Genomic DNA, 142,308 nt, shown 5'->3' on the forward strand with positions numbered 1-142,308 from the left:
CGCCGCCTGCCATCACAACATACGTGAACAAATCTAGGTCACATTGGGGTTACAAATCACATTGGTGGTTATGTCCTGCTTTCCCTATTTTGCACATCAAATTCAATCATTACACATGTATAGTGATCCAGACAGTCAGCCCCCCTGCCCTACTTGCATCTGAGAGAGTGAAAGAGACCGAGGCACAGACATAAACACAGACGTCAACAAAGAGAGAGAGGAGGGGTGGGCACAGAAGACCCAGACAGAGCATGACACCCACTCCTCCGCTGCCCTGCTTGAGGGGAGACGGATAGAAGTGGGTGAGAGAGAGGGAGAGAGAGGGTTGCTAGGAGACCTGGCCCAATGCAAACACAGCACCATCTGCTGCAGTGAGATTTGGAGTGGGTTAGCCAAGTCAGACGGAGACGCAGAGACAGACACAAGCCCAGGGGGATCATTCAAAACAACACCACAGGGAGAGACGGGGGACAGAGGGAGGAGAGGAAGAGATGAAGGATTCAAACAAAAGAGGAAAAGGAGAAATAATAAAAACTAAGATAAGAGTGTGTGCGAGTGAGGAGGAAAGAAAGCATGAAGAGCTTGATTCATGTATGACTAACAGGTGCAACTCTTACACCACCCACTCATAACCCTCCTCTGTGCACACACGCTAACACACAATGACACACACATCTCCCAATCCACTCACACAAAACAACACTCACCCTTGTGATATTTCCTGTTTAAGTGAAATATGAAAACTGGTGCTGCTGTTGTTGGTTTTGTTTTTTTACAGCCCAGTACCATTTTACCCTACAGTAACGGTTGAGGCTCTTGTTACCATGGGGATAGTAAAATGTCCCCATCGGATGTCACCACTCAGTCGCAGAAGGTTTTGTGCCCACGTCCTCTGATGACACCCACCTCATAATAACATCAAATTACTAATTTCTGTCATTATTTATTATTATTATTATTAAGGGGCATTTAATGACACAAGAATTTGAAGAAATATGTGTGTAGAAGCTGTACTTTTACATTTCCTCTACAAAACCAAAGTATTACATAAAGATCAGCGGGTGTTCTGTTGAAACTGTACTTTGTGCAAATCATTTATATCTTTTGGCTTCATAAAGAAGCTCACCAACTACATGATGTAGATGTTTCAAAATTTTAAATCAAGATGATACATAATTTGTCTCACAGATATAAAGTCGTAAGCAACTTAAGACCTAGCTAAATATCAAAACAAAAAAGCTTCCATTTGTCTGGTATGAGCAGAAGCTTACGGCTGATGTTAGCAAACTTGCTAAAAAGTTTTGTTTGTCAAAACTGAGTTGAAACCACAATCAAACTTTTTTGACATCCCATTTTACTGCTTATATCAGCATCGCAAGGTAGCTTAGCCCCACCCACTTTTTATATATTTATTTTGATGCCCCAATATTTTAGTTGTAATTAAATATAAATAAGACTGTAGCGACATTTTTTATCTTAATGTGGCGGGGAATCAGGAACATAACATGTTTACAATTTTTAGGTTTTATGTAAGGTGTGTGATGATCAAAAGAGCATAAACTGATGTCAGTTACACATTTCAAATCCTTCAGACTTAAAATTACTTGAATATAAAACAATTTGGTCTTGCTTTAAATAAACATGATGTCATCATTAAGCTTCAATCTTAAATTCATCTTGAAAACATAAAAAGCCAGCCCTATGAACTTTGAATTATGTCGTCATTAACTGGACAGGAAGTACTCAATAAAAGAAAACCAAAATGCATGATGGGAAATGTAGGTTCCAGTTTTAAGCCTATAGAGACTTAAACTCTCGGCCACTATGACTTAATTTTGCGAGAAATCTTTTCAAAATCTGATGCCCAGTATGAAAGGCTGGCACATGAAGACACAAAATATATTCCATACAGATATCCAGGTGCTTTTTATTAGATGAAGATCCAATGATATATAGTCAACATCAGCATCCTCCTTTACAAAAGACATTAAAATTGAAACATTTTCAGTATAAAAGTAGTATCGTACAGCCAATGTGGGGTACCAGAGAGAAAGCATGACATGTCCTAAATCATATTCATTCATTATCATATGGATCATAGATAAAACACAATACATTAACACTATTTACAGTCTGTAACACAGAGGTCGACATTAATGGTAATCCTCATGGTGAATACAGTAAATAGAATATATTCATATATTAAGATCTTTTTGTTTACAAAATCATAATGCATTACATATATCACAGAGAAAGGCTATCCACAACCTTGGCTTTCAGCTATACACACACCCCCTTGTTCTGCAACACTTTGCCCAGACAGGATGAATCTTGTTTGGTCAACTTATTGTTGATGGGTGGCTTCTTTGGTTGTGCTGGGTTTCATGTCGTAGCCTCCGACTGAGCGGGCAGCTGCTGAGTATTACTGAGGAGGGTTAACCGCTTACTTTGAGTTAACAGGGTAACACCATAAACAGGGCAACTTCTAGAGCAATTTACACAATAACAGGAAACTACGTGACAGGGCAACTCAGTTTGTTTTTACAATCTCTTATGCTTTTGGGCTCTTACAGCTCAACTGAACGGTGATCTATCTCATTAGATGTTGTATTATAGCACAAGGTTTCTCAGAGCAACTCTCATACACAAATCTGATCAGAAAACTGTAGTTTTAAATCTAATCTGAAAATAATACATTTCCATGAATGTTGCCACCAATATTACCCAGGTGTCATAACTCCAAGGTCCATGATGCATGAGGACTATTAACTGAGTCGACTGAGGTTGAAAAATGTGAGAAAAGATCTAAAGCTGAGGCAAAACCGAAAAAGATAACGTATTGGTACAAACAAATTATAAAATATATCTATCTAGTGCATTGCTTCACAATGTTGCCCAGGTGGTTTGTTATGTTAGTGAAGGTCTGTGTTACAGCAGTTAAACTGCCGCCAGCCCAGACTGAAATAGAGCCTAAGAGTGATGGGTATTACCTGTTTATACATATGCATCCTTAATGCACACCTCTGTGGTCATGTCTATACCTCGTTACTTCAGTAAAAATCATTACTTACTATTTGAGTTCATGTTTTTTTAGTATTTTCATTTTCCCTAAGCCCATGAAACCAGTCATGCTTTGGCCAAATAGGTTTCAAATCAAACTGAGTAAGTCTGTTCTGTGATCACCACCCCCCCACTAGCTGATGGAGTCTCGTCATCGATGGTCATTGACCCACAACAGAAACCTTTGGGAATCCCAGCGAAAGTCGCTCACCTGAGACAAGTTGTATAATTCTATGTGACAAAGAAACAAAGGTGGACGCAGCGATTCCGCCGGCTCCAGACATACAGAGGAGGGATGACGAGATCACTTTACATGACGCTACGAATCGAACGAAGAATAAACCCCAGGGGGAGCTGCTCTGCTGCTGCTGCTGCTGCGAGAGCAAATTCCTGCGAGGTTTTTAGGACGAGCCGTGGGCTCACTCTGCTCGTCATCAACTGCATCACTAGCAAGACGCGGAGTGGATCCCGGCCAGAATGCCATAAAGACTCTGAATAACTGGATCAGGATCTTCTCCTCACCACCATACTGAGCTGAGTGAGCCCCCCCCCCTCCCCACGCCCATGTGCTCAGGCCTCGGTGCCAGGCCTCAGCACCAGGCCTCATCACTGGCCCAGCTGGCACGGCCCCGATCAGCTGGATTTGAGCTGGTCTCATTCATGCTGCGGACAGAGTGAATGTCCGTCAGCGCTTCAGGCCAATCAACCCACGCTGTGCCGTGACGTGCCGACTGCCCTCCTTCCGGGAAAATTTCCACTGAATCACCTGTCAACAGCTGGCTTTAACGTCATTGTTAGACAAGATGGAGCGCTTCAGACAATGTCAATGTTTCCTAGAAGCTATGAAAGGAGTGTTATCACCTTTTTAAGTGTTATCGAATCATGTTTCAGAAACAAACAAAAAAAAGTGAAAAAGGACATCACTATTGCTGGCCTGTCACCTAGTCCTGCTAGCTGCATACAAGCCTGCCTAGTGTGTCGAGCTGGGATGTTTGGGATCTTGATCGTGTGTGTGTGTGCGCGTGTGTGCGTGCGTGCATGCATGTGTGTGTGTGTGCGTGTGTGTGTGTATCAAGAGCCATGGTAGGGAGGGATTGGCAGAGAGTTACAAAGGTTAATGGTAAATCAGCCAAACCAAAGTCACACACTCACCCACCACACACGTTCCCCCCCGGTTCCCCCGCCTCTATCCATTTGTACCCCCCCTCCACTGTCGCGGTCAGTCATGTCCCGGGTGCTTGTCCCTCAGTCCCAGCCGTTGTCCTTGATCATGTGGGCCAGCTCAATGATGAACTTGCCCTCTTTGTACTTCTGACTGCTCTCAAAAGCATGTTCCTGGAGGGCGAGGCAGAAGGCAGGAGAGAAAGAGGGGCAGCGTTTAATTCAAATGACAGATGGACTGAGGATATGAACATGTTTATATCTCTGACAGAGGGCAGGATAATTTATGGAAAGACACTAGCAAGCTAAAAAAACACAGTCCAGAACACTCTTTGTAACCCTTGACTCATTTTTGTCCCGTCTCTGCTCGTGGCTCTTTGTTATGGTTATACAGGCATCAGTCACTAGACACTGAGGAGTCTGCAGAATGAAAAGTGATTGTATCATCGTACCTTATATTGGCAGGAATGAGTCTCTAACCACAAACAATCTGCCAGAGAAAAACAATTGGACAAAAAGGCCACAGGCAGTTCGAACACTGATATAGTCTACTCTACTTTAGCAGGCTGTAACATGTATTGTTAGGCGTGTAAGCCAAAACTCCTCTGGAGAATATAAACCACATGAAGCCAGAGTTCTGGCAACACACACACACTTATTATCTTCACTATGGCATATATCAATTTAACCCATAATTGTACATTTTCACCCTTTATTCATGCTAACTGCATATACATATTATGAAAAGCATGACTTTACCATCATTAACATAGCTTTAATGATGTAAACCTAAAAAGAGTAACTAGCTTGTAATAAGGTTAAAAGGTTAAAAACCAAACGTGATGCCAATAGAAAACTTCAAAGGCTTAATGTTTATATAAAAACTTGTAAACATCAAGATACTTCCATTGGACTTGGTTGTGTTTCTTTAGCGCTAATTAGCAATCATTAGCATCACTTTTTAAAATCTTAATATTTCATTGTGAAAAATTTAACATTTACGCATATGGGTATTATTTTTGACACCGCTTAATTTGTCTAAAACCTTTCCCCCCCCATTTCAGATCACACACTAAACAGCAGAGCTGCAGATCAATGCTGTTAAAGTGGCGGAAAATGACCTCTGCTTACTGTCCAAGTCCGTTACTGACATTGTGTTCCCTCTTAAAGCCGATCGTTCTCTGAAAGCCTTGAAAACGGCGTCGCACAACAGGCTGAAACATACGTGCTTTCACCGTGGAGCATCTGCATCTTGTTTTGTGTTGGTCTATTTTGGTTGCGAGCATCAGACGCACATTATCAGATTTCCTGTGGTAGAAGTGCAGTGGGTCAAACCTCTCAATAGAACTGTGACGAGTGAAGAACATCAACACTGCTGCAAGTGATAATAAACAGCAAGCCTCCGTTAGTCCTACCCAATGTTGAGAGCGTGTGCGTGCATGTGATCTGTTTTCTTCGCCTTGTGGGGTCCTGACAGGAATAGACACTACACAGAAGAGCAGCTACATTCGAAGCTGGTTTACCAGGTGTTTTCCAGGCACCGGGAGGAAAAATAGGCTATTTTTAGGCAGAGAGGTTAAAGAATCAGGTTTGGGGTTTAGACACGTAGCAGTGAACATGATCGTCAGAGGTCAGGCAAGGAGAGCTGGTCACCGGAGCCTTCTCAGAAGTCAAAAAAACAAGGCGTGTGCATATGTTTGTGTATGTTTGTTAAATCTATGAGGGTGCCCTATAATGTAAACTCTCACCTTCATTCTGACAGGGCTCAGTGATGACAGTTGCACATGCTCGAATCTGTTGAGATATGATGACCGCTAACATGTGTGGATTCTGTTTTGCTCCCCCTGCCACGGCTCTTTAAATACCATCTGTACTAAATTAACATAGCACGTGTATTTTGATATGCTATACCATGCTATAAACAGACACTCACTGTATTCATGGCTCTGATATTAGCCCAGCTGTCAACCTTAATTTAACAAGTGACTTTAATCAACAATTACTGACACTGTGCAGTGATGGCTGTGATGAAAAGGAGCTCAACAGCATGGTTGCAGAAGTAAAATAGCTATTCATGTTTCGAGCTACGAGATGTGAAACGATGTTGTATAATCCTGTAGAGGCCACAAGTTTGTATAACATGGACTGCGTTATAAGAAAACATGTTTTGGGAAGGTTGTTTCAACACTCTTGAAATAATTATACACAGTCTTGTACCTTTTCGATTTCCCCTATGTTTTCGCTCCAAAACAAATGTTGTCTGGCCACGATTCATCTTCTAGCTGGTCGACCTGGTTGCAGGCTTAAAACTATTTTTAAAGGAAAAGGAATGGGAAATTAATTTTCTCAGATTTACTTCAAGAACCAGAGCCTGTTACGCTCTAAAAACACAGCTCCCGTGTCTAGTATAAAATCCACTAATTATAGGTATTTCTGACCTATGAGACATATGAAGTGATGAATCAAGACCTGATCAAGATGTTTTAACTTCCACAAGACTCATCACAAGTCCCTTAAGATAAATTAAGACTATGCCTTCTTGTCTCCATCTGCTCTGAGCAATCTGATAAATAATTCAGCCCACAGCCGCACTGACCCTGACAGAAGAGGAGGTCCAAACATAATAAGGGCGAAAATAAAATTAGGTTGTACCATAACAGCAGCCTCCCAGTTTATCGTCCTCTAACCTTGGATGCAGTTTGCGGTGCCGTGCATCATTTCAGCCAAGGGACACTTACGTATTTCCAGCCCAGGGTCGTCTTGCAGTTCTCACAGTAGATATCTGCTACAGCGTGCAGGCCTGTGAGCAACACTCTCTCCTCTGCAGGGCCGCACCCGACGTTCACCCTGAGAGAGGGAGAAGCAGTGGAAAGGAGGGAGACAGGCAGAGACAGTGAAAAACTGTTTAAAAATAACTTGTGAAAGTGTCTCAAACTGCTCAATTGCATCTACTGTATGATGAGCTCTGAGTGAGTCACCACCTCACGCCCACTCGCCTAGCGCATACTGATAGGGCACCAGGCCGCAGAGCATAGATTCAAACGGTCTAATTTTCACTCTCAATTCAGCTTGATAATGACAGCGCTGCGAGGCCCAGGATGGCCCCATCTGCTTCAGAGCCACAGAAACAACACCACGTCTGTGTGTGGAACAACCTGCTTTATAAACCCACTTTCTAACACCTGGATTTGTTAGATCACTCTGGATCCTGCATGTTTTTCCGGCCTCTTCCAGACTATACGAACCCCAACTGTAAACCCGTCACACCGAATGAAAAATATTGGCTCTTGGTTTTCCATATTCTATATTTGCAACATGAACAAAGAATCACTTTTTTAACCCCAATTTTACTGAAATTTTGCATACAGGTTGGTTGGTATTCTCTGGCAAGTATAACGTATTAACTCATTAATCCTGGTATATAGAGCAGTTATTCTAATAATAATTTTGGAATTGTCAAGAGTATTTTACCTGAACCGCCCCAAAGTTACACCCTTGGTTTGGACAGATACTCACACTGAGTTAAACAGGTAGGCTCTGCCCTGGCTGCCCTGGAATGACTGCAGAGACAAGATGAGACAAAGATAGGGGTTGACAATAAGAAACTTCTTTCTCATACAGTGTGTTCTCTATAAATAGGTTTGTTTCCTTTAGTGAATAAACTGCAGATTTGAGACTTTCGTGTGGATAACTGACCCAAGCCCTTCGGGACCAATGGAACAAAAATTTTAAATGATGTTTGGGTTCCATTTAGGTTCTGTCATGTAGACTGGGCTATCAACTTAAAGGCACCCTGTGTAGAATTTAGTGACATCTAGTGGTGAAGTTGCATGTTGCAGTGGATTACCCCTCACCTTAACCTCCCCTTCCAAACATGAAAGAGAACTCATAAGGTGTTTAGTTTGTCCAGTTTGAACTTTTGTAAAAAACATAGAGAGGACCTGCTCTCGATATAAGGGCCCATTCTAGGGTCAAGAAAAAAACATAATTTAGATGATCACACACTAGTGAAAACATCATTAGTTTATATTCAATTTCTGCCAATAGATCTCTTTTACCTAAATCTTACACCAACAACACCAACTCAGCGCAGCTTATTGTTATATCATTATGTTATATCATGAACTTAATCTGGGCTTGGGTCGGGTTGGGGTCACAAAAAACTGAATGTTTGTCGAGTTCAGAGAGTAAAATTCAGCCTGAGCCACATTCTTATTTGAGACAAGCCTTTTACTTTGTGGAGGAAGCTGGGGATCTGGGAAAAGAAATATAATATTCATAATTATCTTTTCATTAGAATGGAATCACCTGAAACTAAGAAATTACGTTTTTGTTCCTTAGAATCAGCCCTTTATATAGATCAGGTTATCTTCCACAGAGTCCACAATGTTTCTACAGTAGCCCAGAGAGGACAAAACCAACACTGGCTCTAGAGAGGGCCTTTCACGTTTATACTTCTCCTACACACTTGTAATGAGATCGGCAAGAGGCTATTCATCTGGCTGAGATTTGAAACTTCACTGCTCAATGCCACTAAATCCTACACACTGAGCATTCAACACAAAGTTCTTTTAAACCAGTGGGAAAAAAAACATATTAATATTTACTTTAAGTTATTGACTAGTCTCATAGTAACAACTAATATTCTACTGATTTATCTTTACTCAGTCTCTAAACTAAAAGAGACAACACAGTAAAGTTAATTACCTTTTTCTTTTTCTCATTTCTTAAGTAAAACAAAACCTGAAGCTGAGCTGCTTGAATGCAAGTCCTGTCTCAATGGTTTCTAATGGCTACCACTGTTGGTAAGGTGAGTCAAGTCACTGGAGCATCGGGCTACCTTGGATATGAGCTCGTCGTGGTTGGCCAGGTGAGCTCGGCAGTGGATGCAGCTGTAGGTCCGATGGCAGCTGGGCAGGTACGCCTGGAAGGTCTTGGAGCGCGTCATTCTGACCATGGGCGGGGTTGGCGGGCGGTGCAAGAACGGACTGCCAGCCCAGGTCGGCTCACAAGGGAAGCACCGCAACACACAGGTGAGGGCCGTGGTGGGCGGTGGGTCGGGAGGCGAACACCTGGGGGGGTAAAACAGCACCTAGTGGTTACATGGTTGTGTAACAGCTCCTTACTTAAGCGGATGTTGCGCACTGAGCCACAGGTGTATAATTGCTGATGGGATTACAGTCTGCCCTGAGAACTCTGCAGCCTGCTTGCATCTGTCAAACTCCTAAAACCACAAAAAGCTATGACGTGATGAGACAGGGTGCAATATTAATAAGCTGAATATCTACTACAGGAGATTCATTCAAACTCAGTACAGGTTTTATCACACAGTAAACCAACACACCAATACACAGCATAGTCATAGCTGGTCAAGATACAAAAGCATGGTCAGACACAAACAGGTTTAGTTTATGACTTCATTCCTGCAAAACTGTCATGTTTCAGTGCTAAATAGCTAAACTACCACACTTAACATGGAAAGCAAATATTACCATGTTAGCATTTGTGGTTGTGAGTGTGTTAGCATGCTGATATTATCAAAGTCCTGCTGTGCCTAAGTACAACCTCACAGAGCTACAAGCTGGTTGACTTTACCTTGTTTAAGCTAAAATACCAAATTTGAGAGTTTCCTGGTTCTCTCCAGTGTTTAATTCCATTGCTACTTCACAAGTTCTTGTTTTGGCACCATTGTGTGGACAGGTCACCTTGCAATCTGGGAAAATATGATGATTCTCACAATGTGGTATTTTATAAATCAAGCAATTCATCAGTAGGTCAAGTAAGTATTGGCTGCAGACACAATTTCTTGTCCACTGGTCTCCACTCTGCACTGTCTCCTGTTGAACGCAGATCTTTTCAGTGCACACCGCCGGCCACGCTAGCTCACAGTCTGTGTTTAAGTCTATGAGGCTGCAGAGATAATCTTCTTACCGTAGCACAACTGCGAGGATCAGGCAATGCTCTCTCCATGATATCCAAATAGACCGAGCCCTTAAAATACTTGTGCTGGTATGCCCTGGTGACTGAGAAGATTAGCAAGCTGGCCTGGGAACCCATCCCAAAGGCTTGGGGGCCATAGGACAGGGGTACGCTATGACTATACAGTAAAAACTACTAAAGAGTTAAAAGGCCTTCGTTCTCTTTGTTGTGGTGCAGTGTCTCTGTAGTTTTATTCTATAATTCAATTTTAATCTTGAGATTGTAGTATATGCTTTTATTTTCTACCGATTATTATGAATACAGGAGCCGGACTCCTCCCCGCAGCAAAAAAAAGAGACAGCACATCACCCCAAGCCTAGTGTCACTGGCACAGAGGGAACTTATTTTAACATTTAAGGCTCGCTTTGGACTCAGACCCAAGCACATCACTGATCGTCTGACACTATTCGTGCCCAGTGGCAACCTGAGGTCCTCATCCAAGGATCGGCTCGCCATTCCACAAGTTAGGCTTAGGAACAAGGGTGACAGGGTATTTTCTGTTAGAGCGTAAAAAACTCCCAGAGGAGCTGATTCCACAGCATCAAGTGCAGACCACACGGTGAAAAATGTCTGTAAATCTAATTTAAGTTGTAAAGTTAGGCTTACTTCCTACTGGCGTATGTGCCATCACTATCACTACATACAGACTAATAGATCTGTTCAGGTCCAAAAAAACTCTTGTTTCTCTTCAGATCGTATAAACTTTTTACCTTTGCAACATATAAGACTTCAAAGGAATCTATGACCACTGAAACTGACATTATACAGATACAACAACCTGTATAATAAAACCTTGATATTATAAAATAATCAAGGTAGTTTTAATCTCAATGGTGAGACGACCCTCAACAAATTTTAAGTTGATATGATGAAAGCTCCATGAGTAAAAGGGCAAAAATATACACTAAATCCAAAATGTTGGCTTTTGAGCCATTTTGCCACGCCCAATTCAAATTACTCCAGAATACATACATTTTTGAATTGTCTACTATTTCAAATACTCTTCTTTCTCATTTGAATTCATATAGAAAACTTGACCTTTCAATCTTGACAACAGTTTTTCTTGTCACCCACAAGACTTTGACTTCATATGAAAGTTCTGTTGTAAATTTGATGAGTTGTTTCATCACCTTCACAATATTTGGTCCCCTTATGTCCCCTCTCCTTCCTGTCTGTCTTCACTGGGCCATCTGGAAAAACTAATAAAATACTGAATGGGAGCGGGAGGCCTCTGTGAGTTTGGGGCAAACAACACGGAGGTAGAGCGAGAGAGCACGGCCTCATTACTTTACTGCTCTTCAGTGCGATTGTTTTTAGCGTCGGACGGAGGCTGATAAAGGCTCCAGTGCTAATGGGAAGGAGCGGGGGGGGGATATAAATAAATAAGGCAGAGAGACGTGCCCTTGTTTTCTCTCCTCTGACTCGGTGCCAGCGGTGTGGGATTGAGGCACAAAGACACGCTCAGTGCAGTTGTCAGAGCTGACCCCCCCAACACACACACAAACACACACACACAGACTGATGTTTAGGTCAAAGTATATTTTATCCTCTTGGTTTGAGTGAGTCCAGGGTGAGGACAAGGAAAAACTTTATGAAGCTTCCTCATAGATTTGATCCAAAGTATTGATTTCCTGATCAGTACGCTGGTGCAGTGGTTAGCACTATCACCTGGACTCAAGGCCCAACGTCAGAATGACCCCAGCTCCCCCCACGACCCTCGAAAGATCAGCAATGACGTAATGGATGGAAAATTATTGAATATAGTGATAACGTATCAGGTTCTTATCTATTAAGCAAACATTTTCCTACTTAATGTTTATATTTGGATGCTGTATTGTTACAAAAATCTGTTGCTTCTTTGTCTACAAAATCTTTAGTTAACTTCTCAATTGTGAAGACTCATTGTTTTTCAGCATATTTGGCTGTAGCCATGTTGGTCAGACAATATAGAACATTTGAAGACATCACCTTGAGCTTAATAAAGATATTTTATTAAATTGTTTTGTTATTTGTTATTATAATTTGCAATCTGATTATAATTAAACTTTAAGATGTAGGTGCTGTCTGTAATGTGGGAAGATAAGCTTGAGCTTAAGATTCGATCACATTAAATTTAGGCTTCTTCTTTTAAAGTTCTTCTACTGTTGCACAGGAGCGTTTCCAGGGTCTTTGGGGGCTGAGGGCATAAAGGGACCCAAAGTGCCCCAGCAAGAAACAAATGATGCCAAACTATTCCAATCTTCAAACGATTCTTTTAGTATGAATATTATAAACAAAGGGCGGACTTCGCATACACATAAATAAAAGTATATTTTGAGTGCAAACCCCAACCACCTCTAAACGCAGCCGCTAAACTCATTAAAAAAGATGACTGACTCCTTTCCCATTGCCAGTGGAGGTGTTTACCTCCCTGTTCCCCCCCCCCCCCCCCCCCCCCGCGCTGCGTCATGTTCGACATCACAAACTAAGAAGCTCTCACCTCGCTCTCTTGCCAAATTAGCGCCTTCACTTAAGTGTCTAATTTCCATCACCAATCATAGCCAGAGCCGATTAAAACCCCTGTCTACTGCACAATCCTTTGACCTGGGAGTGAATGCTGTTTAAATCCATTCCCACTGCAGACAAAGGCTAGATGATACCGGGTTTTTGGACCAGTGGAAAGGGGCTATAGGATTTAATGGAGTTCTCAAACTATTGTTGTTGCTCTGGACGTGATCAGCTGTTCTCAGGGGGCCCTTTTCAGCTCGGGGGGGGGGGGGGGCAGGTAATTGCTTGCTTTGTCTGCCCTGTTGCAATGCCCCTGATGCTGCATTAGTCGCTCAGAATAAAACGTCTTGACTGTCAACAGGGTATCCAACACAGCTGAAGACATGGTGGGACCGACGTGCTGTTTACTCCAACTAGCTGCAGTAGGGATGCAGTTACAGTTAGCTGCCAGCGTGTTGACATACTCCCTCTCACAACGTGCTAATGTGCCTTCAACGGAGTGCTATTCCCCAGCAGGGCAGCGTTACACGTGTCACACATCATCTCGAGGGTCTGCCGTCGCTCTCTGAGGTATCACTCCATTAAAGCCCAAAACAACAGTAGCGGCAGTGTTGGTAAGTGGCTTCGGATGAGGACAGATGCTTCTTACTAATGTGATTACAAATATATGCTAATGCCGTCACTGTGTGGGACGTGGAGGCCTGAGCAGAAGAGTTTAGTTTACTGTACCACTCAAATGTTTGATTATTTAATGGATTAAGTCATTTTCAAGCACAAGTGACAAACAATTTATTTAGTTATAAGCGTTTGATGTTTCTTTTATTCAAAATATATTAATATGAATCTTGTCTGGCATTTTATTGTCATACAGACGCAGATAAATATGTAGATTTACAGATGCACTGGTTAGTACTGTCACATCACAGCAAGAAGAGCTCTGTGTGGAGTTTACATGTTCTCCCTGTCTCTATGGGGAGACTCTTAATTGACCATAGGTGTTACTGGGAATGGTTGTTGTAGATTGGCCCTGTGAGACACTGGTGACCTGTGCAGGGTTTAACCCCCCTCTAGCCCAATGTCAACTAGGATTGGGAACAACCCTTAGAGGCTAATCGGTATAGATAATAGATGGATTGATAATAACCGTATATTTAGCAGATGAATAGCGATGAGAATAATAAGTGGCTGCAACCATGGAGATGTCATGGTTTTGATTTAGGAGGTATAAACTCTGACACTGTATAACAGTAACATAAACATCTGTAATTAAAAAATATATTTCTTAAATATTAGTTTCTCTCACCGTAATGACATAACAACAACCAAAAGGAGACGGGCAGCTCTTAAGATGAGAAGTGAATGAAAATGTCCTGGACCTGTTCAAGGCCGAGCTGTGACGCTGATTGACATTTCATCAAGAACAGTGTGACAGCGCACATCTCGCTGGGTGGACCGATTGAAATTAATTTTTCAGGGAAACATATTTTGTCGGGGTAAAGGTTGTTGTTGATGGCACGCTGTAAAAAACGCTGACGCAAACAGGCTGCCCCGCACAAAAAAAAACACTTGACAGAATAACAAATGACATAAAGAATCAGATGACAAGAAGAAGTTATCGCAGAGATCCCGACAGGCTCCAGCAGCAGGGAAATGTTTATCGAATCAGACACGTCAGGACAGAGGCAGTCTGCGTAACCTCACAGCGTGTCTGTGTGTTTTGGTATTTGTCCATCTTCTAGCAGTTTATCTTTCAGTCTGCCCGGCCTGTTTCTTCTCCTCGTCCGTCTCTACGCCTCTCGGCATGTTTGTGTATACATTTTTTTCTGCTGTCACTCTGGCTGTTCGTCAGTGCGGCCGCGGGTCCTTTCAGGTCGCCGTGCCGTCCATTCTGGTCATTTATGGGTGTCATCACAAAAGGTTAGAGTCTCACCAGCCGAAAGGGCCCTTGTATCCCAACAAAAAATCCTTTGTTATGTAACGCACTGATGCTGCCGCTGCTGCTGCCGCTGTCTCCAACAATGATTGAGAGCAGGAACGATGGAGGGGAGGACGAGATACGAGGGTAGAGAGATGAGAGGAGGGGAGTCAGCCGGGGACAAGGAGGAGGCAAAATGAATGAAGGATCAGTGTGTGTGTGTGTGTGTGTGTGTGTGTGTCGCTTCAAATGAGCTGTGTGTCGTATGCTGCCCACGAGCTGCACCGACACAGTGGTTGTGTACTTTCACCCTGCTCTCCATTCAGTGTTGCACCAGGACCAACAGTGTGCAGCAGCATGACATCACCGACTACAGGAGGAATAAAACTCCCCTGTGCCCCCTCTCACTCATATCAAATCTCACTGAGGAGGCGATGCCCCTGCATCCTAGGTGTGTGTGGGTGGGTGTGTGTCTGGGTGTGTGTTACGTTGCCACGTTTTATATTCTTATCTTCTTCTATTGGTCGTGCACACAGACGACAGCAGCTTTATGGAGGGTGATGCCTGTTTTTTCCGGCGGCTGATATGTTTCACACCAACGCTTTAACAGAAAACACGATACAAAAAGGACACAACTGCAAAAGCAACAACACCAGCGCAAGTGACAAGACAACCACCAATGCCATAACACAAACGCAAAGGCCATAGAACTGTCAAGACCACAACGGCTTACTTGATTGCATAATTTTCATTGTCAACATCATTTGTTGCGCACTAGCTTTGTGGTTGTGTTTCCGTTGTGCAGCCGTTGCAGTTGTGTTGTCACTTTTGCAGTTTTAAGTGGTACCTTTTGTATTTGTGTTGTGGCTTTTGATGTTGTGTTGTCACTTTTGTATCAGTGTTTTGGCTTTTGACGTTGTGTTGTCACTTTTGTATTAGTGTTGGGGTTTTAATGTTCCGTTGTCACTTTTGTATTAGTGTTGGGGTTTTGATGTTGTGTTGTCACTTTTGTATTAGTGTTGTGGCTTTGGATGTTGTGTTGTCACTTTTGTATCAGTGTTGGGGTTTTGATGTTTTACCGTGACTTCAGCAGTTGTGTTGTCACTTCTACAGAAGTGTTCCGACTCTTATGTTCAGGTTTTCCGTTACTGCGCTTGTGCGAGGCTTATCGGCCACCGTAGCTCTCAGCTGGTTTTTGACACACAATCTGCTGTTACGTGTACAACTCCTCAAAGAAACACGCACTCATTGTACTTCTTGATCATTGTGGTTATAACTCATACTTTCCTCATTTCCAAATTGTTGCTAACACATGACAACACTGTCATGATACAAAAACACTACAAAAAAATAAGCGGGTGATGTAATAAAGTAGAGATGGTCGGCACAACACACCTTACGCAACTTTGTTCATGCAAACCAGTTCTATGGTGTAGATCACCTTTCAATGCCTGCAGCTCTCTGACCCTATCATCTTCGATCAGTGTGTGTTGACCCCTAACGTGATCAATAACTATCTATAAGCTCCCTCTGCAATGAAAACAGAGGGAGGCTGTGCACTCCTGAACTGTTTCACTCAGTGACTTTATTTTGTAGATTTCCTTGGATGTGGTTGGTTGCAGAATCTTTACCGGCAAGTCTACATGTCACTGACTTGTAGAGGGTGACAGAATGAGTGCCCCATCGTCTACTGAGTGTAACACAACAGTAAACACAGAAAAACGTGTGTGTGTCTGCATGTGATTATTGGGGATGATTATAGTCTCAGGCAGTGCTGCACTTTATCTGGGGCAGAACTTCAGCCACCACACGGAGCACAGATGGTGGGGATGCCTCAGCTCAACAATGCTACACACACACACACACACACACACACACACACACACACACACACACACACACACACACACACACACACACACACACACACACACACACACACACACACACACACACACACACACACACACACACATCGATGGGAATCAGGTGGTCAGTGTTCACGACCACATCGTGACGTGATAACCCCGCATTGATCACAGATGACGCGCGCAATCACTGCCAGGCGCGTGCACGGCGGATGATGGCGCATACGTGCACGACTGCCACCACGAACAGCGTGCGTGCTAACAACAAAAACAAGCAGCGGATACTGTAGGTCCATCAGAGAGAAGACGCATCGCGCACACAGAGACAGCATCAGTCCACGCACGAGGAAGAGTTTGGACATACGTGTGATGACAACATATAAAACACTAAATGTGTCCTTCTGTTGTCTGTTTACAAAACGTGTACATGCTCATCTATGCTCAGAAAAAGTCCTGCACAGCCTGCAGCTCCACAGAGGTCTTCGTGGAGCGACGTGAGGAACGTGCGTAACAACAAATCCAGCAAAGCGCGGAGGGAAATCACTTTACCTTTGGAGGGGAGAAAAAAACCTGCGGATCTCCACGTAGCCAGGAAATGTGGCAGCTCCTTCCTTGTGTCAGTGGCGACCCCACAGCCCGCGATGCCTCCAGCCGCGAGTCCCCTGCGCTTCTCCTCGGCCCAGCGACTTCTGCAGGAGACGCAATGTTTTGACGCGCAGCTCAGCTCCAGTTTAGAAGAGACGGAGACAGAGAGTGATGAGCCAGTCAGCCGGAGAGAGAGGGGGCGCTGCTGCCTACTTCCGGGTTCGTAGGAAAACAGTTGTACAGTCAGAGGCAGCTTTATTTAACCCTACTGTAATACCAGGAATTTGACTGGAGTTGCGCTCAGTGTACACAATAAGCCTGACCACTATGTGCAACAGAGGTGAACTGTTGACAAGACAGTAGTGCAAGGGGTAAACTAAATGTGCAAGGGTGGACAAGAAGCATGTATCTACTAACTGGGACCGGAGCACAGCAGTGCAGTGGTGCAGAGCGCAAAGATGCTCCAACACATATGGATCAGCAACATACAGGTTACTTACATGGGGCAGGAGAATCATATGGTGCAGAGTGCAAAAAGTGTAAAAGATAGAAAACAGAAGATGTCTTTCCTGTGTCTGTTTTGAAGTTTCATGTAGACGTTAAAGTTCACCCAAAAATGCAAATTCACTCATTATTTATTATTATTCTTGCCGATGATGGTTGGTGACATGTTTGAGTCCACAAACAAATTTTGGAGTTCAAGGGGTAAACAGCCTTGAAGCCAAATCCATCCAATTGAAGTAAATGGTGACCAATTGTGTGTGAGCGCCCATCTTCAAATTCGACAAGAATCGTTCTTATTTACATCGTGTTTTTAGCATAAATATCCTTTGTGTTGCTCCTCCTAATTAGTACTGCAGTTATCATATATAAATATATAATCTTTTAGAAACCAAACTCCATGTCATTTATGTATGTTTGACATGACTCTTTGTTTCCTTTAGTTATTGCGAACAGATAAACTCTGTATAAAGTTGACTGAAATTGTTGTTTTTATCTGTTTGTATCCCTTTCTCTTGCTTCTCTTTTCAGGGGCGGATCCAGAGGAGGGACCAGGGGGGGGGCACTGACCCCAGCTGAAATCTCGTTAGCCTCCGAAGTGTCTGTGTCTTGTAAGTTGTCTTTAAAAAACTTCCAAAACTTGTAAGTAACTAACACAACTTGTTTAGAATTATACATTTTTCTACTTGTGTTGTGGCTTTTGCATTTATATTTTACGTTAATGCACTTGCATGAGACAATATATATACATACTCTATAATGTAGTGTAAAGGGAATCTCGTGATTTTGTCCTGATTTAGCTAAATCCTATATCTGTCACTTCACCTTTCCACCCACATCTCCTCTCTCACCCCACAGGTCGAGGCAGTTTTGTTCTCTCCACCAACTTCTTGTTTGTTGTGGGAACTGTTGTGGTTTTCTCAGTGTATGTGTAACAGTGTAAGTTCTCCACCTCATCTGACACTAAATTCAAATTGAATTGAAGACTAGTTTCATATCGTTGAGTCTTTTCCCTTGTGACAAACATTGAAAAGAGATTTACCATTACAATGTGTCCCATTGGAAGAAAATCACTGTGTTAGGAACTTTAGCAATTCCTTTGTGAATAGGAGCCATTATCTAAATACGAACCATAAAGTGATGAAGTGCACTCAGCCACACAGTGAATTATCTTGACCAGAGATTAAGCCGAGTTGGCTCGATGAATAACTGACAGCCGCTTCAGCCAATCAACAAACCGGTCAGCCATAGCAACACTGTGCTGATTGGTCAAAACGTAGACACGAGTAACCAATGAGATCACTGGAAACCCACATTTTCCTAACTTATCTCTATAAAGAACAGACTCCAGCAGAAACTTTTAAAAAACACTTTATGGCAGAGGCTCGTTTGGTCGCGTGAGATGTTTTAAATGCATCTTGTTAATTGATGAGTAAGAAAGTCTCGACTGTGGATTTATCTGGAGTAAAACGTGACCAGCTTCATTCACGTTTTCTCTGCTGGAAAAAACTTTAAATCCCTCCAGTCTACACTGCCACCTGCTGTCAGTCTGCAGGTAGTTACCAGATATTTTACCATACAAAGAAAACCTTCGTTTTATCAATATTACATATTTCTAGGTGGTTATACATACACACAACTTATATAACCTTTTCTTTTTTATTGATAAAAAAAGCACATTTTCAACCACTTGTGACATTGGACAGGCCACACGTCCACACACTGGTCCTGTCAAACTCAACAAATTCAAACACCACAATTTGTCAGATATTGATTTCATGCAAAAACAAATCCACACACAATGCTGCACAGGTATTGTATTACAATACTAGAGTGTAATAATTTGTGTAAGATCTGAAATTTGATTGGTTTATCACAAGTCTTTCTCCATTGGAAAAATTATAGTGATGTAAAGTCGTTCTTGATATACAAAGTGTAAATATCAGAAATCAGATTTACACCTGTGCAGATCTCATTTCAATATCAAATGAACAGCAGGGTGAAGTAATTAAAACTCCAACACAGTTTTGACAGTACAATACCAAACAATACACAATACATTCAAACAATACTACATTCATTATGGAGCCTCACTGCAGGGTCACAGGTTTGAAAACCAGAGCATCAGTAGTGTGGTTATAAAAATCTTTACTCATTCAAACTGTGTCACAGCGAGGTGTTGTTGTCTTTGTCTTTCGATCAATTTGAATTTCACACAGCCGTCATTAAACATGTAAAAACCCATAAATTAAACATGTTTCTTAAATATGATTGACTGCTGTTGATGATCATATTAACAAAGGTGAAAGAGGTATAACTCAATAACATAAGTAAGATCAAGTCCTTTTTTTGTGCTAAATTTCTCTCTCAGATCCATTAATGGAGAATGAAACCTCACTTCAATTTGATTTTGAAACGCGAAACTACACACAAATATACAACCATGTATCCATTCAACCTTTCATCTTAACAAATATCATATAAAACAGACGTTTTTAGAGACAAATCCACGGTTCTATTGCATTTGTTCAAATGTACTGTAAATGTTGAGCAGTAGCCCGTATTAATGATGTTTTGTCTGAATCTGGCACATATGCACACATCTGGACGAGTAGCGTGTCACACTGGCTTAGATCAGCATGTGACAGATTGTAAAAAAATAAAAAATAAATTGACATTACATTTCAAAATCAAGGTGCATCTGCTGGTGATTCTACTAGAGCAATATGCCATGCAGTAATACTGCAAACTCTAATTTACTGGATGGCTCTAAACAAAGCTTTAATTAAATCTTTACAACAGTAAAACAAATTCAATATTTTCAAGTTAAAAGCCATATTCAAGACTGATAAGACTTGGAAACGGCATATTTCAATGGCCATTATAACCTCTTTTATAGATACACATACAATACAGATTAGAGTCTAGTGGATTAGTCAGGTAGAGTCTGGCAGGTCACTGGAGCTTTGAGAAGCCATTCCTGTCCATGAAGTCTTTAAGCCTGGTGGGAAAATCTGTCATAACTCCTGTGGCTCCCAAGTCAAACGCCCTCTGGAAGTCCTCCTCATCGTTCAGCACCCACACGTACACCTGAACCAGACGCACAACTCTTACAGTGAAAAACACACAACACACAGCGGAGGGAGTCTCACTAGGCTCAAGAATGTTACTGTCCTCTTAACAGCACCACTCGCGGCCAACATGAGACTTAATCAGCTGTTGTGTAGAAGATTTGTTGGGTCCAAAGAGGGGCCTGTGCCTGAATCATTACCTCCCTCATTTAAATATTTACTAAGTTTGGATATGCATGCTTTCGTATACTTTCAGAATGTGAAGTATTTTTCTCATTTGTGAGGAGAACTTTAGAGCTTATACAAAAGCATCTTACCTGTATGCCTCTGGCAGTGAGATGCTCAAACAGAGCTTTCCTCATCAGCAATCTAAAAGAGAAAAATATTCATTGACAGAAACCACAAGTATAAAGCCGTTTTCTATCATGAACTCCAGAGAATGTCAACACAATAGGGTCCAAACATTATTTGGAGTTTCACTAGGGGGTTGGCATAGAATCCGGAGATTTTCCGCAGAACTGATTTTGACATACAATGTCTCTGGACAATTTCAAGGGGATAATCTGGAGTTAAGTGCATGTCTGTAAACAGATTAACAAATGTAGCGTGAAGTTTAATAGTAACTCTAAAGGTTCTGCATTAGTCATGGTAATGTATGAAACTATCATTTTATAAATCATTATAGATTCAAACCAAGTGAGTGCCTCACCTGTCTGCAAGCCAGGCGGCGATTCTCAGGCCCCTTGTTAATCCCTCAGGATCCTTCAGTCTGCAGAATCACACAGAAGATAGTGTTCAATTGTGGAAAAAAAGCCACTAATGTCGCTGCCGCTTTCAGACTTGATCAAAAGTTTGCGTAACCTTTCAGGCTATGTGACACGCAAAAAGGTAACCTATTGACAATTTAACTTGTCAAACAACAACAGCTGAATTCAGACAAAATCAAATTAATTCTAGGAAATAAAGGAAATCATTAACTGAAGTCGACGTAAATAAGTCAGAATGAAGGAAAATGTTCACAACAAATCCGATTCACATTATATCTGTCGTGCTCATTTATCACAACAGATTGATACTCCGTCAACATACAATGACAGTCACTGGGTTTCAGGGGTGAATTGTGTACTCAATAGCTTTGTCTTGAACCATGCATACTGAGGGACAACAGAATTGTAATAGAGGAGATAATTTAATCCTAATGAATGTTCAGCATGTTTAATCTGCTCTGTGACATTTATCCTTATGATCCACTAACACACCCCCACAGGGCAAAGGGTGTGAAAGTCTCTTTTAATCACTCGTCAGTGAGCGACTTTGTTTACAGCTGCTCTGTGGCCAAGACAACACAAACACAGAGGACTTGCTGCAAACAGTTAGAAGGTGAGTACATTTAATGCATGTAGCTCATCAACATCAAAGCAAATTTCTGACTTCAGTAAGGAATTATCTTTGTAAATAAAAAAAAACTAAAAAAAACTAGCACAGGGTCTGTTTAATGGTGATTTAAATAATCATGTTAATCCCATTTGTGGCGTATGGGTCGTATCTGCTGATGAAGGCCACAAGATGTGACTGAAAGGTCTGGAAGTTTTACAGTAAATGGAACTTGTAAAAATACTTTTTCATATCCAAGGTCGATCATGAACTTTTAAGCTTAATTCGACACAAGATAAAAGTTATTAATATTTGAACCATAAATGGAAATCAAATTGTTGTTTAGCCGTGTTGAGATCCATCTTCTCCTGATAATTAATGAGCAGCAACTACAAATGTTGCCAATGCTAATTTAATCTTTTAGGAAAGGATTTAATTCAGTAATTTTTGATAGAATCGTAAGAATAAATATGTGAAACCAGTAATATACAGATGACCATTCTGAAAACTGAATATTTATTGCCGTTTTTTTTCCAGTCGCTTCTTTTTTGCAGTCCTTTGATCGTCTTCCCAACAAGAAATGTTGAGTCACAACTAAATGTAAAGCGCAGTGCTACCTTCTCCAGCAGCTCTTTCCACAGATCTCATTTCCATTAGTCTGAACTCACTTGGTGATAATGGAGGGCATGGGGATCTCTAGGAACTGCTCCTTGAGGGGAACAAACGGCAGAAGGCCAGTGTAGAAGAGGCCCAACAGCTGCAGCACTCTGGGAAAGCTGAACAACACTGGAATCCGAGGATTCTGAAAAACACGAAACCAGGATTCAGGGTCAGTTTACAGGGGATTCAGTGAGGCTATACTTTTAAAAAGAAACGCGATGATTGGTTTGTTTTTATACCTGAAACAAAAAGATAGATACTGACTTCCCTCACACAGCAGATACAAAATCATTGTTAATATTTTAATATCCTGCAGTACAGCAAATAAGTACTGCAGCAACTTACTCATCCCATTATAAGGATATTAAATAAAAACTATATTATTACTGATGGCACATTGTTATTTGTTTTCAATCCCTTCCTGAACTTATTGGCGCAAATGGTAACTTAGATTATAATATTGACATTCGGAAAGTAAATGATTTCAGAAAACTGAATAAACTCTGCATCTTATTGTCATTCAATTAAGGCCAAACAGCTCATATCAAATTACCTCTTTATAACACTTCTTGACAATCTTGTTTCTGGCGTTTCCCCAGACGGTCAGATGTTCTCTGTCGTACTTCACAACCAGCTCAGAGACCTGGAAAATTTAACTAGAACTCAAAACTCCAACAATAAAACATGGTGACAAATGTAACACAGCAGTACAACACAAATAAGGATTTGTTTTTACAGCCTCAAATGTTATCATTCAATATCATTTTATTTACAAATAAGTAAAACTAATTGACTATACATATTTATAAACACATAGTAAAGTCTGTTTTCTTGAAATTGAAAAATAAAGAGAAAAAACACGAGAAAATGGTTTGATCGGAGGGTTTAAGACAAAAAAAAACATGCATGCACACGCACGGACACACACACACACACCTTCTTGATGAGCGTGTTGTTGTTGGCCTTGATGTCGATGTTGACAGGGGTGTTCGGAAACGCATCAAAAACGTCCCTGAGGAGAGGGATGCATTTGTCATCCCCTCCCTCACAGAAACACTCTGCACAAACAAGGACAGGTCAAACACACAGTCGGCATCACATAGTTAACTGAACATATTCCAGATAGCTGACAGGTTGTAAACTTAATTGTATTAGTCATACTAGCCACAATATCTGTGTATTTATCTCAATAAAAACATAGAGCACTTGGAATGTTCATGTAGCTGTTCACTCTGTAGACCACACTGAGTGATGTTTCAGATAAAACATCTGTATATTAGTGAGTGTTGAAGTAACTCCACCAGCCATGTGCACGTAATGCTCACCCCTCTGAAAAGTAACTCCCAGCTTGCAGAGGTATGGAGGTAGCTCCTGTGAAGAGCACACAGCAGTCAGTGGTTAACAGACAAGAACGACAGCCTCCAGTCAGAGCCTGTGCAGTCAGGGCAGGTTCAGACGCTGTGAGAGCCAGAGGGCGCTCACGGTACTGACAGTCTTTACAAACAAGACAGGAACCCAGAGAGGACATGACACAGTAAGATCAATGTGAAGAACATTGTGCTTCTCTACGATGAGGCCGAAGGTCACATAAACGTAATCTTCCGTGAATATCATCAGGGTTTCAAATTAGTTTGTGGCATTTATCAGTTTATTTATCTCCGCCAAGGAGGTTTGTGTTTGTAGGGTTTTTTGTGGAGGGGTGGGACATAACGCAAGAAAGAACTAAATACACTTTGGAACAGATCTAGATAAACAGGCAGATCCGGGAATGTTTTTATTTCTCTTTCTTTAACATGGTGGGATAGAGTTTGAGCTTAGGTGGAGGTTATTATGCCACGAGTGCTTCATCACTGGGCTTTACTTCCTGTAGGACAATAATCATTTAGAAAATGGGGATATTCAACATCTCGTCCTATATTCCAAATATTTACTTCCCTAAAGTAGGTTCAAGAGAAATAATGGAAAAGGGTCTGTACTAAGCAGCTGCTATTAGTAACAGACTAGACTAGATCATCAAAGATATGTATAACTAAAAAATAACAGCATTGTTTTATTAATCAGGTGATAGTTCCACATGACATAATCAGATGACTTGGGATCAAACTCAATTCAACTTCCCTCACACAAGTCTGGTCACAAGGTTTCTCTTTGTTTGTTTTCTAACTCAAATAGAGGTGAACCTGTCTACCTCTTGTCTTTTACATGCTAATGCCGGCAGGAAAGTTAAACAAAATTATTTAACTGTTCAAATATTAAATAGAAAAAAAAGGCCTTCCCCAAAACTGTTCCCACTAAGTTGGAAGCAAAGAACGTCTCGGTATCCTGAAGCATTTAGATTTCCCTTCCCTGTAACTAAGGGGTTTGGGCCACCCCCGGAAAAACCACCCCAGCTGCTCGGCCATGAAACTCCACGTGCACAGTTTTTGGCTGATGTTGAAGCTGGAGGACGTTTGGAACCCTGCAGTAATTGGGTCAGCAGAGCGTTGGCCAATTTTACACACTATGCACCTCAGCAGTCAGCGACCCCGCTCTGTAACTCTGCACATTTCACAAACTGATTTGCAGCGGTGGCGTCCTATTTTAGTGCCACACTCCAATTCAATGTGCTCTTTGGAACGAGCCATTCTGTCACAATTGTTTTAAGGGCCGACTGCAAGGTGCTGGATTTTATCCACTGAATGATTCACCTGAATTCAATGATTAAGAGGTGTCCCAATAATTTTGTTCATATAGTGCATCTCTCTGTCAGATATGGAAATGTGATGACTCAAGAGACATTTCAGAGCAGTAACTCACAGCGTAGGCGACGTCAGAGATATCAGCATTGATACCAGTCGCCCTCCTCAAGTTGGCGTCGTGAGAAACCACAACCTGTTCGTCTTTGGTCAGGTGGCAATCCAGCTCCAGCATGTCTGTGCCCAGATCCACCGCGCTGCATGATTCAACAAGCAGGACACACACTGTATTTATCACAATACCTGGGAGACTCCAGAGAGTTTCAATCGTGTATCTCAGCACCGAGGTCACTGAGGTCAACACACATTATAAAATCATAAACCACTTTACACTCATAAAATAGACATAACAGCACTTTATCATCTAACCCTTTATGACCAGTGACCGAAGGCTACAGCCATACCGATAGGTTTTAGTTCTGTTACAAAATTAATAACTGTTTCTATGTCTCTTAATCTACTCACACACTTTTTAGATTGTCTATTTGCACTCGGGTGGTTAGTCGCAGACAACTTTCTAAACAAGGGAAAGAAATTGTGAAAGAGAAAGGATTTCTTTCCTTGGACTGACGACAAGGTGGAACTGCTATCGACAATATGTGTAAGCGACACTTTACAGTCATGGCTGGTCATCAAATCATGATCAGAACTGCTTCATCTCTACCAAATATGTATTATACTCACTGCTTGAAAGCTGCCATGGTGTTCTCCAGGTTTTCTCCGGCACCTGCCATTCAAAAAAGGAAACACTACATGTGATACTCTGGGGTTTTCATATCTGCATTACTGTTTCACCAACTGCTGGAACACTGATCTCACTGCTGATACAGATCAAACAGGGACACCCAGGATCTTCTCGAGAACCTATGATGGCATTTTATTTGTGCTTTCTTTAGCTAATCATCTTTCAAGTATCCAACCTTTTATTAAGTGCATGTGTCATTTTATCAATCTTTTCCTTTTTTAAGTTTACGTCATGGCGGCAGCATCATACACAACGCAAAACAAGCAAACACACTGACTTTTGTAATACAATCAAAACCATGCAAATGCATCTATAAACAAAATATTAAATTCTTAACAGAGGTGGAATAGGTAGACAGATCTATTATTGCTAAATATACAAGTAATTAGCTCCCATTAAGAAGCATAATGGGTCCAATAACCATCATCAGAAAAAAAGTAATCATAATAAAGTTTAGTTGCACTTATATATGGCACTTACATGTAGCACTTTGTAGTTTGGCGTTTTTGAAACTAATGTCCATGATTCTTGGTGTTCTGGGTCTGTTCATTTATTTTAAGTCGCTTTGGATAAATGATATGTAATGTAATGTAAAGTACAAGCCAAATGGTCCAAATAACTGGAGTAAAGTAAAAAAAGAGTTACAAACCATGTACTACCTAGTAAACACACCCAACGTTGATATTCAGATAAATTACATTTTGAAATCTTAGCATCTTAATATACAAAATCACATACTGACGACAACTTGCCGTGCACCCTTTTCTTTGAGTGGGACTTTGTGAGAAAACGGAAATTTGAATGAGTGCCACTGACTCACCTCCACGGTGGGAAATGTGTCTGCTGAGGAAATTCTCCCGCTTCCTTCGGTGCAGAAGAGTGGGACATTTCATGAGCAGGGCGGAGGTGAGCACGTAGCCCGTTACCGTGGACAGGACATACACAGCAGCGCACATCTCCCGCCAGTCGCCTGCAAAACAAACACAAACCAGACAACATACTCAGTGACGCATATTTGATTCTAACAGCCTGAAAATAAAGAAAATAAAGAAATTGAGGAAGAGTGACAGCAAGTATTTTCCAATTGATTCAAATAAAAAAAATGTTGCTGAAGCCTTAGGGCAAACCCCCGAAATAGGGCTAATACTACTGACTATCTATTTTTGAATTTATAACTTCCTTTTAAGTTCAAAAACTGATTTTTGCTCCTCAGTGAGAGTTGTGGCTTCAAACTCTTCTTTTGGACAGAGAATGACAAACGCTTAAATAAACAGCTAAACAAAGTTGAGGTCAATAAGTTGTGTGTTATACCTCCTCATTGTGCTTCACAATGTTTAACCCTTAGATGGATGTGTATTGGACTTTTCTTCTATTGAAACCGATGAGTCAAAGACTGAAGTTGTGTTGTTCGTCTCCCACCAACATTCATGTGTACAGTTACCACAGTGAGGATCCATCAGAAATGAAAGAAGAAATACTTTCCTGTTAAAAGTATTTGATATATTCCACTCACATTACTCACTGTCTACTCGGGTTCTCACTGAGCTGCCTTGGTGCCAGCACTGGACCAAAGCTTTGTATTTACATAAAATCTAATGAATCATTAAAAACGTGGACTCTCCCAAACAAACGCATAGTCACGTCAACAATCAACGTCATTAGCGCACGAGCTAGGTGAGGCTAACGTTAGCTGAGCTGCTTGTCGAGCTCTCCAGGTGAAATGTTTACCTTTGTCATCAAACTGTTGTGGGTTCCTTCGTCCTCTGGTGTTGACTGACTTGTCGAGTCGCTGCTGAGGTTAGTCGGAGCTCATGGAGCTGAGCAAGAAGCTTGTTTGTGTGGAGATGAAGTGATGAAGTGACCTGTCCTCTGCTCCACAACTGACTCTGACTTCCGGTGCCGCTGGAGACTCATTGCGCATGCGCAGCCCTGAGCGTCCAACAACAACACTGACAACTTCTTATAGGATCCAAAAAAAAGAAAGCAGTTCAAAGTGAAGTACTATAAATATAATATACCCATCATGGTCACATATTGGAAAAATAATTTGCACGTCATGGTTTAACACATCAAACTAACACATGTTAGTAACTAGAATTCAAATCAATTTAACTTTTGAATAAATAATTCAAGATCAGTAATGCATCCTATATTGGACAGTTCACGATGAGGTGCAAACATTTTTATCAGTCCGACGATGAAATATTCAATTGAAATGAGAATTCAGAGCAACAATGCACGGCCTGATCGATCTCCTACAGGGCCCCGGGGCACACATCTGTTGCTGGGCCCCATGGACTGAAAATAAAGATGGACGACATATCTCCATGGCTCCACGTCTCCAAGTCTCCGTCGGATATATATATATATATTGAGATACCATTGCTGCCATCCGGTGCATTTTGAGCCAGAGTCAGAGCAGTAGCAACAATGGGATGACGTTTGTTACTATAATTCTCATCTGTTAATCATGAAGGTTGCATTTTTATGGCATTCAAATAAGCAAACATAATAAAAACAGGAAAATTAAACCTTGAATATGCATCAGTGTGATAACCTAAAATTACAAAAACTAAATTTAAGTAAATTTGGTTTGATATGTACAAATATTACAAAATAATAAACAAACTTATTTGGTAGCTTGGGATTCAAGTCCAATACTGCAGCCAGCCACCAGGGGGCAATCAAGAAGCTTTGGCATCACTTTTGGGGAACTATCATGTCATCCATTTTTACAACAGTCTTTCTATGTGAGTCTGCTATTATCTGTTATTTTCCTTTATTGTAGAAATGTAATTACTGTCAGCTCGGAAGCTGTAGAGTTCCAAATCCTTTCATAAAATTGGTAATTACTTTGATGCATATACTATTTAAATTAATACAATTTCAAATATTATTTATCCCAGTTTGTGATGTGTGCAATCAAATTGCAACAAGAAAAATCGACCCACTATACTCTTTCGTCTCATTTAGTGAGTTGGTTACTGATGTCGTCCGCCAGACAATCTGCTGGGAGGTATAAGCACAAAATTAATATCTAGCAGACAACCTACAAGTCATGTGCAAATATTGACCTTTACTCTTTACATTGAATATAATACAATAACCAGTTTCTTTTAGCTCTGATAACTGATCAATGAGATAACACAGAGTATCCCCACAGAGCAATGTCCAAGTGAATTCTTGTTCCTGTCAAAGTTCACTTCATGTAATAAACCGCCCATAGAGATGTGATAAGCACCTTGAATTCCTACAGCACTGTGTGCAGGTAATTTCTCGTTGTTTAAAGAACTAGAGCTGCTCCCGAGGGTTTTTATTTTCAGTTGCTGTTGAGTTTTAGTAAAATTCAGTTAAAGGAAAAATCTAAAAATGCCTCAAGAATTAACGAACATCCTGGATGAGTGGAAGTGCCTGGAGGAAGAGTATCAACAACTTCAGGTAACTGAACTCCTTACTAGAACTAGTACTTGTACTTACATTATTCTTGCCGTTCTGGGTCTGTACCCTCATGGTTGAATGCACATATTGTAAGTCGCTTTGGATAAAAGCGTCAGTAAAATGTTATGTAATGTAATGTAACATGTTATAATAGCCTGTAATCAAGCTTCCTCTAAAACTGTCATGCATTATTAATACCTTGTTTATGTCAACTACCTTGGTTGTGCTTCAGGTTATAATTAAACACATTTTCTTTGGTTATGACGCGACCTCATCTTCTTGTGTTTTTCAGGAGAAACACAGAAGCTACCTACAGAAACTGGATGAAATTTCCAAACTACAAAAGAGCTGCTCTTCTTCCATTTCCCATCAGAGAAAAAGATTGAAGGATATCTCGCATCTGGTGAAGAAGTAGGTGTAAACACACACACAGTCACACATTTGCATGGTCATATCAGCATTTATATGTTGGTATTAATACAGTTAAGAGGGAGGAAGAAATGCTCTCCGGTATTTAAACGTGGATTCTATAGGTTATGTTGTACCAATGATACAAACTGATCTTGTGCTCTTGTTTCATCCACCAGATGCAGCCCAGGAACCTCAGAAGAAGCAGCGAAAAACATGGATGTGATGAAAGATAAAATGAGGACGAGACCCAATGCTTACTTTGAAATGGAATCTTTTCTTCCCCAAAAAAATGGGTGACGACAACATTTTTAATCACAGAATTAGTGTGGATGTCATTATTGTGATAACAAATACATAGAAACTCATTGGTTATAACAGATAAAGTGAAATTAATATGATTTCGTCATATTGCAGGCTGTATCTGAGTCTGGTCCTTGGAAACGTGAATGTAACTCTTCTCAGCAAACAGTCCAAGTAAGAAACCAACACACAACCTAAAAATACATAGTTTAATTATACATTAACATTCGTTTAGTTAAATTAATGAAATCAAATATAGACAGAGTATTTCCTCGAGTGATCAATTGCCACCTATTTCAGTAGAAAATCCTGAACACATCACATGTTTGTCAGATTCGTCTACAAAGATGAATACGAGACGTTCAAGCTGTGCTCCACCGTCGTCCTGCTGCTGTGTTCCTGCATTTGTTATTTCTTTGTCAGCTACAGGTATGCATCATACAACACAGCCGCTCCAGCCTTGAGCATTGCAATGGGTTCATCAGTCTTCATGGACACTTTATAAAAACAAGCACTTGTCTTATGTCCCTGACTTTTAGATTTGTTGATGCGGTCCTCAACTTCCTGCTGGTGTGGTACTACTGCACATTAACTATCAGGGAAAGTGTTCTCATCACAAACGGCTCCAGGTCCGTCCTGCTACTCTCTCTACTCTTTCATTATGTCACCGTTTTATAATTTTACATATATCATGCATAGCCCCCTCATAGCCCTTCAACTTCATCGTTATAGAAAAATACTTTTTTTTGTGGCAATTGACCCTCTTATTATCTATTTGCCCAAGTAAACCTTGATCAAGTCAGTTTAATTACCGCTATTTTGTCACTGCCATTTTCCAATAAAGTACAAGATGGTGAATATCCCTTCTACGTTAGAAGATCTTTTGCACAATTTAAGTTACCAACTACCAGTAGATGTTAGCAGGTGATAGTGGCAGCAAGCAGTTGTAAGGGGCATAAACTCAGTTGTGTGCCTTAGCGTCATCAAGTGTTTTGGTCTTGTAATCGATACCGGCCGAACCTGAGGGTCAGCTGAGGCTAAAGGTAAATCTGACTGGCTTGTATGGCAGCACTATGAAAGCCATGCTCAGTAGATCAGACATCCTTCCCTCTAAGCCTTCTTAAACTAAATGCTGTCTCCTTTAAAAACACAGTACAAAATGGAGAATATCCCTTGTTAACATCTGGCACAGGGCTTGCCCATGGCTCCCCAGATCTCTAAGCAACCTGAAGGCAGATGTTGCAATGAAACCCCTGCTGCCAACCTCCACAGGGCAAACTATTGCTTTCCAGCCACGTTGTTCTGCCTCCAATGCCATGTTTAGAGCAATATCTGGGACGATAATTTCCATTTGGATTAATAGTAATCAATCTTAATAATAAATCTGATCTTATCTATTGTGTAAAATATCAAATGAAGTGTGTCTTTCATCATAGAATAAAAGGCTGGTGGGTTGCTCATCACTACGTCGCAGCTTTTTTGTCCGGTGTGATGCTGACATGGTGAGTAGAGGAAGATAAAAACCTGAATTACAGACTATGAAACAATAAAGCTCTGTTATAGCATATTTAAATACTTATAATTCTAGCTTAAGTCCACTTTTTGTACAATAATAAGTCTCCGCTCTTTCACACACAAGGCCGGAAGGGAACCTTTACAAGATGTTCAGGAACCAGTTCCTTGCCTACTCCCTGTATCAGAGTAAGGTCAAAGTACTTGTAAAACAGTCATGGTTCAAACTTACAAACAAATAAAATGATCTAACCTGAAATGTCTTTCATGTGGAATGTGCAGGTTTTGTTCAGTGTCTTCAGTGCTACTATCAGAGTGGATGCCTGTACAGATTACGAGCCCTGGGAGAAAGACACAACATGGATCTGACCGTGGGTGAGCGACGCAGTGACACGTCAAGGACACAGAGGACAGATTTACATAGTCAAGTTTATCATTACTGAATATCTTGTAAAAATGTTAATAATGTTAATAATGTCTGTGGCACACAGTCATAACTAAAAGATGTCAGTTTTCTTTCTTCAAGACCCATTAATTATTCTCTTTGACCTCAATGAAAATATGGTGAAAACCTATCTCACAATGTTTAACTCTCCTAAAATCCTTGGGGTCAATTTCTATGTTTAACATCTCTAAAAGTTTCATGGTCCTGCTCTCCACTTCAACAGGGTAGACTTATTGCTGCTAATGTAAACCAAACGGTTCCAGGCCCCATCAGATATGCTGCTGTCAGCCATGTCCATGACATAAAATAGGCATTTGTGCTCTTCATAAACTTCGAGAGGTGTATAAATGAGATAACAAAATAAAGAAGGGAGGCAAATGTATGTACAGTTGGAAAAACAAGTAGTTGGAATACTGGAGGGGCCATATTTCCATCCAACACATATCCAAAGACATTCCATGTTTTCTGACATTTCTGTCATATACGCTTTGATAAAAGAGAAACAAGGCAGAATAAGTGGGATAAGTGGGTTCAGCAAATACCAATGCTCAAATTGACCTTTTACAGGTGTTTTTTGTTAGTCAATGACTGTTGTGTGTTCCTGACAGTTGTTCTGAGGATGATGATATTCTATTAAAAAAAATAACATATTTCTAAATGCTTAAAATTATGTTTGGTTCTCCTGGGTTCAAATTGACTCCAAACATAATAGTTTTTCTTTCCAAATGTTATAAATGACAAAAATAAACATTATTCCTCTAATGTCCGAGCAAATATAATTTCTTCCAATTTTAGCGGGTCACAATGAGCCCAAGGATAAACAAGGTTAGTAAATTTGAGGATAACATGAAAGGTTTGCCAATGGATCGGTATCAAACTTTAATGGGTTATTTTTCCTTGGGTCATGCCACACCCATCCGCAAAACTGAAGAATAGAAATCGGTTCAGTGTTTTTTGTGTCATCCTGGTGCCAATCATACAAATATACCTCCATCAATGTCTAACTGTCCCTTATATCCACACAGGCTGCACCACAGTCATATATATCAATCCACAAAATCTACCTAATCAGTACAAATATAGAAATACATCCTCATGCAAAGTTAAAGAAGATGAAAAAAGATAAAACTGAATGAGCATTCACAATATAATGGGGTCTTCCCTGAGTCATAATGAATCCTCACACCAAGTTTTGTGGTAATCCGTCCAGTAGTTTTTGTACAATCATGCTTAGAAATGAACAAACCAACATGTTAGCGAAAGTAAAGACAGACACATTTTTTTTAACTTTGTCTGCTTTCTATTTTCAGAGGGATTTCAGTCGTGGATGTGGAAAGGGCTGACGTTTCTTTTGCCTTTCCTCTTTTTTGGTCATGTGAGTACAGTGTGTGATGCTGACATGAAAATGAACTTGAGTAATCCCCTCTTATGTACTGCTTAGTTTGCATTAAAGCCATGCATAGTCATGGTTTAGAATGGATGACACGGACAAGCTGATTTGAAAAAAATATACTGATGTCATTCTACGGCCAACGATTACCGTGAATATTAAGGAATGAGGTGAGAATTGAAGGGTTTTATGCAATGTGGAAAACAGCTTCGCCTTCACCTCATCATCCATTCCCCATTCCAACTCCTGAGTCCTTGTGTTGTTGTCCTGCAGTTCTGGCAGCTCTTCAATGGCCTCTCTCTCTTCAAAATGTCTCAGCTCCCAGACTGTAAAGAATGGCAGGTCAGTGATTTCACTCACTCACTATTTCACCTTGTTCCTGCAGATCTTTCAACAACACTTCAGGTTTCACTGTTTCTATTTATCTTTGCAAAATCACAACTTGGGGAGGTTTAATGTTTTATATCAAGAACTGTGTCTTCGAAAATGTACTTTGCGAAATATATTATTGATAACTTAGTGTTACATCTCAGTGAGCTTTTTTACAAATCTTTTTATTGCATATAATTCCCTTATTAAATCGCCCTCATGCATTTGCATTTACATACTTCACTTCATCCTCTCCTGATCTTCTCTGTTAAAACAATGACAATGAATCAGCTATATTTTGCTCACTCAATTGTTTTGATATCTAAATTCCTGTTTTCTGTTTTTCTGGTGTGACGACAGGTCTTGATGTGCGGTCTCTGCTTCCTCGTTCTGTTCATGGGGAATTTCTTCACCACTGTCGCAGTGGTCCGACAGAAGCTCAAGAGCAGGAACCAGAAACAGAAGAGTCTGTGATACAACGTGATACAATAAAGCATGTCCACAAAACGCTGTCTCACATGTTCACAAGCTCATATCTTCATTAATATTATCCTGGCCAGCAATAATAAGTCTACTGGCAATACTGCAAAACATGAACAGTACTAGCAAACGTAACATATAAAGGTGTGCTAGGATTAATCAATCATCATTAAAAGTTAAATTAAGTGTTCTTATTTGTACCAGAAAACATCTCCAATATAAGTAATGTGTTTAGTTGTTATTTAATATCTTTACATTTAATTTCCAGTGAAGGTCTTTTAGATTCTGATATTCATACTGTCATATGATTATCACTCTCTGTATGTTTCTGTTATACAAATATTTGTCCAATTTTCTCTTTAATACTAATATATAATATATATATATATATCAATGGTTTATGTTTGCATTTATTACAAGACATTGCTGGTTTCTACCACACCCCTGACAAATGTTTACATTTCATTTATGCAAACTGAACTGACTAAATTAATTCAAATTTGTGAGGGGCTAAAGGCTAAATCTGCCCGTTTCATTGCCTGAGCTGAAGGCGGAACAGGTTTGTACATGAGTATATTTGCTCCAGTATTATTAAATAAAATTTTCCAGAACCTTACATGACTGTCTATATTTTTCTTATTACATAACAATTATCTTTAGTTGTTTTCCGTTGAAATCTTACACACAAAACCCATAGTCAGTAACTAAAAGCCGCATTTCCGCCAGTGACTACAACATTTAGATCAAAATTTAATATTTCTTATACTGGTTGTAAATGGTGGAAGAAATTGTAAAATCCTCCATTAAGAAAAAGTGTTTGCTTAAACTATGGATTTATGGATTATTGGAGCATCAATGGAGCGAATTTGAATTGCTTTATATACTACGATGTAGACTAAAGCCACAGACAACATAAAGAAACAGAAAATATTATATAAATTGAAACAAAAGCTTGAACGAAATCTACGAAAAGTATAGCTAGTCTGTAGAACCCTTCAACAATAGCATCTTCTACAGTTTTTGCAGTATATTTTTTTGTAATTACTTCTTAACTTTAACTTTTACAACAAAGACCGACTGAGCATGCAGGGAGATCAATTCTCAGTTATAAGAGTTTCAACTGCAGAAATAGTTCTTTGACTTCACTACAAGTTGCTGCTAACAACCTGTCTATGTCTATGTGAGTAAGAATGTGAATACAGACGTGCAGGGAGAACCCCTCTCCTCATATTGGGCTATCTGACCGTGTGTCCTTGGTGCTGTGAACATCAACAGACCTCCACAGACTTTACGCTGTTGAGGACATGTCCGATGAGTTTGTCTGTCTGCTCTCAGCCTGTCAGGGACACGCAGACCACCTGCTGGCTGGATTACATAAACCTGCTGGCTGGATTACATAAACCACGACCGTTGGCCTGCAGTGCTTTATTGTTATAACAGGTTACGCGTGCACGCTGACACAGAGCTACATGCCTATGGAGCAGCCCAACTCAAAACATGTGGCTGCCAGACTCAAAAGACGAGAGCGAATAAATCCAATGGTCGCATAGAGGACGAGCGCCTCTTTCTAAATTATATTTTGAAATGATCAAAGGTTGAAATATGCATTTGTAAAAGTTATTTGGCCTTGTAAGTGCAAAGAAGTTCCACCCCCGCCTACAGGCTGCAGATGGTTTCGTCCTGCAAAGCGTAAAGTTCCCTTCCGCATGGAGCGCATTGTGAGCCTGCCACGAAGAGGAGAGGAGAAGGTGAGATCACTTCAAACTCATCTTTATATGACTTATGTCCATCTCTAGCTTATGGCAGTCAGTGGGGACGGAGCCTCGGGGATAAAGACACTTTCTGTGAAGCTGTGTGGGTAAGATGGAGGCGAAATGTTCCGCTTTTTAAGTGAAACGTTAGCTTGGGAGAAGTGCTGACTGCTGTGTTACGCAAACTGAGCCGAACTTATATCACTGTCTGACAAGCCGTTTCTTTAATGGCTTAACATATTTAATAGTATTTACATACACCAGCATTAAGAATGTTATTCTGCCTCAGAGTTCACCTGTGTCAGTTTTCTTATTCTTTATTTTTACACGATCACGTTCCCATTCAGTGTTGTCACGATCCAGGGAATAGCCGGCGCCCTCAGTCCACTCCTGCTGGCTATCGTGGTCATCTTGATGACTTTATCCGAGTTAGAGTAGGGGCAGGGGGAATCAGATCGAATCAGTTCTTGGATAACTCCGTTAATAACAAATTCTTCTGCTGTGCGGGTGCTTCACGCGGACTGTCTGTGAACCGGTGCCACAGCCCCCGTTTCTCATCCCGCGGCTCGTCCATGTCTGTTTCATCGAACATTTAAAGCGCCGGTGGCTGCCAAGGCAGGTAAGCGGCTGTTAACCTTCTGTGATGACGAATTCGCCATGTGTTTAAACAGTGGCGGTTCACCTTAGCCCTAAGCAACATGACGATTCACTCACAGTGCCAGAGGTGGATGGCTGTACGGTGGCCGAGAGAGCACAACGCACTGCAACCGTAACGGATCTCCAGTAAAGCACAGTTCATGCCCTGACGTTCACCTCCCCGCAGACCGCAAGAGCAAAACAGTCTTCCCGAAATCTCCCGTTCGCCTCAATCTGTTTAAGGTCGTAACAACCATCTCCTCCAACGTCTTTCTTTTCTTTCAAAGTTGCATTTCTCTGAGAAAAAGTAATTGCTCTTCAACAGCTATCAGCTCCAGCTCCATCATGATAACACTCGCCAATATCGCGATTGCTCTTGAGAAAACGGAGATGCCAGAGAGTTTCTAAATAAGTGAATCTGAAACTCACCGCAACACTGTTCCAAACCAGTTGGGCCACCGGTTGGCCATAATTTGCATCAGGTAGATATTATACAGCAATGGTGGTTGAGCCAACAACTCTCATGATCCCACGCTGCTTCACAACGTCATCAAACAAGGTCCCTGGTTTCCTGATAGAGACCAGCACCAGCCAAAGTTACATAGTGTACGTTTAAGAGAAGACGAGAAGGATCAATTATTTTTAAATAGTTTCAGATTACCTGACTAATCATTGGAGTTTTACAGCGTTCCCCTGTTTTCCCTCATATCTTTGACAGAGGCTCCCTGTGACACAACTCGTAGAGATCGTCTCTGTTGCTGTATAGTTTAGGTATAATTTCCGTGTTACTACCAAGCTGCTAACTTAATTAGGTTTTGAACTTGAGACAGGAGTCACTTTTGTTTTCACTTTACACGGCCAATTGATCCTGCTGGGAAATCACTATCTATCTATCTAAGCAGAGCGGTCTGCAAGGAAATTAGGGGTGGGAATTGGCAAAAATGTGACGATTCGATAGTATTACGATATTTGGGCCACGATTCAATATTATTGCGATTCTTAACATATTGCGATACAGCAAGTATTTCGATTCTGCGATATATTGTGATTCATGTCCCCCATATTATTCAAAGGCATTACAAAAAATTTGGGGAAATAAGACTCCTCAACTCACTTCAAATGTCACATTTAATTTTGTGAACAACATTGTCTTCTACACATTAACTGAAAAGCAAAAACTAAGAAAGGGTAGTGCAAAACTTTGTCCTTGAACATTCAGGACACAGGACCTTTGTAATTATTTTCTGAATACGAGACCTCTCACATGAACGCTGAGCTCCCAGCACATAACTTTAAATTATTTAAATACAATACAGTAACATAAAGCAGACATAATAGAGTAACATAAACCTGAGAATAATAATAGTAGCTTAGAGCTTCAGTCAAATTGAGAAAAATATACAAATGTGTACTGCTAGAGTCCAGTCCAGTTGGCTGCAAGGTCATCAACCAAAATGTTAAATTCATTTGGGAATATTGGCATTTTTGTTCAGAGAAAGGAGTTGGTCAACATGCTCAGATGTTAAAGTGCTCCTCTGGGCCGTTACTGTATCTCCTGCAGTGGAGAACATCCTTTCAGCAGACACACTAGTTCCTGGAATGCTCAGGTATCTGTAAACTCTGAAACTGTCCTCGTCATGCTTTGCCAGCCAGGGGCTGTTACATATATAATTAAATATTGCAAAAATTGTAAATAAAGTAAAAAAAAAAATATTGCAATACTTTGTGCTACTGTATCGATATAATTGCCTGCTCAAAATATCGCGATACTGAACAGAATCGATTCCCCCACCACCACCACCACTAATGGAAATGGCATGGCAACAAATAGAAGACACTGATAAATTACAAGGGACCAAAACTTTAGCTTTGAACCTGTCAGTGATGTGAAGGTACAAAACAAAAAATCACGGTTCACTACGTATCTCGGTTTTGAGGTCCCAGTCAGGGGATGTCCCTGCTGGTCCTAGCAATGTCTTCACTATGGAGAACACTCGCGCACTAGGGACAGAGGTTTTTAAAGGGCTGGTTTGACTCGCTGGCTAAACTGCTGAAGAGTGTAAACTTCGTAACAGGGCTCGATCACTTTCAGCGTGTGTTTTGAAGCCTGCGTTCTCAGAAAAGTTTCATGTCCGCTACTATGCAAACAGATGTCACTCGTTATTGAAGAATTACAGAATAGTTATCCAGCGGCAGCTTTAATGCCGGGGGGAGCTGGGTTTGCACGGAACTCATTCCTCCCCTTCACACATTTCTCTGGGTTTAAACATTGCTGGAGACATCTTGGATAAGGCATGTTTACATATATCTTCAAGCTAAAATGCTATTATGCAAATTTCGTGGTACATCGTTTCAAACTAGTAGGCATGTTCGATGTGCTACCAGCTACATGTCCGGTGGCAGTTGCGCAATGTCTGCTTCTCTACGATCCACTGGTCTTTGTCCGTCGTCATTATAGTAACTGTGAAACCGAAGTGTTCCTACGCAGCAGACTTCAATGATCAGGGAGGGTCTTCACATAAGTTCAGCACGTGGATTCTTTAGGTATATGTGCGTACTGAGCCTGAGGGCCCATACTGTAAATTTTTGTTCGGTTACATGTACTGTTACACCCCTAGTACCCTGAGTTTCCCTGGGGATAAAACTTAATCGGTACATCTAGATATAACTGTTGCTGGTGTACTGTTGATAAAGAGTCATTTTGTTAGTGGACAAAATAATAGAAACACCTTAATTTGTTACCCTAAATGACCATGGTGTAGTCCTTCTTAATATTAGTATTTGGTCCTAAAATCTAGGACTGGTGTGATGATACATTTTAGTTTTAGAAACTATTGATTACCACACTATATGAATAGAACCTGCTGTATTTTTTAATCTGCTGTCTAGCTAATGTTAAAAAACTAAATGAATCGTTTGCCTTGCTTTGAAATTCTTTCTTTAGTGATTGATAATCACCTATTTTAACCACATTACCTGTTAATATAACATTTTATATTGTAAAATGATACATATAGAATGTGATATTTGTGAAAACATGATGAACAAATGAAGTTTGAGTGTTTTTTTTTACCATGTTGAGTGTTACTTCAGGCCATGAAGTCCCTGTGACTCCTGTACCTACTTGGTTGGCACACAGTTACCTCTGTACATGGTAGTTGAAGTGGTTTGCTTAATATCAGTGAGTCAGCAGTAAAGTTGTAGGTGTGTGAACATCGCTGTGTAAAACTCAGTCCAACTGCACTTGTAGCTATGTAACAGCCGGTCACAAGGATCAGAAGAATCCGGATCTCCTTATTTTCCCTGCTTTAACTAAATAGAAACCTGAGAGCTGGGAACATGAAGTCCTCCTGTGCTCATTGTGAGACGAGCTGTTGCTTCACAACAGATTCCTCAAGTATAGAGAGCATTGGCTTACAATGCCATTGAATGTTCGGTAGAGCCAATTGTCCATTAAGTCCTGCACAAAAGCTGTCATTGAATGGTCAAACATGTTGAAGCTCATGCTGGAAATCATAATATTCCCTGCAGCTGATTAAACAGTTTAATGTCCCCGTTGTTTAGCTGGATTTTTTAGAAACAAGATTGTAGACTTAAAAACTCATTCATTGATTTAAGTGAAAATGGACTGTAGTCAGATAACGTCAATCAAGGGCGCATACATTCTAAACTGTTTAGTTGATAAGAGGAAAAAAAGGATGGATTGATATCAAATGTACTGTCAAATAATCAATGAGTCGCATGTCAGTTTCAGCTCTATTCTAGTAGTTTTTAACATGACTAATTTCTGTGCTCTTACCATCCCCATGTATAGTGTTAACATGGCAGACATGGACGGTGAGACCACCACACACACCCAGACCATGGCAGAAGAAGAGGAGCCTCTCTTCAGCAGCCTGGACCTCTTCCTCTTCACACTAATAGTTGGCCTGTTCGTTTATTGGTTCATGTCCCGCAAGAAGCCAGAGCCCATCCCTGAATTCAAGAAGCTTGACATACCGTGAGTATCCGTCAGGGTACACCTGGGTAATTTTTGTTTCTGTTGTGTTTTGTTCAGTTTATTTAAAAAGGTATTTGCAGTGTTATCAGGTTCTAATTCAGATGTTACTCTAGGTTTTTTTTTTTTAAGTTTAAGTATAAAAAGTATCAATTGGAGTTAATCTGGTGCAACTGCTGTGGGGTTAGGGACACTGATGCACCGGCCTTTTTCCCAGTTATCCCTGTGTTCCCGACGGCCAGTTATTATTCAGAGTTCTACTGACTCTTATAACATTTACTTTGAGGAGATCTGACTGCCATTAAAGATGTAAATATTCTCATATCTTGCCCTGCACTAGTTAAAGGTTGTTTTAGACTGCAGTTTCATATCTTGGTATTATGCGGTTAGAGAAGTGAATATCTACCCCCGCGTGTAGAGACCACAGCTTGAAAACCGTTGGTCCAAAGGATTCTTTCAGGGATCACGGTTCTTCATTACCAGGTTGTGACGTCAATTACTTGAGCTGAACAAACCACAGCAAGAGGCACCATATTAACTTTAATAGCTTAATCGGTGTGCGTTTGGTCTGAGTTAAGCTTTTTTCCCAGATTTACATTACATTACATTTCATTGATCTGACGCTTTGATCCAAAGCAACTTGCAATAAGCGCATTAAACCATGAGGATACAAACCCAGAACAACAAGAATCAAGCGAGTACAATTTTCGTTTAGTTCTGAGATTTTCAATGGAGGCGGTTTAACTCACATTAGGTAAAATGTCAAACACTCAGATCCACTCGTGTCCTGTGTGTGCACTACAGGGGATTATCTTAAAGTCTGTCAGTCTATCAACTAATCAAACAACTACTTAAATGCTGCAGCATTATGTTGTTGCTGGACATTACTCATAGTTAAGCACAGAAATTACGGAAGAGCTTTCCCCTTCTGATCTGCCAGCGTCTTCTTAGACATATAAGCAGTTAGAAGGAGACAAATGTTCTCCTTAAGTCAGACTTTTTATGTTTACGAGTTGTTACTGAATTGGCCTTGAAGCATGTGTGTGAAGGTGCACAGATTCAGGCTCTTGTAAATGTTCCACTAGTCACGACCTTTGTTGCCACCCCCCGCCCCTCTCTCTGTTCGTCTCTCTCTCCCTCTCTCTCTGTTTCTCCCTCGTCTCTTTCTCTATGTCTCTCTCTCTCTCTCTCTGATCACTTATTAGTGAATGATGGATGCTTGGCTAGGTTTGAGTGGACTCCCGTTCAACAGATTTTTAGTCCCTCCCCAACCACAACATACTTTCTTCGGTCACCAGAGTAAAGTCACGGCCCAGCAGCGCTCATGCTCTCTGTGTGGCTGAGGTCTTGTGTGAATGGAGACGGTGTTGGGAGCTTAGTGAGGGAGATCCATTTGTGTTAAAAACAGGAGGTTGGCTGGAAAGGGGGGAAAGACCCCTGGAGAACATGTTTTGCTTTATGGAGAATGTGCATCTGTGGAGGGCGGGATTAGAGGAAGGGAAAACAGAGCAACAGAAGAGCCAGGCTGGTCCACCCCCTCCCCTCAAAGGGAGCAGTGATTACCTAACTGTTATGAAGGGGGCGTAGTCTTCCATGTCTTTCCTGTGCTTTTGTTTTTGGCCCTGAACCCATTTTGAAAGTTCCCTGGAGAACAAATGAGGAGGGAGAGCCAGAGCTCCATTTGTGAGTCCTCTCCAAAGGTGGAAAGTTGAGGCAAAAGACAAGCAACCCTTTCTTTTCCCTGAGTTTTTTTTTTTTTTATTCTTCCTTCCCCACTCCCCTGTTATTCTTTTGTGTGTGTGTGCGTGTGCGCTTGTGTGGGCTGAGCTGCTCTGCTTTTGGAGTAGGGCCATGTCACAAATGCAATCCTTTTATGATAAATGAGGTTGCTATAGCAATGACATTCCCCTCTCTCTCCTCCAATGAGATGGGGGCGGGGATACTTCAGAAAAAAAAACGACCATTCACAGCCCCCTCACCACCACCTCCTCCTCTTTCAGTGCTCCACCCGGGAGTTGCTGTGATAACTAGCCAGATTCTCAGAATGGATCTCGTAGACTTTTTCGTCCTGCACACCTTTCAGAGCAGAGAGGGGAAGAGGCGGGATGAGGAGGAAGGCATTTTCAGCCCCTGAGTGTTTCAGTGTGTGTTTGTGTGAGTCAAAAGTGTGGGTCTGCAGCTCGGCTACATTTTATGGGAAAGTCAGTTTCCCACCATTGTGTCCTCAGTGGCTGCCAGACACTGACAGGGCTTGTAGACTGCTGTGGTGTGTGTGTGTGTGTGCGTGTGAGTGACTGTGTGTGTGGAACAGACGCTGCTGATTTCAGAGAGCAGCACAGGAAGAGCCAGAGTTCAGATCGTATTGGTGCCTCTAAGGTGAAGGCAGGCAGCTCATCCAAACCTACGAGTGTCCTGCTGCCTTTCTGGACTGGCTTTTCGTTTTTTTAATTCATCTTGTGTGGTTGTAGACTGTCCTGCGACCTGCTTTTAATTTTGAGCGTGGCGGTTCCCGGCGTGGCCTAGCCAGAGGTGCTAGAGGTAGTGACGAGCCACAGGGTTGCATGCCATGGGCTGTGTCTTCTCCCTGCCTGAGGACAGGAGAGATGCTGCCGAGAGGTCAGTGAAGCTTTTGGAATTTCTGCACAGTAAGAGTTTTTTTAACTGATGCTTGCCTGGAGCCGTGTTAAACATTTGATAACAGCTGCTGTTAAGTTTGATCGCACAGATCTTTGTAAATGTCGAACTGTTGTCCCTCTACACACGCTGTAGTTGCTAGTTTCTATCACAGACTGGTGAAGATAATGGTTTCAAAAACCATTCAATGTTTCCAGTGGGATATGTAAGATATGGTGATAAATTTATGAGACCACAAACCCAACTTAATTATTGGGTCCCTTTTTTTCTCCCTCTTTTCCACTAGCTGAGTCATTAAGCTCATTGGCCATCATAACACATTTTAAAGCCTTGTTTGATTTTATTCAGTAAACAAAGCAATAGCTCTGAGTTCCATTTTGTGGAAGCATCATAAGATTACCTCTGGGTTCAGGGAACTCACTGTGAAAAGGTGTCATTCCTGTATAGATGAATTAATGAATGAAAGAAAGTTGATTGACATTATATACAGATGATGAGCTCTGAACTGTTTCAACTGTTTCAAATTGTTCAAACAGTGACAGATGAGGTTTACTTTCATGTTGGACACATTAGGATTTAGTTTGTTGTTTTGTTCCATTTGAATTTGCCTGTATGATAACAAAAGATACACACTTTATTTATAGTTTTATAATTCTACACCTTTAATTGTTTTATTACCTCTATTAAAATCTAATATCATTAGAGTGGAATTGGCCGATTACATTTATCCTGTTTTAGAGATAATCTAATTTATTATTTGCAAATACAAATCACTTATTGCACTTATTAAAAGTCACTTTAGATAAAAGCATCAGCTAAATGATAATGTATTGAACATAATGTAACAACGTCACAATGTTCAGTTTCAGGCTGTTAGTAATGCTAATGTCCAATAAATCAAAGTAGACTGCTGAGAATAGAAAATAAATCTTAAGTGAACAACAGTATTTATCAAATTGATAAAGGAATTGTTGGAGATGTTGATTAAATAGAATGTGTTAAAATTCCATTGCTACCTGTCCTCACAAAACATCTCTGAGAAAACAATACTTTTTAATGAATGAATTAATAGGGATGTTATTTCCTGTATGTACTTTACACCAAACATGTGTTGGGCATCAAACCCACATGCAATAAAAACTCTCTGCACACGGCTTCATAGCTGGTAAATATTTGTCTCAACGTTTGCTGGAGATTAAATGTAATCAGACACTTTCAGTTAAATATTCTACTTCATGGAGACAGCTGGTTAGTTCAATAGTTGTGTATTAATATATTATAGTATAACTAAATTAATATACTTTCTCTGTTACACTTGACAGCTTTACCGGCTTTTCTATGATCATCAAAAAGATACATTCGCTACCAAATGTGTCGCCTTTTCATCCCTGTTCCCGCTGCCGCTGTCCTCTCAGAGCTTTGATGCTGGATGAAGTGGTGTGGCCTTTTATTTGATGGAATAATGGATTTTGCCTCCTGTGTACCTTTCTTCTGACCTTGTGTTGGGACTTGTTTTGATCTGATCCCATCCAATGAATTACTTCATGGATCATTCCGACCCAGGCGATTAGATTACCATATTGTGTATGAACTGTAATGATTGTCAACCACTTCTGTTGTAATTAATATAAAATGTGTAATCTAAACCTAAGAAGATAATTACACCATGTACACCTCACAAGTTACACTATTTCCTCATATAACAGCCTGATGAATCCATGCCTCTCTCACCTTTTTGTATTCTGAATTATCTAAATCATTTGAGTGAACATCATTTTTATGGATTTTGACCTGGCCTCACATTAAATTTAAAGACATCTAACATTGTTATGTTCCCATTGTCTGGTTAAAAGAACTATCAGTGATCTTAATGTAAACTGAAGCATTATCTCATCACCAGAACTCCAAACACAGTATCACATTATCAACTGTAAGTTATTGATGTCGTTAACACTTGGCTTTAACCTCCTTATTTATTATATAAGAAAAGTTGAATGACCAACACCTTGAAATCTGCTTTATCTCCCTGAACAACATTTGTAAAGCACCATCACTGCTGTTGGGGAAATCAGTGTCATGTCAGTGAATGCATTTAGTCTTATTATGTATAATTTAACCCAAATTGACAAGTCCAATATTTTTTTTTTATCCAGAGCACCCACCACAAGGGAGACGAGTTTCATTGAGAAGATGAAGAAAACGGTGAGTAACATTGCTTCCTTGTCACTGACGTCTTCACGTCACTGGTGTTTGCTTAAGTTGAGTCTGTGGTTTTGTCTTTCTAGCATAGAGATGCTCTATTTTTAGTTGCTGATGTTCCAAAACATTTATTCAGGTTTAAGAACTGGTTTTTAAAGGAATTTTGAAGCCTGTCAGACTTGAAAACTGGCAACTTGTGTTCAACAGTGTCAATGTTGACCCCTGGTTTTCCTCAGTAAATGATAAAAAAAAAAGGACTTTCAATTAAAAATACACAGTGTTTGTTGCTTTCTGACTGTGACGAGTGTAGGTCTTCCAGCTGATGAACGCAGCTTTATATCTGAAAACCCTGTTTTGACTCTGATGCTCCTCTGTTTTCAAGCCAGCCTTGAGAAAAGACTTTGGTTTTGAATCATGTGGTTTTGCAGCAAATAGTTCAGATACTGAGATGGTGGCAGAACAGAAGTCTGGCCCTAGGGCTATTTGATTTAGTCTCCTTAGCATTTCTTTATGATGGGAAAATTTTGGCACAGATGAGAAGTATTTGCTTATGTAAAGATAAGTTGTGTCTTGGGGAAGGAGTGTAGCATAATTTAAATCTAATGTAGATTCAGTCCTTTTTTTTAAAATCATGCAGCTTCTAGGAAGGGTGAGGAACCTGTTTTCCAAGGGCCATTTACATTTTTACGTTCTTTCAGGACCATACTCATTACTGAACACACACTAACTTCTCTAATGAAGGCTTGAACGACTGTGCCAAGGTGTCTGGTGTCAGATGCTTGTGACTACTTGCAGCTGGTTTTCCAGGTTTTTGTCAGTCATTTGAACAGAATTGGATTTTCGTGTTTTTTATAGAGCTGCTCACAGGATTAATCCGTCCCAATGGGGAAATCCTCAGGATGTAAACACAGTTAATAGAACTCCAGCATGGATAGGTTATTACACAGAGCTTAGAGCTTGTCTTTCCTTTGCAGTTCAATTATTTCACGGTGTTCAGATAAAACAGGTGGTGCCACATCAAGCATTTCGCAACATCCCTCGTTCCCTTCTCAAATTGTTTTCAATTAATGTTATTTGCATAATTCCTCAACATATTTAAATATTATATCAGGCTTTAAAGAACTCTATCAGAACTGCTGTTGTTGGGTTTGGGTTTATTAGCTATTAGCTTGCTCCCTACAAACCTTACCTGCATTGTCTCTGTCAGAATGACGTTTTGTTGAAGCTACTTGTTCAGCAAAATAAACTGTTTAGAGTTATCTTAAAAAAAAAAAAAAAAAAAAGTTATTCAGCCACATTTGATCTTATTCCGTGAAGCTGCATGTTTCCACCTGTAACATACTCAAGATTGGACTTTGTCTTCACTGCATGTGTGCCTCAAGAAACTAGACAAACTGGCCTTTTTTTCTTCTTTTTTTACTTTTACTTCACCACCATGAATAAATCTTTTGTCCATTTGTCTTGGAGAAATCGACATTCTGCATTTGCATTCTGCTATTCTTTTACTGAGTCATTGTGGTGACTCAGCACAAGACATAGCTGTTGCTCCTGTTTGGCACACATCCGAAAAGAAACCACGCTGAGGGATATGTTATTTTCTTTGGTCACAGAATAAATAAATAACCTTCATTTTACTTTTTTTTTTGTATCCACTCATAGCCCAGATTACAGAGCCTAGTTACCAGGTGACACAACTGTGTCAGACCAAAGAGACTGTTGGGTGTATTTATAGTTGTGGGAAAATAATTTGCATGTAGCATGTGAACTATTTTCTGCTGATTTGTTACCAGGGCAAGAACATCATTGTGTTCTACGGCTCCCAGACGGGCACAGCGGAGGAATTTGCCAACAGACTGTCCAAAGACGCTCAGCGCTATGGCATGAAAGGAATGGCTACCGATCCAGAGGAGTATGACATGGTAATTTGCATGAGTGGAGAAAAACATAACCCTAACCACTGTAGCAAAATGTAACGGACGTTCTTCTCAGTCCTCTGGATGATGCTCTTAGTAGCTGCCAGTGAATGTTGTGTCATAGCATCATGGAAGAGGCATTTAAATAATTCAATTAACAACCCAACGATAATCTTATTCTCCTGCACTGTATAGAAATGCTTATATACCAGGTCATATTGTAAAATAACTGAATTACTGTCAGGATAATGTGGTCTCTTCTAATTATATATTTGATCTCCAGATAAGAGAGATAATTAAAACCAAGAACAACAACCACTCCTGTCTAAATGTGTATGAAACGTCAGTCAAAAGAATAGAAAGTGCACAATCGAATGACCTAAGGTTTAGTACATAAATGTCTATAGATACAATACTTTGATTACTCATACATATATATATATATATATAATAGCTTGAACGTTTATTGCAACAACATTTTTCATGTTCTGACACCGATTTCTCATGTTCCAGGGGGAACTGTCCCGTCTGTCCGAGATTAAGAACTCCCTTGCCATATTCTGTATGGCCACCTATGGTGAAGGTGACCCAACTGATAATGCCCAGGACTTCTACGACTGGCTGCAGGAAAACGATGATGAGGACCTCTCCGGACTAAACTACAGTGTGAGTCTTAATAGTCAAGCTTTTGTTTTTCTTAAAGGCTTTTAAGAGTTTTGTAGAGCAAAAAACTAAAGTTTTTTCGTTATTTCTTCAGTTAATTGATTTGTTCAGAACCGGAGGAAATACTCCAGAGCCCAATGTTAAAAACTCAAAATGACAAATGCTAGATACTTTTTTTAAAGAGGCTCAAGTTATTAAAAGTTTATTAAAATAACAATATTGATCAACCAGACCTGGGCTCAGAATACTGGAATATTGGACCAATTTGGCCCCCTGAGAATTGGCGGGGGAATCCTCGCCTGAAACCTCGGTCTGCATTTATGTTCGGCCCAATTATTCTGCAGAACTCTCAAAACCATTATTTTCTTTTCTTGTTGTGTGCTCATGTTAAAGATAATAGAAAAATAGTATCTTGCAGTGCTCATTATTGCGATGCAACCCAAAATGTAAACGTTTTTTAAAAACTCAAGTAGTTTGAGCCTAGCTTAACTGGCTAATGGATTCTAGTTTACACTCAGCTGTATATTACTTGTTAAACAGTAAAATAACATTAAACCAATTAAGAATTAATATAGATGTCAAGTAACTCCATTTTTCAGTGTCCTGTGATGATTCAGTTTTGCTCCTCCCCTTCATCTCTACACTTTCATGATAGAATAGCCACACATCCAGTTTGATTCTGAATGATTTCCCTTTGAGATTTTTAAGAGGTAACGTTGCATGGAAATTTCAATCGCTGGCTCGAACTATTTCAATGAACAGTAGAGGCTTTATTTGCGATACTCCCGTAATGAACCTTGAGGATGTGAGTCCTCAAGGTTAATTCAAATGTCAAGAGTTAATTCAAATGTTCGTTGTTGTCCTGTGTGAAGCAGCGTTATTGTGTGACGCAACATAATTGTATTATGTTGGATTGCAGGGGTTTCATATTAAGCACGCAGGCTTCATAGGAATGAACTGCATCTGGCTTTGTGGGCACCATGAAAGAAAAGGCTTTGTTATTTGTCATGTCTGGTGTGTGGGTGTGTGGGTGTGTGTGCGTGCCATTGTGTCATTATTGTGGTGCAGCGTCCCTGGCCTCATTTAAGTGAGGAACTTGACTCAAATCAACAATTCTTGTGCACAGTCATGTTTTTGTATGTATCTGTATTTGAGACTATAGTCTTCTCTTAGTTTTTTTTAACTTCAGAATGTTTTCACCACTCATCAGAGAGGTAGTCTGCTCTGTTGAACTGATGATCTACACAAGAAAAGAGATAAACTGTTAATCATATATTTTCCATAACATTCCTCATGTATCCTTGTTTTCAGTTCAATCGCTTCTTCAGTTAAAAATGTCGCCAGTCGTTGGCTAATGGTTTCTCGTTGCACCCATTTCTCTCTCTAGGTATTCGCTTTGGGCAACAAAACATATGAACACTACAATGCAATGGGGAAATATATTGACAAAAGGCTGGAAGAACTGGGAGCCAAGCGCCTCTTTGACCTTGGCCAGGGAGATGATGATGGCAAGTAAGTGACCAGTTCATTCTTGCTGTAAAAAGAATTGCTGAGCTCATTTACTCTGGTTATTGAGGTTTCGAGTCTAGCACAAGTTACATGACATGAAGCACAGTCTGTGATGGTTGAAGCACATGATGGGAGTCAGCTGATCTGCAAAGTTCTTTGCTGTTCACATAAATGGAAGTTGATAAGCTGTTAACTTTGCTGAACACATTCATGCACCATAAAGGATTATTCAGATTTCAAGCATTTAATAGACTTTTAAAATTCAATGACATTTTTTTTTTTTTTTAAACAATAAATTAATAATAATTTCAACCAGCCCCCTTTTGAACAGATGTTAATTCAAAAACAATGTGTTTTTGTGTTTCAGTCTGGAGGAGGACTTCATCTCATGGAGGGAGCAGTTCTGGCCGGCCATCTGTCAGCACTTTGGAGTGGAAGCCTCAGGAGATGATTCAAGGTGCATCACAGACATTCCACAATTTTTGTGCATTATTTTACCAACATTTACTCCCTAGTGTAGTATTCCTGCTCTAGCATCCCTTTTTTGTTTCCTAATGCAGTATTGGTTCATGGCGTCTCTCAGCTCAGGTCTAAAAATTAATCCAAGAATGAAGTTATAAGTTGATCCCCAGACAGTTATGTGCAACGGTGACACATTAGCATCACATACTGTACACTAGGTTAAAGGGATATTCCACCCAATATCAATTTTTCCCTTTTGTGAAACATCCATAAGTTAAATAAGGACATATCCGAATTAGGTGGTGATTCCCACTCATCTTACTCAAGTTTACGTCCATTAGCCTAAAAAACAAGGGTCAATTTTACAGCATCTATTTTCATTTATCTCTCGAGAAATTAAAATAGGTCCTATGGTGGTTGTATGCAGTGATTCGGAAGAGGCTAACTTCATGGTATTTCTCCTCACAGCATACGGCAGTACGAGCTAAAGGAGCACCCCGACCTCAAAATGAACAAAGTGTTCTCGGGAGAAATTGGCCGCCTTCAGAGTTTTGAAGTCCAAAAGCCGTAAGTTCTCTGTTCACTACCAGGACTCATTCATCATAAAAGTGTTGTGTGCTTTAGTCTCTGCTCACATTTCATCGACATTTAACATCTGATTGCCAGCTTTTCCCAAAGGTTACTGTGTAAAATGAGGCATTGCTAAATTTTTAACCAAACCTTGTTTCTTCATGGAATAATAGATTTTTTTTCTGTATTCATTTCAGTCTCTTTTAATCGACCATTTGTTTTACAGGCCCTATGATTCGAAAAACCCTTTCCTGGCCCCAGTCACTGTCAACCGCAAACTCAATGAAGCTGGTGATAGACATCTCATGCACCATGAACTGGACATAACCGGCTCTAAGATCAGGTGAGACTGATTCAACTCGCAGTATGTGAATAGCTCCGTAGATAAGGTTATCTTTTCACCTCTGTCCATTTGTTTGATTGATAGTTGGTGTATATTTGTTAGTAAGCAAAATTACACTTACACAACAGAACAGATTGGTGGAAGGATGATGTATTATTTCATGTCACTTAAACATTGGAGCTTGTTTTTCTGTTGTTGTTTTTGACATTCTCAGATTGAGTGTGTAGAATTTTGTACAGCTTGAGTTTAAGTGGGCTGTTGGGCTTTGGTGGAGGGATCTGCTTTACTGAGTGCAATTCCAGTTCCTTTTTTTTCTTTTCTTTCTTACCATGACAAAAAACAGGAATAGACCCCTATTACCATTTAAAGAAAACAATTTATTGTACAAGAATAAAACACAAGATATTGAGTGTGTTTAGTCAGCGGTATCAATAGTGTTAATGTGGGTGTATGAGGATAAATATGCTGAGGCAGGCAGGGAAGTAGAACCGTATTGGAAGATGAGGGGCTTATATTCTTTGGGGCCACTATATACAGCTCCACCTCTGTTACAGCACATGCAGACACCATGACAACATACACATAAGGCAAGCAGGGGACCATCACTATGCTACCTGAACCTTTGTGAATACAGGTCAAAGTGTAATCATGTTCTGTGGTTTCAGATACGAGTCGGGAGACCACGTGGCCATTTTCCCTGTTAATGACTCAGCATTGGTGAACAAGCTGGGACAAGTCCTTGGAGTGGACCTTGATGTGGTTTTCTCTCTCAACAACCTTGATGGTATGGCATTGACAGCCCCACGCACCTTGACTTAACCACCTTGTCCCTCCCATAAATCCTCCCCTGATAAGTGGATCCGGGAGTATCAGCCCCATGTGTTATTGCACATGAAGTTAATATTATATCACTTACATCTTATTGCTGTAATATAAATCGTTTGCGGTTTTTGTGATTCAACTTAATGAGTTTCCTGTCATGAGCAAGCTGATTTGACATAATTAGTGGTTGCCTAAGATCATTTTATGAAGCACTTTAACAATTGATGGGGTGGCATTAACATCAACAGCTGTGTACTCGCCAGAATTCATTTTGACAGTTCATTATCGAACCATAACTCACTTGGAGCTGGCTCCTGCAGTGGAGCAGCGTCGATGTATAATCTTATTTTTCTTCTATTCTATCACTTTTGAACTTCTGTTGAGGTTAGCATGCCAACAAGCTATCCTGGCCAAACTGTCTTGTCACTCTCCAATAGCAAGTCTTTCAAATGGTAGCGATGCTCAGAGGGCTTATATAACCTTTTGTCTTGTAAACAATACGATCACAAATTTTATGTGTTGATTTATGTTTTATAAATCAAAATATATTACAATGCAGTATGGGCTGAGAGTGTTTGTATCATATTTGTAATTATATGATTGGTCCATGACATACACTTTGAAGTGATACTTGATACCACCTCATCTGCTGACAATGAAAACTAGAATTTCATGGCACCAAAAGATAAAGCTGTTTTCAATTTGTTTTTCAAGATGAATCCAACAAGAAACACCCGTTCCCCTGCCCCACCACCTACCGCACGGCACTTACTCACTACCTGGACATCACAAACTCCCCTCGCACCAACGTCCTCTATGAGCTGGCACAGTACGCCTCTGACCCCAAAGACCAGGAGAACATGCGAAAGATGGCTTCCTCCTCCGCCGAGGGCAAGGTCAGTGTGGAGCGATGATGGATCATCACATGTGTTATAATTAATTCCGAGAGATGCACTATACAGCTGATTTCCCTTTTCTACGTTTCCACGTTTACTTCATGTCATTGTATTTCTTTTTCTACAGGCTCTCTACCAGAACTGGGTGTTGGATTCCTGTAGAAACATCCTTGCTGTCCTGGAGGACATGCCTTCTTTGAAGCCTCCCATCGACCACCTGTGTGAGCTTCTGCCTCGTCTCCAGGCTCGCTATTACTCCATTGCTTCCTCTTCTAAGGTACTCCTTGCAGAGAAAACAAATTCAAGTAATTTATTAATTCTATTTTAATTCAGAAAAAGATGGATCAAAGGCTGTTAATAACTCTCTTCTGTTATGTAGGTTCACCCAAACAGCATCCACATCTGCTCCGTGGTGGTGGAGTACAAGACCAAGACTGGCCGCACCAACAAAGGAGTTGCCACCAACTGGCTGAAGAACAAACCGGTCACGGACAACGGCCACAAGTCCACCATCCCCATGTACATCCGCAAGTCTCAGTTCCGCCTGCCCTTCAAAGCCACAAACCCAGTGATCATGATCGGACCCGGGACAGGAATCGCTCCCTTCATGGGCTTCATTCAGGAGAGGGCCTGGCTCAAACAGCAAGGTATTAACAGATAGCGCATGTGTGTGTGTGTGCAGTCGTGTGTGCTGTTTGTCAGACTTTCCTCAATCTTGTGTTTTCGCAAAGAAGGAAAAAATAAGGTGCAAGACCTTTTGAACAGGTTTTTAATTTCTATCATTTTGTACAATCCACTACGGCCCACACAGAAGCATTTAGAGGGAAGGGCATTACAGTTGATGGATACAAGTAAACAAATTCAAATTTTCAGAAACACAGGATGCAGACATTAGAGTTGGACTGTTTTTAAGTCAAAACTGTGTGAGATAGCCTGTGCACGAATCTACTTATAAAACTTGATGAATGTTGGGCCTGATAATTACTTGATGGCTTTTAAAATCTCTGTGGAGGAGTCTGATTGTAATGACTAGTGTGTCCAAAAAAAATAAAAAAATCTTTGTTTTGTTTCTGCTTACAGGAAAGGAGGTTGGAGAGACGGTGATGTTTTTTGGCTGCAGGCATAAGAATGAGGATTACATGTACAGGGAGGAGCTGGAGGAAGCAGAGAAGAATGGTGTCCTAACACAGCTTCATGTGGCCTTCTCCAGAGACCAGGAGGAAAAGGTATGACTGTTCACCTCACTGCTGACCAGCTGTGGTTACACACTTTACTTACCAAGTTTTTACAGTAATGGTCAACAGGTTAGTGTTATGTAATGAGCATGTGTGAGCTCGGCCTTGTTTTACCATGGTGTAGGTTTAAACCTGAATGGGCACACAGAGTCATGTAATTGTGTCACCCACAAGTACAGGCTGCTTTGAGGGTTAAGACTTACATTTTACGGTCCAGTTTTTATAAAGGTCTAAGGGTGTGGGATTAGCATTTAGTTGTGATGGTAAAGTTGAAGGTAAATTCACTGCATCTTTTGTCTTTTCCACAAATAAAGGTGTACGTGCAGCATCTCCTGAAGAAAAACAAAGAGGCCCTCTGGAAGCTGATTCACTTGGAAAACGCTCACATCTACGTCTGCGGGTAATTCACAAGTTTGATAAGCATTAAATTAACAATTCGTTGTCACATTACATTAATGTATTCATCTTGTGAAATAGGTCTTAAGAGGACTAAATAGTACTGACCTGAAGTTGGAACACTGTGCCACTAAATTAATGAATAAGAAATTTTAACATTTGATCTTTACAAAATCAAACTGGACAGAAAGAACTATAAAAAAGTAATTAGGATCTATATTTTTATGGAAAACCAGTCTGTTTGGTATTTTTGCACCTCCTGGTGGAAGAATAAGATACATTTTACACTCCTTTTTTCATACAGTTCCAATTGTTTACTTTACATACACTATGACAGATGTGCTTTTGTTTCTATAGTTTGAAAAGGAACAATGTGAATTAATCCACATTCGTACACATGTAATGCATCCAGGAGTGATAGAAAAAATAGTGCTACAATAATACAAACGGAACAATAGTTATAAATCATACTATTTTGTTCTTAAAAACAAAAAATTATATTTGCATAACCAGCCATTTCTTAACATTACCTTTAAATATACAATATGATGAGGACTTTCTAATATATAATTAGTTATTTGAAAAATTACTAAATACATTTTTGGCCACTATTAAAAATGGGATGATACATCTCAAGGGGTTTATCCCATGATAATAACATTTCTAAAAATTTAATTGGAATATCCTCCATGCAGAAAATGGTTAATAAGAAAGACACCACCACCAGACCTCTAAACCGATCTCTTTCCTGGTTCAGGGACGCGAAGAGCATGGCTAAGGATGTGCAGACGACCTTCCATGAGATCGCAGAAGAACTGGGCGCCATGGCGCGCACCCAGGCCACAGATTATATCAAAAAACTGATGACCAAGGGACGCTACTCACAAGATGTATGGAGTTAAAGAGCCTCAAACCTCAGCTTCGGTCTCACTACTCAAGTGGGGGTTTTCAAAATATGTTTTCGTTCTTTTTATTGTATATCTTTTTATATACACACATAGTAAAGAAACTCAACCTGGTTCATGAAAAGCTACAGGTCGAAGAAGATCATGAGGCAAACCCTACCTCAGTAGGCTGCAATTAACCTATTCAGCTATTTCAATCTGTGTTTCCTATTTATGCATCTTATCCAGCAGCCTCAGAGATGCATATGAATGAATGAATTTGTGTTATCTGGTGTTTGAGTGCAAATCTGATCATTTGGATTAGATACAGGAACGTGCTGGTTTGAGTAAAGTCATGACACTTTCACACTGTTTCAATTAGACACATTTTCATGGCTGTGCGTCTTTTCAAACAGACGCTGATTGAGTTGTAAATGCATCCATTTATAGGGACAGAGACACACCAAGTCCGAACTCTGAAGGGACAAGAATTAACTCCACTGTGAAAATAACAATGTCAGTTGAACTTTTAGATTTGTATTCCGTCGTGAAGTGTTTCTAACTGATCAGCAGATCGTAGACATATTATCACAGCATCTCTTATGAGTGTAAAGACACTCACGTTTCAGACATGAAAGAATGTGGATATTAGATTTGGTCAGGGATTATCTAGTTTTAAGAGTCTGGTTTTAAAAAACTGTTAAATTCTGTGAGGAAAATGTTTTGGTGTGGCAAACTTGCATCATAGCCTTTTATGCATAAGCTGCTGTTAGTTTTAATCAATAATGGAAACCTTTCGAGAGGCACAGAAAGTGGAGGCTCATATATATATAGAGAGAGAAAACCGTAGATTATTGACATTTTGTTTCCCTAAAGAGACTGCCTTTAAGCACAATGAAAATGAGTTGTATGTAATGTACCCTGCATTTTTTGTCAAATGTTTGAGGTCCAGTCTCCTAAATGGCAACGGTTAATTTTATATGCATCTGAAGGGTTCAGAATCGACCTTCTCTGTCTGGCATTATTTGTATTTTAGTGTTATTGAGACCTCTTGCATATGCATCCCTACCTGGAGAAATCAGACATATCAAACTGTTCTGTCTTGCAGTTCAGCCGATCAGTTAAAGTGCAGCCTGTGCCTTTTCTTTTCAACACTGCCTTATGTGCTACCTTAGCATCGGAAACCATGATGCGTCGATTTTCAAATCTTTTATTCCTCAATAAAATATTGACATCATGGCCAATTCATTTGAGACACTGTCCCTGTTTATCATTCCTCCTTGTGATTTAATTATTTGATTGTATTAAGGCATGCATTTTTGATTAATAAATTTTGAATAATCTGATGCGTTAAAGGTTTTTTTTGGTGAACACATTAAATTAAACTTTGAGGTTAATTTACATCAAGTGGCCTTGTCAAGTGGATTAATTGAACCATGGTAATGCATTGTAAGTGGCAGCGGTACACACTTGTGTGCAGGTACAAAAACCCATCACGAGACCAAAGTCATTGATTGCGACAAAGATGACGGATTACAAGCTGCAACAGTGATATGAAATGGTAAAACAAAATAGGAATTACTTACTGTAGCTTATATCTGCTAGACATTAAACGTTAATATGCTTGATTGAATTTAAGGGGACTGTTGCTGTATTACGGTCGCCTCACTACGAGTAGGTTCACGGTTTGAATCCCGGTTAAGCAAGGGTCTTTCTGTGTGGAGTTTACATGTTGTTCCCCATCTGTTTACGTAGAGTTTTCTCCGGGTACTCTAGCTTCCTCCCCCAGATCAAAAATATAATGATATTTCCAAACTAGAATGGCATTCAATAGAGCACATATCTCCATCAGGGCCCAACCATCGCATTAAATTAAATCACGCTGTGACAAATTTCACGCGCATATAATTTACTCCAATATGTTTGGATCCTGCTAATCTGTCCAGTTGTCCACAAGCAGAGGGAGATATGATAATAATTGTTATATTTGTCACCTATTCATATCAAGTATGGGCAAAATGCTGTGTTTCTGATGTTAATGACCTAGTAAACGTTTCAGTTTGGTTGTGGTCCTGCACAGATCAGTGATTGAGTGCAAGTGGTTTTTAACACTAATGTTTGAATCTGCATATCGAATCCAGCTCCGTAGTGTCAGTCCTATTTTAATATTTAATAATAATATTAAATATTTCTCTAGTTGATATTTCCTGTAAATATATTACAAAATCAGACCATGGGTGAGTTTCGTTTTGAAATGACTATAGATTAATTGATAAGTCGATCAACATCAAATTAATGTGCAGCTATGTGGATATTTGTCTTTTTGGAGCGTTGGGTTATATATACATTATTGGCTAAACAAAGCTTCAATATGATAATGTCACTTTGTAATTAAATTGTCATGGGCTCATTTTCTGGTACTCAATAACCTTTTATTCACATATTAAGAAGTTATTTTAATTAAACCATCCAAAGCATGCGCAGGGAGGAAATGAAAGTGGATTTTATATTGGTTGATATTCACATTACATTACATTTTTAATTCTGAAGCCTCTTCCTTCCAGCACTCTTCTTCTCTATATATACAGTACTATGAATTTTCCTCATCCAGACCACCTGAGTCTAAGTCAGTATAGCCCGCTCCGAAAACCTAATCCCTTCCACGTCTCTTCCTCAGCCGGACCATCTGACTCTGAGGATAGCTCAACATCCAGTGCCATCCAAGTCCAAGATATCTGTCTTATTCAAAGCATCTCCTGAACTGAAACAAACACATTAGATTAGTGGCTCACTCAACCAGGAATTAATCAAATCAAGTACCTGTACTTACTATGGGCTCTCCATGTGTTCCATGGAATGGACCGTCGTGAGGATGGGCTGGAGGAGAGCGCCCTCTGGTGTGATCCTCCTCTCTGGGTCGGTCTCCTGGAGGCTGACGAATGCTATCCTGTCTCAGAGTGGAGCTCTGCATCTCTGGGTGGAGCTGGATTTAAAACAGAATATCTGACAGGTCAGTTTAACGGCGTCCTGTCTCTCAACTAACAGAGAAACTTGGGGACCAAGAAGAAGAACATGAAGAAGAAAATGTGAAGGTTACAACTTGGAGTCATCGATCATTCGAAAAATTTGTGCATTGAAACTGTTCTGTAGTAGGAACATATTTATTACCAGAAAGATGTAAAGTGCCAAAAGTTACACAATGCAAAGATACATTTTTCAAACTCTTTACCTGCAATGAAAGCATTTTCAATCATTAAATAAATGTAGTTGAGTCGAGATATATAGCACAAAAAACCTGAGATACTTGTACAAGCATCCTGAGTACTGTACTTGAGTATGTGTGCTTAGCTACACCCGTTTCTCTCTGTTGAATTCTACTTACTAGTTTTATCTGCTTTCAGGAGGCTGCAAGTGCATTTGAAAAATTACGAAGATGATGTTCAGTTTGTAGAATCTGTGCGAAGTGAATCCCTTGTAACTCTGTATTTAAAGGTGGTAAGTGGCATTGAAGAATAATTTGAGTTCACGTATAGTTCTATAGATCATAGAGCTAAAGTTCATAGATCGACTTATGATTATTTAACGGCTTTAAGTGTAACTACTTAATCGTCAATTGATAGTATTTGATATATGCTATTTACTATTGTCTGTTTAATATGTATTGTAAACCATCAAAAGGTAGGGCGTACATCTTTAACTTTTATTTTAAATCAAATTTAAAACTGCATTTGACTCGAAATAGCAGGCAGATACATATGACAACAGGTGTATCCACAATTAAAATGTACATAACTCTTTGCATTTCTCAGATTTTCAAGCCGTTTACTTTCTTATGCTCTGCCATAAATCATGCGGGACGTTTTGGGCTTTAGATCCTCCGCCTTGGCTTCTTACAGTCATGTCAACATTGCATCTATGTCCTCCTTGGGTTTTGTAAGGTCTCTGTCGTCATACACACTGTTAAGTTAACATTGTTAAATGTAGGTGGCGGTAGTGAGGGTGAGCGCCGAACGGGAGCGCCGTGTTAGAGTCGGAAGAGGAAGAAACAGCATTAAAGGAAGTGCCGCAGTGACTCGAGCTCTGTTCTCTGCTGCGTTCATGTCGAGCAGGGTTTTAATCAGCAAACAAACGGGCCCAATCCACCTCTTTTAAACGATAAAAGTGTGCTAACAGAACGGCGCACAATGGCCACTGGTAAGTTAGTGGTTCGTGTATTTGACTTTTTATGTTTTGTGTTTGTTTTGGGGCCTGATAGTGAAAAGTGGGTCGAATAGCGCTGCAGCTAGCTTAGCTGCTAGCCGCGAGGCCGCAGGGAGGGCCCCGTCTATTTCCTGGTGCGTGTTTTATTAGCAGAGCTATGCTAGCCTCCCGGAGCGTGTGGCTAAGTGTGTTTATTCCGTCTTCAGCTCACTTCGTGGTTTTGTTGTATTGTTTTTTTACGCACAGCTACGTGTAAGTGAACGCATACATCGTAGACTCAGCCTGGCCGTGTTGTGGCTATTAGCTGGAGGTGTCATCTCGGTGTTTCTTTGTTTACAGCCATGCTAATAATGTATGTGCTGCTAATTGAGCTACATTCAGCGCTACCTGAAAAATTGTAGCGTTATGTCGTGGTTTTGTTGTTTAATCGGTGTCTGTGAACACAACCCGACGAGGTGGGCGAGCTGTATTTGATCAGCGAATGACGTTGTTGGTTTCGTTTCAACATTTACACCGAGCCGAAACCAAATTGACCGCCATTTTCAGCGACCGGCGTGGTGACGGGCCTGCCCCACTAGTCAGACTTCTGCCTCGCAGCCTGAACGGCCTCATCTGCTGCTTCATCATATCATACCCCGCATCAAACACGTTCATGCCCCTCCGGTTTAACGGATAATCAACCACCTATTTCTCTTTCAGACTCAGGCTACGGCCAGCATGGCAGTTCACAAAGGTAATGCACAGAGGATAACACGGAAAACCCCAAATAAACTGTTTACATACATGTTTTATGTTGCGTCAATTACCATTGCACAAATTCCTAATCGTGACGATTTTGAACACATGAATAATGCAATAAATTACCAGAAACAGGATAATCATTTTTACTTTTATGAAGATATGTAAAACGTTAAAAAAAAGTTGATAAATACAACACACTGGATTAGTTTTGTAGTCGTTTTTTACTATAAAACATTTAATTTCAGACTTATATTGATTCTTTAATGTAAGACAAGGTCTGGCTCATTAGGAGCAGATTTGTAAGGACTGGTTCAATTGTCATGTGCATCCACGATAATATCTTAGAATGTAGTGTAGATTGTTCTAATCATGCACAAAGAGATTTATTATATCCAGCATTAATTAAATAGTGGCTAAATCAACCTAATATAAGAAGTAGTCTCAATCCAGCAGGACACCACCCATCTGAAACACTGCTAACACAGCGACTAAATTGTTTTATTTCTCATGACTGCAAAGTTAGTTTTTATGTTTGAGGCCCATGTAAACTTTGAAATTGAATAGGGCAGTAATTATTATTATTGTTGATGCACTTAAAACTGGAAGCTCACTACTTTAATCGTGTTTTCTGTAGCTATGGAGCATATGCCGGTCAGCAGGGCGGACAGGTAAGATCCTTCTCCAAACCCTTTGTTTGCTGTAAGCATTATAAAGTCAAACCGGTTTTCACTGATGATAATTGTCCAAATGGCCTATCTGACAGGGATATGGACAAGGAAATGGCAGTGGCTCTTACAGCGGGCAGAGTTATCCTGGCTATGGACAGCAAGGTGCAACACCTGCTGCTACACCAGCTGTGACGCAAGGTGCGCCGGAAGGTGACCCAAGGAGCAATAACATGCCATACCCTCACTTAAATCTTTGTATTGGTTTTATCTATAATGTTGATGTGACCCGGTTGTGAAATTTCCCTTGATGATTTGATGTGTGGTAGATGTATAAACCAGAGAGTAATACGATTTTGATGTTCATTATTAGAACATTCAGGTTTTCTCCTAGGATGGAGTTGTAGTAGCGGAGGCAAAGTGTATTTAGAAACATATTGACTTCACCTCCGGCTGCTTCACTGTCTGTTGTTGTTTGTCAGTGTGGGCGGGGCCAGCCCAGGGTGTGAGAGTTAAGACTCTGCCTTACTGTCAGACAGAAGTGTCACTCACTAAATGTTTTACATTTATATCTAGATATGTATGCAAACACAGTGTATAGTAATTATTGAGATCGGCCTACCAGTGTTTGTTTGTGGGGAAAACGTTAGCTCAGTAGTGGCAGTCATATTTCAGTAGGTATACTGCCACTGCTAAATGCATGCATGTATGGGAAACGCTGACATTATTTTTGTACGGTGGTGATCGTCTCGTTTGCTTTCCCTTGTGATTCTAGTTTAGAATAATTTTGTGTAGATTTGATGTCTTTTATAGACCATGGGACAATATTTAATGTCTCAAAAGAAATTGGATTATTCCTCAGAATTGTAAGCTCTCCACTTAACTCTTTGATTTCTTTCTTTTTTTCCATAGATGGTTATGGTCAGTCTCAGCCACAGAGCTATGATAATTATGGGCAGGAGTCATCTGGGTAAGACACTAATATCACATTGTTGATGGACCTGTTTACATTTTCGCTGACATTTCATGCAATATGGCAAAATAACTAATGTTTAAAATTCTCAACATTCTAGTTTATAAGATTTTGACTAACGTTGATTTGCTTGTCTCAACTTATTGGATTCTAATATTTGTCGTCTCAGTTGTGCCGACTAATGATCTTTATAAAACCACTTTAAGGTATGGTGACAAGTCGTCTTCTTATGGACAACAAAGTTCCTATGGCGCCCCGGGACCAGGAGGAGTACCACCACCAGTAGTGGCACCAGCAGCAGCAGGGGGAGGAGGAGCAGCAGCAGCTAGTTACGGACAGCAAAGTTCCTATGGCAGCCCCGGGCAAGGAGGTGGCAGCTATGGAAAATGGAGTGAGGGTATGAATATCTGGATTTTATATCAAATAGGGGGACCGTGTTTGTTTTGTGGGCGCCCATTAATGGAACAGCAATTCAGGTTGTGGTATCCTCCAATCTGTCTCTGCACTAGGTGAAAGTGGTGGTCAGGGGGGCAGGTTTGGACGTGACCAGGGCGATCGTTCAGAAGGCGGGGGCTTCAGAGGTCGAGGCCGCGGTGGCTATGATCGCGGGAGCAGCTATGACCGCAGTGGTGGTTTCGACCGTGGTGGCTTTGATCGCGGCGGAAGAGGCGGACCTTCTGCTATGGGGTAAGTTGCACAGTGCCACTGCCCCTAAGGTACCTCCCATACACTGAGTTATGACTTGTTTTTGCACTGCCCATCACCACATGTTGACTGCAAACATCCACATACTAGATGTTCACAACCGGCTCCAGATTCTAGGTCTGGTCTTCTTTTTTTTTTTTCAAAACTTACTACAGATCATTTTCACCCCCTACTGCAATTTGCTCAAGATTCCTAAAATTTATTTATTTTTTTTTTTTTTTCGAAATCTGGTCCATGTGAAGTTTTTACATAAGAAACATGCTGATGTAAAACAAATGCTGCATATTCGTATGTACCTGAAAGTAATGTTTAATATGAGTTCTTAGCCATGCTTGATGTCTAAAGTAGATGGAGACTGAACATGTCTGCTCAATTAGGAGCTTTAAAGGCACCGGTGACCCAGTTCTACAACAATATTGTCCCAGACATTGGCACAGGTTTTATCTATTCTGCAAAAGAACAGTCGTACGTTGACCCAGGGCAAGGGAAGTCATTTTCAGAGTCAACATTTCACCTTAAAAGCGAATGTCTTGGAGTTAGATGGATGACTCTGGAAATCTACTCCAGCACACCAAATGGCTGATTTCCCCTTATTAAGACCGATAAACATGGCACATCTGAGATTCAAAGTTTCTTACCAAGGTTACTGTCCTGCCCTTTTTCTTGAGGAACTAAATCGTTTTCTTGAAAGTTGTTGAGGCCTCTTGGTACGATTGGAAAGCCTTGCTTTCTGGCAGAGCAGTTAACAGTGTAAGGCCAAGCGGTATTGTTTTTCTATCTATAAACCAGAGAAAACTTTTCAATACAGCAATATCATGATTCCATCAGCGAGGATTTTTTTCCGCCTTCAATGTTTTTATGAATCTGCAGCCCAACTGTTTCAACTGAACATATGACTCAACTGTGGACTCTTGTGCCGCGCTAACGACCACATTACGTTTTTTGAAACAATGGAAACTCCACTGAAACGATGCCTTTAGACCTGGAGCCACATCTTCAACCGCTTCACATTCAACAGGTTTCATTGAAGTATTGCATATTTGACAATGGCCAAACGTGTGTGTTGTGTTAACATGGATCTACATTTTATACTACAGGTGTTCAGAGTGATTGAACTAAAACTTGGACCTCAGTTAATGGATCTCATAAATACACTAAGTGGAAGATTGCTTATCAGTTGCTACACCCCTTCTAAACAATTTGGCCCCTCGGGGAAAAAAAACTGGCTGGTTTACAGCCCTTGGTATCCAATTTGGTCGTGTAAAAAGAGAAGGAACCAAATTTCTTTGAATGGGGACGTGATCATTTCTTCACCGTCTGCCCGATTGTTCAGTCAGAGCTGCCCAGTCGTCTGTTCATTAATCTCTAATGTCAAAGACTAATGCATTCCTCGTGTGAGACGTTTCCACCATAGTCGCACACCCTGGCAGGATTGCATACTGATGGGGATGTAGGGGAGCTTTGAGCTCTCAGTTGGGACAAAGGAAAAGCCATCATATCTCCAATTTTTCCTCTGCAGAGGTGGTGACCGTGGTGGCTACAAAAATTACGGTGGTAAGTGACGAGCATCAGAACTGTGTCGGTGGGGGAAGAAAGAACTTGAGTTAGCAAAAAGAAAATAAAGTGGGGTAAAAAAAAAAACTCAGTGAATGCCACCATTTTCATGTCCAGATCCCAAGGGACACCACCTTGTTATTCTTGGCAGGATTTCTCATAAATGACTTCAGATATGGTAATGCACATGGAGCCTGAGTTGTATAATGGTATTGTTGCATGAAGACAAGGGCTGATTGTAAATGACAGGTGTTCCCAGGACGAAGAAGGAAAACTTTCTAAAACTGGAGACATTTTGGTGGTTTTCATTTCTGGTGTAAGCTCAAAAAAAGCCAAAAACAGAACAACTTTGTTCTTGTTGCAAGGTGTTGGTATGTGATGCAACGGTAACACGGTAACACCCATCAGAGAGCTGTAAACATGGACTTTTGTTTACTTTTCTTTCTATCATTATGCATTGATAGGGATGAAGTAATTACAGTAAAGATTTGTGTGAGACCGTGCAGCTTTTAAGGCTCCTTGCTCAAGGTTTTCCTTCCATTTCCTCTGTTTAACAGGCTCTCGAGACTACGGCTCAAGGGATGAATCAGGTGAGAATGACTGTCCAGTCAATGTTGTCTGATATCAACATGTTGATGTCTACCTGAATGATCTTCAGATATGATCATTCAAATGCAGTCACAACTGACGTCTCCTCTCCTGATTTCTTCCACAGGTAATGAGGTGGACAACTCCGACAACAACACCATTTTTGTCCAGGGCCTGGGAGAAGAGGTCACAGCTCAGGAAGTTGGCGACTTCTTCAAGCAGATTGGTATCATCAAGGTATTTACAATTATCCGTTTTTTATTTTGTTACTAATTTCTTCCCACTCATTGATATTACACAATGTCACATCCGTAGACTACACAGCCCCGTTACCTTATTCTTTGAACCAGTTGATAAACGTTTAGTTGAGTGTACAAATTCTTTTGAGTCATTCTTCAAATGGGTGTAGAAATGAATTCAAATGCTGTGTTTCAGGTGAGCAAGAAGACTGGACTGCAAATGATCAACATCTACACTGACAAGATCACTGGTCTGCCAAAGGGAGAATGTACAGTGTCCTTCGACGATCCTCCTTCTGCTAAAGCTGCTATTGAATGGTTTGACGGTGAGATTGCTTACTTATATTTTAACGGTTGTAAAAGTTTTCAGAGATTGCGTTTCAAATGTAGAGAACACAGCATGAATCCTAGTCATTCAAATACACAACAGGTAAATGTCTGGAACATTCAGGCGAGGGGTTGTTCCCTGACATTTTTTCAAAGCAAGTAACTTAAACCTTGGCGTTCTCACAAATTGGAAGAAAAGAATTTCAAGATGATGTCAGATTTTTCGTGCATTTCAGAAAGCAGACTTACTGATGTGTTTTGTTTCTGATTTTTCTCAGGCAAAGAATTTCAAGGCAAACCCCTCAAAGTATCATTTGCCACCCGCAGAACTGAGTTCACACAGAGAGGAGGTGGAAGAGGAGGGCCGAGAGGAGGAGGAGGAGGTGGCGGCGGCGGTGGTGGAGGAGGAGGAGGAGGAGGTGTGTTCTGACTGAGACGTCCCTGGGCTCAAATGGGGTTTCCAAATTGAGGTCAAGCGTTGTGTGTGTCTGCAAAGGTTTTGAACATTTGTTTCCTTTGCTTTTTTCAGGTTTCAGAGGTCGTGGTGGAGGACCTAACTTTGATATTAAGGGAGGAGACTGGCCCTGTCCCAACAGGTTTGTAGAAGGGAGTTTCATGACTTTGTGAATAATTCACAGTAGAAAGGGGCTCATCTGGCCCTATTTATGGAGTTGGGGGGGTTTATGTATTAAACTGCCATCCGATCTCTCTTCAGCTCCTGTGGCAACATGAATTTCGCACGCCGACAAGAGTGCAACAAGTGCGGTGCACCTAAACCAGGAGATGGCGGTTTTGATGGGGGTGAGTTTTTAATTATTTGCAGAAGCTGTTCGTCCTGAAAACACAAGATTTAAAATATACTGAAGAAATTCCATCCAACATTACAATGTGCCAAAAAATGAATAGCGACAACCCTGATCCATATTCCCTTGTTTAATGACAATCCTTTTTTTTCTTTTGTAGACCGCGGTGATCGTGGAAGCCGTGGAGGTTATGGTGGTGACCGAGGCGGCGGTGGCTTCAGAGGGCGTGGAGGGTTCCGCGGGGGAGACCGTGGAGATCGTGGAGGCTATGGAGGTGGTGGAGGATTCGGCGGAGGTGGTGGCTACAAGATGGGGGGAAGGTTTGTCACATTTTTCACATTGAAGCTCGACCTTCAGCATGTCTGAGCCTGTTTGACCTTTTTTGCCTTTGTTGTAGTTTGACTGTGACCAGAAGAGGGGGTAGTTTGACGGAAATGCTGAATTTGCCTACAGCGTATATTGTATCTTTTAGTGGGCTGTTATTAATGGAGCTATAAATTAACTTTAAAAGCCTGTACCTGCAGGCTTTTAAAGGACTTGAATCAGTAAGATTACTTGTCTGAAAAAGGTACAGAGAAGTTTTATTTACAACATTTGGAGTGCAGGATGCGATCTAGTTTCACTTGGCATCATTGTACCTGTCATAGCAGAGCCACTGATCAGAAACTCCTAGTCCTTCAATGAGCAAGGAAATATATTAACTTAATTCATAAATTTGATTTAATCCATCCATTTTGTCTTCCCATGTCTCATCAATTGTTTAATTAATAATAAATGGTTACATAACATTGAGAAGAAATTAAAGATTTGATTAAAGATGTAAATCCTACAAGATTTTCAATCATACTTTGGCCAGTAGAATAAGTATCTACTTTAATTCTATGCCATTATACAACTGTATGAAAGGAAAATATATTATATAGAAGCTGGTTGACACTGACTACAGAAACAAAGCTGAAAAGCTGCTCCATTGCCTTTAGTCTGTATTTAGTTCTTAGTATATTTAATCATGCAGCTTAAACTTAACAGCACCGGACTCCTAAATATGACGGTTTGACCAGTAAATCAAATGTGTACAAAGTGTCTTAATATTCCTGCTGCATCGTCACCAAACATCCTTCTCTGCGTTTTCGTGCTCCTTTAAGGTCTTTGTCCTTTTTGCAGCTTTTGACATATGCTACTCACTAAAGGTGAAATGCTATGTTAGTAAAAGGATGATGTGCTTTCTTTAAAAAAAGAATCCATTTACAGATTTGGAATGGAGGGGGAGCTCCATCATATTTAACTCGTAATCTTTTTTTACTGTTTATTTAATGACAACAGTGCATGTGTGACTCTTAGAAATACAGCCACTGACAGACCTCTGCCTTTGTCCCCGCAGAGGTGACCGCAGAGACGACAGGAGAGAGCGGCCATACTAAGTGTTGAACAGATGGAAACCATTCCAGCCCTTCAGTTCTCCAGTGAAAGAGGGAGGGTTGAGTTCGGGAATGCTTGATCAGATATTCTGATTTGTGACGCTGGTGAATCCCAACTGCGACCCTCGGACGTGTGGCGCTGACGGGGAGAGACTCTGGGGCTGATTGGCTCCTTTCAGCATGTGGTCATTTTTCTTTTTCTTTTTTTTTTGTGTCTTATTTCTTTGTACATCCTTTTTAATTTTCTCAGATTCTAGCTGCAAATGTTTTGTGAGATAGACTTCGTACCATTGTTTTGTATGAACGAATAAAATATTTTACTTGGGCTCTGATTTTCTTTTCTTTTTTTGTTCTTTTTCTTTCCCAAAACTGAAATTAAAAACTGATCTTTTCTTCCTGCTTTCTGTGACTTTATTCCCGTCACTTGTGTATTTTAGTTCCACCCTCGAGGTCCAGTAATGTTTAGTGAGGGAAGCGGCTCCTCTGGTGTTCAGCCGTGTGCTGAGTCGTTCAGGCGGGGAGGGGGGGCGGTGCTGGCCCTGCCCCTCTCCCCCGGCCCAACACTCCGCCTGGCTGCCGCGACTCCGTCACTGCCCGGCAGGGATGGAGGTGTAGACGCGCCGCAGCATGCTCACTGACTGCAAGGAGAGGCAGCGATGATGAAAACACCCGGAGCTGAGCAGAAATGCGGCGCGGTGCAGGGAGCGGGCTGCTGAGAGCGTGTTCGCCCCGCGATGAGACGCGGAGCTCCGGAGCTGGGGTGCGGAGCGGGACGGGACATGAGGGCAGCCTGGGTCCTGGCTGTGAGCGCCCTCATCACGGCTCACACTGCCGCGGGATCCCCGCTGCTCCCAGAGCCGGAGGTAAAACACTACCATAGAAGTTACATAGGTAAAAAGCGGAGTTTAAAGCGGCCTGTATTAGCACAGAGGTTTTATTATGTCGAAACTAAGCAGATTATGACTGAGGAAAACAATCTCTTGTGTAAAGGGATGTCTTGGTCCCTCACACCACAGCTTCCCGTGTGTTTGTGTATGTTCTGTTTTTAATCTGCTATAGAATGTTATAACTGACTGCTGTATTTATATTTCAAACGTTTTGATTAACCATCTTGAGCAGGACTCCCTGGCAGAAGAGATGTATCTCAATGGGACCTTCCTGATAAAATAATTGATAAATAAAAATAAATGCTCAAGACCTTACAATAGATTGTGTCCTTTGTTTTGCTGATGACTGTACTTTTGGTGCGATGCTCCTAAATTTTTAAATACCCAGTTTGTATTCCTTTTCTTTGTGATTCAGATTTAATTCAATGTATAAAAATCACGAATTATTTTTAATGATCTAGCAGGCATTTGAGACCCTCACAAGAAAAAACATTTGTTTTTAGACTTTCAGACTAGTTTTCAGTGTTATTGTTAATCTTATATATTGTTAAACAATATATAAGATTAAGTAATTATATTGTATATTATACATTTACTTTTCAGAAGTCATTGACAGACAAAGACAGGCCGGGAAACATGACCATGACTCCAACAAGAATTCCAACAACAGAAATACACATGAAGAAATAATGGTTATCTTTGCAACCGCTTAATCTCTAGACGTGGAAATAAAATGAATGTGTGAGACCTCAAATAATGGATTGTCCCTTTAAAATGACAACGCTATTACAACATTACATTATTTTATATAAAATTAAGCCACTGATAAGCTATTAGAGGAATTTCCCTGACGACTGATTTGGGAATTACATTTTTTATTAAAGAAACTGTAGGAGCCTGAGCAAATTTGAAATAAATGTATTTATAGGCACAGACTAAATGCTGTGTGGTCTCTTTATTGTCTCTGTTGACAGTTACTGTAGAGGCCATGTTTATCCCATGTCAGTAATATAGCTGCATATAGACACAAACAAGGGACCAAACCCACTTTAATAAGAAAAACGACTATATTTAGTTTTTCTTTTTCTTTTTACAGTGTAATTGCTCCACATATTGAGAAATGCACTCATTTAATTGGACAGATGGCTTTGCATGTCCTCCATAAGCTCCACATTTTATTCTTCAAACCTGTATAAGGACCTCAAACTGCAGCATCTGTCTATTACATGTGTCCCCACAGCTTCACTCTTATTGTTAGATGAATAAATTAAAACGCTCTGGTAGATTTCAGTGTGGGTAACGGGACAAGGGGACATTATTTTGTTGCACATTCCTGTTTGCAGAAGCACAGCTGTTCTCCTCAATGTTAATATCCATCCCACCTTCACCACATCTGTAATCATAGCTGCTCCCGCTGTTGTCTGAACAAGAAACCTGCTCCATTCATATAAAGATTGCAATATTGAACTATCAACATAACTAATCTTAAAACCACAATGCAACCACATCTGTTGTCATGTCCCCCGTTGGCTCATTTCTTGCTTTGCTGCACTTTATAGGTGTTCCTCTGAACTTCAGAACTACTCTTTACTCATATGTTTACTTGAAATTCTTGTGGAATAATAACTATGCATTTTCAGGGACATCCCAGGGGTGTCTTTGTCCTATGGGTGGTCTACATGAATACATCCTTTCTTGGCAACCTGCGGCAGACGCGGATGGAAAATGGAAAATTATCTTCACACCTGAATAATTTCTTTTTATTCTCACTGGGAGTTTTGCCTCTGTGGGGATTTACCCCAAATGTGTTTTTATGAGAAGCGTGTGTGATTGCTGCTCTGTGAAATCTACAGCTGTTGGTCCAAAATGTGACTTTCTGAATTAAAAAATGTCTTTTTTTTATATGAAGAGGAAACGTCACAAGTATGATTTGATTTGCAGGTTTTTCTGGAGAAGTTCGGCTACCTGCACCAGGACAACCACCTCCACAATGCGGTGGAGGTGCGGTCAGCCATCCGGTAGGGGAATTCTCTTCTCCTTGATAAGATTTTCTCAAAGATGTCCTCCAAGGTCCTACAGAAGTGTGATATGATTTTAGAACACAGTGAGAAATTATTCTTTTTACACCCTGTCTGGCCGAGTTAGCTGGTTGATTGTGTTCACCAGCTGGGAGGGGGCTGCTGGTCGCCGTGCCTCTGGGCTGTACATCAGCGCAGGGCAGTAAAACACACCCTCACCTCTGCAGTGGAAAAGCTCTCCTGAACCCTCTCTGAACCATGCAGGAATTTAGAGAACCTTGCCCTCTGGCCCATATATTGACTGTACTGCAAGGGAAACTGGTGGAAACTTACACTGAGTGTTGGGTTAGTAAGCATAGAGTTAGTCAGTATCCTCATCTTTCGTATCAAGCCGTTTAAAACACTCTTTGATTTGAAGTTTGCTCTGATTGATGTATTGATGCATGTCACTGGTAATTAACTGGTAGGTAAGAGCAGGAGGTGGAGGCTGTCCTTTGTATCCCCAGGTCCTCCTCCACAGAGGCCTCCATGTTGCACCACCATCCCTGGCTCTAAACCGAGGGTCTTCATGTTTTTACCTGATGACCACAGTATGTTCTTGTGCAGGCTTGTAGAGAGGAGGGTGTTGATTTGATTGCAGTCTATATCCTCTCAGCTATATGGCCCTGAAGCTCCTATGCTGGTCCTTTCAGCTTCTATTACCGAATATCAAAATTATAAATGGTTGTGAATAATTGATATCGTGAATGTCCCGAGCCATTATTCTCTCTCCTCTTTCGTTGTGAAGATAAACTGAATCAAAAGATGGACAACATTTTTCCACCTCCTCCCACGTTCCAGGAATAAAACCAAAGTATCCTGGATATGGACGATTACATCGTGCACATTTGGAGTCAGAGTCTGTACAGTAGTGATTGGGGGGTGGAGCCGTGGTAGCGGGAGCCAGCCAATGCACACGCTTGACCAATCAGGAGTCAGTCTCAGCTGTCAATTATATTTTTTCGCCACGATTTTATAGAATCCAATAACTAAACAAATCGTGGTTACCAGACTGCAGCCGGCCACCAGGGGGCGATCAAGACACTTAAGCTTCGCCTACAGGAAACGTGTCATCATCTTTCCACACAGATCAGTTTTGAAAAACAGAACCACTGACAATCTTCACATGACGACATCTATTCTGTAGCATAATGTTAAACCTTTCTTATCTCGCCTGAATCCCTGATCAGCTTTTAAGCATCTGGCACAACGGCTGAGAACACAAACATCAACATACAATAGATCTTTAATTAGTCAGAAACACAGTAAAACATCATATTGTTCGGTCCCAAGAAGTATTTTAAATTACTTGATGTCGTGATTAAAAGACCAAATGCTTGATCAGCAAGAGCGTCACCAACAAATGTTTCATCTCTCTGCAGCGACTTCCAGTGGTTGTCCTGGCTTCCCGTCACGGGTGAACTTGACAGCGCCACCCTGAGGCAGATGACAGAGCCGCGCTGTGGGATGTCGGACGAGGGCAGCCAGCATATCTGGGCTAATAGAGTGAACGCCATCTTTACCGGAACGAGGGCCACAGTGGGGCGGCCTCAGAGCCGCAGGAGGCGCTATGCCACACAAGGTACTGTGTCCCTGAGGCGCCGTGTTTGTATGTGGGTCTTTGAGTCTGTGCCTTCGAGTGTGAAGTGTTTAAAGGAACAGATGAAAGTGAGGAGAGGTCATAAAGAGAGAACAGTTAACAGGGAGTGTCCACCTTTGTAAACTCAAGCAGTAGATGGAGCTCGGGGTGTCATCAAAGCTGTTGGAGCGTCTGATGGTGCTCGTGTCAGCCGGGATGATTCCTGCCTTCAGCCTCAACTACACACGTTAAGATTTCAAACCTCAGTTTTGCACAATATAACATCATTTGTTATATTTAGCTCAGGACTTAAATGTTCGTCTACGTTTTGAGAAAGTCCTGAAAATTCATCCCACGAGAAAAATCTTGAGGTTTCTACCAGATATCAGGGATTATCATCATTTTCTAATCTAGACCCCCCCCCCCCCCCCCAACACACACCTGGACCCTCTGGAGAGTTACCTGACAATCTCCTGCTGTCTTCTTCATATGGGAAAAGGCTGTAATGACTCACATCTCACGTTCGGTTGTAATAAGAATCAGAACATATTCGATTCTTACCTTTCCTCTTGAATGTAATTGTTATGCTGCGTAATCATGCTGCTGTGAATCCGTGATGTTTGGATGTCGATGTAAGTTTGCACAGCCAGGGAGAACACTTGAAAGCCATAGTTGAAGTCCCCCTATTGTTTATGCTGTGTTACTGGGAAATCAGAGAAGTACACAGTGACGTAATGGCGTGGCTCTAACGTGGCTGTAGCCCATGAAAAAGCAAACTGTCTCTTTAAACGTTCTCAAGTTGAACCAGCTCCGAAACCAGCACTGGCGCCCGGTTCACTTTGGTGGAAAAGGGTAAAGTGTAAAGTAAAGTGGATCATCGACCATCATCAGAGCCACGCTGCTAGTGACTAATCACGTCTCAACAGATTTCAGAGGAACCTGGTGGAAAGTGTCTGGATCTATTTGTCTCCTGCTGTAGTGATGGAGGCAGATTGTAGTATGTGTACATGTCTTTGGTGCTGTCGCTCCTCACGTCTCCTCTACAGCCCGATGATTTGATTTCCACTCCCTCTGTACTTGTGCCTCCAGCAGCCTCCTGGTGTGTGAAGCCTCCACATTCCTGCCTGTCACTGACAGGGTTAGCTAATGTTCAGGGAATGCAGTTGCTGCTGACGTTTGCCGCTCCTCTTCATGTCAGTACCTGACATGTTCCCTCTGGTAAACACATCCATAATAGTCTGACTGTATGACACTGTTTGCCGAGTCCCCTCCGTCCGGCTGTTTCTCCGCGGTCAGATCTCTCCAGCGGCTGAATGAGCGGGGGGGGGGGGGGGGGGGGGGGGGCTACTTGCTGAGTGACTGACTGTCACGCAGGATTATTGCCTGTTCTGGAGAAAGAAAACAACTCGCTGTCATTATTTCAGTCCCAGACGTGGCTCACATGACAGGCGGCAGTATTATTACACAAAGAGCTGTGTTAATGGACGATTCATTTATACCCTCTGTTCAAACCTCTTTAAGAACAGGCTTCACGGGTCCACTGGTGCAGTTCAGCAGTGTGACAACTTAACTGTATTGTATGACTGTGTTTGTCCTGGAGAAGCAGCTGATGTGTTTCTGCTGGAGGCCTGAAGACGCAAACTGAAGAGTTAGAGTCTGAGTCAGAAAAGCTGCATTTCTTCTAGGCAGCCATTCATTTCAGCCAGAGTCTACCAGGCAGGGCAGTGCCTGATTTCTGGTTCCTCACAGATAAACTGAATCTCGAGTATTAGAGTAGTATTAGAGTAGTATTAGAGTAGTATTAGAGTGGTATTAGATGACTATCAAGACATTTTGCACAGAGGATCCTTGCTCTAAACTGACCTCTTCAAATGCCTTTTCTTTAACCGTTTTAAGTTGACATTTGTGGTTGTTATGTCCTGACAACTCAAAGGTTTTCATGAAATTAGACACAGACATTCATAATATCTTTGTTGAATCTTTAATTCCTCCTCCACTGTCGTCAGCAGCAGGGCAGTCGAGTCTTCTTGTCTAATTCAAGCTGTGTGAATCAATGATGGAAGTTTATATATTAACATATAACTACATTGGGAAAAGGTCTCAGGGAGGTTTTAGTCATGTTTTATTCTCATTGGGAAATTTGGTTGGGTGGCACCACAGAATGAGGTTTAAACTCGGTATTTGGTAATCTAAGAGTCTGTTTTGTTATTCATCTTATGAGATGGCATGTAGCAGACCCATGACTCATGTTTTAATGGGGGCAGAACAGTGGTACAGCGGATAGCACTGTGGCATAAGAGGGTGCAGTGTTTGAACTCCTCGGCCTCTTCATGTTCTCCCCGTGCCGCTGCCACTTTCCTCCCACCGCGCAAAGCCACGCCAGTTGGGTTAACTGGAAACTCCCGATTGCCTGTTGGTGTTGTTTGTCATCATAGTCGTCTGTGATAGGCTGGTGACCTCTTGCCAATATCAGCTGGGATTGGCTCCAGCTCTCTGTGACCCCCAAAGAATAAGCGGTTCAGCCAATAGGTGGATGGATCATTAAAAGTTTACAGTACCAGCAAATAATAAGAATATCGACGGAAGAGGAGATGTGACCCGGCCCGGAGGAAGCCCGGGGCCCCCGTCTGGAGCTAGGCCCAGACGGAGGGCTCGATGGCGAGCGCTTGGTGGCCGGGTTTGCCACGGAGCCCGGTCGGGCACAGCCCGAAGAAACTACGTGGCACCCCCCCTCTCTTCATCTCATGGGCCCACCACCTGTGGGAAGACCCGTTGGGGTCGGGTGCACAGCCACATGGGTGGCAGCGAAGGTCAGGGGTCTCGACGGACCAGACCCGGGCGGCAGAAGCTGGCTCTGGGGACGTGGAACGTCACCTCGCTGTGGGGAAAGGAGCCGGAGCTTGTGAGGGAGGTGGAGCGCTACCAGTTAGATCTGGTGGGGCTTACCTCCACGCACAGTCTCGGCTCTGGTACCGTACTCCTGGATAAGGGTTGGACTCTATTCTTCTCCGGAGTTGCCAAGGGCGTGAGGCGCCGGGCGGGTGTGGGGATACTCATAAATCCCCGGCTGAGCGCCGCGGTGTTGGAGTTTACCCCGGTAGACGAGAGGGTCGCCTCCCTGCGCCTAAGGGTTGTAGGGGGGAAAACTCTGACTGTTGTTTGTGCGTATGCACCAAACAGCAGCTCAGAGTACTCGGCTTTCTTGGAGACCCTGAATGGAGTCCTGCATGGGGCTCCAGTAGGGGACTCCGTAGTTCTGCTGGGTGACTTCAACGCCCACGTGGGCAACGATGGAGATACCTGGAGAGGCGTGGTGGGGAGGAACGGCCTCCCTGATCTGAACCCGAGCGGTCGTTTGTTATTGGACTTCTGTGCTAGTCATGGATTATCCATAACAAACACCATGTTCGAACATAAGGGTGCCCATAAGTGTACCTGGTACCAGAGTACCCTAGGCCGAAGATCAATGATCGATTTTGTGATCGTGTCATCTGATCTGAGGCCGCATGTTTTGGACACTCGGGTAAAGAGAGGGGCGGAACTGTCAACCGACCACCATCTGGTTGTGAGTTGGATCAGGGAATGGGGGAAATTTCCGGATAGACCTGGTAAGCCCAAACGAGTAGTGCGGGTGAACTGGGAACGTCTGGAGGAGGCCCCCGTCCTAGGTATCTTCAACTCACACCTCCGGCGGAGTTTTTCTGGCATTCCTGTGGAGGTTGGGGACATTGAGCCGGAGTGGGCAGTGTTCAAAGCCTCCATTGCTGAAGCTGCGGCGGCTAGCTGTGGCCTCAGGGTCTTAGGTTCCTCAAGGGGCGGTAACCCTCGGACACCGTGGTGGACACCGGTGGTCAGGGAAGCCGTCCGATTGAAGAAGGAGGCCTTCCGGGATATGATATCCTGGAGGACTCCTGACTCGGTTGCAGGGTACCGACAGGCCCGAAGGGCTGCAGCTGCTGCCGTGTCGGAGGCTAAGCAGCGGGTGTGGGAGAAGTTCGGAGAGGTCATGGAGAAGGACTTTCGGTCGGCACCAAAGTGTTTCTGGAAGACTATCCGGCACCTCAGGAGGGGGAAACGGGGAACCATCCAAGCTGTGTACAGTAAGGATGGGACTCTGTTGACCTCAACTGAGGAGGTCGTCGGACGTTGGAAGGACCACTTTGAGGAACTCCTGAATCCGAATAACACGCCCTCTATGTTGGAGGCAGAGCTCGAGGTTGATGGTGTTTCGTCGTCAATTTCCCTGGTGGAGGTCACTGAGGTAGTCAAACATCTCCGCAGTGGCAAAGCCCCAGGGATTGATGAGATCCAGCCAGAAATGCTAAAGGCTCTGGGTGTTGAGGGGCTGTCATGGATGACACGCCTATTCAACATCCCGTGGGAGTCGGGTACAGTGCCAAAGGAGTGGCAAACCGGGGTGGTGGTTCCCCTGTTCAAAAAGGGGGACCAGAGAGTGTGTACCAATTATCGGGGTATCACACTCCTCAGCCTCCCTGGTAAAGTCTACTCCAAGGTGCTGGAAAGGAGGGTTCGGCCGATCGTCGAACCTCAGATTGAAGAGGAACAATGCGGTTTTCGCCCCGGACGTGGAACTACGGACCAGCTCTTCACTCTCGCAAGGATCCTGGAGGGGGCCTGGGAGTATGCCCATCCGGTCCACTTGTGTTTTGTGGATCTGGAGAAGGCGTATGACCGGGTCCCCCGGGAGAAACTGTGGGAGGTGCTGCGGGAGTATGGGGTAAGGGGGTCTCTCCTCAGGGCCATCCAATCTCTCTACTCCCAAAGCGAGAGCTGTGTTCGGGTCCTCGGCAGCCAGTCAGTTTCGTTCTCAGTGGGTGCTGGTCTCCGCCAGGGCTGCGCCTTGTCACCAATCCTGTTTGTGATATACATGGACAGGATATCGAGGCGTAGTCGTGGTGGGGAGGGGTTGCAGTTCGGTGGTCTGAGGATCTCGTCACTGCTTTTTGCGGATGATGTGGTCCTCATTGGATCATCGGCTTGTGACCTTCAGCACTCACTGGATCGGCTGGCGGCCGAGTGTGAAGCGGCTGGGATGAGGATCAGCACCGCTAAATCTGAGGCCATGACTCTTAGCAGGAAACCGATGGATTGCTTACTCCGGGTAGGAAATGAGTCCTTAGCCCAAGTGAAGGAGTTCAAGTACCTCGGGGTCTTGTTCGCGAGTGAGGGTACTATGGAGCGTGAGATTGGCCGGAGAATCGGAGCAGCGGGGGCGGTATTGCGTTCGCTTTACCGCACCGTTGTAACGAAAAGAGAGCTGAGCCGCAAGGCAAAGCTCTCGATCTACCGGTCGATCTTCGTTCCTATCCTCACCTATGGTCATGAGGGCTGGGTGATGACCGAAAGGACGAGATCGCGGGTACAAGCGGCCGAGATGAGTTTTCTCAGAAGGGTGGCTGGCGTCTCCCTTAGGGATAGGGTGAGAAGCTCAGTCATCCGTGAGGGACTCGGATTAGAGCCGCTGCTCCTTTACTTAGAAAGGAGTCAGCTGAGGTGGTTCGGGCATCTGGTAAGGATGCCCACTGGGCGCCTCCCTTGGGAGGTGTTTCAGGCACGTCCAGTGGGGAGGAGACCTCGGGGAAGACCCAGGACTAGGTGGAGAGATTATATCTCAACACTGGCCTGGGAACGCCTCGGGATCCCCCCGTCAGAGCTGGTCAATGTGGCCCGGGAAAGGGAAGTCTGGGGCCCCCTGCTTGAGCTGCTCCCCCCGCGACCCGACCCCGGATAAGCGGATGACGATGAGATGAGATGAGATGAGAGTACCAGCAAATGTGAAGCCGTTAATTATTTAAAACACGAAAATTTAAATTTAATGGTAAATATTAAATATTTATTGTGTGAACTTTGAACTAGTGAGATGATGGTTGTGCAGAATAAGCAAAGAAAACTCTAAAAAGAGTTATAATCTTCATGCCTGTAACCTTTTTTGGCGGGGGTGCGTGCCAACCCAAATAACGAAAGCATCGATGTGCTGCCTGACAGACGCTAAACATTAAACATGACTTTGTGTCAGCAATTTATTTATCCATCTATCAGGTGATCAGTCCATGTATCCATATAGTTTCACCACTTTTATTTCTGCTCTGAGAAACAAACCTGTCTCCTGATTGATGCTGAATTGTCCGAGCAGTTTGTCCTTGACACTGACAGCGGCTGCTAAATGGAGCGTTTGTATTCGCTCTCAGCTGTGGTGTGATGGACTTTGGTGTTAACATGGCTGCCCCCGTGCCTCATGGAAACTGAAAACAATCATTAGCTTGTGGTTGAATCCAATGGTCGGTTCCCCTGATATTTAGAGGACTGACATTCCACCGCCCTCGCCCGAGATAAGTGCTACAAGCATGATAGGTGTGTGTGTGTGTGTGTGTGTGTGTGTGTGTGTGTGTGTGTGTGTGTGTGTGGGTGGGTGGGTGGGTGTGTGTGTGTGTGTGTGTGTGTGTGTGTGTGTGTGTGTGTGTGTGTGTGTGTGTGTGTGTGTGTGTGTGTGTGTGTGTGTGTGTGTGTGTGTGTTTTAGAGGTGTGCTCTTGTGGATTTGTGCCCTTTCCTGCAAGCTGTTAACCACCTAATTGCCATTTTACATCACATTGGACCATTTATTATAATTCTACACAATTTCGGCCATGTGAACATAGAAAAGAGCTCATTGTGTTTGCTCAGCAGAGCTGCAATGATTGGCCAGTTTGATAATCAAAACGTATATGGCACCTATTACAATAACTGATTATTTTTCTAAATTCCTCAGTTCCAGCTTCTAACATGATGATTTAAAATTAATACTTTACTATCAAAATGTTGGCCTGTCAGTCACTGCACCATTTGGGCCACACTGAAACAACTGGGCTGCTAGAAAATGTAGGCTCTGACTTTTAGGTGTTAGGGTTAGCTAACCCTAACCCTAAACCTTAGACTTCATGTAAAGATGGACGACATGGCAGCTCCAGCCAATACGTCTTGATTTCCATCAAGTAGCTTGCTGCAGTAGAGGTCAGACACCCTGCCTCCTCCATATAAGTGGCTGGGACATGGACCAAGGGAAAAAGTCCAAGTACTCAAATAATAATTTCCTCAAAGATTCCTCCAAATCTTTAAGATAGAAATATTCAAATCAGAGATATTTGGAGTTCCCATCTGGATAATGGGATGAAATGGAGACTTTTTAACCATCTATGTTTACAGTCTACTGCTCTCATGAGGAGGAGCTGGTCGTCCATGTTTCATTTCAGCCTCCTTTTAATTGCGTCTCACCTGCTTTACCTCTGGCTTTGTTGTCTCCTCTAACTTCTGCGGCGTATAATGTATGATAAAGGAAAAACACACTGCCAGCCAGTTAGTTGCATTTAGCCTCCACTGGTTGTACTGGTCTCATGTAATGGATCATGGTTATTCACTACTCTGTGTCAAACGTCCTCCTCGACACCAGCAACAAAAATCTCCCTGCACTTCCACAAACAAAAACTGCAGCTCTATCAGCTGATCTCAGTCACTTCCTGGTGTCTGTGATAACCCACCCTCCCCACACTGCTGCTTTAGAGGACATCTTGTTAATTGCTTCCAGAAAGGCAAGTCGTGGAATGTCTTGTGTATTGGACTTCCTGGCTTCCCCGGTCGTCCTTGGGGACCCATTACTCTGTGGTGGAAGGTCTGGGACGGAGAGAAGGCGCCTGAGCTCGGCCCTGCTGAGAATACAGATCTGCTCACACCGTGTGACCACAGGCCCGATACAGTGGTTCATCTGGGAACGACACATGGAACCTGATGAGGGAGCGGGTTCCAGCTTCTCTTTGAGTTCAGCAGAGGAACCTGATCAAGTGTTAAATTATATGTACAATCTGACTTTTACTGGAAACTACAGGTTGTTCCGCCAGACATCAGCTACTATAACTTTGTTGAACTAATGTAAATCAGTGAATTGACTGTTATTCCCTCTACTACAACTATAATGATCCAGGTCTCTGTTACGTCCTCTTTTACCATCTAATATTCTGCATAAAGAAAAATACCAAAGATCCCGTTTATATAACTCAAGCTGCTGCTGAGGCACAAATGCTGTTTGTGTTTACTCACACAGAAACACACACTCATGCCAAACCCACGTCTTAATGGCTCCGGATACTCAGATATGTTCCTGTCCCTGCGGTGCTATTGAGGTCTCTTGGTTTTTCACAAACCTTATTGTTGCACATACCTCCTGTTTATCGCTCTAATCTTCCACACGACTCTTTGCTTTATTATTATTTTCACTGAGCGCAGACAACATTGAAACAGCTCACATGTGACTAAAGTGCAGTCAGACTGAGGCTGTAACTCAGACCTGTGCAGACCTCCCACTCCCGTTTGGCCTCCACGTCGGGTCCGACACACATCGGCTGAAGTTTAAATATTTGGACAACTGTAAGTGTGCGTGATTTATGCGCCACATTGTGGTTAACCCTCAAATGTGAAAGTATGTGTAAATCCATGTGGCTCTATGGTAAAAATGTAACTGCATTTGTGTCCTCTAAGTTCTTGAGGCTGTTATTCTGTATCTCAGCATCTTAAACCTACTCACCTGTACAAAGGCTTTTACAGTGAAGTCTTTGTTAAGTTACGTGTTTTAAGTTGTTAATGCAGTGAAGGAGGTTATACACATTCGTGATGATGGCTGAACTATTTCTTGTCACACTGTTTCAAGTTTCAAAAGTTTATTGTCATATGAACATCGATTACATTAAGCAGTCGCTTGCAATGAAATGCTTGGGTCACAGGCTCTCTTATGGCAATGCTCAATATATTAAAGCAGAAGAAAAAGATCAAATAAGATCAAATAGAATATAAAAATGTAAACAGAAACAAATTATACATATCTTAAACATATATGTACACCTGACGTACGTGTAAAGTTAAACTTGGTTGTAATCATATACGTTATGCCGTAAAGTGAAACGTCCCGAGTGACAGCTGAGACTGACTCACGATTGGTGGAGCGTATACCGGTGGGACCTTGACTCCGCCCCCCCCCCCCCCCCCCCCCCATCTCCTGATCGCTACTGAACAGACTCTGACTCTCAATGCATAAGATGGCAGCGTACAGTATTTTGGCTTCATTTCTGGATAGTGTTAGGAAGTGGAGACGCGTCCATTTTTATAAACAGTGTATGGCTACATCCTATAACCCCATGCACTCTATGCCGTCCATTTCCTCTGTCTTTTTCATATTGTTTATATTGTGGAATTAAAATAAAATATTTGATCTAGTCAAGATTTTACCTTTGTATGCAAATAAGCACTTCTTTTTATATAGTCTCCTTATTTCTTTAACAATCTGTTGTCAATGTGGAGAATCTTTATAGAATATCAATATATTTGCAACAACAACATGTTTTTTTGAGATAAGAAAAACTGAGACACTTGCAGAGATAATTGAACTCTACACAGAGTTTTAAAATCCTTATTATTTCAAATGTTTTTACCAGTTCCTCCACCAGCTCAGACCTCTCCTCTCCCACTCCAGCCTCTACAGCTGCGTCTCCTTAAAGCACCATATTATCTAATGATTGTTTCCTGCGAGGCCGCCTCTCCGCCTGTCTGCTTGTTGTGGATGTGTGCCGCCTGTTTCACAGCCGGTGTGTGTGTGTGTGTGTGTTTGTTTGTCGTTGATTCCTGATTGCAGCATTGTGTAAGGGTGTGTATATATATATATGAAGAGATTAGGTTGTGTAAAATTAAAGCGTTTGAGTTTAATTCCCCCTCTTCGCTCGGTCCCCGAAAACAAATGTGAGATTCTGAAGTTTGCGACACCTGTGATTACGACTAAGCTGAGAAACCGCACACACACGTTGAAATAAACAGTTTAGTCAAGCATGTACTCAGATCTCTGTACAGTTAAACCAGCTGCGCACTAACATGTGTACGTCCTGTCATTTGGCTCGGGCCTGATGGATGGGATGAGGGTCTGCTTCATCTGCTGTTTGGACTTATAAGACAGGATATGTAAGAAGTAAACACATAACCACTCCAGAGGGTGATAAAGATCACAACTGTTTGGAGAACAAACGATAACAAAATGATCATTTATGTGGCAAACACGATATAAATAAAGAGCAGGGATGCATAACAAACCCAGGCCTGCAACCAATCGTATTTTATTTTCCACATTACTCTCTTGATCCATTAAATGATAGAAAATGGCAAAAAAATGCTGCAACTTACAACTTAATTGTTTGTTTTTGAGATTTTAATTACCTGAAAAATTTACAATTACTTATACATATCAGTTTTCTGAAGTAGTTTAGGCCGATTAAATAATTTAATTCAGTTCACTGTTTCCACCTATTGGTTGAGTTGAATAAAATAACATGCAGCTCAAAGGCTTGTTTACGGTTCCCTCTTTGGGTTACTACCTCTGCCATGACTCACTCACTCACCAACAGAGAGGAAATAACTTTGTAATGTGCTGAGTTGGACCGTCTTGCAGGATTTTTCTTGTAAGTTTCTGGGGATTTCAGTGTATTTGCAGTTCCTCTGACAGTTTGTGATAACTAAGATGTTGAGTGTTTGTGTGTGTGTGTTTGTGTGTGTTTGTGTGTGTGTGTGTGTGTGTGTGTGTGACCTGCAGTGGAGAGGTGGTACAAGCGTCACCTGACCTATCAGATCGTGAACTGGCCTCCTCATCTGTCTCTGGGCTCCGTGCAGCTGGTGGTGCGTGCAGCGTTCCAGCTGTGGAGCAACGTGTCGGGCCTGGTCTTCCAGGAGGCCCCTGAGGGACCCGCAGACATCCGCCTGGCGTTCTACGAGGGCGACCACAACGACGGGGCCAGCAACGCCTTCGATGGACCAGGTCAGGCTCACACACACCACACACACACAGTTTCACGTCATCACAGATCAATCTATCTGGTCATATTGATTTGAGATGTGATTCGTGATGATTGTTGTGTGATACAAGAGCAGTTGAGAACTTGTGTGTAATTTGTTCTCAGATCTTGAACCTTGAGACTTCCTGAATAAATAAGGCTTCTGTTTGCGTACACACATTAATCTGATTACTATGAATTATCAGATTAAAGCAATACTTTGATTACATGCTGTGCTCCAACCTGATTTGCTCCATGCATCCTCCGACCTGACCCTCAGGTGGAACGCTGGCTCACGCCTTCCTGCCCCGCCGTGGTGAGGCTCACTTCGACATGGCAGAGAGGTGGACGCTGAACGGCCACAAGGGACACAACCTGTTCATGGTGACCGCCCACGAGATCGGACACACCCTGGGGCTGGAGCACTCCCCGGTGCGACACGCTCTGATGTCCCCGTACTACAGCAAACTCGGACGCAACCTGGTGCCGAGCTGGGACGACATCATCGCGGTGCAGCAGCTGTACGGTGAGTGGACGGTACTTCTCATGTGTCCTAGTTTCTTACACAGTCCTGGACCAGCAGAGTTCAAAATGCCTTTAAACTCTTCTCCAGATCCAAGGAGACTGTTTCCTTTGTGAAATGGAAAGTGTGTGGTCCTGAGGTCAGGACGAGTGTTAAACATCACACCTCCTCAGAGATATTTAAAGTCTGAGCAGTGGACAGATGACAAACGCCTCCCTGTCTGACCCAGGACCATTTAAAGATGGTGAAAAAATTAGGCGGCAGTTTGGAGCTATTATCTGAATTCACAGAACCAATTACGTGAAATAGTGACTTGTTATGAATCCAGACTGTCTTTGAAGAAACACAGAAGTACAGTAATCTCTGCTCCGCTCTGTGGCCCATTAAATCCACAGTCATGGCACCGAGCTGTGAAACGGCCCGAGAGGAAGCGTCCAAAGGCCACAGCTGCACACACAGAAGGAGAATAAGTAGAAAGGCAGAGTCTGTCGGGAGCTGAAACACATCATTAAAACCTGGACATGAGTCAAATAGAGCAGACGTGTTTCCAGCAACACGTTCAAAGCTCCTGTGGAATAAAGCTCATGGTTATGAAGGTGATTCAAAGTCCACAGCAAAGAACAGACAACATTCTGCTGTCACTTTAGGTTTCCTTGTTTTCTTGGAAAAAATTGAAAACATCAGTGGCCCTGAACTGCATTTCATGACAGCAAATAAGAAAACAAAATGACAAATAGTAAAACACAAAGGGGAAATAGTAACGACAACAGCAAATAGGAAAACACAACAAATCACAACACAAAACAGCAAAGAGGTAGGCTCCTGTTATCGACAACGCTCGTCTCTGATTGGACGGACGTACTGTTTTGTGATTCGTTGTTGAGTTTTCCTAGTTGCTGTTGTGTTTCACACGTCAGGGTCTCTGTGAAAACAAGAAATCACAAGAGAGTGTTTTATCAGCTTCGGTTCTGTAGCTGCTGGGAAGAGTAGGTTTGACCATGAAAATAACAAACACACAAACACACACCTACGCACACACACTTACACACACTTACACACACACACACACGCACACCTACACACACACACGCACACCTACACACACACACACACACACACACACACACACACGCACACCTACACACAGTAGCATATCTTTAATATAATTATTATCTGTTGTCTCAGTGCTACACGCACAGTGTTTACCTGGGGGGGTGTTGTGTCAGATGAGTGTTGCAGAGTGTGGGAGCGTTACACACATCTCTATGTGATGACAAATGCAACAGTTTCTGTTGACTGGGAGTGTGTGAGTGTGTAGTCCCTAGCTCCTGGCATGTGTGAGGCAGGTTTCCACATGTGCCTCAGTGCAGCTCTCCTATTGCTCGTGTTTTTCCTCTCATGCTGTTGCACAACAACATGTCTTTTGAATCTGTTTGCACTGTGAGTAGCTTCTTAACCACCTGACATCCTGTGTGATGGTACTTTCCCTGCCGTGACCTTGAGGTGCAGCTGTACAGCAGCTGCAGAGGGCCGGTCTGTGTCTCCTCTGAGAACGTCTCTATGGCTGCAGGACAGTCTCAAGTTCATCTGGATGATTCAAGTCAAAACCTGATATCCAGCTCGACGGGAGTTTGTACACAGGTCTCGTCTCTTCTGTCAGACTTCTGAGGAGTTCCACCCGCTCAGCCTCCGGAAACCTCCTGGCCCTCAGCTTCCTAAAATGGTATTTGTCAGCCTTGTGTCCTTGGAGCTGGACTGACCCCCCCACTGCCACTGTCTCAGCCGAGCCACTTCTAAACACACACATCTTATTTTTCAGTTCAGTTAAACAGGGTTGGGGTTAGGGGGGATTTTCGGTATCTGGCACTACAGAGCAGCCAGTAAAAAATGCTTTTGTGTTTTGCTTGCTGAACCTGACAACTTGTTTTTATCGCTTCACAAAAAGTTCATCCAGGATTCTTCAGCTGCTGACGCTCAGGTGGAGTTGAGCAGAGTGTGGTGTGCTTTCCTCCTGTTCGCTTATCCACCTGATCAAACAGCCTGTCAAAGAGTTCCAGAGACAGACATGGAAAAGAACCACGGCTGACAGAACTGCTGGCACCGCGAAAACGCTACATCTGCTCAAAGATATGAGCTGTAGGCAGTGTGTGCGTGTTTTTGTGTGTGTGTGTGTATGTGTGTGTGTGTGTGTGTGTGTGTGAGAACCATCCCTAGTGTTGGCATTGTGATCTGAGGCAGCTTGAACATGTCTGCCTCCAGACATGATCTGATTTGCTCAGCAATGAGAAACATGAAAACCCTGGAAGCTCCACACGTTATAGAACACGCATGAAGAGTTTCTGACTTATAGAAATGTCTCTACCTTAGAAGACGATGTGTGATCAGGGAGTTTAGTGTGGTGGAAGTGTCAAGAGGTAGAAGAACAGTAGTACACTGTAACTAACAGTAGTACACTGTAACTAACAGTAGTACACTGTAACTTTAAGGACACTTGGAGAGTGCATAACACCGCCAAGGCTGACACAACCACATTTTGAGATTATCCAGATCCGTACCAAATTTCACCACCTGATCATAGATATTAACACAGACACATTCCAGATACCTACTGAGAGACACACAGGCAGCGATGTAAACATAACCTCCTTGGTGCAGGTAAGAACAAGTCAAATGTATTTGGAGAATCAATCTTAAAAGAACTCAATGAAGAAAGTGGCCCCTGTCAATGTTATAATTAACTCTTATATTATTGTATTATTTGAACAATTGAAGCGATTTTACTCAGTGTTAAACACTTTAATCTGCACGAGATATCTTTTTTATTTAAGACTACATGTCATTTGAATCAAATCTTTGTCTGTTATGTAATGTTGAACTATAAATGTCAAAAAAAATACTAGAGTACAACACCTCAAACATATATTTAAGTACAGTTGAGTATTTGTACTTAGGAACAGTCACAGGCATGTAGAGTTCTGTTCTGTATATGAATATAAATGGTAAAGAAAATATATATATATAACTTCTTACTTGACAACAAAACTTGTATACCTCCTGTATCACTGGTGAATTTAAACTGAAGAGCAGAGAATAAGGAGGGAGGTTTGGTTTGAGAGAAGTCAGACATTAAGGTCTTATCCAACTGCACACACTACACACACACACACACACACACACACACACACACACACACACACACACACACACACACACACACACACACACACACACACACACACACTTTTCCTCTGCTTCTTGGGTGAGCTGATTTTATCCACCTCCTACACAAATGTTTGTTCAGCTCCTTGACTCACGAAACAACGCGTCTTCCTATGCATCACAGTTTCCTGCTTTTCCTTTTGTTCTGCTTTCGACTGGGTTTCATTCTTCTCGTCTCATGTGCCAGGATTCTGTCGGAAACTGAAATATAAATCAGTAAATACATGAGCGCAGTGTTGTTGTGGTGCTTGAAGTTTTAACAGGTTTAAGGTTCCTGTGTGTGCTCGCTCCGAATCCTTTGTTAATTTCCTGCACTGTTTGTCGTCAACCATCAGTTTGCATCAGCACAGCCACATCCTGAAAAGCTCCATTTAAAAGTTCACATTTTCCTGCTTAGGCAGAAGTCTCCACTGTTTGTCTTGTAATTTCTTCCCATTCTGTTCAGTTAAGCAAATACCTAGATTGCTTTTGGCAAGCAAGACAAATAAGACTCCAGCATACAGGACTGTCTCACACCACCTCTGTTTGACTTGTCTGAGGCCGTGTTCTCTGTTTCCCCCTCAGGTAAGCCGTCAGGTGAGCGCCCTGTGAGGCTGCCGGGTCAGGTCCTGCACGCCGCTCTGCAGCAGTGGGAGTTCACCGAGCTTCACAACAGGCACAAGACCACAGAGCAGCCGCTCTACTGCCAGGGCGTCTTCGATGCCATCACCATGGGTACGCTTCCAAAATAAACATGATTAGTTTCATGATAATAATTTAGTTTTTGTTTGTTTTATTTTATGTTTATTCAGTAAGTTAATCTGATGATAGTTTTGCTGATGAGAGCCCTGGTACAAGTTCATCAAAGGAAAAATGTGAAAAATGGCCACTAAATGCAAAATGGCGGGCTTCCTGTTGCGTTTTTCATAATGCCTCTTGAACCTTTTTTGTTTGTCTGGTCATGATACACCTGGGCTACGATTTCTGTGAGGATCGGTCAAAGGGAAACCTAGGGGCTGCGTTCCAGGAGGCGCTGTTGAGCCATTTTGCCACGCCCATTTCGAATTACTCCAGAATACAAAAATATCCGTAGGCCTTGAATTTCCTGCAAAGTTTCACGATCTTTTTGATGCCCTCTGCCTGGCTGACCTGAAACAAGATTTTTATTATCAAATCTATTACACAGTTAATCTACACATTCATTTAACCGTTGTGCTATTTTGTATGTGCATCCAGACCAGAATGACACGGTGCTGGTGTTTCGGGCCGGTGTGTACTGGACGGTGTCGGCTGAAGGCATCGTGAGCGACCCGCTGCCCCTCCGTCAGCGCTGGCCTGACCTCCCCCCCGCCATCGAGGCTGCTGCCTTCTCCCCGCTGGACTCCAAGTGGTACTTCTTCAAAGGTGCTGCTTCACTGAGCTCATTGATGCCACTCACGCTTCCTTTTAAAGACATCCTCTCTAACCTGACTCCATGCATTTGTTAAAGCCCAAAATAGATTTTTTACCGTGGCCTTTTGAGTAGGAAAGATCTATTTAAAGTCATTATACTGCAACTCAGCCTCAGCTGTAATTGCGTAGGGAGTTTCACCTTTGTGCTAAAGGAAAACAAATGTCTGAAGGTTTCGACAAGTTTAACTTGCCCATTGAAAATCCAAAGGCGTTTTCTGAATTCACTTATCTGCTAAAAAAGACTCTCCTGAGGCATTGTTTACTCTCCATAAATCATCTCCACCTTCCTCTCCATCATGTGTCCTCTGAGGGGTGAAGGACACACTGCAGACAAGTTATGTCTCAAGCAGCAGACTGCATTTCTCAAAACACTGAGCTGTCTGTCCTTTGTCAGGGTCATTTCAGTTTTAAAATAACTGATATGATTTTGATAGAAATCTTGGTGTTAGTGTCATATAAGGGGAAAATGACTTAAGTGATTTTGTGAAGCGTGTTTTGTGTTTTCTGATGTTTTTTGGGGGTTATTTTATTTTTGTTTTGTTCTGCGTTGGCTTATTCCCATGTATTTTGTGAATTTGTAACCAAGTTAGTTTTATTATTATTAGTAGTTGTAGTATTAGTATTAGTATTAAATGTTGAGTACTGAATGAATTTGATGCATGAGCTCCTATAATTCTATTTTTTTCATTATAAAACATTTGTTGTTGAACTGTTCGGTCCCGTTATAAATCCTCCTCTCATGCGCTGCAGGGAAGCGGATGTGGCGCTACACAGCCAGCCATCTGGACTCTGGCTTCCCCAAGAGGAGCAGCGAGCTGGGGCTGCCCCACCACCCGGACTGTGCCTTCTTCTACGCCCCTCTGGGTCACATGGTCCTCTTCAAGGGCTCCCGCTACTCCGTCCTCAACCTGCGGACCCTGCGCCAGGAGCCCTACTACCCCCGCAGGCTGGCGGACTGGACCGGGGTGCCACAGGGGACCAACGGGGCGCTGACGCGTCCTGGCGGGCGCCTCTATCTGTTCAGGGAGCAGCGCTTCTGGAGGTTCGACCCGCTCAAGGTGCGGGTCACCAGGGAGGGTCAGTGGGCTCAGGACCTGAGCTGGACCGGCTGCAGCAACACACCTCAGAGCAATAACATTCTTTGACCAGCAGGTGGAGCTGTAAGCTTGAGATAAAGTGCAATTTGTTGATTTGCTGTAAAATACGGAGAGGTGGTACTGTTGTTTTTTTGTGTATAAAACCCACATTGAGTTTCTATGTTGTAAAAGTCTTTTTGAGTCTGGCTCAAAAAGACATATCTCAAAAGGGTTGGCGTTGATTTGTATATTTTGAAGCACAAACATTATTTTCACTGCCGAGAATTATTATTACTGTATATGGATGTGCAATTGTAGCTTTTTGATACAGTTTAAACAATAGCAGGACTGTGCATGCAGATCAACAACTGTTTGTATGTGGGGACACTATACAGACTTTTCATCCTTTAAATCCATATGATTTCCTCCTGTAGTATTAACACACTAACAGAGAGAATAACAAACCTGTACTTAAACCATCTCGTCCAGTGTCACTAACACAAATATTTCACTTAAGCCTGTGATTGTGTGCACCCACTAGTTGCTCACTGACATTATGATGAATTAATTGTATGAAGTGTAGGAGAACACGCAGGTGAGTCATGAAGTGTGATGGCAGGTAGACGTAAATATGATCACAAAGCTGACAACAGTTTCTATCATAGACTTAAAGGTGGACGACTTGTCTCCGCCTCTTCCTGCTTTCTAGAAATGAAGCCAAAATATCCCAGACATACGAATGCCACCATCTTGTTGACATAATTTGAAGCCAGTCTGAGCAGTAGTGTTTGGGGGTGGAGCCACGTCAGAGAAGTCCTTCTTATGTCAATCATGACTTTTCAAATCATTTTCTTGAATAACTCATTAAACACTGAACACTTAAACCACCTAGAAATTAACAAACTTTCTGACTAAAATCATTTGACATGTACTTTGACTTTGACTGCAGCCAGCCACCAGGTGGCGATCCAGACAGTTTGGCTTCACTTTTTGGAGGTGTCGTCCATCTGTATATTCAGTCTATGGTTTCAACAGTGTGATGCATTAAAGAGATGTGAATTCTGTCCAAAACATCCAGTATTCAATCTCCAACCTTACAAAGTGTGATTTTTACACCACTGCACTATAAATGTAGATCACCAACTAACTCACTGTACCCACAGCTACTGAATTCTGAAATACCTGTTGCAGGATGTCTGATACTTAAACCTTTCCATCACCTGGCAACATCTGCTTCTTTATAATTTAACAACATGAAGCCATTTTCTTTAACTGTCTTTAATTCTTGGTCTAAAAAGAATTTCTCTGCATCACTGAACCTTTGAGACACTGAACATTGTCACAGTTAATTCTTCTTAACTCAGCATTCTTCTCTTTTTCCAGTAAAACCCATTAACTGTAAACAAATTCACATGTTGGAGCTGCACTGCGCATCCACTGTCATATATGATATTGACCAGTAGCAGCTCATATATTCACTCATATGCATTTGATTCAGACACTGGCAACAATCCACAGATTAAGTCAACAGGGAAAGTTTTAACATAATGTGTGTAGGAGACCAAAGTAGAGAGAAATGATTTAACTTCCCCCTCGACCTAATAGAATGTTATCTTTAATTTAACTAGTCTCTAAACAGCATTAATCACTGCAATGATTCTATGCACTGTGCAAAGTGTGTGTGTTTTCTGCTGCCATCTGTTGTGTGTGTGAGAGATCAGTCCAATACTTGCATCTTAAGTTTTCACTTAGGATAAACTCTGCTGATCCCTCAGTTTACTGCAGACTTACAGTAATTAACATTTCTCAGGCTTCAGGCTGAGCACACATTTCAGACACCTTACATAATAATGGTTAATATCAAAATGTTCTTTTGTCTAGTCATTAAAAAATCCCTTTCAGCAGTGGGCGGAGGAAAATATCATAATCTGTTAAAATGAAATGCACTTCCCAACAATAATTTGGCCGGGTCCGACCCATCATGGCTACTTTACAACACAAATACAATGATCATTTTATGTGCATTTGAAAAATGCAATGAAAAGCCACTGGGTTAAAGGTGACAGGTAAAGTTGTGTTCTGTGACAGACTGACAGTGCTGCAGTGTGAAGAGTAATCAGATTAAATCAGATCTCTAATCCTCATCAACAAAGAGCTCCTACACAATAAGGTCATTATCTGTTTTAAAGGTAATCTAAAAATAAAAGATTGTCTATCTGAGAAAAGTCACAAAGAACTAAACTGGCATTACAACCCTGACAGTAACACATTCAAAACATAACCTTCATGTTAACTGTTCACCGGGCTACATGTTAGAGCAATAGCTGCACAGATCGTTTGTATGATCTACATAAAGGTAATTTGGACAATAAACAATCTTCAACAAGGTAAAATATAAGGTAATAGGATATTTAACAGTCTTATTAGCTTCATAGCGGTCATCTTGTGCCACTCTTTGAACAGTAAGGTAGGATGTGGACAGTGGCACTGTTACTGTACATGTGGGACAAGTCAAACCATTTTAAGAGTTCATACATTAAGACACTGGAGTGGAAAGACACTCGTGCAGCTGAACTTTGGTTTCCTGAACACGACATGTCCTCCTGTTAAACTTCTGATCCTCTTGAGGTGTCTCATCTTCTCCATGTGATATGTTTGGAATTGCACTGTGATTATTAACACAGCATGTGGCACAGGGGCAGGATTTTAGATGAAGAACTCATCTACTGGCTCCTCATTGTTTGTGCGTGCTGATAGCAGTGCAGCAGTAGTCCTCTTCTCAACCACAGGCCCTTTGAAGGGACTCTGTCCCACTTCGCCAGTCCTGCTGTTACAACCCTCCCTGCCGCCATTTGTAAAACCAGCAGAGCCCCGCGTCCTGGAGGGGCCCTGAGGCAGTGTGTGTGTCTGTGGCAGACACTCCCTCAACTCCCTGGCAAGACTCTCGGCAGCGGAAGCCCCAATGGCTGCAGGTCTGTCCGAGTGACAAGTCATTAAAAGGTCTACGGAGGCAGAGCGGGTGAGGGGTTTGACCGTCACATCAGAGCAAGGCGAGATGGGAACTCCCGTGTCTACGTTGGTCTCTGGCTCCTCCTCGTCCTCTTCCAGGAGAAGATGGGAGAGCGAGTGGCTGATGGAGGGGCGCTGAGGAGAGTCCGGTTGATTGGAGGAGGAGGGCGGTGCGGGGCTGCTGTGCTGGGATGAGTAACAGGAGCTGCCTGGAGGGGTGCTGCAGCAGCTGCCTGATCCCAGGCTCTCTGCTCCACCTCCTCCTCCTCCATGATGCTTGTCCAGGAGAGGCCTTTGACCTAAGAGCAGCCGGACACAACAAGCAGCATCGTAAACGTAATGTGCTCCAATGTGATTTAACATCTGTAATTATCGTGTGTGGTCTCTTACAGTTGTGTCAATTCAAGTTGGCGGTAGAAAAAAAGTTTACTCGAAGGAAATATGTGTGTGGTATGTTTTAATAAAAATAAATGAAACATTTTTAATATCATCTGATTTCTGTAGTGAATTACAAGATGACTCAACAGCTCACTAACTATTGCAGCGATGAGATGAGTCTTGAGCAGGAAAAAGTTACATCACCTCACTGCAGACGACTGACCCACTTTAACTGCTGAAGCTAAATGTCTAATTTAACCACTTGGCCCTGAATTCCCCATCATTATCATTTCAAACATTAAGAGCTTAAACTTCCAAATGTTCCATGCCTCAATCATTTTGTCCCATTGTGATTCCAGTCTTTCATTCAGCAGCCTCCCGCATAAAAATTATCTCCTCATACACTGGCTGTCTGTGAGAATTAAGAGACATAAGTTGAAAAAAATCATTATATTTAACTCTGTGGCCTCTGGGAGCCACAGACTGACTCAGAGATTTAGTAATTTAGAGACTTGTCTCTGCACCAATTATACTGTCGTCTCCAGCTGGCTAATGCTTCAGGCTCCTGGATTTATGACAAGAAAGTACCAACTACAGCCAGGCTCAGAATACAGGAAGTTTGGGCTGATTTGATCCAGATTCCAACCCCCGAGGATCGGAGGAGGAACCTACCGACGTTCGGCCGAGATGATCAGAGAGTGACTGAGCCATTCTTAATATACTCAGCAGATTTTCTACCCTGTAGATTGATCAGAGTAAAGCGTCTTCACCCCACAAACACTTTGCTTTACTGTGTTCTTACCTTGCCTGTGCGCTTGCCAGGGCAGGGGGGTGGTGAGGCTGCAGGGCGACAGGCTGTGGCCCTGTCCCGAGCTCCTGAGCTGGATTCCCCGAGGGGATACGCTGGGGCAGGTCGGGGGGAAAGCACAGGTCAGAGGTCGCTGAGGCTGAGCTGGAGTTTTCACCTGCAGCACAGGAAGACAGGCGGAGAGGGATTATGATTTACACCCGGACTAGAGATTAAAGCACGTTAATTGGCTATGACAGCATTAACCTACAACATATGGCTTTCTGACAGCTTCCAGATTATTCTGTGAAAGACACTAAGAACATGCCTCAGTTGTTTCATTAGCACTTGGAGAATGATACAAGTATTCTCCCTTTTCTGTTGTGGAAATTATTCTGCTTTTATTAATGGGGTTGTTCATAAAAGTATATTTTAATACCAATTTAAAGTTAGATATAATTTATTTTGGGATAATGAAGGACCTCAACTCCAACATCACTGGATATTCTGTCGTGTGAATAGCATGAATTCGATTTAAATGTACAATATGTTACTTTGGCATCATGAAGCCAAGTGGGATCATGGGAGTTGTTGTCTTCAGCACCATTGCAGACGAAAATCACCTGACACGAATCATGTGGTCAGGTATTTAACTTTTATTCACTGAACGCTGCGAACAACAATAAATAAACGTCTATCACGAAAGAACAATACAAACAGTGGAAGGAGAAAACAGCTGACTGGCCGACTGGCTGGCAGTGTTTTCCTTTGTCACGTGTAATTTGCACCAGAAGTTATAGCAGCAACGGACAAAGCCATAGGGAAAGTGGATATGAGAGCAGTCTGATCAATTTTAAGCAATGTCAAATTAGAGCTTAATCTAACATTGGTACCAATCAAATAATTGGAGGTACAGTACCAGAGAACGTAATTCATACTTAGTCATAATTCATTCTGAGTTTCCACTTTTTGTCCACAATTATATCTGCAGGTTGAAATGAGTGATGTGGTTGCACTCACCTGAAAAAGAACCTTGTTGCCATCTAGGTCTTCAGTCTGCCAGCGTGTGTTGCTGATGGGTGTGCAGGGGTTAGGCAGCAGTGGGACCAGCTGTCCAATTTCATCCACACTGAACTGCAGCACGGCGGATATGCACGGCTCCACCCGCACCCCCGGTGACAACTGCTTTAACGCCAGCTGCAGGCACAACCCTGGCTCTGTGTGAAGAGGAGGGACGAGAGCAACAGGTCAAAAGAGACAATAGACACAACAAAACTGGAGGAGGTGTTCAGGGACACATTAATGTATAAATGTCACAGTTTTTTATATCTAGAGGTTTTTCTTAATTGGTGCTGGTGCTTAAGTATCATACTCCAACTCAACAGCTAACGGTACACATGTTTAAAAACCAAGAGGCATTAAAGCCTTCTCTTCGTGTCCCACTCTGTTGCTAGACGACATCAGGGTTGAACGAGCTGGTGATGAGGATCATGGAAATCCTCAGTAGAGCAGAATATCTCATTTGGGTTTGGCCTTCGCTGCCTCCACAGCCCATAAAGACCAAATCCTCCATGGACCGCATCGACCACGTCCTGTGAAGTCAGGGCCCTGATTTGGGACGTTTCACTTTAAAGTCTGTGTCTTTACCCGTTACAATAAAAAAATAAGCTCCCTCTCAAGACTTAACAATAAAACTTGGGTTTCTGATTTTCATTAGAGAATAAGCACTGCAAAAGACAAACTTGTAGATGTACCTGTGTGGAGCGTGAACCAGCAGAAGCCGGCCTTCTGCTCCTCTGCCTGCTGCTGCAGCACTGTCTCGTACAGCCGCACAGCATCCTCGTAGTTGTCGTATCCACTGTACAGTGTCACACGCAGTATTTCTCCACCGCAGTGTACCGGTCGAACCCCCCACACGGGCATCCCCGCTCCCAAACTGTAGAAGTCTCTGCTGGGCAGGAGGTAGGGCTGTAGCAGGGGGTTGGCGGGGGAGCTGGTGGAGGTGATGTGAATCCCCCCGGTTCGGTTGCCGCCGCTCTCTGTGTGATGGTACTGCCACGGAGGCCTTTGGAAGAAGTCCAGCACTTTGAGGATTCGCTCCTCCCCGTAGGCCTCGTGGAGGAAGAAAGTGATGGCCATGGAAGGGTAGCCTGGAACAGTTTGGGCAAAGTTTTATTCTCAATCAACCTTAAATAAAAACAGATGCATTTCAGGCACGGGAAGCTTATAGTGGGATGGCATGTTTACACCAATCATGCAGTATTCAGTTCAAAGTTCCACACTTAAGGGAAAGTTGAAATGGTGAGTCTGTAAACAAGTCGCATTTACACACATGGAAATTATTATTTGTTCCTGTTTCCCGAGAAAAACACAGAGGATGTGCAATTAGATTAAATGTACAAGGATCAGGGCTTTGCATCCCTGCAACTGAAAGACCTGCGACCCGAGAGAATAGAAAAACAGTGAGGGGATCCTCACCTGCCACGGGACAGAGGCGGGTGTAGCTCCTGAATGGTGCGGCCCTCTCTGACACATGGAAGATGCGGAGGCTTGGGCAGAGCCAGCGCAGCAGGCGGTCCAGTGTGTGCTGCAGCAGCAGAGAGTCTCCGGGGTTGGCTAGAAGATGCAAATTCATTAGCAGGAGCTGCTGCTGTCGCCTGACCCGCCTGGTCCTGAGCTCAACTGTAACACACACACACAAATGAGAAAAAGTTAAAAACCAGGTAGCGAAGGAGTTTTAGCAGAAGACAAAAGTTAGTTGAAGGGGCACTGATATTTAACCTTAAGACTGTCTGTGCCCCCACCACAAACATACAAGGTTTTTCATCAAGATCTATGAATTCTCCCCTTAGTCTAGGCCCTGGGGAAGATTTGTATGCGCTTCATTTAGACTTCACTATAGACTTATATGACACCATTGAACAACGTTCATCAATGAAGGGTTATTGCATCGTACCAACTGTGGGCTAAGTTCACTGTGTGTTGGGATTTTACCTTCATCAAGGAGGTTTGATTTCATTAGCATTTGTTTGTCTGTTTTTGGAAAAAGCACAAACTACTGGACGGATTTCCACAGAATCCAATGGAAGGATGTGCCATAGGTCAAAGAAGAATCCCTCTATTTTTGGAGTGGCTCCAGGAATTTGTTTCCTCATTTTCTTTAACATTGCAAAAAGTTTTTTCTTTTTCTTTTATTTTTGAGACAAAGTGTAATACAAAAAGTATTTCTCTTAATATGAAGATTAATCTGGTAGAAATCGATGAGGATATCTATAAAGTAGGGATGCACCGATATGGAAATTCTTGGCCGATACCGATACCGATATTTAAAATAACAATCTGGCCGATAGCCGATACCGATATTTGTTTATTTTCTTTTTGTTGTTATTCATTCACCCTTTTGTGCCAGAAAAATAATTAAATCATTATTTAAAAAGCACTATTCATCACTCTTATCTTTTAATGAGTACAAATTGAATCAGATTTATGAAACAATCTCTGATTTAATTAAACTTTATTTAACAGAGACATATTAGGCCCATTTTACCGCAAGTTGAAATGGTTCCTTGGGATCTTAATGAAATGTCGGTAAGATATTTTGGTCAAAATACCACAAGGATAATTTAAAACAGCACCTTTTACCCTGTCTAAAACAGCCCTGTTAAAGTATCATTATAGAGAACGCTCTTCTCATTGATTTACGGTAGCAGTATTGCCCGTTTATTAGATGTGTTACGGCTTCTGTGTGTATAACGTATGCTGTCAATTCCCTTGTTACCTGTGCATGAGACGGATGAATAGAGCCGGTGCACATGAGAATAAAGTACTTAAACAGACGCTACGCTCATACTTTTTACACCAAGTAACACTGCGTGAGTCAAGATAACTTAACAAGCCCTCCTCAGTTTGACCTGTTTTGAGTGTCGGGCAGAAATCACATCGCGTCAACACCCACCGTGGCCCTTCGCGATGCTTGTTTTAATTAAACAGTCGGATTCCCCTGGTCCGCACCAGTTCTCAGTCAGCTGCTAGGCGCCAGCCGGAGGGTTCCCCCAGCGGTCGCCGTAGCTGAGGTGATCCGCGAGAAGGGCCCGACACGCGTCCAGAGTCGCCGCCGCTGACCGCGTACCCAGTCCCCTCCCCGCCTTCCGCGCTGTCGCCGTGAGGTGCCACCAGATGAGGACCTCCCGGTGCCGCACACTGAGCCTCCGGCGGCGCGGAGAGGAAGGCGACGGAGCGACTGCTCCCCCAGCCGCGGCACGTGCCCGGCGGTTTTACCACAAATCTGAACATCGGCCAATGATATCGGTGAAAGTCAAGTTTATTAAGCCGATATCAGTAAACGAGGCGAATATCGGCCGCTACCGATGTTCGGCCGATATATCGGTGCATCCCTACTATAAAGGGAAAAAAAAGTCCCATTCACCTGTAGTGTGATAATAGTGTCAACTATAGTGGTCATTTTCAGGACTTTCGTCCCGGATAGAGATTTTGGCACACATCCCACGTTGTTCAATGGGGTCATATTAGTCTATAACAGTTGAGATATTCTCCGCTAAATGAAGCGCATACAAATCTTCCCCAGGACCTAGACTACCTGGGAAATCTGTAAAAATGTAAAGAAAAAACTTTTTGCAATGTTAAAGAAAATGAGGAAACAAATTCCTGGAGCCACTCCACAAATAGAGGGATTCTTCTCTGACCTATGGCACATCTTTCCATTGGATTTTGTTGAAATCCGTCCAGTAGTTTTTGCTTTTTCCAAAAACAGACAAACAAATGCTAATGAAATCAAACCTCCTTGATGAAGGTAAAAATCCCAACACACGGTGAACTTAGCCCACAGTTGGTACGATGCAATAACCCTTCATTGATGAGGTACCCAGAGCTGTGGTTATCCCACAAGTCACTGTGGTGTACTGGGCCACATGGTCAGTTGTCGGGTATGTTGTGTGCACCAGTAAGACTGACTTTAGGACAAATCATTGATTGAATTTAAAGAGACCACTGGGCCACGGTGGAGGCATTGTCTCTACCAAGAGAGTTAGGTATTGAATTGTATTGTGGGAAGTGTAGTATGTTGGTAACATAATTGATGATGGGTTTTGGTAACATGAGCTCTACTTGAGCGGAGAGTGAACTTACCGCCAGATGACGACATCCCGCCGCGGTCTGATCTGCACGGGACACACAATGAGAAGCACGTGAGAGATGAGCTCACGGACACGTCAGAGAGAATCTGTCTCCATCTTGTGGCGCCGGCCCCCTCTGCCCGCGGTCACCATGACAACACATCTGTTGTTGCCTTACGTCAGCGTAAGAACTAATTTATGAGATAAACAACACAACAGAGCGCAGCGGCGACAACAAACTGTAGTGAAGTGTTCAAAAGTTAGAGGATGAGTTCCGCTGCTGGTTTAAAACATCACTTTCCCTCGTGTTTCTGTCTTAGGATGAACTGCTTTCCATTGTGGGCTAGATAAAACGGTGTTAGCTAGCGTTAGCCTCGGAGCTAACGGTTGTTGACCCACTCACTCGTCAGTCTCAGCTCCGGAGTCCACGTTCTCATCGTCGGCTTCTCCTCAGTACCGCGGCTCCTCGGAGCAACGCCCGGTTCACAGCCTCACACGCGGAGGAGGGTTCCAGGCGCGAAGTTCAGGCGGAGTCCGGAGCAGCAGCCCGGGATGAGAGTGAAAAGCATCCTGGCTGATGGCTCTCCGCAGGCTGCTAATGCTAAAGCTAACTCTGCTGCTGCTGCTGTTGCTGAGAAGAAAAGGGAACTCTGTGCTGGGACGCTGACGTCACCAGGCAACCGTACACCGCGGAGTTGAGAATGAGGCGAAGTTCAGCTCTGTGAGAAACAACCAGTAGAACCAACCGAGCCTGGCGACACGTGTCCAGCTCCAGCTCCTGGGGCTGAATGTGGGCGAAAGGGAGCAGCAGCTTCTTTACATCTAAATCCGCCTATAATAATAACATGGAGCAGATGGCATGAGGACAAAGGGGAGCAGACGGAGCAGGGAGATTTACCAGTGCAGAGTGGAGCCTGCCCAGTAAACACTGGTCTTGTTAAGAGCATTAAACACTCACCCACTGCTCCACGTTACAGAAGCACAGGGCGCTCTGACGAGAGATGATATAGTAAATCAAGTTACTAAAGTATATCAAGATAAAAAGTATGTCACTGATAAAAAATCTGTATATCAAGATAAAAAGTAATGTACATATAACCCAAGAAAAAAAAGCTGTACATAAAGATCAAATCCATAACAAGTTAAAAAAAACCTGTATATTAAAAAACAAAACGTAAATCAGATAAGAAAAAGGCTTTAACAAGAAAAAAAGACCTGCACTTTTAGATAAAATAAATGTATATCAAGGTAATTTCATATCAATGATCGATATAAACTATTATCACCACAAGTGTCACTTGATTTAGATGCTCCAGGGTGAAGGCTGCTCATAACTCTTGAGGAGCACAGAATGAAAAACACTTATTATAAACTGTGAAAACATTTCACAAATCTGAGGTTACTCAACCATATACCTCCTCATTATATAGCAACATATGCATATGTATATTGAACCGTTGCTATATTGATATTGATTCATATTCTACTAAAATAATAGTTGTTGTACTGTCCAGCCTGAGGTGCACTCAGGTATATCTAGAAACAGCTAAGTGTTCCTGTTCAAAATAACAACTCTTTCATTTCAGTGTAACTCATGTTATTATTCACATCTAGGCAGTTCATACTGTGATAGGTCTAAGTGTCTCTTTGAGTTCATCTGTAAAAACACATTATGCAATTGACACAAGTGATTAAATAGAAATATAGTGATACCAAAAATAAAACGTGAAAAAGCTTAACTAAAGAAATGTGTGAATTTGTTATTTATAACAACATAGATATTAAAAATGGAAGTTATGCTGGTGCATTGCATTCCTAGAATACACGTCTTCAAATATAGAGGGTGGTAAGCATATTACAAAACAATATGTTACCACATTTAATATAAAATAGCCATGACATTGTGAAATATTCAAATAAATGTTTAAAGCCATGTTATTTCATCCTACTTATTCTAAAAGCAACAGTGTTTACATTTATTAACTTCTCTTGGATATTATTTTAAAAACCTTTGTAGTTTGTGGTGTGGTATATTTGTTTTTGCTCATTTTATACCAACAAATATAAACACAATGTGTATGATTCAAATAGCGCCATAACCACAGCCTCCACAAAGAACTTACAGTTACATCTGCAACTCTGAACTGTTTAAAAAAAACTTAAAAGATTAGGTGAGTGGTTATTTTTATGAATATTAGCTTGCAATGAAAAACATTACACTTAAAATCATATGACTGTGGTTTGCCAACAACATTAAGCTTTAATTATGGTTCAAGGGGCACGCCTGCTGATGAAAGACGTTTAACAAGAAAGAAAAAAAACCATCATTTATTTTAATTCTACATTTAATATGATGAAAACAAGGCCCTGTACAATCCACCTTAGCAGTGAGTACAATAATTATTTTACAATTTGTACACATTAGAACACGGTGCTGAGCTCGTTCCACCTGTTCAAAATGCAGTCGAGAATGAAAAAATCCTCTTTGAAACCTGCACCACAAGGAACCTTCCATTCAAAGAGAGGAGATGGTTTTCATTTTTTGGCCGATCCCAGAGAAGGCCTGAAGTGAAAAATGTGTCGTGAGAGAGCAGACGGCATTTCTGGAGATTTTTCTCTGAAGCTAGAGCTCCCGATCTCCGTAACCACCAGTACAGACCTGGCACAAATATTGAAAATGGCATTAAATATTTCAGCGAAGTGAGGTGCGGTAACTAAAACAACCTAAAAAAAAAAACAGACGTATTTGCAACATAAACGAAGCACTCCTCAAGATTTCTCAAGTGCTCAAAAATATTTTCACTGCTGTTGTAAACCAGGTCTGTACCAGCTAACACTTTGTTCTCTTCTTTAAATTTAAAACCCTCTGGAAAGAAAAAGGCCAAGAGTGTCTGTCAACCTGAACAGCCATCGTTGTGCCACAAAACACAAACATAACACACTGACATCGACATTTAGAACAGGGGAGTGAATTCAAATGTTTTCTCGGTCTCCATGTAGCCACACGTTCGCTTTAACATGTCGCCGCTTGTTCTCGACAGCACGTGGTTCAATTGCAAACAGGCTCATCCAATTCTCGCCAAAGGCCACAAGAAACATGACTTTTATACAAAACTAGATCCCCTCCTTTCATTTCTCCCCGCAGAAGAAATCTAATATTGCTAGAAAACTCCTCCATCTCATGAATGATTTAGTTTGTCTTTTTTTTTTGTTTTACACGATTTATGGAAGAAAAGTTAAGCTTCCCAGTGTTTCCCAGAATCAATGATGAAAGCACTTCCAAGTTCATTCAAAGCATAGCAGTCCACAAAAAAACTCTCAACTCCGTGTTAGCTTTCATTGAATTCACTTGTTTTACGCTACATAGGTGTACACTTTACGGTCCTCCGGTGTTCGTGCCAAATATTCCCTCTCAATGAGTCCTTCGATCCTCTTCTTGATGACTACAGGACTAGGGAGGAATCGTGATCGCAACTGCTGTGTGACCTACAGAGACACAGAACACAGTGGTTAGAATGTTACAATCTCCTCTAATCCAAACTTCATCATCACCTCGATTTATTTATGTTGCTTTCAATGTCTGTTCATTCACTACATTGCTCTACGCTGCACTGTCAGGTGCTGTCGGCAGGTTGTGGTCAAAGGAAATAAATGGGTTCTGAATTTTTATTGCGTGAATTTGGTTTGTTACGATTTAAGCTGCTTTTTAAAACAAGGGCTGGTGAAGATGTTTCTGAAATGCGAAGGAGGGGAAACTGGAAGAGTACATATATCTCAGGATGAAAGAGGTGTTATACATGTAGACGACACCAGCAAAATGTCAACTTGAAAGAAAACAAGATTTGAGAGATTTGAGAAAGCGTCTGACCCACACAATCTCCTGCTGCATTAAAAATACCTGAACATATTCCATGGTTCATGTCTGAAAACAGCTAAAGACTCCATTTCAATTGACCTCAAGCTCCATTGAACTTTTGGCCTCCCTTCTTGCCTCCATTGCCTCCATTCAACACTGGGAGGCTAAATGAGGAGAGCCTTATGAGCTGTGTACTGAGAAATATGTAAAATGGACAAAAGCCTATTTCAGCTTCTGGCTTTACAGTCAGGTTAAGTTTTCCTTTGAACAGCAAAAGTTTCCACTGACTGACCTCTGCTACTAGGACATTGTGCTGCATCTTCTTTCTCGACTTCATGATGCGAACAATGGCAGCCTCGATCTCGTGCTTCCTGTCGTCGTCCACTTTCTGTCGCGTCTCCTTCCTCTCGGGGTCTGACTCGCCCTGTTTAGCCGCCACTGGAAAGTGAACAGGAGTGGAAGGTGAATGCAAATGACAAAAACAATTATTCTCTATTTCCAGAGTAACTGTATGAATAATTTATGTTGAGGTAAATGGTTAGTGTGTCAAACATTTTAAATTTACTGCAGTACATGGTAATGTGATTTTACAGTATTTAAACACCTCTTGCTGATAAAAGTCTCTGCTATGCCAATCAAACAGTGTTAAACAGACTGAGTTAAGCATACAGTTATGTAGTATAATAATATTCAAGTATAGAGAACAATGCACCGGTAATTAGGGAATGTTCCGATACCATTTTATTTTCTTGACACCTGGACTGATAGTAAGTACTGATTTGACAGCTGATTTAAAAAATAATAGGATATTTTGTATTTTCACAGCTGTATGCTACTAACCGAGTAGGAAAGTGATGATGCTATCACTAGCGTTATACTAGTGTTGTAATTGGAAACATTGTTTTACTTGTGGGGCTTTCGAGCATGAAAAGTTGTCAAATAGCTGACGCTGCACAACCAGAAATTAACACTTTTTCTGCTGTTCTAAAAATAGTAGTTGCTAGTTGCCGTACAGCTTGTAATATATCAGATTGATAAGTAGTTTTGCAAACTCTCCTGTGCCTGTCTCTGCATTTTCAGCAGTGTTGGAGGCATTTCCGAAGCCAATATCGGTATCGGAACATCTTTACCAGTGATGTCAATTAATGTTTTTTTTATTCTGATCAGAAAGCATCTTATGAACCTGTCTGGATCTTGACACGGTGCAGTTTGGATGTAAACTGGTCATTGACTGTAAACACGTGGCCATTCTCGATCTCCTTGGACTTGGGCTCCTTGGTAAGAACTCTCTGAGTGGGTTTCCCACAGGCCAGCGATTGCAGCGCTCGCACCAGCTCCCTCTCGGGGATGTCCGTCTCCTGCTGGATCTCCTACAGGTGGAGGGATTAAGTTCAGGGCTATGAGACCAGACCACAATACCATAGATGTGACACACAGAGAAACTCAAATCACAAGGGCATAGTTTCTGTGATCCATGTTACTAAATACCGTACCTCAAAGCCAGACTTCTCTCTGTTATTGAAAAGCATGAGGATGGTCATCTGGAAGGTGGAGACCTGCAGGATGTGCTTCCTCGTGTTGGAGCCCGTCACCTGAGCTCCTCCCACAACGACCTCTGACCCATCCTCCTGGTGTCAAGTCAGAACGAAAGACCAAAATCTAAAAACATGGTTCAGAATTTCTTGAAAATAATGAGTTGTTATTCTTTTAATTATTTCTCACAATACTACTATTTTACTTTAATGTTGCAGTGTTTCCAGCAGTACATTTAAAAGTTACGTTATTCTCAAACACTCAACACTGCTTAGACACAATTGCATGTCTGAATTTTAAAACTAAAACTTCAGTATTGACAAAGAATGAAAACATGGTCACCTTGTTGTTTTCCATTGCGCATTCATGTGACACTCTAAATAGGTCATACTATTCTTATTTGGAAGCATGTACCTTTTTGATGGGGCCGTGGAAGGTGGCGTTTAGGTCTGCAGAGCCCATATGGTGCTGCAGTGTGAGTTGTCTTCCGCTGTGCTTACCAAGGTAAAACCTGACAACAGGGTTGAGTCACTCTAGGTTAGTCTCTAAGAATAGTCCACGTGTTACAATTAATCCAACTGAAGCGTTCGTTGTTTACACCATGACAACATGGGATGGCACCAATGTATTCATCAATTCCCTTTCTTGGAATACACAAAAGATCACATCTTCAAGAACAGAAAAGTATTGTCGCTGTGGTCAGCTTCAAACTAAACATAGACTTTGTTCAGACCAGGTATTAACATCCTTGATCTGAGATCCAATCACAACTGGACAGCTGTAAGTTAATGGATCCTCCAGGTATCTAGGTATCTTGAGATCACTCAGACCACATTCAGAGGTGGTGATGGAACGCATGTGGCCACAATGTATCGCTGTGTGAACGCAAATGTGTTCTGGGTCACGTATGAAGGAACATCTTCTCAGTGGACATCCTCTGACGGTTACAGTTTGCCATGAATTAATAGTATTTTATCGTTTCCAAGTACAAATACATTGTAATAATATCAACGCTGACCACTACATGATGACTTCTATTTTCTTTTCAAATGGGTAAAATCTTATTCCATATCAGAGCTGCACACTGTGCATGAGACAGTCTGCCCCTCCTGACCTCGCTCTCCTTATCTCTTGCTTTTAAATGGTCTGTATTTATATAACACTTTTCTAGTCATGACAGGTTTGACCAGACAAGTTAACATTGTCCACTTGTGATCAGATCTCTCGGTCTGAACGGAGCCATAATGCAGCTCTTGAATATTCATTCTTTTCACACTGACACATGCTGATATTAAACAATATGCAAATATAAGCAATAAACCTCTTATTCTGTGTAATAAGTATAATAACAGACCAACCTCCTAAAGACTTCAAACGCATGTCTCGGCGAAGGGGGGATACTGCACTTGGGTGTTGCTGATTGTGTCGGCCAGTAGCCCGTGGTCAGGACTCTCACAGTGAGATCGACTCCTCCAAGTGACACCTATCGTTAGAATAACACAGGACACAGTCAGAATCAGTCTATAGTTATGTTATGCATGCAGCTTAAAGCTATTGTACATTTATGATTTTTACTGCTGAGAGTAGAATAAAATAAAAACAACAGTTAAGTCACACAACAGCTATGAGTATTGAATCTTGTAATTTCAGGAAAGAATAATTTTGATAAATACGGAAAAACTATGTTAGACTTTCTACACCGTCTAGGTCTATACAGTGCAATAAGATGCATATAACTAAAATTACCACACAGCAGTTTGATGCCTCCACCAACCAGTGCAGTTTCTGGGTACATATTTCTACATTCTTATTTACAGTTAAATAAGAGTTAATCATTGACTCCAAAGATATCACCTTCACTAGGCTAAAAATGTGTTTTGTGAGGTCACTGTGACCTTGAGCGTTGACCAAAATCGAATCAGTTCATCCTTTTGTCCAAGTGAATATTTGTACCAAATTCAAGGAAATTCCCTCAAAGCATTCTCGAGATATCTTGTTCACAGTAATGGGACTGACAGACATACCAAAAACATTATGTCTCTGGCTCCTGGCGGTCCCCAGTGCGGAGGCATCAAAAGCATTAAGACAAGACAAACTGGAATAGTGTCTGGAATAGTACTTATGCAAAACCTGTCCGTCTCCCGAAGGCTCTAGATTGAACACTGCAGGCTGCTCTGTGGGCTATTACAGGGCAGTAAAGCAGATGTCTTTTTTATTATACTCATTATCTAGTGGGTCTCTGCTGCTGCTGATAATCACCCCACAGGTGCCAATATGTTAACTATAAGTTTTATTGATTCCTCCTTTATTTTAACTTGGGAATAAATTGAGGTACAGATCTCATTTACAACATAGCCGAATACAGAAAATAGACAAAATATCCTAAGACACCAAGAAAACCGAAATAGGAACCAGCAGGTTTGGCAAAATAGCAAAAGCATGCGCTATAGCCATTGGAATAAATACAAATCAAACGACTCCGCCAAAAACAAGGAGAGCTGGAGGCAAAACAAAGTGACATTAAAAAGTGAGATTTAAAGTTAAATTGCACTAATTGTCCTTTTGTGTGTGGAGGTTTTACTTATTTTAACATTTGATTTAGGATTTGCTATTCTATTCCTTTTTGGGTCTTAGATTTATTCATGAGTTTATTACTATTTTTGAATGTATGTATTTAGTAGCATATGAGGAATAAGGTATATTTGTCTTTATGTTTGAGTGAGCATGCTAAGACAAATTACAAGAGATAAGTAGATATGGCTGAAAAGTATTCTTGAAACATATACACTGAAATGAACTGCAAATGAATAATTGCAAATTGCAATAACAATTAGACACAGTGACAGATTATTCCAGAGTCTAATTATAGTGTCAAAAAGCACAACTGGGAATTAGCACCGTGTTTCCTCAGGTTACAGAGAGTTAGCTGAATAACTGTTTTCGTGTATCTGAGCAACCCAGCAATGATCAATCATTAGAGCAGCCATGTACTTATTACAGATAACAAGTGGGCTCTCTAATTTGACAGAATGAGATGTGGCGTGTTGTGTCTCCTCACCCCGGTTGTCTGTAGATGATTTCTAAACTCATCCATGGTGGTGTTAGAGATGCTCATGTCCCGGAACATGCCCTCCAGTTTAGAGGTGAACTGACAGCCGCACTCGGTCTGAGCAATTAGAACAGAGGAAGGTGAATCAAAAACTGGTGGTCAACAAATTAGTCAATTTGAAGTTGACACGGCCTAATTATTCATAGCCACTATTTAAATTACCTTTGTCATGTACCTTTACTTCAAATAAACTTGAAATGCTTAATATGGAGCTTTACAGTAGATACAATTAAAAATGTCAGCTTGATAAACACTTCTCTGCATCTCTAGGGCTTAAGGTTTTTCATTCCATGAAAAACTTTGTCTGAAATCTCGTGCTCACCTTGAGCTTTGAGATCATGTTTTTCTCAGAGTCATCAGAGACGCTCTTGTTGGTGAGCAGCCTGCGGGCCAGGTGCTGCTTGTAGTATCTCTCAAACACGTCCTTCTCCTGCATGAAGCGGAAAAGCACCATGGCCTTGTCTAGTATAGACTCCACCTCCTGCTCTGTCAGCTGGATGAAGAAAAAAAAAAAAAAATAGAGTGACACAGGGACCATGATACATCCGTCATGTGAGCAGAGGACACAGCAGGTGAGGTTAGGAGCAGCTGTACTGATCAGCATTGATAGGCAGAACAAGCTACTAAACTGAAATACACAAATAAAATTATTTGAATTTTATCTTAGTCTTGTGTTTTGCATCAATATTCTTAACAGCAGTGGAACAAAAATGTACATGACTTCAGCTTGTGCTGCAGCATTCACTCAAAGTAGATCCAGATCCACCACATTTCAATGAACAGGATAATAGACCACTTAAATAAATCCTGTTAAGTCATACGTAAACTTCATATCGATAACTATAAATAAAAAGACACGACAGGTATAACCAAATATACACCTTTTATTAAGAAGACCAAATTTTTGAGGAAAATGTAAACATAAATGCACAGCTTTTCTGCATCGTTTAGTCTGTTATATAAACGTTTTTATATCGGTGCATATTGGCAAAAATAAACAGAGATCCCAATGAGTCTGAGAAAGACTTTTATCATCCGATATTTTCAGCCAGTTGATGTTTTGGCCAGGCTCTAGTAATAAGCAAATTTCTCTAGGAAGTTTTTTAGTTTTCCATAAAAATTTGAAATGGTGGCATGTTTCAGTGTTGGCATCAAACCTAAATAAGAAGTTCATAAAAATATATGGCAAGTGTACAAAATAATAATAAAACAAAAAAGTATAGATCACTTACCCCTTTGACGCCTTTCTTCAGTTTGTCATCAATGAAGAGTGAGAGGTACTCGGGCGAGCGAGAGTTGAGGTTAAGGAAGTACTCAAAGTCCCCAGCAATAGTTTGCTTGAAGAGCCGATCGTTATTGAAGGACTCCAGGAGGAAACGGTCGAATCGGGACTTCAGGTCCAGCAAACCCTGTGGTAAGCAGACAAGGATGACACAGCCAACGTTTGTATTAGTAGTAGCTTAACACAGCAATTAAAGCTCCAACAGCAGATAAAGTGAGTGAAAGAGTCGATCTAATAGAATAAAAAGCACAGAGTCTGTTGGATCAGAGTAACAGCACGAATGTAGGAGTAAAACTGCAAACCACAGAAAATATTCCACACTAGCTTAAAACAGAGTCTTTCAAATACAGTGCGTTCTCTCTATGCGCTTGATAACCTCCCAGGATATTCAGCACATTGCAACAACAGAGTGCAGATGAAGGCATAAACCATCATGGTTTGTGGCCACAGTCTCACAGGGTCTGATGGGAAGTGCATTATGATCAAGGCTTTGCACGCGATGGTGCTAATGCCTGCTTAGCCAGTGGAAACTACTGCATGATCTCTAACAAGGCTAGATGTTAGGACCACTGTCTTCTCCTCTCTCATTGACTGAAAACACATTACAGCTGTGCTTCAACAGACTGCAACCGAGCATCTTACCTGGATGTAGTCCACAGGGTTCTTTCCCTCTCCCTCCTCCGACACGAGCGCCTTGCCTTGCTCCCGCAGATACGAGCTCATACATTCACACATGGTCTTCAGCCCATTGGGAACTCTGCTGAACAGCTTGTACATGCAGGCCAGGTCTGTAGATGGATATTCATGAGTACACAGGCACACATCAGAAACTCTTTCAAGTGGCTGATAATGACTGTTTGAGAGATCTGCTTGAGAGACGGTTCATTTGCACGTGTATGAACTTACTTTCTGATGCGAGAAAGGGGAACACATTGTAACGGCATTACTGATCCACTATTTTTCTGTTTTGTGTAAGTGAAATATACTGCTACTTTGAGCATTTAATTATCACTGATAGATGAACAACTTCCACCAAAACCTGTAGTATAGGTTGCATATAAAAGAGAGCTTACCGTCTGTTTTGCCATTCTTGAGCATGTGGACCAGGCCGGAGTTCTCCATCTCCACAATCGTTTTCATGTGTTTGGAGATGAGCTCCCTCTCCACCACCTTGACAATTGGCTCCTCCGTGGACTTATCCAGGCAGTGCATCACCCGCTCGATCTCCTCGTTAATCCTGGCTTCCACCTTCTTTATGTACACACTGGCACTGTTTTCTGCTAGGAACTTTTGGCTCTCCATCTAAATAAACACAGAAAAAGATGTTTTGACAATGATCTTCATTGACGTCATTGTATTTTTTATATGGATCCCAGAGACGGAAGGTGTAGCCAAGCCAACAACTAACAGGGATCCAAAAAAATAATAAACAATGATCAGCCGTGGGGAAATTCTCTCACAAACCTGAAAGAATTCTGCAGACATTTCTAAGAAGGGTGCCTCAAAGTCTTCTTCATAAACAGATCTCCCTTCAAGGCCGAGGATCATCAACATTTGGCAGGCATTTCTAATGGCCCCCCTGGAGGAAAGAGAGACAGACCAAATGTTGTCAGCACAATCAGTAATGCAAGACACTACACAAAACCTAAAATATTAAACAGAGAACCTTTCTGGATGCTCATGTTAAAGTTATTACAGTGAACCCATTATAATGATCATGGGAAAAAATGATCATATAGAACCGGTTGATTTCTATAAACGAATTGCGTGGCATCTACTGGATTGAGCTCACTCTCACTCTCTCCCACACACTCACATGTGACAAACACACAGTGAGATCGGACGCACATGAAAATTCAGACTGGGTAAGAACAACAGAATTTCTAAACTGAGACCATGTATGGAGAACCAGAGGAGATGGCAGAGTTTGGTTTGGCTCGATTCGGTTGGCAGTGCGCAGCGCGAATTATAGAGACACATAGTAACAGTTAATTAATATATAACTTAATACCAAGTAAAAACTTTTTACATTCCAAACCTGCATAAAAAGACCCAAAATGAACGCTGTAAGTGGATTATTTGATCACTATAATTGAATTATTTAAACAGCATTTGTATAGGATCAATTCTGTCCCAAGCTTTTTCTTCCATATAAACGGTTGATTACTATATCTTTGATCCCTATAAGCGATTTCCACTGCATTAACATCCTGGCTGTTGTAGTTGTAACAAATCTATCAGACAGCTCTTTAAAATCATGCATCCTGTCCAATTCTAGTGACACATGCAGATTTATAATTTTCCTTGATTACAGTAATTGACTATGATGGATGTAAATTTAATAAACTTTTAAACTTAATTCTCCATGCACTCAATCCTGGGTTGAAAGTTTGCCTACCTGTCCACCACCTCCCCCTTCCTCTCGCGAGCTATCATGTCCAGGAGGGTCTGTCGGAGGTGGTCTCTGATGCAGCCGTAGCGAACCACCTGATCCCTAAAGATGATAAGACCCAGGTTGTAGACGTTCTCTACGTTGTTCTGCTGCACATAAACCCGGTCCTGTGAGACAAACACAAAAAAAAGAGAATCGTCACTTGAAAAAAAAAGATTATCTCATTGTATCATCAGCCTTTTTCTGATAACATAATAATTATTATATCATATTTTACCGATGTGTGATATTACTTAGTCTGATGAAGAATACTTTCAATACACAACAAGTTTATATTCTACTCTGCAGTTGGTTGTTTAGTTACAGAAAATACTACAAATAAGGAACAACATTGGTGAAAAGTAAGACAGTGGATTTGTTTCCTTGTTCCAACAAGGTGGACCTGTTACTGAAGCTGCTTTCAGACATGCACTGGAATCCGCAGATCCTCTGTATTTTCTCTGGAGGAGATGCATGCGTGAATGTAAATGTAGAGTGACCACATAGTTTCCGCAGACCTGGCCTCCGAGAATAAAGTCTGTAGAAATCCAGGATAAGTCGATGTGCGAACAAAGCAGGATTCACCGGGAGCGAGTTGGGGTCAATGACGCTTCTACAAACCCGGCAGAAGCAACAATTTTGTTAAAGGCGAACTATGGATAAACTCCGTAGCCAATTTTCCGGATTATACCCTGAGGTCATGTTTGAAAAAGGCTTGAAATAAAGTATTGGAAGCGTGTCGAGACTGATAAGAACCAATTAGGAAGTGACTTCAAAACATCTCTGCTTCTGCCTGTCCAGACTGAAATGCAGCAACAGTGATGCCATGTCAAACTAAAATATGGTATTGTGGGTGTGGCCTAAATGTGTTGTGAGTATATTGGGAAACATCAGCTACTCACCATATACATCAGGATGTCTCTGATCATCACCATCGCTGTCTGATGGTCATTCCAGGCCTGATTTAGGGTTTGGAGGAAGTTATTGTTTAGGGAGTTGAGGACGTCTTCTCTTACCTGTGAGTGAAACAGAGAAACACACATGAACATAAGATGGGGGGGGGGGGGGGCATCTTAAAGTACAGATCTGCAGTTAAAGTGTCAACAAAATGCCAGACCATGAACAAACAACTTAAAATGTATTGTTGACCAGAAGAATTGCCTGTAACTCAAGCTGTCTCTCTTCTAGTCAGGCACACAACAAACAGCTTGATAAAAGTCACACTGCAGTGTGACTCAGCAAAGTAAACTAAAGTCTCTCTAGAGTAAGATTCTTAAGGGCACACCGACCTTCTTTTTTGTTTTTTTCATCTTCACTGAACAGAGATGATGAATTACCTACTGCCCCTCATGTTACGATGGATCCAGGTCTCACAGAATCACCAACTTGTTACTTTACACATCAACACAGCATGTTGAAGACGGACCCATTAATCTGAAGATTCCTAACTCAAACACTCATAATGCAAACTCATGGTTTTTATGACGCAACTGTAAAAAAATTGATATTTTTAGCAAAACTTTGGCCGTAGTTAAACTATCATGAGCAGGATTTTTGTGTTGGCTTCAAATTTCACCTAGTGTCCTGTCCCGCTGCTCAGTGCTGGTTCGGAAAACTGAAAAATAATATCATTGTTCAAAGTCATTTCTCCTCTGCAAATCCTTCTTTCAGCAATTATTGACGACAGAAATCATTAGACCAAACATAAAACCAACTGAGAAATAGAATAACCTTAAAGTGCGGCACTGTAAGATCTAATGGCTGTGAAGCAAAAGAAACCTGTCATGTTTGAGTTGTTTTCAAAGTTTGTGTCTGAGATGTGTTTGTAACTTTCTAGGCTGCATGTTACCATTACCACTCTTTCAATGGAAGGGATATTTGGATCGTTATTAGCAAATAAAAACACACTCCAGTGTCAGGTGTCTCTTCTTTGATCTGCTTCTTGTTGACAGTCCCTCGCTGCTAATTTACTAAGCCTGTCAAGTTGAGAACGTATATTTCATTAAGCTGTTAAACTATTTGGCTGATACACAACAGCCGCCTGCTGAAATGTCAATCAGTGAGAATCACACAGAAGCACCAACTACAAATATCACATGGTCAAACTTTGATGCTAATGATGTGCAGCAACAAATACGTGACAGCTTAGGAAAAACTAAACTTATAGTTACAGGATCAGCATTGTAATGCTGTCCCTTGAATACTTCGTAGAATAATGGAATTCACTGACATTTGGCAAGACTACCATTTCATTTTCAACGTATTTCTTCAGTTAAATAAGTCAACAAAATGCCCACTTTGAGAAAACTGCCTTCTGTAAAGGCATCATTCAAAAACACACACATTCGCGCTCCTGTAAGACACAAGGCTAAAGCTGTATGAAAGAGTAAACTTGTACAGCTCAAATCTAGATCTATATTACCACTCAAGGACACTGCATGTATACAGACTCCGGTCAGAAATGTTAAATCTGTCAAACCAAGGTCTAGGTGATCCTCAAAGAATTTTGCAAACCCCCACGAGATAAGACTCGAGTCACAAGCTCTGAAAATAAATTCCCAGCAAACATGAGAGACAGGACATATCATTATGTGAAACTTAAAACGGAACTTGTAGCAGATTCTGTCAAAAAAGAAAAACCCTATCGAAAAGGTTTCAAGCAATTCGCTTAAATTCAGAATTCAATCAATAGGTCTCATTACATTTTGAATGATCAGTGATTGTAATCATAGTAAGTGGAGAGAATTTATAAATTGTAAAATCTAAACTTTCAGTGGAGACCCAATTCTTGATTTTAGCAATACTATCTTAACTACCTTATACCAGCAGTGTTTGCCGCAGATTTAATTCAATTAATGGTTGTGAAGGTGCACGTAGGTCACTTTCAAGCAAAACAGATTCAGACTGACAGCCACACAGAGACCTAAGAGTGGAAGATAAGATCTCACATGAGATAAAGTACTGCACTACATACCAGAACTGCAGCTGAAATTATAAGGCCCGACTGTCTGCTTGAACGCTAAAAACATTATGGACCATAACGTGAGCAGGCCCCCTAGTACAACAGTGCGAGTGAGCACGCAGTAAATTGAGCTGCACACACCAAATGAGGGAACTCTTACGGTATCATGAAATATGAAACTGTGTTTGGACAAATTAGACTATGGCGGTCAAGATAATTAATAGGAAGCACTGGTATCAGTAATTACATATTACAAACTTGAGTGACAGATAAGTCATAGATTTTTTAACACAAAAACAGAAACATTAATCAAATGCATTTATTCAATAATTCTGTCAACATATAACTTTGATGATTATTAACCACGCCTCACTGGTGGACATTTCTGGATCTTTTTATTTCTTCACTGAAAACCTCACATTTTCTTATTAATGATATTGGGCTATTTTTATATGTGCATTTCAAGATAGTAAGGGTTCGTAAGGCTAAGGAATTACTTATATGTTTACTACGGAGTGTGTAATCCGAACCGGTGCCGCCAAAATGTACTTAAAGTTCTGCAACCGTGTTATCCCATAGTCTCAGTTAGTCTTACTTTGTTGATAAGGTGTTCGGTGACGACCTCCCGCAGGCCCGTGTACAGCTTCTCGCCGTGCTTGTGGAGCACCATTGTGTAGGCGTTCCTGTACAACTCCTCAAAGCTCAGGCCGCTGTTGTTCTTCCTCTGTATCTCCTGAATGGCGTTCTTCAGAAGGTCCCAGATGTTGTTGACATACTTCTCATCCATTGTCATCTGCAAACGACAGCCAATATTAAAATTACCATCAAATTGTATTATTTGAAGCAATGCTCTTTTTTCATAGAACAAACCTCTACACAGAAAAGTCTCCAACTTCTGAGCAGTTTTTACCTCGAGTTAGAAATGTGGGCCAGGGAACGAGGTGCAGAATAATTAGACTACCTGATTAGTCCAATTAATAACCAAAACCTGTTTGTAAGGGCTGTGATATTGCATATACATCAATTCACACTCATTATTCATTTACTATATTATTGAGAATGTACCACATTAATATATCTGTATCATACTCCCCCTGCCTCTAATAAGCTCCCACATCTTTGCTGTCTGTGAACTTATTGTGCTGGTAAAGGCCCCTTTTGCCCCAGGCTGCAATTCTATTGCGGCACTTCCTCCCCTGGAGAACCATCTGCTTATTATAGCGAATAATACAGGATCTTCACTAAACCTAACAGAAAGGTCTGGGAGAATCAGTCAGGAGATAAAATACTGCATTACATCAAAAAGTCCTAATGTTACAGCGATGCTAACAGCTCAGCAGAGAGCAGTTACCATCGCAGCTCGTTTGAAACAACCCCTCAGTGACAGTAGTTGCATCTAAATAATGCGTAGTAACAAAAGACTGAGCTTCACTGTCACAAATGGGCTTTCCCTCAGTACTACAGCTTTTGATGAGAGGTAACACTAGAGTTATAACATAACACTCTGTGGGTTAAGAGGTACTTTTAAAATTCTCAAAAGTTTTGCGATGCCTTGTTAACCCTGGTATGTTGCTCCAGTATTTGTGTTTGGTTCAAGTTTAAAAGAATCAATCAGGTCTCCTTATTGAGTTACTGTCACTTAACCTTAGACATCTTTCTCAAAACCAAATTAACCCAATTATTGGCATAAAGTAAGGCAGTCAATCCCAGAAGGGTTAGAAGTCAGATGTTTAATTTCTACTATGTCCTACCCTAGTGTGCTTGAGGAAGACAAGGAACCCCCAAACTAAGGAATCTTTTCTTTTGTTTGGAGCTCCACAGTAGCTCTCCAACTGATGTAACAAACTGCACAATAACACCTTCCGAATACCGATTAAACACTGGGAGCTTTCATTTGTCTGGTGTGGTTGGAAATGTGTTTGATTCATCACAATAAGGAAGAGCAGGCGAGATGATGTTTCAGTCACCCACACACATGTAATTCTTCACTGAGCTGGAACACATCACGTGATGTTCAAATACCGATATCAGCATTGGAAATGTCTCCAATACGAGTATGGAAATCTATGTAACAATCCAATACCTCCTAAATGTATATTAGTTCTACCCAGATAAAACTGCAATTTTCTTTTGCCAGAAATCACTTCCTCTTCGCCACTTCACAACTGCCACTTAACAGTTTTTTTTAGGGCGGTGACGAAGAAGTGATTTCATATATTTTAACCAGAACAAGCTATAATATTGGCAATTACTCTGTATCGGCCAATACACTGAGTACAGGTGTAGGACTCTGTATCTGGAAGGGAAAATGGTATGGGAGGGAGCCTCGTTATAAAAACTAACCTCAAAAGCTTTACACCTAAGTATTTCTCCTCAGCATGTTTGTGGGCCTCACAGCAGCGATGGCCACAGGAGAGAACTTCCCAAGTGCCACCTCTGGTGAGAAGGAACGGTTTGTACTCCCTCTCCACAGACATGTCCATACACATGCATGTCAAGAGGCCTGATGGCATGCATGTCTCTGTCAAGGCTGGGTCCCACAAATAAAGTCCCACTGTATTTACACAAACATGCTCACATACAAAGGATGTGGATCATGCACAGTCACAGACAGGCTGACATTTCATTTAAAGCAGAATGAGGTCAGTTCATAAATGAGGTCTTTCTGTGACTAGCAGACAAAGGGAGTGTCAGGTAGACGAGGAGACGAGTCCCCCGTCACGGTTTCTACCAAAGAATTGAAAACAAAAAGAGGACTTGGAACCATCAGAGGCAGGGACATTAATGCAAAGCAAAAACCAGGGCTAGCTGCTATGGTTTTTTTGTTAGCATCCATTTACAGCTGTGGCAACGTCGCTGCTTATTTTAGCATGCATCTGGAAATAGAGCGATGATCTTCCGACAGAGATGCCAGTCGAATGTAAAGCTCAGACACAGCAACATAGGGTGCATGTGGTAAAGAAAGCTATTAGCAGCCAAAACAACAAGTGTCAAGAGCCATTGCTACCGCTAGCCCCGGCTACATGTCGACAGAGCCCATCTGCAAGCGAAGGTTTTGGTGATTTGAGAGGTTTTAAAACGTAAAAGACAGTGAAAGTTGAATTTAAAACTCGTCTCTGGGGTTTGGAGATAAACTTCCCCACCGACCACCTCACGGGGAGGGCGACTGGACATTTGACGGCTGCACTTTGTTTACGTGCAGACAAGTAATTTCTGCTGCCCAGCTGATTAGCATGCTAGCATGTAGCCGGCAGCCCAGACCACGGTGGTCGAGTCGCCGCCTGACGGGCAGGCAGCGCACCGACGGCGGCGTGCACTTACAGGAAAGGCCCGTATCCTCATTTTGGTGTCCTTCTTGGTGCCGCCTTTGCTGAGATTGGACATGGTTGCCTCGTCCGTGGGCTCTGTATTCACATGAACGTGTTCTCCGGGGAGTGTCGGGGGTGGCGACTGGTTTGTGGAGCAGCCGACGAGCTTTCACTCGACCTCGTAGCTCCGCGTCGCGGCGCCGCAAGTTTATTGTTGACAGCCCGACGCCAAATCCGAGACTTGTTCATGCAGCAATGGCGGAGGCGCTGCACTTCTCATTGCGCAGAGCTCACGTAGCCCAACTCACGCGAGAAATCAACATCTGAACTACTACTGGCACCTGAACGCAAACCACTAGTACCACGGTATAGAAATAATACATCACTAATGTACTAATACTACTAATACTACTAATACTAATACATTCACGCTTTCAAAACACATAGTTAATAAAATGTACGTAAGTGACAAGACATAAGTATGATCAGGGGCGGCTCCTGGTACAGGCAACATAGGAGGTTGCCTAGGGCGCAAAAAGAGACTGATTTATGATGACGTGACACATGCAATGTAAAACAATATATTAACGGCACACAGGCATCTGCAGACATTTTGGGGGGCAGGTGCTCAAACCAAAAAAAAAAGCCACCCATCGCCAAAATTATTTATAATTAAAAATAATAATACTAAATAAACAAAAAACAAAGTATGATATTTTCAACTTATAATACTGTTTATTATATACCCATATTTGTTTTACTAGTTGATGGCCTGATTCAAGATAAAAGAGAGCTGCTACACTGAGTTGCAGTTGCCTGTCCTTTTGCTTTTGGAGTCTCTTTTCTTGGCATTATGCTGCAAATTTTGTAAATGAGATAAATCAATGTTGTGCATAATAATCAAGAGTGACTTACATAATCTCTATAAAGCTGACAACCAGTGTTGTGCAAGTTCACACCTCTCATGAACTAGTTCCAAGTTCAGTTCATACAAGTAAACATGAATAGTTCGCGTTCATAGTTCACCATTTTAATTCTGAACTAGATCATAGTTCAGTTCATTTCATAGTTTTAAGGTGGAAAGTGAGAATAAAAGACTTAACTTGTTAAAGAAAACCTTATCCATCACTACCCCTTGCCTTTACTGTCGGAACAGTGTGTTGCTCCTACTGTATATCCGAGAAATAAAGTGGCCGCATTCCAAGTAAAGAAACATGTCCTCCTCCTTATTCACGGAGCGGTCCGGACGGCTGGTTACCGGCCAGACAGCGAGCCAAGATAACCAGTGACAGGGACGGCTCCTGGTACAGGCGACATAGGAGACGGATTTATCATGACGTGACACATGCAATGTAAAACAATACATTAACGTCACACCATCATCCTCTAACCCCGGGGACGCACCGGAGGTAGAAGCGCTGCGAAAGTCTGTCAGCCTCCTTTCCTCCCCCATGTTAAATACTTGGGCTGTTCGCAGGGGCGTTTCTAGGGTTGAAAGAAAGGGGGGGCTTAGCCCCTAAGGATGCTGAATGTTTGCGTGCTTTTTTTTGGGCTCATTTGGGGCTGCGGATATCCATGTTTCTTACAGTTAATAGATTGGTTCAATCAGAAAGAGTGTGATTTTTCTCTGTATCTTTGCTTGCATTCATTCAGTATAAGATAACAGAATTTCAGGGTCATTGTGAAATTTGACAACACAAATATGAACTGATTATAAACAACAACATTCTATAGGCACTGATATTATTGTTTTAAAATACTAGAGATAGATATTAATGCAAAGAATAGAGAGCTGTCGATAGTTATTTCTTACATTTCAAATTTGCTCGTTCACACTCTTGCTCACTGGAGACATTTTCTAACAAAATAGCTAGCTAGCTAGCTTAGTGTTAACATAGCTCATTACAATATTCCCTTTCATTTGCCTCAAGTAAACCTAAATTTAAGCAGGTAACAATCGTTAACAACTACAGATAGCCACATTCTGTAACTACCTGTACTTACAATTTCACTCCGTGCATCATTTATTATGAGCTAAACTCCTTGGCTGTAATCCTGCTGTCTTGATGAGAGACGTTACTTGGCAGAGTGAGAAAGCCAGCGCAGCAGCCCTAACCCTAACCCCGGCATGAAAAAGCCCATAATGTAGCCCCCCCTGTTCCTGCAGGATCTCTGGAGGCCAGTGTCTCTGTGAAGCCTCCGGGGCCAAACATCTACCCGGGTGAGAGTGTGCTCCTGCAGTGCACAGTGGAGTCCCTCTCTGCTTTTGTGAAGAGCTACTGGTGGTTCAGGTCCAAACCACACAGGGATCCCACCCCCAGGCACCTGGTCTCTGGTGACAGCTACTTCATCACAGCGGTAACACAGGAGTACGCCGACAGGTACTGGTGCCAAGCCGAGTGTCGGGAGAACCGGACTGAGGTTGAGCTAAAGGCCCGGCCGGTATCGCTTGGAGTGTCAGGTGAGCAGCAGCTACGACTGCAGCCACTGCAGCGCGGCATCAGGTTTCTGCTTTGCACAGGACGAATCAGATGAGTACAGAGGTTGTGTATTCTCAAACTGACTAATGAAGAGACACATAGAGGCTCTTATTTCCCTCAAAACAGCTTCTGTCACTCCTCCCTATCATGGGTAAAAACATGGTTTATACTATTTCTAATTGATCAGAAAACTGTCAGAAGATTTTTTTTTATGTATTTATTCATTTAAGCTTATTTTGGCTTCATGACTGACTGTGTTTAGCAACAATAAAATGTTGAAAACCCCTTTGAGGGTCCCTGGAGCGAACCCTAGCTGACATTAGGTGAGAGGGTACCTCTCACCTAATGAGGTACCCTCATTAAAACAGTTTTACTGTAAAACAGTTTTACATTTTGAGGTCAATCTCAAAATATAAAACTGTCAAAAAGAATGTATATTAATTATCAATAGGATATCTTCATCAGTCATACATTTTTTTGCCAAACATTGAATCCAAAAACAGACACAACTCTCACTGTAGTACTTGATTTATTACAAAATGTTGCTGCACTCGACACAAGATTTGTTTTGTCTCTTTACTATTCAGAGGTGTGTTTTGGGCAATAAACCAATCAGAGAGCCATCTACCATTACCTTTAAAAGTATTAGTGTCCTTGCATCAGCAAGGTTATTATAAGAGCAAGTCATAATATTTTACACCCTTTTATTACTCAATGGTAATATGTCTCATTATTATAAAATCCTATGTCATCACTGTGAGATGTGAAGCCATTGTCCTGTTTTAACAACAGTGAGCAGGACACAGCATGCTAACATTAGATACATTGTTGATTTTATGTTGTTCATGTAGGAATTAAATAGGCAATCTGACCCCTACTGGAGAGATTCATGTTGACTGGGTTTGACAGATTATCACATGAGAAGGGTGTTTCCTAAATGTATAATTGTTAGTGAAGTGTAGGCACAGGTGATTTTAGAGACTACAGTCGAGCAAGTATGGAGATTAGAGTACAGCTGAAGGCAAATCACATTAAGTGAGAGCACAAGTTTCACAGACAGCAGAGATTTACAGTTAAAACTAGAAGGGCATTCGGTGGAGCGCACCTCCGCCAAGGCCCATCAGTCCCCTTAAATTCAATCAAGCTGCTACACTCACTCATAGATATTATTTCCATAAATGTGCCAGATCTTTTTTCTTCAAGATTGCTCCCTTGGAAAATGGTGAAAGTGTTGAAAAACTTAGAGTCTCAAAATATTACAGGAAGATCCAAATATAATGGCTTCTTCTATGACTCAAACCAAATTGTTCCACCAAGTTCCCTGCAACTCTGTTGGGTTGTTCTTGTGTTATTTTCCTTACAAACAAACAGACAGGGGTGAAAACATGACCTCTGACCTCGGCAGAGGTAACAATGGCAGACACATCGATGGATTGCTTTCAAATGACTTTACTCATCCCTGATTGGTTGTCCAAACTTTCTGACTATGCCAAACACATCTCTGTTTTTGTGTTGTTTCTGACATTTTGTCAAGATATGTGGCTATTTCAGTTATGTCCATTACAGATTGACCAATTGTCAAACCAGGATACGTTTGAAAAGCCTCAATCTCAGACTGTTTCTGTTGCTTATCTCATCTTCTCTCCCCTGTTCCCCCAATTTCTCTCTATCAACCTCTGTCCTAGAGTTGCCCCCACCCTCGCTCTCTCTGACTCCTGACACCAGACAGATGTTCAGTGGGGAGTGTTTCACTCTGCAGTGCCTCACATCTCAGACTTACTCCTCAGGGTGGAAGCTGGTGCATTTTTCTCCTGACCTAAAAGCAGGGACCTCAAACCTCACCGTTCACTATTCACCGCCAGGAGGTAGCATGAGCCCTTACAAGTCTGAAGCATTTGTGTTCACTGCTGCCAATGGGACCAGTGGAGTGTACTGGTGTGAGGGCGCCAGGGGCCGCAGCAACGCAGTCAACATTACAGTAAGCTGTGAGTCTTATGTAACAGAGAAGTTTCAGGACAAACTCAGGAAGAAACCACCGACTTCTGTGTAGCACTGATGATTAAATAGGACTGTATTTAATACAAAGGTAACATAAAAGAAGTAGGAGTTCAATCTTGCCTTCTATTTTTCTTCCACAGATGGCGACATCATTCTGAAGACCCAAGCCTCCCCTGAGTTTACGGGTGACGATGTCACCTTGTGTTATCAGCATCAGAGCGGCAAACACAAACAAACCAGCTTCTTTAAAAACGGAGCATTGATTGACTCTAAGAGTTCGTCTGGTTCAGACAGAGTCATAAAGATGACTCTTAAGAATGTGACACGGGAAGATGAAGGCTTCTCAGGTGTGCGTCCCACGACAGACAGTTGCAGAGTCCAGAGAGCTGGTTATCAGTGAGACCGGACAGAGGTCAGCTGAACATCATCACTCTGCTGTGTGTTCTATAGAAGTGGATCAGTGTCACATATCAACTGTTGTTTCTTTTAGGAAACTTCACATCAGAGGAGACACCAGCCTCCACTGGTATTTTTCTTATTTATATACATCTACTTGTTTTGGAGGAAATACTCAATATTAATCAACACATTTTCCATTATTGAGTGAAGCCTTATGGTTGTCTGGTTCTCCTCCTGCTCTGTCTTTTCATGAAAGTCTAATTTCATCAGGAAGATCCCTCAGGATCTAATGAGATGAAAGAAACTAGAATGAGACTCAGTAGAGCGCATATTCACCAAGGCCCAGCAGTCCCCTTAAATACAATCAAGCCGCACCAAATTTCACACACTCATAGATATCAGTCCTCTACATACGGCAGATTTTTTTCATTAAGGTCCAAGAATTATTCCCTGGGAAAACGTTTTAAAGCACAATGTTAAAGAAAGAGATAAAAAATGACTGGATCAGCTTAATACCAAAATACAGTGGGTCCTTTCCTGACACTTACTACATCTGTCCGCCAAGTTGATTTGGAAATCCAATTGTTGTTGTTATTATAACAGTTTTATTTATTTAAACAAGTATTATGTCGTCTTGATCAGGTTCCTGGAAATGGATCATTGCTTCATGTGGGGTTCTACTTCTGATCGTCATTCCTTTGACTGTTTGGCTCGTTTGTCACTACAGGTTAGTATTTATAAAATCTTCATCCGTCTTGACTTCCTACTTTCTACTGCATGAACGACAAGCCCAACAGGTGGTGAAGTAAATGATTCACTGCCTGTTGTATTTTCTTGAAGGTACCAGAAGTTCTGCACTTGGAGCTGCTGGCCAGTTTCCAAACAGGAAGTTCCAGCAGGGGTGCTGCCAACCTGATGTCCAACCTGTTGGAAAAGGATTCTTATTGTGGCACTTAAAGGGAAACTCTCTTCTGAAGCCCAGAGAAAGTATTAACTATTGGGTCAAACCTATGAGCAAGCTCAGTCAGTGCTGCAATTTGTAGTATTTGATGGTCACATGTCAAAAGAGTGCTGCCTGATATATTTTTGAATTGATGTTTAGGATTTATAAGGATGACTACATTTGCTGATGGTGCAGATTTGATAGCTTCCAATACATTTTGCACATTTAAACGTCTCTCCTTTGAGTACATTTTGAAACTAAGAATCGTATTTGTTATATCTTATTACCTTATCATTAATATAATTGACTGTTCTAAATCATTTTGCATGTATCATTTCTCCTGTGATTGTTCGAGGTTCCATGTTGTTTGCTCCCTTTGAATCGTTATTTGCTATTTCTTGTCGTCTGAAGTTATAAAAGTCATGGAAATCGTCGTGCTTGTTTTATATATTTTAAGGCAGAACAAACAACTACCAAGAAACTAAAAATAACTATAAAGATTAACCAAACAAGTACAATTTGACACAAATCCACTGCAAACAGACAAAAAAAAGACTAAGAGACACAACACAAGTCTGAAGTGGCACAAAATGGCTACAGAGAGACACACAAAAGTATTACAAACAGACAAGAAATGTATAAACAGAGAGAAAGAAAGAAATACTCTACATACATATTCTACATGCACCTGATAATATATTTCCATTAAGCTGATTGAGTAAAATGGTTTTTTTCACAATTTACTTCGCTAATTTAGGCTCTGGATTTAAATGCAACATTTTTTTTAGAAAGACCCGAAACCATTATGTGTCTGTCAAGATAATTAAGATGCATGCCACACTGCATTATCCCTCATATACTACACTGTTTATCATTTAAAAGAAGCACATTACTGTAAAATAAATACATGTGCATGCCTTTAGAAGCCGGCATCTTTGGTAGTAATTTAATGCAGTTGATTTTATTTTCAGTTCTTCTCTTTATTGCATTAGAGGATGAAAAGGAACCTGAGAAGAATAGTTTTTTCCACTTTGTTCACAACAAATGGAGCTATTTCTAATAATGTAGAAAATATTGGCTGTGTCAGGGATTACATCTCTTTGCGAGGACTTCACTCTTATAATGACTGATATAACTCACAGTGTGAGCAACAAAGTAAAGACTCAAGATCATCCAGTGCTGCTGTGTGCACACAGTTTGCCATGGATTTTCAGGAAAGCATTTGGTCTGAGTTACCAGAGGAACAGAGAGGTGACGTGAGGTGCAGGACAGAGAGCAACATTAATATTACAGCCCTACACTGTAAGACACGCTGAAGAAGAATCTGTCAAAACATCAGGTCAGAATTTGATCTCATAAAAAACTTCTCTTACATAATGAATGGTGTGTTATGTTGACAAAGAAATGAAGTACAAAAGGTTACTCCTACAGTTCTTGTTATCTTTGTACAATAATAAGCATTTCTAAAGAACATCTGCAGTAGACATTGGTTCTTTATTGTCGTTGATATGCCGTTCATATAAAGTTAATATATTCCAAAAGCCTCTATAGCGGTCAAACCAGTTAGGCCTCATTGATAGACCATGTTAGCTGCCAATTTGTTGCATTTTGCATTAATAGATCACTATAAACAGTACACGTCTTCTTAAATAGACCTAAAATCGACTTTAGACAGAAAGATGTTAAGGATCTCCAGTACTAAGAATCTAAAACAGTAAAAATTAACTCTGAGATGTTTTTGAAATCTGACCTTCAAAATCATACTCTCATGCCATGTTTAAGGTAGGGCAGTCGGTGGATGAACAGAATGTGTGTCCATTCATCGTTGAGGAAGATATCAGGAAGTCCTACTGACAAACATTGTTGTGCATTTTAAAGAACAAAGTATTTTCATGTGAGAGAACAAGCATTTCAATGAAAACTAGAGCTGCGCAAAATGATCAAAATGTCATATCCTCTTGTAGAAGTCATTTCATGAGGGTTAAGGACAGAGGATGTCACACCCTGTTAAAGCCCTATGAGATGAATTGTAATTTGTGAATATGGGCTATACAAATAAGATTTGATTGATTGATTGATTGATATCCAGTTAGTCATATCTATTGTAATTGGTCATTGGTAATTGGTCGCAAAACTTCCTCATCAGTAGGTGGTTATATCACCATAGCAACCAGATGCTAAGATTTGAAATAGAAGATTATTTTGATTGACAGGGACACTCTCTCAATACCTCCTTTGATGCTTTGATGAACAGAGGAGACCTCTGATTGGCTGTTGATTGCTTTAAATACTGTTAAAGTTTAAGACAGTTGCTATTGCACTCTGACCTTGACTGAGGTAAGTCATGTCTCACTCTCTCTCTGTATTTACCCAGCATGCTAACCAATACAATTCAGGCTCATTATTCAAGTTTGAAATTAAACCACTGTATAATATGAAGCTTCTGCTGTTACATGTTGATAATGTGCTGTTTTCTGTTGCTTTTATGACAAATGTGAAAATATTGTTGCTGGCTTCTTTTATGTTTTCTGCTGCTTATCTTAATGGGTGATATGTGTTAACGTAATGCTAAGTAGCTTTAAGTTGCCGAGGCCAGGCAGAGCGAGGCATTGTGGACAAAACACCTGTAGCACCAGGCAATTTTCCCATTTCACAGCTTATTCTACCAAACGATGTGTTTTGTAACATTGGGAAGATTAACCTTGGTGTTTAACTTTAGTATTTAAGAACAGGTAAAAAAAACAACAGCTTCCATCACTGCCAATCAAATTCAGATTCAAATTCAAATCAAAGGGGCTTGGTGCCATGGTGATTGATGAGGGAAGTTTTATTTCCAAAAAAATGTACTGGTGATTTTTTGGTTAATGTGTAGTTTGAATGTGTTGAAGGACAAGTTGACGGAAGCTTAAGTTAATGCTAGTAGCACATTACATGAGGTGTGTAGATCCTTTAAGGAAAAAAACAATCCCTCTCCATTGGGTCTAATGTTATTTCAGAGAAAACTTTTCACGGCCCCATTTTTTTATTCCTACAAATTTCAAATATATCTGTGTGTCCGGCAAAGTCTTGCAATTCTCCCGATGTCTTTATTTCACAGATAGGACTTATAGTTTCTGAATTATAGTTGTTTGAGTGGTGCACTCAGAGTTTAGATTTCTCTCTTCCCAGTGAGGAGAGAACAGGTGCATTCAGTTGAGTTTCCGTGGCAACCAGATACACACGTAGCAGGAGGGGAGTCTCTCTCTCTCTCTCTTTCTCTCTCTCTCTCTCTCTCTCTCTCTCTCTCTCTCTCTCTCTCTCTCTCTCGCGCGCGCTCGCTTAAACCGGCCAGTCTGTCTCTCTCCCTCTCTCTCCTTCTCTCTGCGTGTGTCTATCTGTGTCAATTGTTTTATGTTGAATGTTTGATAGATCAAATTCACCTAAATCTTACACACTGTTCCAACAGCTTCATCAAAAGATAGATCTACTCTCTGTGGTAAACCATGGAGAAACCAGATATTCTGAAGATCCTCAATGACGAACTCCTCACAGCCTACAGGAAGATTAATGCTCTTAAGGATGAGGTGTGGCAGCTGGAAAACCAGCTTCAAGACAGAGATGATGTCATAAAGATGGCGGTGGAGAAGGAGAAGGAGAAGGAGATTGAGACCAAGACCGAGAAGGATAATGAGATCCAGGCCCTGGCGGAGAAGGTGGAGCAGCTGGAAAACCAGCTGAAAGAGAAAGATGATGTCACAGCGAAGGAGGTCAAGAAACGACGCGCTCGCCTCAGGGCCTATCTTGACTGCCTTGCTGAGCTCACTGACTGTCAAGCCAAGGTTAAGCTTATGGAAGCAAGGCTGCACCAGGAGCCACCCCAGCCTGATACAAGCTGTAGCAGTGAGGTGGAGGTGGAGGTGGAGAAGGAGAAGGAGAAGGAAAAAGAGAAGGAGAAAGAGCAGGAGAAAGAGAAGGAGAAGGAGAAGGAGAAGGAGAAGGACAAGGAGAAGGAGAAAGAGAAGGAGAAAGAGAAGGAGAAGGACAAGGACAAGGACAAGGAGAAACTTGTGACGATCTACGATGTCGAAATCCTCCGAGCCAACAGGAAGATGTTGGCTCGGAGGATTTCGACATCGTTAGAGTTAAAGACAGAGATGATGTCATAAAGATGGCGGTGGAGAAGGAGAAGGAGGAGAAAGAGAAAGAGAAAGAGAAGGAGAAGGAGAAGAAGAAGGAGAAGGGGAAGGGGAAGGAGAAGGAGAAGGAGAAGGAGAAGGAGATTAAGATTGAGACTGAGACCGAGAGGGAGATGGAGACCGAGAAGGAGAATGAGATCCAGGCTCTGAACGAGAAAGTGGAGCAGCTGGAAAACCAGCTTCAAGACAGAGATGATGTCATAAAGATGGCGGTGGAGAAGGAGAAGGAGAAGGAGAAGGAGATTGAGACCGAGACCGAGAAGGAGAATGAGATCCAGGCCCTGGCGGAGAAGGTGGAGCAGCTGGAAAACCAGCTGAAAGAGAAAGATGATGTCACAGCGAAGGAGGTCAAGAAACGACGCGCTCGCCTCAGGGCCTATCTTGACTCCCTTGCTGAGCTCACTGACTGTCAGGCCAAGGTTAAGCTTATGGAAGCAAGTCTGCACCAGGAGCCACCCCAGCCTGATACAAGCTGTAGCAGTGAGGTGGAGGTGGAGGTGGAGAAGGAGAAGGAGAAGGAGAAGGAGAAAGAGAAGGAGAAGGAGAAGGAGAAGGAGAAAGAGAAAGAGAAAGAGAAGGAGAAGGAGAAGGAGAAGGAGAAAGAGAAGGAGAAAGAGAAGGAGAAGGAGAAGGAGAAGGACAAGGAGAAGGAGAAAGAGAAGGAGAAAGAGAAGGAGAAGGACAAGGACAAGGACAAGGAGAAACTTGTGACGATCTACGATTTCGAAATCCTCCGAGCCAACAGGAAGATGTTGGCTCGGAGGATTTCGACATCGTTAGAGTTAAAGACAGAGATGATGTCATAAAGATGGCGGTGGAGAAGGAGAAGGAGGAGAAAGAGAAAGAGAAAGAGAAGGAGAAGGAGAAGAAGAAGGAGAAGGGGAAGGAGAAGGAGAAGGAGAAGGAGAAGGAGAAGGAGAAGGAGAAGGAGATTAAGATTGAGACTGAGACCGAGAGGGAGATGGAGACCGAGAAGGAGAATGAGATCCAGGCTCTGAACGAGAAAGTGGAGCAGCTGGAAAACCAGCTTCAAGACAGAGATGATGTCATAAAGATGGCGGTGGAGAAGGAGAAGGAGAAGGAGAAGGAGATTGAGACCGAGACCGAGAAGGAGAATGAGATCCAGGCCCTGGCGGAGAAGGTGGAGCAGCTGGAAAACCAGCTGAAAGAGAAAGATGATGTCACAGCGAAGGAGGTCAAGAAACGACGCGCTCGCCTCAGGGCCTATCTTGACTCCCTTGCTGAGCTCACTGACTGTCAGGCCAAGGTTAAGCTTATGGAAGCAAGTCTGCACCAGGAGCCACCCCAGCCTGATACAAGCTGTAGCAGTGAGGTGGAGGTGGAGGTGGAGAAGGAGAAGGAGAAGGAGAAAGAGAAGGAGAAGGAGAAGGAGAAAGAGAAAGAGAAAGAGAAGGAGAAGGAGAAGGAGAAAGAGAAGGAGAAAGAGAAGGAGAAGGAGAAGGAGAAGGAGAAAGAGAAAGAGAAGGAGAAGGAGAAGGAGAAGGAGAAAGAGAAGGAGAAAGAGAAAGAGAAGGAGAAGGAGAAGGAGAAAGAGAAGGAGAAAGAGAAGGAGAAAGAGAAGGAGAAGGCGAAGGAGAAGGACAAGGAGAAGGAGAAAGAGAAGGAGAGAGAGAAGGAGAAGGACAAGGACAAGGACAAGGACAAGGAGAAGGAGAAACTTGTGACGATCTACGATGTCGAAATCCTCCAAGCCAACAGGAAGATGTTGGCTCGGAGGATTTCGACATCGTTAGAGTTAAAGACAGAGATGATGTCATAAAGGTGGCGGTGGAGAACACACACACGCATACAAACACACACACGCACGCACACACACACACACACAAGTCATTATCATTTATATATTTACTGTATATATACACATTTATTTCAATTTATTCATGGTTGAGGTCAATATCAGATCAGAAGACATGTTCATGGCAATGAAGTCAATTTAAAATGACAAGTTATAAATAACTTGTCCATTTGTAAAACAATAGTTTAATTAAAAAAAATAAAAAATCACAATAATTATTTTGGGGGGCTGAAGCCCCCCTAAAATGTGCTTCAGCCCCCCAAAATAATTATTGTGATTTTTTATTTTTTTTAATTAAACAGGCCTAACGACGCCCCTGGCTGTACACACCGGCAGCTTAGTGCTGGGAAGAACCGGGAAGCGCCGCGGCCACACACACACACAAGCACATAATCTCCTGTGGGGGGGGGGGGGGGGGGGGTGGCGGCTACAGGCTTGCGTAGGTCAGTCACGCGGAGAAATGATGATGATGATGAAAAATAAAATATAAAAAAATTAAATTAAATTAAATTAAATTAAATTAAATTAAATTGAAAAAAAAAAAAAAAACTGCGCGCGCACATTCTGCTCAGAAGCCCACTGCGCAGATTCTGCGCAGAAGCCCATTGCGCACATCCTGCGCAGAAGACTACTATCATTTCCTTGATAAATGGGTGGAGGTTTTATTACCTCTACTAAGGAGGTTATGTTTCATCTCTGATTTGTCAGTCAACAGGTTTATGTTATAAACTACTGGGCCAATAACCACACAACTTGTTAGAAGGAAGCTGCATGGATCAGGGATGAACTTACACGACTCTGTTGAGCCCTAATGAGTGCCAGTCTAGTGAATGAATCTTCTCTCAAAAAACATCTCCCCCCCGCCCCCCCCCCCCCCCATAGGGTTTGTAGTGTGAAGCTAATGAGGTGTTTTATAAATATGTGATCGAAAACCTCAGACCAAGTGAATCCACTTTATTTCAGCATGAACAGAAAAAAAAGAAGGGAGTTTCATTTCACTTCACAACAGTTCCTCATAGCAGCATGATGCATACAAAGAGAAGTATACAAACCTACTCATTTTGGCAGCATAGTAGGGACATTTGCTGATGTCACCACCCGTGGCTCCGTGGACAGGCAAGCCAGCATCTAAAACATCCTCCTGGATGGCTCCCTGTGTGAACAGTCAGGTGGCGGCTCGCACAGAATGTGCGCTTCCTCCTCAGGTGTGTCCCTGACGTACACGCTGCGGTGATAGACTGCGGTTAGAGTCAAAGATGAATCAAAAAAGATTAAATTATCAGGTGCAAAAATTCAGAAAGCACCGCAAAGTAGAGGAGGAGAAGAAATAAATATATAGAGGTAAGAATCACCCCCTTTGTGGACATCGTTAATGTTTAATTGTGTCGACATGACATGATATACTCTTTTTATATTTTTGATTATATATTTTTATTGTTTTCTAAAGCTTACAAATTGTCTGCCTGTGTGTGCATCTGTATGCAGTTCAAAATTTCTTGGGGATGCATGACAGTTTGCGTGTGTATGTTGGGGGGCGCCAATTTGAAATCTCGCCAACATTGCCAGGGCTGCTTTTTTCCATGTGATGTCCTGAGGCTGCCCCCTGCTGGCTGCTGGGTTCCTCTGCTGCTCTTGCTTGGTTTGTCAATAAAAATCATTATTATCCTTCAAGGGCAATTTGATGTACAACCAGCAATCAGTGCACGACAAAAATAAACCAATATATACTTTTTTTTACTGAGGTTTCTCTTATTTTAATTAGTATGGGAGAGGAGATAATGCTGACTGATAAGAAGTGGATTGTAATAGATTTTCACCTCTGACAGCCCCCAGTGTGTTAATCTGTCCATGATAATGCAGTATCAGTGTGTGTCGACAGGATCAACAAAAAGGTCCCTGTGACGGGAAGATCAGTGTCACTGAGGCCTAATGTCACCTGATCCAAACACAGCCAGGTACACTTTCATGGTGAGGTAACATTAGAGAGCACGGTGAAGCTACAGTACTGTGTGGCGTGTTGTGCATTTTTTTTAGAGACAACAACCAAGAAGCCTTTCACCAGATTTATTCCAAGAAAGACAAGAAAAAAAAATCAAAATATCACCCATTTGTCTTCTTGCCAGAAAATGTCCTCGTTCATTGGACCTTATCAAGAAAAGACCACCAGCACTCAGAACTCAAACAAATCAACAGATGACTGCGTTTAGTTCTCGGTATAAGCATTATTTATACATGTCAGATTACGTTTGGGATCCGTGGTAGAACATCATGTGTATATCCTAAATACACATGTATTTTTCTTTCCTCCCCTCTGTCTAAATGTCTAACGCTCGTGGTTGTTCAAACATGGCATGGAAAATAAAAAGAGAGAACAGGATGCAACCACTTTAAATACATCACAGAAATGAAATACTTACCATCGTAGTAATGAAAGACAATCAAGTAACATTTTCTCTTTGATATTTACAGCAAATATACGTTTGCCACTTTTAACAATGACGTCACAGGTGATCGTTTAGATGACGTTACATCACAGGTTTGATTCCCGCTGCTCTGTGATGATTGGAAATAGATTTGTGTTCGTACTTCCTGGATGAGCTGCATATTTCAGACCTGGTCATGATGAATCAGAAAAGTTTTTTATGGATATAGCCCTCGTCAACACGCCAACATTAAAAATAAAAAAATAATCTAATTTAGTGTGCGTCTGTTTTTCCGTTGCAGCTTGGCCAGGAAGTAGAAAAATGTTTGCTTGGCACATTGAGCCCTGACTTTCAAAAACAAACATGGAGGGACAGATACACACTCAGTATAGAAAACGGACACAGGTCTGGACGCTCAAAGCATCGATAGAAGCATTTTCAATGGAGACATCATCATCTAACTCTTAAATGCATTTTGAGAACCCAGACCTAAAGGAATAATTTAACAAGAGGCATAGGTATTTACATAGGAATCTATGCAACATCACAGAGGCAGATACTTCATATTGCACATGAAAAAGGCAGGTACATATGAAACAGTGGTTTAAAAAGAACAGAAATGGGAAAATCACACATGATAGAGAAAATACTTGAGAATACAATGTATTAAGTTAATTTTTAGAGGGGAAAAAATGCTTAGATCTCCAGAATTAAGTCCTTTTATTATGACAATAAAGTTGTTCTATAATAAGAATTAGGTCAGAATGTTACAAGAATAAAGTTGAATATTATGACTTTTTTCTCATCAATGTACAACTTTATTCTTGAAATATGATGGTTTCTCATTAAAAAACAACTTTGTTCTTGTAATATTATGACGTTTCTCGTTAAATTACAACTTTATTCCCATAGTGTTTTGATTGATTTCTCATAAAATATATTTTTATAATATTATGACTTTTTCTTATTAACTTACAAATTTAGTTTTGTAATATAAGGAATTTCTTCTCATTAAACTATGACTTTATTCTCAAAATATAATGACATTTTTCCCCTTAAACATGGCCCTACTACTCTGTCTTAGGAGAAAGAGAAAGTGGCTATTTTAAAAACAAATCTGGCCTTCAAAAACTTTATAGTAAAAATATTCAGTCCATGTATCAAACCACAGCAGATCACTCAATTTCATCCAGTCTTGCTAATGGGTTTCCCAGTGTAGCTAGGACCAATACATCAAACCACTTTACTCACCAATTAACCTTCATCCCTAATTCATCCTCATGAGACACTCTCAAAGAAAAATTATATATTCAAATATCATGATTGCAATGTTTTGCTTTCATCTGCCATCACTCGCACTAATCAGGGGCTGCATAAAAGGGGAGATATTTTAAAGAAATTCTAGTGGCTCACTTGAGGTTTGCCTCATCTCTGTCAACAGCAGCTTTGTAACGAGCGGTTACACTAAACAATTCTCTCCTGATCTTTAACCGACTGCCTCCAGTTCTCTCTCTCTCTCTCGCTTATTTTCTCACCCACGCTTCCATATCCACTCTTTCGCTCAGTAACTATCACCCCGTCTACACACTGCCTACATACAGTGGCGTCCATTACAGAGACCTCTCTTCGTGTAACTCTTATCTTTCCCCCGACTCTGCAGCATTTCCCATTTAAAAGCATTGTGAGGTAAAACTGAATATGGCATATTGTAACAAAAAACCCCCACAGCCCAAAGAGGTTTCCTACGAGGCACAATCTGAGAACTTTAAGTTTCCGAACATTTCCTTTGGAGTGCAGCAGCAATTCGCGACCGGTCGGTGCTTTCAGGAAAGAGTAATTTCTATGACGGCTACATCTCTAGTTCCTTCTTATAAAACAAATTTATGTGCACTGACAACTGAAAGAAAATGCTGTTGTATCTGCCAAATATCCACTAGTGGCTGTATACATAACTTAGAATAGAAAGAGGTGAAATTACATAAAATCTGAGGTCTTCACACAGTTATTTCACAAATATACATCTTCTGAGCAATGGCGATCATTCAGTCCGCACTCCGATACGCTAAACTATGTCTATAACAAACATACAACATACATACTAAACAGACGCTTAAATTTCAATTCTTATATATTAAAAGCTCTAAGAAAGGCAGCAAAGATGCGCATTAAGGCAGATCCATATATGACACACTCCGGAGAACACGCTCTACTCTGGCACATTTACACAGATGGATGAGATGGATCTTTTAAAGGGCTTCAGTTTGCTCTCTCTCACAAGTTGTTTAATTAGGAAATCTGTCACTAAAAAAATGAAAGAAAGTGAAAATAAAACGTGCAAGGGAGTGGAAAAGATGATGAGGGAAATAAATTCAGGGTATAAGGTCAAGTGGCCTTTGTTTCGAGGTGTAAATGCATACTGAATGAATATGCACAGGGCATATGTTGTTAAAGTCTTATGCATGGATGGAGCTGCTATGGCCAGGGATCGGTTATTGATCAGTGATTGTCGAATCGTCCCTTGAGCGATTAAAAAAAAAAAAGGGTTAGAAGCGAATCAGTACATGTGAGAGCTAAAATACTTTCTGGGGAAATGAACAAAATCTCCCTTGTACAACTTGACGATCATGGATTAATTAAATATACTTTGAATACAAAACTCTGCTCTGATGGTATAAAAAATGGACTGCATTCATTTCCTAGCCATGGAGAAATCAACACTGACGCAGGTTTAAAGGAAAAATACGTGAGGTGTCCATACAGCATGCATTCATAAGCATCAGGTGAGGGACGTCGGCAGCTGCTTGTGTGTGAACAAAGCTGAGCCATTTGAAAATCAATATAAGATACTGTGAACCATTTTACAGAAAGTATAGCACTTTGTCTCACTGGTACATGTTGACGTAGTCCTTTTCCAGAACAATGAATTGTGTTTCCTCCGTCTTTGTGTGTCTAAACACCATGTGCATGTACGTGTGTGTGTATGTATGTATGTGTGTGTGTGTGTGTGTGTGTGTGTGTGTGTGTGTGTGTGTGTGTTTTTACAATCTTGATCAAGATCAGAATGTGTGTACGATCTTGTGGTATAAACTTATTTTTCCAGTTTAGCTGCTGAAAAGTATCAAGTCACCACCTTCTTCTTTCCTGAACTGGAGACAAAAGCAACATGTAGCATCTAAATCACTGAGTCATCTCAGGTGGATCCACTGGTCTCAGATCACCCGTCGGATTCGGTTGGTTTGAAGCTTTGTCGTGTCCGTTCTGCGCGGCCTGCTAATCAAGAGACTGACAGCAGAGAGAGACCCCTCCCCTCTCAGGTCGCTCAAAAGGTATCCTCAGCCTCTTATTGGACCGCAGAAAACTCCAGGAAACAGCCGGCAGCCCGACGTCATCACTGGCACCTCCCCCCCTATGCGTCGTCAAGGCAGCCATTGAAGCAGTGCTCGTCGCTCCCGAACGCACCCTGGGACTGGAGCAGCTCGTACTCCTGGTCCAGGAAGTCTAGGCTGTTGTTGCTTGGCAACCCACGGATGGTGAACTTGTGGGACACCTTGGTCCACTGCTCCCGATTGGCTGCCACTCGCTCATACAGCTCGGTGGCCCCAGGAAGCAGCTCAGACAGCAACCTGAGAGGACAGAGAACAGCCATCCAAAAACATTTGTTATTTAAGGACTTTGTACAAGACTGTGCATGAGTCCCACATTAAAACTGTCTATTTTAAAATTATTGCATGTTTTCTTTTCAACTACTGTTCAACTTCTTCTTCGTCACCATCTTCTTCAGCATTTAATTGTGGAATTAAAAAACAATAATAACGATATTTCTGGCCACTAGAGGGCAGTTGAACACACTGTTACCACAACTTTGTCACATAATCACCACATAAAGTTGAAATGGAAAATGTGTTTGCCTAATGAACACAACTGAAATAATCATTCTTATTAACTTCTTTAAGGAGGTTATGTTTTATCCCCCGTCATTTTGTTTGTTGGATTATGCAAATCCTTCAGATGGGACATGGGCCAATAATGAACCAATTAAAATGTTGCACAGATCCAGGAATTATATTTTCTACTTTCTTTAATATCCTAAGACAGAGTCTTTTCCTTTCTTCAATTTCACCAATTTGCTAGGGAATCATGGATCTTCAAAAACAGTCTGTGTGATGATTGGATTTAAGGGGACCGTTGAACCTTGGCAGAACTATGTGCTCTACTGAGTCCTGTTCTAGTTATATCTGTCTTCTCCTCCACCAGCTCACGAGGGAAATATCTGGCTGTTAAGCTGCTAAATGCTCCAGTGTGTTTGCTAGAAGGTTGCTAACTGTGCCTGTCTTTCAGCTGGTGCTGAGTCTGCGATGTGTTCTTGAATCTTTTTTACTAAAACAGCTGCTTAAAACAACTTGATGATGACGATGATGCTGATGATGATGATGATGGAGGAAGTCAATCAAAAACATTGAGCTGAAAGGCACTAAAATGCTCCATAGAGCAGAGGAAAACATCAGAACTGGGTGAAAATTCACTACGAGTTCCTCCTTTCTGTCTACGCACAGCAATTTGATCCATTGTGATATAAATATATTGATTCAAAGTTACAATTAATTAAAAACAAAGTGTACTGTATAAAATATAGTTTACATTTTGACACTAAATTCAATATGACATAATATATAATACAATACAAAATAATATGGGTAAGAGATTTTTGCTTGACTATCGTCTGTTTGCAAGCACCTTTGAAATTATATTTCCCTCCCAGTGTTCAACACTTGTAATATGGTGACACATGTCTGTCTTGACCCTAAGAGAAAGTGTTATATGACTGAAGTGATGAGTGTAGGAGGGATGTGATGTTCTCATATATACGCACTTGTAGATGGGCATGGCGATATGTTCCATGAAGCTGATCTGTAGTTCTGGGATGTACGCCTTTTCTCGGTCCATCATCTCGCTCGGCCTGTTCCCCATGGCTTTTTCCTTTAGACACACACGCACACACAGACATGAGTAATGAGCCCACTATTGTGTCAAATGACACACACTGCGGCCACTTGCAGAATAATTTCACATGTCATTAAACAGGCAGAAAACACCGACACATACCAGGTCTCCTTGAGAGAAGAACTCTTTATATATCAGCTCCTGTGGACACAGAGGAACAGACACTTGTTACTGCTCAAACGGCTTCATATTCACAGTGACACTGATTAAGTTCCACATGAAATAAAACTGTCATTTATTTAATGTCACATGATAAAACAGCAAATTTGAAGTGACTACAGTTTATTTTACCTTAATGACTGAAGTATAAGCTCTAATATGAAAAAGTATAGATTTTAAACTCTAATTTAAAATGAGCATGAATCTCCTGTGTAACAACGCAATATAAATAAAACCATATGTAATTCAAAGCTGGTACATGTTTATATCTGAGTGTTTGAGCTTTAGGAGAGAATTTGTCAGATTTGTAAACATAACTGTAACTGGATTATGTTGAATCGCAGACATGCTGTGCTCTAAGACAAAATGTCATTTCCATTTATAACTATTCAATATTTTCTGCAATTGCTGTTTTTCATTAATCCCCATTGGGACAAATACAAACCAGACATTGCAGAATAATTTCCTCCCTGGAATTCAACAGAAATGCATTTTCCATTTTTGGGGGCAAGGATTACAAGGCTTTTGTTGCAGGTGTCAGATATTTGCAGATGTGGGTGTTGGATTTAGGGTCAGGGGCTAGGGGTGGAAACGGGGGCAGACCAAGCTTACAAATAATCCTATAATTGAGTGCAGTTTCACATAAGAGTGTCGTGGAATATCGACTGAAATGTTGTTTTCTACTTCACAGCTCTGCATCTCATCGTCTTTATTGTCCTTGCACTATCACAGAAAATACACCAACTACACTTCTGCATCTTCTACCATATCGTAGACTGTAAATAAAGATGGACAACGCATCTCCACTTCCTCACACTACACTACTAAATTAAACATCATTTGGAACATATATTAATGGCAGAAACCATCTTTGAGGGAAACCTTATTTGATCTGTTTTTAGTTTGGTCCATGTCCCATACAATAACATGGGAGACACACTGCGTGGAACCTGATATGAGGCCATTCACAAGTGTATAGAGTATATTAGTCTAACCAAAATATCTGTGGGCTGATTCATATCCTGTTGTGTTACTGACGTGGATGTAAAGCTGCTATTCCCTAATGTGGTGATAGATTAGTCCATTTGCTCTAAATGATGGAGTCGCAACTAAAAACATTTTGGCAGATTTGTGTTTACACTAGCTGATAAGCAGAATAGACAGAGGTGTATGGACGTCAACTGACAGCGATCTTGCGCGTGGTTTTCCAGCCCTTGGTCTGGTCTGACAGGTCACATGATGTCATCAACAGGCACAGCAGCATAGAGCGGTGGTTTGGGTTTTTGCGATCGTATCCGTCTGAAACGCACACACACACACACACACACACAGACACACACACACACACACACACACACACACACACACACACACACACACACACACACACAATGATAAATTACTTTATTCAAGCTGCATTGCATTGTCAAGTAACATTGTATATTTAACTGATCAATACCAATTGTCCTGTACTCAGAGCATATATTTCTTGATAGATATTGATAATTAAAAGCCATTATGAGATATTAGGACATTTTGTAAACTCGGCAACACAACATCATGTTCAAATGGCACCATGACATTGTATATGACCGCCCCGTCAGTCCACGATTGACACTTACCCACTTTGTGCTGTGAGGTTTTTTAATGTCCTTGAATTGCTTTTACAGCTCAGAATTGATTCTAGTGATGCGACGTCCACTCAGGGTAACTCATAATTGGCTGCATTCAGGCGTAAAAAAAAAGCACTGGAGGCAGCAGCCAATTACGTTGCATAAGAGAGCAGTGAGCAACTGTCGGCTCCAAAGGGTAAATAGTCCAATAAAAGTGGAGGATGTTTAAGAATGTCAGTGATGAATACTGAGAGCTTCACTCACATCGCTGCATAATGACTCATGAAATGAAGGTATATAGAGGCAGAATGGGGCTTTTGTGTGGTGCCAAGAAATGAGCCAGACCGCAAAGGACAATCATCCTTGGTTACTTAGCTTAAGAATGGATCTCAATGACATTACATGGCTTCACAAATCCCCAAAAATGGTGACCTTCTAAATATATAATAACACATCTTTTAAATTGTGTGCTTTCTCTTGTGAAATCCGCCCTTTGTAATCCAAGGAAAACAAAAAACACTGCTTTTTTGTCACCGCTCTGGACCGAGGCATCTGAACAAAGCCTGGATTTGCTGTTCACTGCTGTGAGCAAAAAGGAAAAGTAGAGATGTGACTGTGCATACTGAACTACTGTGGCGTACCATCAGCCATCTTCTGCAAGTCCTTGAAAATGCGAAGGTGGTGAGCCAGGTCCGTCGCCAGAATGATGTCCCTCATCAGATCTAGCATGCGCTGGTAGTCCTGAGGAAAAGAAGAAGAAAACAACATTAAGATAACTTGTGCTTGTAAGTGAAAGCAGAAAATTGAATCCAAACGAGAGAGAGCGAGGACTCCGAGATATTTGTGATGTGCAGATGTCAGATCCAATATCTCACCTTCCTGGAGAACTTCTCGAAGATGTTGCAGCCGTGAGTGTTCAGAATGGCGATGGCCTGGGCAAAGTGATGTCTCTGTCATGGGGAATAAAGCATGATGGGAAAAAATGGTTACTTCCAAAGTGATGTTGAGTCATGTTGTAATGAAAAAAGCAAAGTCAATTTACATGCCTCCCACTGCTGCAAATAATTCAAGTTTGACTTTGACCACTAGATGTCGCATTAGAACACAGTATCAGTAGCTCCCACGAGAGTGAAGTTTGTTAACTATGAGGGAACAAATCAGTAAAACCGACAAGACAGTTCAGTCTGCACAGTTTCTACAGGGATCACAGTCTAACAGAATGCAGTAAGGATTTACTCAAGACACAAGTACACGATGAAAACACTGTTAAGGCTTTGACAGTTTTCTAGCAGCTCTCCCACATCCTTCCCATGTGACTTTACCTCCATCACAGATCCCTCTGAGCTGTAGAGCGCAGCCAGCACAGATTGCTGAAGGTAGACACACACACACACACACACACACACACACACACACACACACAGACAGACAGACAAAAGAAACACAATCCTTTAGTGTTCACATAGCATTGATCAAATGAAACAGAGACTGTTGATGCATAGTTGATAATGTGAGTGTGTCACTTCGGTGCTGGCGGGTTCTGCATGATCAGAGTGGAACAGAGCGGTGTGCTGCTAATCACTATTACATCTAGTGTCTCACTGGACCAGATCCACAGTCACAGAGACACAACCTCACACTATGATATCACTGAAACACATCCAGAGCCTGCTCACATGCTTCATCCTTTACATATCAAAGTCTCTTTTAGCAGAACCAGAGTGATATAGATTTTGATATGATATGATGCTGATACACACAGGGAGTAAAAAAAATGATATATGTTTGTTTATATTTATTTCAAAAAATGCCAATAATTCCAAAGATGTCGTTATAAAACCCTTACGAAAAGAACTGTTATTGTATATTTTAAAGTTTAACCATACCTTATTTATTTTAAATACCTAGAAATAAAAAGAAAACACAAATACAACCAACTGCACAGAAATTGAATAAAAAAGATAAGCACCTCTTTTCTGCATTTTTATAACTGTAAAATAAAGTTTTTTTTATATCAACGCTTTTAACGATCAATTAAAATAAACACCAGTACCTTTATGTCTGACTGTGAAAGACTCATCTTATATCTCCCCCAATTTAGAGTAAATTTTTCTGAAGGGCCAGTGAAGCAATGTTCCACTGGCACTGTGTGTGTTTCAGATTATTAATGTTTTTATTCAATGCCATGTTCTTCCTTTTCTACCACCTAGTTTCAGCTTGTATCATGGTGACATCATGTCCTGCTTCATCTCACACCCACTACTAAACAGAGACATCATTCGTTTTCTCACCGAGGCGACTTGGAAAGAATTGTTGGTACCACGGTGGTCCATGTCATGGCACATACAGGAGATAAAGAGAGCTAAGATCTCTATATCCCTGAAAAGGAAGAGGACAGCGGTCACTTGAGTCACATAAACAAAGCTGACATTACATTTTTCAACTGTTCAAGAAATGTGGCCCACTCACTCGAGGTAGTTGGACAGCCCTAGGTTTTTGTAGAGCAGGTAGCAGAAGTGTGAGACAGAGAAGGCGTGCATCCAGTTGTGGTAGGGAGGGTCTCTGTAGCCTCTCTTCACCATTAGACAGAACCTGACGCCAAAGCAGCAGTTTAATTATGGGCCTATGGTTGACTAATTATATGAATTAGGACTTTATTCTAACTGTTCCAACCAGATTTGCTGCACTAGCAATGAAGTAGCACCAGGAACACATATTCCTATTATTCTATAAATCTTTTTAATATAGTCTTTTTTCAGCTGTTTACACAAGTCTTTCCTAGGTGTTGAAAATATGAATAATTCTAGTAAACTCACAATAAAGCTGTTACAAACACAAAAATATTCTTATATTAAGAAAAGTTGTCTGTAGCAACCCAAAGTGCACACTTACTACAGAAAGTACTCAGAGATTACACACATAGACACAGGCTCATATGTTGGTATATGATTGATTTTCAGACCTGGCGAGTGTGTTCCTGTCAATCTTGTACGTGTTGATGAAACCCATGTCTTCCAACATGCTGAGGACACACTGCAGACACACACACACAACAATGTCCGTTACATTTCCTTTCTGTGTTTCTGCCTCCTCCACACTGTGTCTCTCTGCTTCCACCTTCTCTTCTTACCATGGGTGTGGTGTCATCAGGCAGGGAGCGCGGCGTGTAGGTGAACTCGGCGAAGCAGGGGTGGATCTCTATCACCGGATCGACCCCCGCCACCAGCAGCTTAGTCACTTCTTCCTCTGATACCTGCGAAGCACACACTCTGAGTCATACTGAAATAATGACGGCCATGTCACAAAATAGACTGTGTCCATGCGGAAGAGCGAGTGCGACGGGCGAGGGGGATATCTACCTTCATGTGGTACATCATCATTTCATTGGCCAGGTGGGACCTGAACTGAGCCTCACCGACCCTCTTGTACAGCAGAGACTAGAGAAACAAACACCAAATTATAGCAAAATCAACAGTTTGACTATAATTGTCACATACACAGTAGCTGGATACAGTAAAGTGTGATGTACAGATTGGTCACAGAAGCAGGAGAAGAAAGAAGGGGAATGAAAATAGGCTTAAAATGTCTCCCTCGTGAGTGTGTGTGTGTGTGAGTGTGTGTTCACTATCAAATGGCAAACAAGAGATTTAGGATTAACAAGTATGTTTTGATTTTGCCCCATTCAAAGCTTTGACTCTTGTATGAAACAATAAAACTCAAACTGAATTCAAACAGGTCAGTCCATAAGGGGAAGTGCTCCTTACAGCCCACGTAACACTCTACACAGCATGAAACAGAGCAATCAGTGATACATAATACATTGGGTCAGGTTTCAATAATTAACGAGCTGCCTAGAAGCCAATTATTTTTCCAATCAAAAATCTTTATAGTTTGTGGATAAACAATCGAGGACCTGCAGCGATTCAAAGGTCAGAAGATAAAGGCGCTACTTAATCTGAAGGTGAATTGGACACGCTGAATAAAATATCATCACAGCTGTGTATATAACAATAAAACTGTTAGAACAAAGTATCTTCATTCCTTTTCAGGGGTTTTGTGTTTTAAAATATTGTTGGAGACAAGAGAAATCAGTGCATCGTAAATCCATTTGAATCCATGTTTACTGCTCTGGTAAAAGGATGAAAAAGATATATCATTGCTTTTTTCAAACTAGAATTAACATCCTGTGGTTGCGTGCCTCCGTCAACCCGTTCAGTTTCAGTCAACATACCTTTTTCCCCAGACTCATCTGAGGTCACTATGATATTTGACCACT

The 142,308-nt window shown here is 41.6% G+C and overlaps 9 protein-coding genes and 1 long non-coding RNA gene across 16 annotated transcripts in view; 5 read left to right on the forward strand and 5 right to left on the reverse strand.

The window, feature by feature from the left end:
- Positions 1-3,182: 3,182 nt before the first annotated feature.
- Positions 3,183-17,178, reverse strand: LOC128439621 (protein yippee-like 2). Its single transcript, XM_053421974.1, has 5 exons — positions 17,020-17,178; positions 9,062-9,293; positions 7,738-7,781; positions 6,960-7,068; positions 3,183-4,395 (listed from the first exon to the last, which is right to left on the reverse strand). Exons 2-5 carry the CDS (start codon positions 9,176-9,178, stop codon positions 4,306-4,308), a joined length of 360 nt encoding a protein of 119 aa, XP_053277949.1. The 5' UTR covers positions 9,179-9,293; positions 17,020-17,178; the 3' UTR covers positions 3,183-4,305.
- Positions 17,179-18,064: 886 nt separating this feature from the next.
- On the forward strand, positions 18,065-20,516 carry LOC128439630 (uncharacterized). Its single transcript, XR_008338431.1, has 2 exons — positions 18,065-18,167; positions 18,415-20,516. It is a non-coding gene; the product is annotated as an uncharacterized LOC128439630 (long non-coding RNA).
- Positions 19,197-28,027, reverse strand: gdpd1 (glycerophosphodiester phosphodiesterase domain containing 1). Its single transcript, XM_053421986.1, has 11 exons — positions 27,870-28,027; positions 26,962-27,111; positions 26,081-26,123; positions 25,458-25,593; positions 23,987-24,032; positions 23,598-23,719; positions 23,215-23,304; positions 22,670-22,803; positions 21,337-21,396; positions 20,945-20,996; positions 19,197-20,646 (listed from the first exon to the last, which is right to left on the reverse strand). The coding sequence occupies exons 2-11, from the start codon at positions 27,095-27,097 to the stop codon at positions 20,512-20,514; spliced, it is 954 nt and encodes a 317-aa protein (XP_053277961.1). The 5' UTR covers positions 27,098-27,111; positions 27,870-28,027; the 3' UTR covers positions 19,197-20,511.
- Positions 28,028-29,510: 1,483 nt separating this feature from the next.
- On the forward strand, positions 29,511-34,594 carry LOC128439723 (ion channel TACAN). The gene is made up of 12 exons (XM_053422113.1): positions 29,511-29,579; positions 29,872-29,990; positions 30,167-30,283; positions 30,405-30,464; positions 30,624-30,719; positions 30,830-30,919; positions 31,727-31,792; positions 31,930-31,991; positions 32,085-32,177; positions 33,558-33,622; positions 33,911-33,979; positions 34,367-34,594. Exons 1-12 carry the CDS (start codon positions 29,511-29,513, stop codon positions 34,478-34,480), a joined length of 1,020 nt encoding a protein of 339 aa, XP_053278088.1. The 3' UTR covers positions 34,481-34,594.
- Positions 34,595-36,078: 1,484 nt separating this feature from the next.
- Positions 36,079-56,739, forward strand: porb (P450 (cytochrome) oxidoreductase b). 2 transcript variants are annotated; one of them, XM_053421979.1, is made up of 16 exons: positions 36,079-36,234; positions 40,688-40,873; positions 45,658-45,706; positions 47,494-47,622; positions 48,130-48,282; positions 49,667-49,791; positions 50,156-50,245; positions 50,719-50,817; positions 51,047-51,163; positions 51,829-51,947; positions 52,700-52,881; positions 53,009-53,158; positions 53,261-53,528; positions 53,962-54,107; positions 54,431-54,516; positions 55,270-56,739. In XM_053421979.1, exons 2-16 carry the CDS (start codon positions 40,695-40,697, stop codon positions 55,412-55,414), a joined length of 2,037 nt encoding a protein of 678 aa, XP_053277954.1. In that variant the 5' UTR covers positions 36,079-36,234; positions 40,688-40,694; the 3' UTR covers positions 55,415-56,739. The 2 variants fall into 2 exon arrangements, with proteins under 2 accessions (XP_053277954.1, XP_053277953.1); XM_053421978.1 differs by having other exon boundaries at positions 36,188-36,344.
- Positions 56,740-59,431: 2,692 nt separating this feature from the next.
- taf15 (TAF15 RNA polymerase II, TATA box binding protein (TBP)-associated factor) lies at positions 59,432-67,934 on the forward strand. Of its 4 annotated transcripts, none has more exons than XM_053421981.1 (16): positions 59,432-59,590; positions 60,296-60,329; positions 60,972-61,005; positions 61,101-61,215; positions 61,915-61,972; positions 62,182-62,372; positions 62,485-62,662; positions 64,200-64,234; positions 64,792-64,824; positions 64,950-65,059; positions 65,258-65,387; positions 65,667-65,807; positions 65,918-65,984; positions 66,104-66,189; positions 66,352-66,511; positions 67,573-67,934. In XM_053421981.1, the coding sequence occupies exons 1-16, from the start codon at positions 59,581-59,583 to the stop codon at positions 67,610-67,612; spliced, it is 1,422 nt and encodes a 473-aa protein (XP_053277956.1). In that variant the 5' UTR covers positions 59,432-59,580; the 3' UTR covers positions 67,613-67,934. The 4 variants fall into 4 exon arrangements, with proteins under 4 accessions (XP_053277956.1, XP_053277958.1, XP_053277959.1 ...); XM_053421983.1 differs by having other exon boundaries at positions 65,667-65,799; positions 65,916-65,984; XM_053421984.1 differs by having other exon boundaries at positions 61,101-61,203.
- Positions 67,935-68,074: 140 nt separating this feature from the next.
- Positions 68,075-89,734, forward strand: mmp28 (matrix metallopeptidase 28). Its single transcript, XM_053421980.1, has 8 exons — positions 68,075-68,472; positions 70,438-70,514; positions 71,936-72,135; positions 82,752-82,973; positions 83,270-83,515; positions 87,296-87,445; positions 87,947-88,114; positions 88,913-89,734. The coding sequence occupies exons 1-8, from the start codon at positions 68,344-68,346 to the stop codon at positions 89,305-89,307; spliced, it is 1,587 nt and encodes a 528-aa protein (XP_053277955.1). The 5' UTR covers positions 68,075-68,343; the 3' UTR covers positions 89,308-89,734.
- A 766-nt stretch (positions 89,735-90,500) lies between these two features.
- On the reverse strand, positions 90,501-98,588 carry LOC128439628 (protein FAM124B). Its single transcript, XM_053421987.1, has 6 exons — positions 98,558-98,588; positions 95,891-96,094; positions 95,167-95,562; positions 94,433-94,629; positions 93,428-93,590; positions 90,501-92,546 (listed from the first exon to the last, which is right to left on the reverse strand). Exons 1-6 carry the CDS (start codon positions 98,571-98,573, stop codon positions 91,945-91,947), a joined length of 1,578 nt encoding a protein of 525 aa, XP_053277962.1. The 5' UTR covers positions 98,574-98,588; the 3' UTR covers positions 90,501-91,944.
- Positions 98,589-100,871: 2,283 nt separating this feature from the next.
- cul3b (cullin 3b) lies at positions 100,872-117,298 on the reverse strand. 3 transcript variants are annotated; one of them, XM_053421976.1, is made up of 16 exons: positions 117,039-117,298; positions 114,313-114,510; positions 111,658-111,771; positions 110,723-110,883; positions 109,789-109,903; positions 109,398-109,626; positions 108,967-109,112; positions 108,275-108,451; positions 107,365-107,535; positions 106,992-107,099; positions 105,292-105,416; positions 104,348-104,444; positions 103,894-104,025; positions 103,584-103,770; positions 102,693-102,838; positions 100,872-102,030 (listed from the first exon to the last, which is right to left on the reverse strand). In XM_053421976.1, the coding sequence occupies exons 1-16, from the start codon at positions 117,099-117,101 to the stop codon at positions 101,899-101,901; spliced, it is 2,301 nt and encodes a 766-aa protein (XP_053277951.1). In that variant the 5' UTR covers positions 117,102-117,298; the 3' UTR covers positions 100,872-101,898. The 3 variants fall into 3 exon arrangements, with proteins under 3 accessions (XP_053277951.1, XP_053277950.1, XP_053277952.1); XM_053421975.1 differs by having other exon boundaries at positions 103,894-104,028; XM_053421977.1 differs by lacking the exons at positions 100,872-102,030; positions 102,693-102,838 and having other exon boundaries at positions 103,631-103,770; positions 103,894-104,059.
- A 17,349-nt stretch (positions 117,299-134,647) lies between these two features.
- LOC128439629 (cGMP-dependent 3',5'-cyclic phosphodiesterase) overlaps positions 134,648-142,308 on the reverse strand; it is a 96,030-nt gene continuing 88,369 nt past the window's right edge. Inside the window, 12 exon segments of the mRNA XM_053421988.1 lie at positions 134,648-134,882; positions 136,130-136,236; positions 136,363-136,401; positions 137,606-137,718; positions 138,674-138,773; positions 138,908-138,982; positions 139,355-139,402; positions 140,324-140,411; positions 140,502-140,624; positions 140,995-141,065; positions 141,163-141,285; positions 141,392-141,469. Coding sequence (XP_053277963.1) covers positions 134,648-134,882; positions 136,130-136,236; positions 136,363-136,401; positions 137,606-137,718; positions 138,674-138,773; positions 138,908-138,982; positions 139,355-139,402; positions 140,324-140,411; positions 140,502-140,624; positions 140,995-141,065; positions 141,163-141,285; positions 141,392-141,469 — 1,200 coding nt within the window.

Source organism: Pleuronectes platessa, chromosome 5 (assembly GCF_947347685.1).
Source record: "Pleuronectes platessa chromosome 5, fPlePla1.1, whole genome shotgun sequence".
Lineage (NCBI taxonomy): Eukaryota > Metazoa > Chordata > Actinopteri > Pleuronectiformes > Pleuronectidae > Pleuronectes > Pleuronectes platessa.

Bases quoted from the DNA above. Each gene is read 5' to 3' on its own strand.
- LOC128439621 (XM_053421974.1), bottom strand. From the start codon at position 9,178: ATGGTCAGAATGACGCGCTCCAAGACCTTCCAGGCGTACCTGCCCAGC. The intron at 7,782-9,061 runs GTAGCCCGATGC...TTGTCTCTGCAG, and splicing joins ACGACGAGCTCATATCCAAG to TCATTCCAGGGCAGCCAGGG. The intron at 7,069-7,737 runs GTGAGTATCTGT...TCCCTCTCTCAG, and splicing joins GCCTACCTGTTTAACTCAGT to GGTGAACGTCGGGTGCGGCC.
- gdpd1 (XM_053421986.1), bottom strand. From the start codon at position 27,097: ATGTGCGCTGCTGTGTATGTCCTGTCCACGGTAACGGGCTACGTGCTC. The intron at 22,804-23,214 runs GTAATTTGATAT...CGTGTTTTTCAG, and splicing joins TCAAGAAGTGTTATAAAGAG to AATCCTCGGATTCCAGTGTT. The intron at 20,647-20,944 runs GTAAGATGCTTT...CGTCTGGTTCAG, and splicing joins TCACTGCCAGAGGCATACAG to GTGTACGTGTGGGTGCTGAA.
- LOC128439723 (XM_053422113.1), top strand. From the start codon at position 29,511: ATGCCTCAAGAATTAACGAACATCCTGGATGAGTGGAAGTGCCTGGAG. The intron at 31,793-31,929 runs GTGAGTAGAGGA...TTCACACACAAG, and splicing joins TCCGGTGTGATGCTGACATG to GCCGGAAGGGAACCTTTACA. The intron at 33,623-33,910 runs GTGAGTACAGTG...GTTGTCCTGCAG, and splicing joins CTTTCCTCTTTTTTGGTCAT to TTCTGGCAGCTCTTCAATGG.
- porb (XM_053421978.1), top strand. From the start codon at position 36,286: ATGGCAGTCAGTGGGGACGGAGCCTCGGGGATAAAGACACTTTCTGTG. The intron at 45,707-47,493 runs GTGAGTAACATT...ATTTGTTACCAG, and splicing joins TTGAGAAGATGAAGAAAACG to GGCAAGAACATCATTGTGTT. The intron at 53,529-53,961 runs GTATTAACAGAT...TTCTGCTTACAG, and splicing joins GGCCTGGCTCAAACAGCAAG to GAAAGGAGGTTGGAGAGACG.
- taf15 (XM_053421981.1), top strand. The intron at 65,808-65,917 runs GTGTGTTCTGAC...TGCTTTTTTCAG, and splicing joins TGGAGGAGGAGGAGGAGGAG to GTTTCAGAGGTCGTGGTGGA. The intron at 66,190-66,351 runs GTGAGTTTTTAA...TTTCTTTTGTAG, and splicing joins AGATGGCGGTTTTGATGGGG to ACCGCGGTGATCGTGGAAGC.
- mmp28 (XM_053421980.1), top strand. From the start codon at position 68,344: ATGAGACGCGGAGCTCCGGAGCTGGGGTGCGGAGCGGGACGGGACATG. The intron at 87,446-87,946 runs GTACGCTTCCAA...ATGTGCATCCAG, and splicing joins CTTCGATGCCATCACCATGG to ACCAGAATGACACGGTGCTG. The intron at 88,115-88,912 runs GTGCTGCTTCAC...CATGCGCTGCAG, and splicing joins CAAGTGGTACTTCTTCAAAG to GGAAGCGGATGTGGCGCTAC.
- LOC128439628 (XM_053421987.1), bottom strand. The intron at 93,591-94,432 runs GTGAGTGCAACC...CCTGTGCTGCAG, and splicing joins GCAACAAGGTTCTTTTTCAG to GTGAAAACTCCAGCTCAGCC. The intron at 92,547-93,427 runs GTAAGAACACAG...GGCTGCTCTTAG, and splicing joins CTGGCAAGCGCACAGGCAAG to GTCAAAGGCCTCTCCTGGAC.
- cul3b (XM_053421975.1), bottom strand. From the start codon at position 117,101: ATGTCCAATCTCAGCAAAGGCGGCACCAAGAAGGACACCAAAATGAGG. The intron at 114,511-117,038 runs GTAAGTGCACGC...TGTCGTTTGCAG, and splicing joins TGAGGATACGGGCCTTTCCT to ATGACAATGGATGAGAAGTA. The intron at 109,627-109,788 runs GTTTGTGAGAGA...GTGTTTATTTAG, and splicing joins TGTCTGCAGAATTCTTTCAG to ATGGAGAGCCAAAAGTTCCT.